At 37.3% G+C, this 144,179-nt stretch overlaps 37 non-coding genes across 37 annotated transcripts; 10 read left to right on the top strand and 27 right to left on the bottom strand.

The window, feature by feature from the left end:
• Positions 1 to 8,678: 8,678 nt before the first annotated feature.
• TRNAR-UCG (transfer RNA arginine (anticodon UCG)) lies at positions 8,679 to 8,751 on the top strand. Its single transcript has one exon. It is a non-coding gene; the product is annotated as a tRNA-Arg (tRNA).
• A 771-nt stretch (positions 8,752 to 9,522) lies between these two features.
• On the bottom strand, positions 9,523 to 9,633 carry TRNAL-CAA (transfer RNA leucine (anticodon CAA)). The gene is made up of 2 exons: positions 9,596 to 9,633; positions 9,523 to 9,568 (listed from the first exon to the last, which is right to left on the bottom strand). It is a non-coding gene; the product is annotated as a tRNA-Leu (tRNA).
• A 903-nt stretch (positions 9,634 to 10,536) lies between these two features.
• Positions 10,537 to 10,624, bottom strand: TRNAR-UCU (transfer RNA arginine (anticodon UCU)). Its single transcript is given in 2 exon segments — positions 10,537 to 10,572; positions 10,588 to 10,624. It is a non-coding gene; the product is annotated as a tRNA-Arg (tRNA).
• A 9,001-nt stretch (positions 10,625 to 19,625) lies between these two features.
• TRNAR-UCG (transfer RNA arginine (anticodon UCG)) lies at positions 19,626 to 19,713 on the bottom strand. The gene is given in 2 exon segments: positions 19,626 to 19,661; positions 19,677 to 19,713. It is a non-coding gene; the product is annotated as a tRNA-Arg (tRNA).
• A 1,102-nt stretch (positions 19,714 to 20,815) lies between these two features.
• Positions 20,816 to 20,926, bottom strand: TRNAL-CAA (transfer RNA leucine (anticodon CAA)). The gene is made up of 2 exons: positions 20,889 to 20,926; positions 20,816 to 20,861 (listed from the first exon to the last, which is right to left on the bottom strand). It is a non-coding gene; the product is annotated as a tRNA-Leu (tRNA).
• A 903-nt stretch (positions 20,927 to 21,829) lies between these two features.
• Positions 21,830 to 21,917, bottom strand: TRNAR-UCU (transfer RNA arginine (anticodon UCU)). Its single transcript is given in 2 exon segments — positions 21,830 to 21,865; positions 21,881 to 21,917. It is a non-coding gene; the product is annotated as a tRNA-Arg (tRNA).
• Positions 21,918 to 23,011: 1,094 nt separating this feature from the next.
• Positions 23,012 to 23,122, bottom strand: TRNAL-CAA (transfer RNA leucine (anticodon CAA)). Its single transcript has 2 exons — positions 23,085 to 23,122; positions 23,012 to 23,046 (listed from the first exon to the last, which is right to left on the bottom strand). It is a non-coding gene; the product is annotated as a tRNA-Leu (tRNA).
• An 18,657-nt stretch (positions 23,123 to 41,779) lies between these two features.
• TRNAR-UCG (transfer RNA arginine (anticodon UCG)) lies at positions 41,780 to 41,852 on the top strand. The gene has a single exon. It is a non-coding gene; the product is annotated as a tRNA-Arg (tRNA).
• Positions 41,853 to 57,196: 15,344 nt separating this feature from the next.
• On the bottom strand, positions 57,197 to 57,283 carry TRNAK-UUU (transfer RNA lysine (anticodon UUU)). The gene is given in 2 exon segments: positions 57,197 to 57,232; positions 57,247 to 57,283. It is a non-coding gene; the product is annotated as a tRNA-Lys (tRNA).
• Positions 57,284 to 67,151: 9,868 nt separating this feature from the next.
• TRNAR-UCG (transfer RNA arginine (anticodon UCG)) lies at positions 67,152 to 67,224 on the top strand. Its single transcript has one exon. It is a non-coding gene; the product is annotated as a tRNA-Arg (tRNA).
• Positions 67,225 to 69,019: 1,795 nt separating this feature from the next.
• TRNAR-UCU (transfer RNA arginine (anticodon UCU)) lies at positions 69,020 to 69,107 on the bottom strand. Its single transcript is given in 2 exon segments — positions 69,020 to 69,055; positions 69,071 to 69,107. It is a non-coding gene; the product is annotated as a tRNA-Arg (tRNA).
• Positions 69,108 to 70,202: 1,095 nt separating this feature from the next.
• TRNAL-CAA (transfer RNA leucine (anticodon CAA)) lies at positions 70,203 to 70,312 on the bottom strand. Its single transcript has 2 exons — positions 70,275 to 70,312; positions 70,203 to 70,248 (listed from the first exon to the last, which is right to left on the bottom strand). It is a non-coding gene; the product is annotated as a tRNA-Leu (tRNA).
• Positions 70,313 to 71,215: 903 nt separating this feature from the next.
• On the bottom strand, positions 71,216 to 71,303 carry TRNAR-UCU (transfer RNA arginine (anticodon UCU)). The gene is given in 2 exon segments: positions 71,216 to 71,251; positions 71,267 to 71,303. It is a non-coding gene; the product is annotated as a tRNA-Arg (tRNA).
• A 1,101-nt stretch (positions 71,304 to 72,404) lies between these two features.
• TRNAL-CAA (transfer RNA leucine (anticodon CAA)) lies at positions 72,405 to 72,515 on the bottom strand. Its single transcript has 2 exons — positions 72,478 to 72,515; positions 72,405 to 72,450 (listed from the first exon to the last, which is right to left on the bottom strand). It is a non-coding gene; the product is annotated as a tRNA-Leu (tRNA).
• A 1,237-nt stretch (positions 72,516 to 73,752) lies between these two features.
• On the top strand, positions 73,753 to 73,825 carry TRNAR-UCG (transfer RNA arginine (anticodon UCG)). The gene has a single exon. It is a non-coding gene; the product is annotated as a tRNA-Arg (tRNA).
• Positions 73,826 to 82,552: 8,727 nt separating this feature from the next.
• Positions 82,553 to 82,625, top strand: TRNAR-UCG (transfer RNA arginine (anticodon UCG)). The gene has a single exon. It is a non-coding gene; the product is annotated as a tRNA-Arg (tRNA).
• A 782-nt stretch (positions 82,626 to 83,407) lies between these two features.
• On the bottom strand, positions 83,408 to 83,518 carry TRNAL-CAA (transfer RNA leucine (anticodon CAA)). The gene is made up of 2 exons: positions 83,481 to 83,518; positions 83,408 to 83,453 (listed from the first exon to the last, which is right to left on the bottom strand). It is a non-coding gene; the product is annotated as a tRNA-Leu (tRNA).
• Positions 83,519 to 84,420: 902 nt separating this feature from the next.
• Positions 84,421 to 84,507, bottom strand: TRNAR-UCU (transfer RNA arginine (anticodon UCU)). The gene is given in 2 exon segments: positions 84,421 to 84,456; positions 84,471 to 84,507. It is a non-coding gene; the product is annotated as a tRNA-Arg (tRNA).
• Positions 84,508 to 84,754: 247 nt separating this feature from the next.
• Positions 84,755 to 84,827, top strand: TRNAR-UCG (transfer RNA arginine (anticodon UCG)). The gene has a single exon. It is a non-coding gene; the product is annotated as a tRNA-Arg (tRNA).
• Positions 84,828 to 85,610: 783 nt separating this feature from the next.
• On the bottom strand, positions 85,611 to 85,721 carry TRNAL-CAA (transfer RNA leucine (anticodon CAA)). The gene is made up of 2 exons: positions 85,684 to 85,721; positions 85,611 to 85,656 (listed from the first exon to the last, which is right to left on the bottom strand). It is a non-coding gene; the product is annotated as a tRNA-Leu (tRNA).
• An 873-nt stretch (positions 85,722 to 86,594) lies between these two features.
• TRNAR-UCU (transfer RNA arginine (anticodon UCU)) lies at positions 86,595 to 86,682 on the bottom strand. Its single transcript is given in 2 exon segments — positions 86,595 to 86,630; positions 86,646 to 86,682. It is a non-coding gene; the product is annotated as a tRNA-Arg (tRNA).
• Positions 86,683 to 86,929: 247 nt separating this feature from the next.
• TRNAR-UCG (transfer RNA arginine (anticodon UCG)) lies at positions 86,930 to 87,002 on the top strand. Its single transcript has one exon. It is a non-coding gene; the product is annotated as a tRNA-Arg (tRNA).
• Positions 87,003 to 103,719: 16,717 nt separating this feature from the next.
• Positions 103,720 to 103,830, bottom strand: TRNAL-CAA (transfer RNA leucine (anticodon CAA)). Its single transcript has 2 exons — positions 103,793 to 103,830; positions 103,720 to 103,765 (listed from the first exon to the last, which is right to left on the bottom strand). It is a non-coding gene; the product is annotated as a tRNA-Leu (tRNA).
• Positions 103,831 to 105,067: 1,237 nt separating this feature from the next.
• Positions 105,068 to 105,140, top strand: TRNAR-UCG (transfer RNA arginine (anticodon UCG)). Its single transcript has one exon. It is a non-coding gene; the product is annotated as a tRNA-Arg (tRNA).
• Positions 105,141 to 121,225: 16,085 nt separating this feature from the next.
• Positions 121,226 to 121,335, bottom strand: TRNAL-CAA (transfer RNA leucine (anticodon CAA)). Its single transcript has 2 exons — positions 121,298 to 121,335; positions 121,226 to 121,271 (listed from the first exon to the last, which is right to left on the bottom strand). It is a non-coding gene; the product is annotated as a tRNA-Leu (tRNA).
• Positions 121,336 to 122,220: 885 nt separating this feature from the next.
• Positions 122,221 to 122,307, bottom strand: TRNAR-UCU (transfer RNA arginine (anticodon UCU)). Its single transcript is given in 2 exon segments — positions 122,221 to 122,256; positions 122,271 to 122,307. It is a non-coding gene; the product is annotated as a tRNA-Arg (tRNA).
• A 1,096-nt stretch (positions 122,308 to 123,403) lies between these two features.
• TRNAL-CAA (transfer RNA leucine (anticodon CAA)) lies at positions 123,404 to 123,514 on the bottom strand. The gene is made up of 2 exons: positions 123,477 to 123,514; positions 123,404 to 123,449 (listed from the first exon to the last, which is right to left on the bottom strand). It is a non-coding gene; the product is annotated as a tRNA-Leu (tRNA).
• Positions 123,515 to 124,417: 903 nt separating this feature from the next.
• On the bottom strand, positions 124,418 to 124,505 carry TRNAR-UCU (transfer RNA arginine (anticodon UCU)). Its single transcript is given in 2 exon segments — positions 124,418 to 124,453; positions 124,469 to 124,505. It is a non-coding gene; the product is annotated as a tRNA-Arg (tRNA).
• Positions 124,506 to 128,614: 4,109 nt separating this feature from the next.
• On the bottom strand, positions 128,615 to 128,724 carry TRNAL-CAA (transfer RNA leucine (anticodon CAA)). The gene is made up of 2 exons: positions 128,687 to 128,724; positions 128,615 to 128,660 (listed from the first exon to the last, which is right to left on the bottom strand). It is a non-coding gene; the product is annotated as a tRNA-Leu (tRNA).
• Positions 128,725 to 129,609: 885 nt separating this feature from the next.
• TRNAR-UCU (transfer RNA arginine (anticodon UCU)) lies at positions 129,610 to 129,696 on the bottom strand. Its single transcript is given in 2 exon segments — positions 129,610 to 129,645; positions 129,660 to 129,696. It is a non-coding gene; the product is annotated as a tRNA-Arg (tRNA).
• A 1,096-nt stretch (positions 129,697 to 130,792) lies between these two features.
• TRNAL-CAA (transfer RNA leucine (anticodon CAA)) lies at positions 130,793 to 130,903 on the bottom strand. The gene is made up of 2 exons: positions 130,866 to 130,903; positions 130,793 to 130,838 (listed from the first exon to the last, which is right to left on the bottom strand). It is a non-coding gene; the product is annotated as a tRNA-Leu (tRNA).
• Positions 130,904 to 131,497: 594 nt separating this feature from the next.
• On the bottom strand, positions 131,498 to 131,617 carry TRNAR-UCU (transfer RNA arginine (anticodon UCU)). The gene is made up of 2 exons: positions 131,581 to 131,617; positions 131,498 to 131,533 (listed from the first exon to the last, which is right to left on the bottom strand). It is a non-coding gene; the product is annotated as a tRNA-Arg (tRNA).
• A 248-nt stretch (positions 131,618 to 131,865) lies between these two features.
• On the top strand, positions 131,866 to 131,938 carry TRNAR-UCG (transfer RNA arginine (anticodon UCG)). The gene has a single exon. It is a non-coding gene; the product is annotated as a tRNA-Arg (tRNA).
• Positions 131,939 to 132,721: 783 nt separating this feature from the next.
• On the bottom strand, positions 132,722 to 132,832 carry TRNAL-CAA (transfer RNA leucine (anticodon CAA)). The gene is made up of 2 exons: positions 132,795 to 132,832; positions 132,722 to 132,767 (listed from the first exon to the last, which is right to left on the bottom strand). It is a non-coding gene; the product is annotated as a tRNA-Leu (tRNA).
• A 6,742-nt stretch (positions 132,833 to 139,574) lies between these two features.
• On the top strand, positions 139,575 to 139,647 carry TRNAR-UCG (transfer RNA arginine (anticodon UCG)). The gene has a single exon. It is a non-coding gene; the product is annotated as a tRNA-Arg (tRNA).
• A 771-nt stretch (positions 139,648 to 140,418) lies between these two features.
• TRNAL-CAA (transfer RNA leucine (anticodon CAA)) lies at positions 140,419 to 140,529 on the bottom strand. Its single transcript has 2 exons — positions 140,492 to 140,529; positions 140,419 to 140,464 (listed from the first exon to the last, which is right to left on the bottom strand). It is a non-coding gene; the product is annotated as a tRNA-Leu (tRNA).
• Positions 140,530 to 141,432: 903 nt separating this feature from the next.
• Positions 141,433 to 141,520, bottom strand: TRNAR-UCU (transfer RNA arginine (anticodon UCU)). Its single transcript is given in 2 exon segments — positions 141,433 to 141,468; positions 141,484 to 141,520. It is a non-coding gene; the product is annotated as a tRNA-Arg (tRNA).
• Positions 141,521 to 144,179: the final 2,659 nt, after the last annotated feature.

Below are 144,179 nucleotides of genomic sequence, written 5' to 3'. Positions count from 1 at the left end.
CTCTCCATTGCGCCACAGAGCCTAGATATGGAAGCCGAAAACGTCATGAAACCACCTATCTGACTCACGCATAGTCCTTCGTACATAGATGTTTCAAATGCATTAGTCGTTTCTGTGTCCTATGTTTGTCTGCGTGTTCTTATTTAACATCAGTCAGGATAAGAGTGATGACGTAGTCACGTAACTACGTACGTTTGAGGCGTGCTGATGGGCCAGCGGATGGTGAAGGGGCAGCATGGCTAGCACGGAAGTACCGTAATCCCAAACGCCGACCGCTGACCGCTGACCGCCGACCGCCGAATGTTAAACGCCGAGCACCGAGCACCGAGCATTAAGCACCGACCGCACGCAGTGACCAGTGCTGAGCCCTGAGCTCGGGACGGCTTCAGACGACGGTGCCTTTTCTTCTCCTCCTTGATGGGGGGTGGAATGGAGACAGAGTGCTGAGTTTTGGATGTGGAGCGGTGGGGATTGCCTGGACTCCGGATGACGAACCTTTGTTTTTTGGGTTCCTGACGGTTTCCTGACGGCGGTGCTTCATCTGTTGTTTTTGGTTTTTTTTGTTTCCTACGTTTTGGCAACCAATTGCGGCGTGAGTGTTAGAAGCTGGACGCGGATGCTAAGCGTGGCAGAGTGCCAATAAAGCTCCAATAAAGTTGGAAGCGGTAACCGTGAGTTTCCTGGCTACTGGCTATTACACTCTTGATATCTCTAAATGAAATTACTAAAACCTGAATTAGCTGGACGCAGATACTAAGCGTGGCAGAGTGCCAATAAAGCTCCAATAAAGTCGGAAGCGGTAACCGTGAGTTTCCTGGCTACTGGCTATTACACTCTTGATATCTCTAAATGAAATTACTAAAACTTGAATTAAACCAACAAGAAATACATGAAACATACGAACTGTGTATATATGTATAAATATATATATATATAAATACTCCCTTTTTTTTTTTTTTTTTGGAAATAACATCCTATATTGCTAGTGAAGATTATACCTTTCATTTTTTGAAATCTGATGTGTATGGATTTGCATATAATTTGCACTAATTCGCCTTAAATAGATTCTGGTTTAAAGGCGTAAAGATTTTTAAAGGTCTCTTCTCTATAGATAAAAGCGGGCAACGATAATGCCTCCAAAAGGTGACAAAACTGGCAAGGGTGATAAAGAGGAAAAATCTAAAATGTCTGTGAAAACAAAGAAACCTCCTCCAATTAGTGCCTACTACTCTCCTAAAAGTCAAACGGATACTTCTGTCTTATCATCTAAATCGTCTCCAGATCGACTAAGTGAGATTAGTATAACCAACCTGCCAGATTATATTACAAAAACCAATTTGATGATGGCACTAGATTCTTTATATATTAAAATTAAAGCTGATTTGGACCATAATCTTAAAGAATATAAGGAAGAAATGACCCATATGAAGGTCACTTTAGCTGCTCAATCAAAAGAAATTACTATGCTACATTTGAAAATCAAACAGCTTCAATCTCAAAATGAAGTATTAAAAGCAGATTTAACAAGACAAGATCTTAAACTTGCAGACCTAGAAGACAGGTCACGCAGACAAAATCTTAAAATTCGTGGGATATCTGAAGATGTGATCGAACTGGAACCGTACTTGATGGAACTACTTTCAACATATATAGACTGTCCAAAATACGGTCCGATATTAATTGAAAGAGCCCATAGACTTCCGCTGCCTCCTAATTGGACACAAACAAATACACCTAGAGATGTTATTATCTGTTTTGCCAACTCCAGAATCAAAGAAGATCTAGTTAAAGAAATGAGAAGGAACCCTACTAAAATTGCAAAATTTGCATCCCTAACTACATATCTCGATCTTTCACGTGCAACCAGAATACACAGAAAAAAATATTTTGATATTACTACTGTCGCTCGTGTATCACTAGAGGAACTCACCGCAGGAGTTATTCTGCCCAGAAAACTGCTGAATAGGGAGAAGCCCCAACAGTGGTAATCCAGGACTTAGATGATCCCAACAGTGAGACACTCTCCGTGAACACAGGTAGCAGGTAAGTACTGAGTATGGCAAACAGGTACAGGTGAGGGTGTCAGACAAGCCGGGTCGGTACACAGGAGCAGGTTAGCAGACAAGCCGGGTCGGTACACAGGAGCAGGTTAGCAGACAAGCCGGGTCGGTACACAGGAGCAGGTTAGCAGACAAGCCGGGTCAGTACACGGAAGCAGGTTAGCAGACAAGCCGGGTCGGTACACAGGAGCAGGTTAGCAGACAAGCCGGGTCGGTACACAGGAGCAGGTAAGCAGAGGTACAAAATCACAAAGGCAAAAGGGTGGTCAAGCAGGCAAGGGTCCAAAAACAAAGATCAGCAGCAAACTCAGAGTCACAGGCAAAGACCACAACAGGGTGCCTGAGAAAGGACAGCAAGGTTTTTAAATCTGGCGCCAAACAGAAGATCCCGCCCTGAGCAGAGTCAAGGCCACGCCTCCAGACGTCCATCACGTCCACGGCACCAGCCAGAAGGAGTAGCTGCGCCCCTAGTGGACGGACCGGCGGCCGGGCAGCAGGTAAGGGAGCCCCTCTGGGAACTCCTGCATAGACGGGCAGCCTTAGATCTGCTCGTCGAGGAGTTCCCGGATCCGACCCTCCTTCTCCCATGTCGGTGGTCGGTCTGTTCGCCGCCGGCACGGAGAGAACGTGTACGTCCCTCGGATGCCCGTGCGCCGCGAGCGGTAGTCCGCTCGCCGACCACGGGTCCGGAGGGAGAAGTATCGGGTCCCCGTGATCTGCGAGCAGACCCCCGCCCGCGGCTAACAGGACCCGAGGACGTGACTGTGACAACTACCTGTTTACGGCAAAATAATATTATTTATTCCTGGGGTTTCCCCACAAAATTGCGAATTAATTATCAAGGGAAAATCTATATTTGCAATGATCCTACACAAGCAAAGGACAATTTACTGAAATGGAATCTTACCATATAAGACTCTCTAATCTATAGAAGAAAATTTATGTTGTTTTTTATTTATTTTTTTTATTTTACATTTGTTTTTGTTTTTTTGTTGTTTTTTTTTTATGATATAAAGTATAAGATATTACCATATTATTACCTAAAATACTATTCTAATTGGGAAATATTATGATTGGTTTATTCATTGAGTTGGCAATGTACTGGTTGGAAATGATGTGTTATGTGTTATAATTTTAGTCCAGTCACTAAGCTGGCAACGTATTGGTTGGATACGATATAAATGATATAAATGGTTGATAACAATATAAAAGATATAATAGATTACTTAGAATATAGATTATCACAAATTCTTTTTTTGTTTTTTGTTTTTCTCTTAAAAATATTAGATAAAATTATGGGACTCACAGAGACTCACAGAGATATATAAGTATTGTTAATCTTTAGATAAGATATCTTCACAAAGTTAGAATTGAGATATTAGGATAGGAAAATTTAAAAGACACTAATATATACTCATGACACATTATATATATGGGTGAATAGTAATAGATTTATTAGAATAAATCACTTGAGAAGAAGGAGACTTCTATTATAGCTATTAACATAAATTTCCTTTCTGATATATATATTGACAAAAACCTATGATCATATACTAATATAGGTATATTTATATATATATATATATATGTATATATTTTTTTTTTCATTTTTTTTTTAATTTATTTTTTTTTTTAATTACAATATTAGATAAAATTATGGAACTCACAGAGATTCACAGAGATATATGAGTATTGTTAGTCTTTGGATAAGATACTTTCCCAAACTAGAATTGAGATATTAGGATAAGAAAATTTAAAAGACACTAATATATACTCACAACACATTAGATATATGGGTGAATAGTAATAGATTTATTAGAATAAATCACTTGAGAAGAAGGAGACTTCTATTATAGCTATTAATATAAATTTCCTTTCTGATACATATATTGACAAAAACCTATGATCATATACTAATATGGGTATATTTATATATATATATGTATATTATTTCCCCTCCTTTTTTTTTTTTTTTTTTTTTCAGGATTAATGATATAAGATATAAGATATTATCACAAGCTATCACCTAAAATACCATCTCAAATGGGAAATATCATGATTGGCTATACTATCATGGTACTGGTTGGAAATGATATATTTTGTGTTATGATCTTGGTCTGGTTATTGAGTTGGTATGTACTGGTTGGAAATGATATATTACTGAGATGGCAATGTATTGACTTGAAATAATATAAATGGTTAATAACAATATAAAAGATGTAGATTATCACATTATTATAAATTTTTTTTTTTTTTTTGCTTTGCGTAATTTCATTAAATATGATATTTGGATAGATAGATATAGTTTATACTATTTTTATGGAAATAAGAGATGATTGTGCTCCTTACCTTCGTTGGCCTTAAAACACGTCCTCATTCCTTGCTGGTTCAAGGAATTTCTTCACACTAATGGCGGAAATAATGTTTTTCCTGCATAGTGTGTTGGGTTTGATTGTTTTTTTTGTTTATGAATGTTGTTGTCAGGTGTTTTCTAGTTGGAGATTGAGGGATAGGGAGCAGTGCTGGTGGAGGAGGGGAAAACAAATATTCCATGTCCCTTAAATTGATGACAATTAATGCACAGGGTTTAAATTCTCCATATAAGAGATCTTATTTGTATGACACATTAATCAAAGAGGGGATAGATATTGCATTTATTCAAGAGACACACTGGAATCAAATAATAGAAAAATCTGCTTGGAAATATCATAGATACCGACATATTTATGTATCTTCTGAAGCGGGGAGTAGCCATATTGATATCAATTAAAAATAAATTTGAGTATATACATCATGAAGCTGATAAGGAAGGAAGAAGGATTATACTTGTCTGTAATATAAATGATGTTACCTATACCATGGTTAGCCTATATGCCCCATCAGAAGGATCGACAAGATTTCTCAATTCAGCTATGGAAACAATAGAAAAAATCTCTAAAGGCTCATTGATTATAGCAGGCGACCTGAATTGCATAATCGATATTGAAAAAGATACTAAGACTTTGAAGAACCGTAAATCAGATGCGTGTTTAAAAACTAGGGCCAAAGCATTTTCCGATTCTCTATTTAAACATGGCCTTTATGATGTGTGGAGGGTGCAACATCCTGAGGAAAGAGACTACTCTTTCTTCTCGAATGTACACCAATCATATTCACGCATTGATTATTTCTTAATGCCTGGTCACTCTTTGGAAATCTCTACTACCTCTCTAATTGGAAATATCTCATGGTCTGACCATGCCCCAGTATTTATTTCTATCAAGGATAACCCTCAATATAGAACAAGAACTCGTTGGAGACTCAACGAATCTCTTTTAAAAACAGAATCTGATAAGATAGATCTGATAAAACAAACAACATCTTTTTTGGAGCATAATGATAATAATGAGACCTCAGATCTAAATTTGTGGTGCACCCTAAAATGTGTTCTTAGGGGACACTTAATAAAAAAGGGTGCTTGGATTAAAAAACAGAGAGGTAAAGAACTTGCCGATCTGTATATTGAGTTGGCAAAACTTGAGAGACTAAATAAACAATATCCATCCAGAGATTTCTCGAAGCAGTTAGAGACTATTAAAGAATCGATAATCATTAAACTTAAAATTAAAACTGAAACAATAATGCAAAGATTGAAATCTAGTTGGCATTATGGAAATAATAGAGTAGGGAAAAATCTTACTAAAAGATTGAAGGCACAAATTGAATCATCTAGAATAAAAAAAATTATACACAATGGAACAACTTGTATATCACCAACACAGATAGGCAATGCCTTTAAACAATATTATGAAACCTTATATAATTTACCCGAACCTAAAATTGCTACTACTGATATAGCTCAATTTTTAGAGACCTTGCATCTTCCAAAACTTTCTGCAGAAAAATTAATACAATTAAATCAACCACTAACAACTCAAGAGACTACTATTGCAATTCTTAATTTGAAAAAAGGGAAAGCTCCAGGCCCTGATGGCTTTTCAGCTATATTTTTTCCAATCTTGAACTCAGTAATTTCTCCCATCCTAACAAAATCTTTTAATTCTATTTCTACTGGAAGAAGTTTTCCAAAAGAGATGTTGGAGGCGAGTATATCGCCAATTCCGAAACCAGGGAAGGATCCTTCACTGGTTGCTAACTACAGGCCAATATCTCTCATCAATTTAGATGTGAAGATATATTCTAAGATCCTGGCCTCTAGATTGGCTCGAATAATACGAGATTTGATACATCCAGATCAGGCAGGATTCATTCCTGGTAGGGCGGGAGAAGAAAATATATACATAGATATAAAATCTCTTCAGTTATAGTAGCTTTAGATGCCCAAAAGGCATTTGATAGGGTCAATTGGAAGTTCTTAGCTGAAACACTTCAAGCATTTGGTTTAACAGGTCTTTTTCATGACCTAACTATGGCCTTATATACATCTCCGGTCGCAAAGATTAGAGGCCCTTTTTTAGACTCAGATATGTTTCACATTTATAATGGTACAAGGCAGGGCTGCCCGTTAGCTCCCCTGTTATATGCTCTAACAATTGAGCCTTTAGCTGCCTATATTAGAAACTCTTCTAATATTCATGGTATAAATATTGATAAACATGAATATAGTATTACCTTATATGCAGACAATGTTTTATTAACATTATCTGCACCCTTATTATCTATCCCTGCTTTTTTAAAAGGAATAGAAAAATTTGGATACTATTCTAATTACAAACTTAATTTATCAAAGACTCAGATGATTCCATTTTATCTCTCTGAGTCTCAGATATCTATAGCTCATGGGCATATTCAAAATAATGATCAGACACATCAAATTGATTATTTGGGGATTATAATCGGACCTATACTAGAAGATATCGCCAATATAAATCATAAGAAACTTTTTCTAGAAATAAAATCTTCTCTAGCAAATTGGATGAAACTTGAATTCTCTTGGATGGGTCGTATTAATATTCTTAAAGCTTACATAATTCCCAAAATTTTATATCTTTTTCGATTAATACCTTTTTATGTTTCGAAAGATGTTATCTTAAAATGGGAAAACTTACTATCTCAATTTGTTTGGGCAGCTAAAATAATAAGATTACCCTCGGAGCTTCTTAAAAGACCTATTGAATCTGGGGGTTTAGGTTATCCTGATATAAAGGAACTATATGAAGCCTCTCAAGTAGCTTTTATGATGGCCTGGGGCTCTATAAAAGAGAAAAGCTCTTTGGGTTGGTATAATATAGAGAAATATAATCTTAAAAATCTCGACCCTTTCTTGTTGTTCTGGCTACCTCAATCCCAATTTCAGAAGAAAAAAATTCCGAGCTTAATAATTGCAGACATATTATCCTCTTTCTATAGAATCAAAAAAAGGTTTGCAAAAGGGATTCCATTTACAAAAAATTGTCCCCTGGATGTTCTATCATTTTACATACCTGATCTTGTACTGGACAATTGGAAAATCTCAGGAATAGAGCAGATAGGGGACCTTTATTTAGAGGGAAATCTGGCCTCTTTCTCTCTTATGACTGATAGATATATATTACCGTCAAGAGAAATCTTTAAATATATCAGATTAAAACATTTCTTAATATCAAACCCACCACCTGAATATAACCCTTGGTTCAAATTTATTACTTCGTGTATTTCTAAGGGAACACTGTCTAAGATTTTAGAGATAATAAGACTCTTGATAAGTCTAAGGCACACAAACAATGGGAGAAAGAATTGGAAATTTCTATTCCCTTAGATTCTTGGTATAAAACATGGCAATTTACTAAAAAAGCAACTCACTGTATAAATCTTCAAGAACTCTTTTTTAAGATTATATATAGATGGTATATACGTATAGTTAAATTTCAACCAAAGAATGGAGACAGGTGCTGGCGATGCCATCTCGAATTAGGATCGCATAAACATATTTGGTGGGATTGTCAAAAACTAACTCAGCTTAAGATAAAAATATCTGAGCTTTATTTGGAATTGTTTGGGTCATATTTGGAACTCTCCCCTCAAAGATTTTTGTTTCATTTAGAGTTTATAGATATTAATAGTAATGAGCAGACCTTATGGGTTAATATACTTTTGGCGTTTAAAATCTGTATTGCTAGATATTGGAGAAAACAGGATTTGCCACATTGGCAAGAGATTAAATTGCAAATAAATTTACAAAGTAATGTAGCAAAATATTTTTTTCTGAAAGAAGCTAACTCAAGAGAGAGGTGTGAGTGCATTTGGCAGAAAAGGTTTCAAATAATAGATTAAAAATTCCCTGTGCAGTAATACAACCACAGCACTGCTCCAACGGCCTTTGTTTTAGATCGATTTTGGCCTTGATAATTTATAATCTCCCTCTCCTCCCAAAGAAACACTGAGCGTTTGAATACTTAAAATTATTATTTTTTAATGCTATGAGCTTTAAGGGAATACAACAAATATTCATATATGAATGTCTATGTATATGTTTCTATGTTGTTATGTACCATATGTATTTTAATGTTTTGTCTAACATCAGTCAGAGGAAGGACAGTGGTCATAAAAAGCATATTGTGGCATGTGAAGTAAAGGAAATATAGTTATGTTTCTCTATGAGAAACGTATCCACACATTTTTTCGCAAACTTTACATGCAGACCGCGTGACCTAATGGATAAGGCGTCTGACTTCGGATCAGAAGATTGAGGGTTCGAGTCCCTTCGTGGTCGGAGTTGCTGGAGCTTTGGTTCTGTTGTTCTTTAAAGTTCTTCCATATCAATGGAGGTCAGGCAAGTGGAAACCAAGATTTCAATAGTTTCGTGTCACCCAAGATCTTTAGTCCCTCTTGGTATGAAAGGCAGACATGTCAAAACTAAGATTTCAAATGTTTTTTTTCAATGTGCCATATGATCACCGAATGTAACCCCATCTTGGCCTACACGGTACCTCTACGGATAGTGCGTTGTTGCGAGATTTGATTCAATCAAAGTTGTCTGCAATTTACTCTTTCAAAAACTTTCAGCAAACATTAATTCTTTTTCCAACTATTGTTATGAAGACTTTGGCTCAAAGCGGCTCCATAAGAGTCACAGGCACCCTTGATTTTCTGTTGTACACTTCCTAATCTCTTTCCCCCAAGAAATCTATGTGACAGCTATTGGAAAGTATCTACACCTGGGTCGTAATTTTCAACTCTTTCGGTATGTCTTGTCTCCAAAGTGCGGAATAAGACTATCGCCTTTCTGTCCAGACCTTGTGGCTTAATGGGTAAGGTGTCTGACTTTGGATTGGAAGATTGCGGAGTTGAGTTGTCTTGAGGTTGCTGGATGTTTAGATCCCCAGGTTACTGTTCTTTTGAGTCTAGAGATTGTACATTGCTGTCTTATGTTATGAAATCAATGTCTTCTGCAATGTACTCTTTCAACGCTTAAATTCAATCTTGGATTCTTTCTCAAAAAATTGTTGAATTAAACGAAGCTCAAAGCACAAAAAGAGATGACTGTCAGAAGTGGGATTTGAACCCACGCCTCCACATGGAGACCAGAAGACCCTCACAGAGAGAAGATAGCATTACTTGAGTCTGGCGCCTTAGACCACTCGGCCATCCTGACAAGCTACTGCTGCTACGAAAGAAGATATTTTTTTTACATGGTTTCAAGGCAAGGGACTAGCTCTTAGGGGACCTTTTGCCACTGCATTGGTTTAAAGTGGCTTCATTAGAGTCACAGGGTAAGCAGACTTGAGATCCTGCATGTGAAGGCTAAGATTTCACATGTGTTTTTTGATGTGCCATATGTCCACCAAACTTATCGCCCCCTGGGCATGCAGGGTTCTTCTACGTATTGTGCGTTGCCAACACCTTTAATGAAATCAAAGTTGATTGCGATGTACTGTTTCAAACACTTAAAGGCAAACTTTAATTCTTTCTCCAACTATTGTTATGAAGACTTTGGCTCCAAGTGGCTCCATAAGAGTCACAGGGCACCCTTGATTTTCTGTTGTACATTTCCTAATCTTTTTGCCCAAAGAAATCTATGTGATCATCTTTTGTATAATGTGCCACAGGGCCCACTACTGAAACACATTTCACACTAGAGTAAAATCTGTAAATTGTATTACAGACATTTTTCAGAGACAATTTGTGGATATTGCAACCTAAAACTAAACAAGCACATCAAATGCAGTCAACCACTGGAAAAAAAACACCACTCTAGTGGGACTCGAACCCACAACCTTTGAATATTGGCATTATTTTCGCATCAAAACTTTAATCTTACAAACGGAGCGCTAAACTGCTTTCCACACTTGTGTTAGATAGTTCTATTGTTTCAGATTACCATAATTTCTCACAGACAAATTGTGGATATTTGGAAATACAATTTAATGCTTCAATTAAAATCTGTCAGATTAAGATCTGTCAATAGTATTACAGAAATTTTTCTGAGACAATTTGTGGACATTGCAACTTATAACTAAACAAGAACATCAAATTCAGTCAACCACTGGAAAACCAACGACTCTGGTGGGACTCGAACCCACAACCTTTGAATGCCTTGCTCAAGTGCTAGAAGTCCAATGCGCTATCCATTGCACCACAGAGCCTAGATATGTAGACAGAAAACGTCATGAATCCACCTATCTGACTCACGCATAATCCTTCGTACATAGATGTTTCAAATGCATTAGTCGTTTCTGTGTCCTATGTTTGTCTGCGTGTTCTTAATTAACATCAGTCAGAGGAAGGACAGTGGTCATAAAAAGCATATTGTGCCATGTGAAGTAAAGGAAATATAGTTATGTTTCTCTATGAGAAACGTATCCACACATTTTTTTCTCAAACTTTAAATGCAGACTGCGTGGCCTAATGGATAAGGCATCTGACTTCGGATCGGAAGATTGAGGTTTTGAGTCCCTTCGTGGTTGGAGTTGCTGGAGGTTTGGTTCTGTTGTTCTTAAAAGTTCTTTGATATCAATGAATGTCAGGGAAGTGGAAACTAAGATTTCAATAGTTTCTTTCCATGTTACGTGTCACCCAAGATCTTTAGTCCCTCTTGGTTTGAAAGGCAGACATGTCAAAACTAAGATTTCAAGTGTTTTTTTTCAATGTGCCATATGATCACCGAATGTAACCCCATCTTGGCCTACACGGTACCTCTACGGATAGTGCGTTGTTGCGAGATTTGATTCAATCAAAGTTGTCTGCAATTTACTCTTTCAAAAACTTTTATTTATTTTTTTTTATTAGACCACATCACATACAATATAAAGAAAAACATATATATAAGCAGAAAGTGCCGATAATAAATATAGCAGCATATGTATACATATATTCATCATTCCACTTATAAATATAGCAGCATATATGTGCAGATATTCATCATTCCACTTACAGAGAATGGAACAAGTTTTTCTACTTTGTATATATACGTTATTGATGCATCTAAAATTGCAATATAAAACATATACAACACAATTAGACCGGGATTACAGCAAAACTTCCCAGTCTATACCCCACAACGAGAAAAAGAAGAAAAACAAAAAAAACCCCAAAAAAAACAAAAAAAACCACAAGAAAAAAAGAATCACCAACAAACCATCCATACAATACATTCAAACTGTCAAGCCAAGTTGATATAATCAGTATGTTTATACGTTATGTTATAAATTTGGGAGAATGTCAGGGTGCCGAGTCAGCCACGGTCTCCAGATGTTATGGAATTTCTGTAAACACTGGTGAGATAGAAAAAAGCCACGTTCCATCAAACATTGATGGCTGATTTGATTCACCACATGATCCAAAGAAATAGATAATGATTGTAGCCATTGTCTAGCTAAAATTATCTTCGTGGCTAGCAAGCATTGTACTATAAAAGCCCTTTGGTTAAATCGAAATCCGTTTAAATCAAAATGTAGTAGGGCTCTTCGCATAGTAGGTGCTATGTTTTGATTTAAAGTATCAGAAATGAGCTTAAATATATCTTGCCAAATACTTTGGATCTGTGGGCATTCCCACCAGATATGGGAGAATGATCCTAAAGAAGAACGGCATCTCCAACAGAGAGGGGACGCATTATAATAAAATTTACACTGTTTCACCGGGGTTATATACCATCTCCACATTATCTTGTAATGCAGTTCAATCATGTTGAGGCAATGCGAAATTTTATTAATTTCAAATAAACTACCAATCCATATATTTAAATCTATCAGACACTTTAAGTCTGATTGCCTTGATTTTAATGCAATATGAACAAGGGGAGTTTCTATTTCTTCAAGCAGTATATACCACTTTTTTAGGTTTTTTAGAATAATTTCTGTAGAAAACATATCGCAGATCTTTTGACTCAAAATAGATGAGGACTGCACATACAAATGAGATCTAACATAGAAAGTTATCCTAAAGACATTGAAGGACTCCAGATTGCCGAATTCAAATTCCTCTGAGAGCTGAGAGAACGTTTTTGTTTTATCCTGTATCAAAATATCTATAATCCTTTTATTCCTATAGTTGGTCCAGTTTCTCAAATTTAATTGGGAGATATTATACTGGAGAGTTTCAAGCGGAGCTGTTGAAACTATTTTATTACGGAGGCCTAATCAAGGCTTAATATACTCCCAAAACTCCATAGAACTATGGAGAGTAATTGGTAGGTTATTTCTAATTGATTTAAGCTTAAAATGATGTAGCCAAAGTATGCATTCCAGATTTGAGAAGCCTGTCAGCTCTTGCTCAATCACAAACCAATCTAACAACGGGAGCCTGACCGGAATCATTTGAAGAAGATATAACCATTTGGGGACTATATAGGATCTAATGACATTCATTCTACCAAGCCAAGAAATAAAAAGGCCTTTCCACTCTTTAATTTGCTTAATCAATTCATCTCGTAATTTACTAAAGTTAACTTCTATAATTTCCGAAATCTTGATTGGGATTACAACCCCCAGGTAGTCGATTTTATCGGTCGCCCAAGAGAATTCGAAGGATTCCTCAATGCTAGTTTTTGATGAAGCCGAGATATTCATCATTACAGCTTGTGTTTTTGTGATATTCAATTTATAATTCGAGAAGCTGCTAAATAAATTAATTTCGGCCATCAAATGATCAACTGAATTTAACGGATCATACAGAGATAGTAATATGTCATCCGCGTATAGACAAAGTTTATTTTCCAAATCACCAATTCTTATTCCTTTAATGCTTTTATTGAGTCTAATTCTCGAAGCTAATGGTTCTAATGTGAGAATATATAGCAAAGGTGCCAATGGGCAACCTTGTCGAGTCCCGTTATTTAATCTAAAACGTTCCGATTTAAAGCCTTGACCAACTACCATTGCGGTTGGTGTTGTATACAACGCCATAACAGCTCTAATAAAGCCTTCACCAAAGCCATAAGACCTCAATGTCTGTTCTAAGAAGGTCCAGTTAACCCGGTCAAAGGCCTTTTCCGCGTCCAAAGCCAAGAGGATTGATGGAATTTCATGAGTGGTTACATATTCTACTATGTCAATAATCTTACGGACATTATCACTAGATTGTCTTCCTTTTATAAAGCCAGACTGATCTCTACAAATTAACTGTGGGCACAATGGTTTTAAACGGGCAGCTAGTATTGAAGAGTATATTTTAGTATCCAAATTAATCAAAGAGATTGGCCTATAATCGGACACTTTCAAGCACTCTTTCCCAGCTTTAGGTATAGGAAGAATAATAGCCTCCAACATGCCATTAGGAAAGGACTTATTTGCGCTGATTTCGTTGAACATACTTGTTAGGTGCGGAACTATCAATTTGGACAGTTTTTTATAAAACAGTGCTGTATATCCGTCGGGACCAGGAGCTTTACGTACTTTTAGTTTTTTTATCGCTACATTTACTGCACTCTCCAAAAAGGGAGCGTCCAATTGTTCTATCAATGTATCAGTCAACTTCGGCAATCTGGAGTCCTGCAGATATTGTCTCATCTGTACATCATCTTGGGATTGACCTACAATATTATACAGGGATGTATAAAACTTACCAAAAGATGTCCCAATATTATCAGGACTAGAAATATATTTATCCCCATCTATAAGTTTAAGAATTCGATTTTTTAAATTTCTATTTTTTAATTGGTTGGTAAGCTGTTTCTCTGCCCGGTTCCCAGCGTAGTAGAATTTTTGCTTTAACTTAATCAAATTATAATTTGCTTTACTTATTAAACGGTCCTCAATTTCTTTTTTGATTTTAATCATATTCATAATGTCTTGTTCTCCATGAGATTGACCGCACTTCCTTTTTAAATTACTCAATGAAATATATAGATCAGACAATTTTTCTTTTCCTTTTTTCCTATTATATGCATCTTTTTTAATTAAATATCCTCTCAAGACACATTTATAAGCGCACCAGATATTACCCAGACTCACATTATGCGTCAAATTCTCAAGAAAAAACTGAGTGGTCGTCTGGGAAATGTAATCAAGAGAATCCTTACAGCCTAATGATGATTCATTTATCCAAGGGCGTAAAGTCAAATGAAATTTCTTTTCTATTTCCAGACAAACTGGATCATGATCTGTCCAGGCTGCATTTCCTATACTAATGCGCTTACAATCTGAAATCACGTTCGCTGTAGTTAATATAAGATCTATACGTGAAAAAGTCTTATGTCGACCCGAAAAAAAGGTATAATCTTTGTCTGCCGGTCTCAACGTCCTCCAAATGTCATAGAGTTTATATTTACCAAGAGTAATACTGAAAGCATTAGATAAATTAACTTGATTTCTGTTAGGAGTTCTACCTCGGGGACTGGGAGTGTCCAATACTGCATCAGGAGCACAATTAAAGTCCCCCATACACAAAAAGGTTCCCTGGGTATATTTCTGAATTTTTTGTAGTGTGCCATTTAAGAAATGGTTCTGTTTATAATTAGGTGCATATATATTCAAAATAGAAAATAATCTCTCGTCTAATTTACACACTATGAAAACATATCTAGCGTGAGAATCCTTCTGCTTATAGATCAACTCAACTTTAATTTTATTTGAGATTAGGATAGCTACACCTCGCTTTTTCCTGCTAGGTAACGATGAATGTTCAAGCACCATATATCTTTTATTGTTCAGTCTGTAGATATCTGCATTTTTCAAATGTGTTTCTTGGACGCAACATATGTCTATATGATGATTATTTATATAATTGAATAGCGAATATCTTTTATGAGGCAGATTTAAACCTTGAACATTCAACAAAATAATCTTAAATAGATCTTCCATGTTTCGGATGGTTATTATAACTAACATAAACCTGATAAGGCTTGACACCCTCACAATCCATACATCCTACATCCACACACAAATAACACAATTTACAAAAATTAATGGAAGCCCAAATACTATCCAAACATCGGAGAAAAAACCCAACATTCTCCCAGGACATAGTAACTCCACCTTGTTGAGGAGCTATACGGGAACTAATCTATATTGAGGAAAGAATAATAAATAGACCAAATGGGTGAGGGGGGGAAAAAAAAACAAAAAAAAAACGAAAAAAAAAAATAAACAAAAAAAATAAAACTAGTGTATTTGGCAGTTAATCATATTAATCTTGTCCATGCCAAAATTAATCCTAAGTGATCAATAAAGATATCTTAGGGAAATAAGATCCCGTAAAAATATAAAAGATTTAAGTTATAAGTATAATTATGTGTTAAGTGGCATATATCGTGAAATTAGAAACACCATACTCCAAATGGTAAAATGCTTTATATCTAATTAAAATTTTTTTTTTAAACTAAGTGTGGATTAAATTATATCATTATTGCATATGTACATACCCTTCAAATCCATTAATTCACCAATACCTGTAGTTTAATAATAGCACAAGTGAATATTCCTCCTACACTCCTTCAAAAACCATATAATATGAGATTACACCTATATAATTTTGTATAAATAACACACACTAAAAAAAAAAAAAAAAATCCCCCCCCAGAAGTCGCGCATCCGCGAGATTATTATTGCAAACCATGTACTACATTTCCTTTAAGCCAACTCCTAGCTTCATCAACCGTTGATAGCTTAACTGGTTGATGCTGAGCGGACATAATAAACAATTTTACTGGGAATCCCCACGAGTATCTAATATTTTGCTCTCTCAAAATCTTGGTCACTTCTTTAAATTCAAATCTCTTTTGTCTAGTAAATAGAGAGAGATCTTGAAAGAACATTAAGTTTTGAAATTTATCTACTTTCGGAACATATTTACTTGTTGCCAATAATATTTTGTATCGTATAAAGAAAGTTGAGAAGCGAATAATTATATCTCTGGGTTTTCCTTCAGCAAGATTCTTTGGTTTTAACGTTCTGTGTACACGTTCAATCATATCGTCTCTATCAACATCACGGATGCCCATATCTAAAAACAATTCTTTCAAATACGTTCTGATAGAGTCCTGCTTAATATCCTCCGAAATGCCATGTATCCTTAAATTCTTCCTGCGTGTGCGATCCTCGGCGTCATTTAATTTTTGTTCCAGGTTTCTTATGATGTTCTCTTTATGGTTAAGGTCATCTTTAATTGATTTTAACTCTAATTCAAGAAACTCATTCTTTTGCATAATTAGATTGAGTTCATCTTTAAATGAGTTAAGCTGAGATTCCATACATAATTGCAAATATTCTTTGGTAATCATTTGAGTAGATTGTGCTGCAGGACTTAAAGAGTGTCTTCCAATTTCATCAATAGTGGAATCAGATAAGCACACAGATTCCTCCATTTTCCTATGAACCTGGGGTGAAAATAGCATAGAAATCTTTTTTTCTTTTTTTTGGTCTAGATCTCTTTTCTCTCTTTTTTTTGATTTTGGATCCTCTCTTTTTGACGCCATCGTGTCCTCTTTATTATTGTAAATATCGAAATAAACAAATAAAAAGATTATGACTATATTTTTTTTCTTTTTCTTTTTTACTTTTTTTTTCCTGTCCTTTTCCTTTTTTTTTTTTTTTTCTTTCTTTTTTTTTCTTCTTATAACCACAGTTCAAGTATTGAGTGATAATCAAAATTTTATAAATTCATTAGTGAAGTATGTGTCAAAATTCATTAGTGAAGTATGTGTCAAAATATGAATCAAAATATATGATCCCAAAATCAATAATTTATATATAGACCATGATCCACTAGTTGATTAGAATCACAGAGACAAATCAAATTTCACCTCCTTCCAAGCTTGATTAGACTAAGGTGTCCTATTCCAGCATAATTATAATAATTAATAATTTAAATTAGATTTCAACATGATTAGAAGACGCAAGCCGTATCACGTAGTGGAGATAAACTGGATCAGTTAATTCCATCCAAATCTGAATTCATGTGTATAGATAATGGGTTGATAACATAATTGATAGCATGATTGATAGCATGATTGGTAAAGTTGAATTCATATAAAGGGATCAATTTTCTTACTCCTGTGTAGCTTGATTAAATTATAAAGTCTGTTTTCCAACATGATTAAGTTATAAAGTCTGTTTCCAACATGATTATAGTACTTTCAATATATTAGTATAATCATACATTTTTTCCCTTTTCCTTTTCTTTTTTCAATGGAAATATCCCTAGATCTGTTACCAAATTAGAATCTCCTCCACCATCATGATTGTAATATAGACAGGTTCCAAAAAATAATTCCAATCTTGATCCAAAAATAAATAAATAAATAAATAAATAAATAAATAAATAGAAAGTACTTTTGACGATTTCCAGGAACTCTGAAGATCCCACTCGGACACCTGCCACAGCTCCTCAGGATCAAAAATCTGTAGCGCGTTTCCCCGCCAAATATTAGATTTCTCTCGGTCTCATTCCAGCTTCCAGCATAACGGCAACATAGCCGAGTCCTTCAATATGGAGCATCAATCGGTAGCTGCCACACCTCAGGATGTTCTCCCGGGGTTGCTGCAACTGAAGAACTTCCAAGGAAGCCGGGGGAAGAAACCGTACGCTAGCCACACGCTGAGAGTTCGCAGCAAGATCGTCAGGCATACCGGGGAGGCAGATCGCAGGACGCCATCACCTGAAGTTCATCCCGCACGCTCCAACGATCCACCCCGTGAGGGTCTCACGTCATCACACCACCGTCCAGTTTTTTTTTATCTTCTTTTTCCAACTATTGTTATGAAGACTTTGGCTCAAAGCGGCTCCATAAGAGTCACAGGCACCCTTGATTTTCTGTTGTACACTTCCTAATCTCTTTCCCCCAAGACAGCTATTGGAAAGTATCTACACCTGGGTCGTTATTTTCACCTCTTTCGGTATGTCTTGTCTCCAAAGTGCGGAATAAGACTCTCGCGTTCCGTCCAGACCTCGTGGCTTAATGGGTAAGGTGTCTGACTTTGGATTGGAAGATTGCAAATTTGAGTTGTCTTGAGGTTGCTGGTGGTTTAGATCCCCAGGTTACTGTTCTTTTGAGTCTAGAGATTGTACATTGCTGTCTTATGTTATGAAATCAATGTCTTCTGCAATGTACTCTTTCAACGCTTAAATTCAATCTTGGATTTTTTCTCAAAAAATTGTTGAATTAAACGAAGCTCAATGCACAAAAAAAGATGACTGTCAGAAGTGGGATTTGAACCCACACCTCCACATTGAGACCAGGAGACCCTCACAGAGAGAATATAGCATTCTTGTTTTTGGCACCTTCGACCACTCGGCCATCCTGACAAGCTACTGCTGCTACGAAAGAAGATATTTTTTTTACATGGTTTCAAGGCAAGGGACTAGCTCTTAGGGGACCTTTTGCCACTGCATTGGTTTAAAGTGGCTTCATTAGAGTCACAGGGTAAGCAGACTTGAGATCCTGCATGTGAAGGCTAAGATTTCACATGTGTTTTTTGATGTGCCATATGTCCATCAAACATATCGCCCCCTGGGCATGCAGGGTTCTTCTACGTATTGTGCGTTGCCAACACCTTTAATGAAATCAAAGTTGATTGCGATGTACTGTTTCAAACACTTAAAAGCAAACTTTAATTCTTTCTCCAACTATTGTTATGAAGACTTTGGCTCCAAGTGGCTCCATAAGAGTCACAGGGCACCTTTGATTTTCTGTTGTACATTTCCTTATCTTTTTGCCCAAAGAAATCTATGTGATCATCCTTTGTATAATGTGCCACAGGGCCCACTACTGAAACACATATCACACTAGAGTAAAATCTGTAAATTGTATTACAGACATTTTTCAGAGACAATTTGTGGATATTGCAACCTAAAACTAAACAAGCACATCAAATGCAGTCAAACACTGGAAAAAAAACACCACTCTAGTGGGACTCGAACCCACAACCTTTGAATATTGGCATTATTTTCGCATCAAAACTTTAATCTTACAAACGGAGCGCTAAACTGCTTTCCATACTTGTGTTAGATAGTTCTATTGTTTCAGATTACCATAATTTCTCACAGACAAATTGTGGATATTTGGAAATACAATTTAATGCTTCAATTAAAATCTGTCAGATTAAGATCTGTCAATAGTATTACAGAAATTTTTCAGAGACAATTTGTGGATATTGCAACTTACAACTAAACAAGAACATCAAATGCAGTCAACCACTGGAAAAACAACGACTCAGGTGGGACTCAAACCCACAACCTTTGAATGCCATGCTCAAGTGCTCGAAGTCCAATGCGCTATCCATTGCGCCACAGAGCCTAGATATGTAGTCAGAAAACGTCATGAATCCACCTATCTGACTCACGCATAATCCTTCGTACATAGATGTTTCAAATGCATTAGTCGTTTCTGTGTCCTATGTTTGTCTGCGTGTTCTTAATTAACATCAGTCAGAGGAAGGACAGTGGTCATAAAAAGCATATTGTGCCATGTGAAGTAAAGGAAATATAGTTATGTTTCTCTATGAGAAACGTATCCACACATTTTTTCGCAAACTTTACATGTAGACCGCGTTGCCTAATGGATAAGGCGTCTGGCTTCGGATCAGAAGATTGAGGGTTTGAGTCCCTTCGTGGTCGGAGTTGCTGGAGTTTTGGTTTTGTTGTTCTTTAGAGTTCTTCCATATCAATGAATGTCAGGCAAGTGGAAACTAAGATTTCAACAGTTTCTTTCCATGTTACGTGTCACCCAAGATTTTTAGTCCCTCTTGGTATGAAAGGCAGACATGTCAAAACTAAGATTTCAAGTGTTTTTTTTCAATGTGCCATATGATCACCGAATGTAACTCCATCTTGGCCTACACGGTACCTCTACGGATAGTGCGTTGTTGCGAGATTTGATTCAATCAAAGTTGTCTGCAATTTACTCTTTCAAAAACTTTCAGCAAACATTAATTCTTTTTCCAACTATTGTTATGAAGACTTTGGCTCAAAGCGGCTCCATAAGAGTCACAGGCACCCTTGATTTTCTGTTGTACACTTCCTAATCTCTTTCCCCCAAGAAATCTATGTGACAGCTATTGGAAAGTATCTACACCTGGGTCGTTATTTTCACCTCTTTCGGTATGTCTTGTCTCCAAAGTGCGGAATAAGACTCTCGCGTTCCGTCCAGACCTCGTTGCTTAATGGGTAAGGTGTCTGACTTTGGATTGGAAGATTGCGGAGTTGAGTTGTCTTGAGGTTGCTGGTGGTTTAGATCCCCAGGTTACTGTTCTTTTGAGTCTAGAGATTGTACATTGCTGTCTTATGTTATGAAATCAATGTCTTCTGCAATGTACTCTTTCAACGCTTAAATTCAATCTTGGATTCTTTCTCAAAAAATTGTTGAATTAAACGAAGCTCAAAGCACAAAAAGAGATGACTGTCAGAAGTGGGATTTGAACCCACGCCTCCACACGGAGACCAGAAGACCCTCACAGAGAGAAGATAGCATTACTTGAGTCTGGCGCCTTAGACCACTCGGCCATCCTGACAAGCTACTGCTGCTACGAAAGAAGATATTTTTTTTATATGGTTTCAAGGCAAGGGACTAGCTCTTAGGGGACCTTTTGCCACTGCATTGGTTTAAAGTGGCTTCATTAGAGTCACAGGGTAAGCAGACTTGAGATCCTGCATGTGAAGGCTAAGATTTCACATGTGTTTTTTGATGTGCCATATGACCACCAAACTTATCGCCCTCTGGGCATGCAGGGTTCTTCTACGTATTGTGCGTTGCCAACACCTTTAATGAAATCAAAGTTGATTGCGATGTACTGTTTCAAACACTTAAAGGCAAACTTTAATTCTATCTCCAACTATTGTTATGAAGACTTTGGCTCCAAGTGGCTCCATAAGAGTCACAGGGCACCCTTGATTTTCTGTTGTACATTTCCTAATCTTTTTGCCCAAAGAAATCTATGTGATCATCCTTTGTATAATGTGCCACAGGGCCCACTACTGAAACACATTTCACACTAGAGTAAAATCTGTCAATTGTATTACAGACATTTTTCAGAGACAATTTGTGGATATTGCAACCTAAAACTAAACAAGCACATCAAATGCAGTCAACCACTGGAAAAAAAACACCACTCTAGTGGGACTCGAACCCACAACCTTTGAATATTGGCATTATTTTCGCATCAAAACTTTAATCTTACAAACGGAGCGCTAAACTGCTTTCCACACTTGTGTTAGATAGTTCTATTGTTTCAGATTACCATAATTTCTCACAGACAAATTGTGGATATTTGGAAATACAATTTAATGCTTCAATTAAAATCTGTCAGATTAAGATCTGTCAATAGTATTACAGAAATTTTTCAGAGACAATTTGTGGATATTGCAACTTACAACTAAACAAGAACATCAAATGCAGTCAACCACTGGAAAAATAATAACTCTGGTGGGACTTGAACCCACAACCTTTGAATGCCTTGCTCAAGTGCTAGAAGTCCAATGGGCTATCCATTGCACCACAGAGCCTAGATATGTAGACGGAAAACGTCATGAATCCACCTATCTGACTCACGCATAATCCTTCGTACATAGATGTTTCAAATGCATTAGTCGTTTCTGTGTCCTATGTTTGTCTGCGTGTTCTTAATTAACATCAGTCAGAGGAAGGACAGTGGTCATAAAAAGCATATTGTGCCATGTGAAGTAAAGGAAATATAGTTATGTTTCTCTATGAGAAACGTATCCACACATTTTTTTCTCAAACTTTGCATGCAGACTGCGTGGCCTAATAGAAAAGGCATCTGACTTCGGATCAGAAGATTGAGGGTTCGAGTCCCTTCGTGGTTGGAGTTGCTGGAGGTTTGGTTCTGTTGTTCTTAAAAGTTCTTCGATATCAATGAATGTCAGGGAAGTGGAAACTAAGATTTCAATAGTTTCTTTCCATGTTATGTGTCACCCAAGAGCTTTAGTCCCTCTTGGTTTGAAAGGCAGACATGTCAAAACTAAGATTTCAAGTGTTTTTTTTCAATGTGCCATATGATCACCGAATGTAACCCCATCTTGGCCTACACGGTACCTCTACGGATAGTGCGTTGTTGCAAGATTTGATTCAATCAAAGTTGTCTGCAATTTACTCTTTCAAAAACTTTCAGCAAACATGAATTCTTTTTCCAACTATTGTTATGAAGACTTTGGCTCAAAGCGGCTCCATAAGAGTCACAGGCACCCTTGATTTTCTGTTGTACACTTCCTAATCTCTTTCCCCCAAGAAATCTATGTGACAGCTATTGGAAAGTATCCGACCTGGGTCGTTATTTTCAACTCTTTCGGTATGTCTTGTCTCCAAAGTGCGGAATAAGACTATAGCTTTCTGTCCAGACCTCGTGGCTTAATGGGTACGGTGTCTGACTTTGGATTGGAAGATTGCGGATTTGAGTTGTCTTGGGGTTGCTGATGGTTTAGATCCCCAGGTTACTGTGTTTTGAGTCTAGAGATTGTACATTGCTGTCTTATGTTATGAAATCAATGTCTTCTGCAATGTACTCTTTCAACGCTTAAATTCAATCTTGGATTCTTTCTCAAAAAATTGTTGAATTAAACGAAGCTCAAAAAGAGGTGACTGTCAGAAGTGGGATTTGAACCCACGCCTCCACATGGAGACGAGAAGACCCTCACAAAGAGAATATAGCATTACTTGAATCTGGCGCCTTAGATCACTCGGCCATCCTGACAAGCTACTGTTGCTCCGAAAGAAGATATTTTTTTTACATGGTTTCAAGGCAAGGGACTAGCTCTTAGGGGACTTTTTGCCACTGCATTGGTTTAAAGTGGCTTCATTAGAGTCACAGGGTAAGCAGACTTGAGATCCTGCATGTGAAGGCTAAGATTTCACATGTGTTTTTTGATGTGCCATATGACCACCAAACTTATCGCCCTCTGGGCATGCAGGGTTCTTCTACGTATTGTGCGTTGCCAACACCTTTAATGAAATCAAAGTTGATTGCGATGTACTGTTTCAAACACTAAAAAAAAAAGGCAAACTTTAATTCTTTCTCCAACTATTGTTATGAAGACTTTGGCTCCAAGTGGCTCCATAAGAGTCACAGGGTACCCTTGATTTTCTGTTGTACATTTCCTAATCTTTTTGCCCAAAGAAATCTATGTGATCATCCTTTGTATAATGTGCCACAGGGCCCACTACTGAAACACATTTCACACTAGAGTAAAATCTGTCAATTGTATTACAGACATTTTTCAGAGACAATTTGTGGATATTGCAACCTAAAACTAAACAAGCACATCAAATGTAGTCAACCACTGGAAAAAAAACACGACTCTAGTGGGTCTCGAACCCACAACCTTTGAATATTGGCATTATTTTCGCATCAAAACTTTAATCTAAACTGCTTTCCACACTTGTGTTAGATCGTTCTATTGTTTCAGATTACCATAATTTCTCACAGACAAATTGTGGATATTTGGAAATACAATTTAATCTTTCAATTAAAATCTGTCATCTTAAGATCTGTCAATAGTATTACAGAAATTTTTCAGAGGCAATTTGTGGATATTGCAACTTATAACTAAACAAGAACATCAAATGCAGTCAACCACTGGAAAAACCACAACTCTGGTGGGACTCGAACCCACAACCTTTGAATGCCTTGTCAAGTGCTAGAAGTCTAATGCACTCTCCATTGCGCCACAGAGCCTAGATATGGAAGCAGAAAACGTCATGAAACCACCTATCTGACTCACGCATAGTCCTTCGTACATAGATGTTTCAAATGCATTAGTCGTTTCTGTGTCCTATGTTTGTCTGCGTGTTCTTATTTAACATCAGTGAGGATAAGAGTGATGACGTAGTGTAAAAGATTCTAATAAACCTCAATTAAGAAATGGACCATATATAATTATTGGTATAGGCAATAGTCAAAGATATGTAATCATTGTTCATAAATAAATGATTATTAAGATATATTAATAGGTTTCAATAATAAGCTTCAGGGTTTCCTTGACCTTAAATATAGAATGAAGGATTTGCTGAACAGGCATTCTATAGATAGGATAGTAGCTTGCTAATGCGTGGTATAGTTGTAACTCTAAAAGGGCATTACAATATACGTACAGCGACCACCTAAAATAGGGTTTCGACGTGCAAAGATCTTAGTGAGCATGTTTACCCAATTAGGTGAAGACCAATACCCTGACATCACTATCCAATCCACATATAAGCTAGGCTTTTGTAAGACATGGAGAGGCATGGGAAGAGAGGTCGAGAGAAGATGTACTTGCCATCCACGGACTCTTCACGTCCCAACACTCCCTCCCTCCATCCTCAGGAATGCATAGGACAGATGTCATGAACTAAATTCCTCTCCAAGTTTTTGTAAGACTTGTTTCGTATTTTTGTTATCTACTTTTTATATTCTTCGTCTATTTTTGTTCGTATTAAATGTTTTACCTTTGTTTGCATCTAAGTGACTCTGCCTATTTTTGACGCACATACATTTATATGTGTTCCAATTATTTGAAGTTTGTATTTGGCCCTATATATATATTTTATTACATATCTGGCGAGCCAGCCCTGCGTATTTCTTCCTGACCTTTGCCCTCCAGCTTGCTCAGGGGGAAGGGCAGATATATCTGTACACTTTTTGCAAACTGTCGGGAGATAATTAAGAAAAGGACTTTTGAGGATACAGACTTTCAGATTTTATTGGAACCACAAGTGCTAAGAGACGCTATTGACGGCAGACGCAAGACAGCCATACAGCGTGAAACAACAGCCACTCACGGAGAGTTCACTAAACAGGGTAAGTCATGGATTTTATAAAAACTTATGCTAACAAAAGTAAAATAACTTTTCAATTTGATAATTGTCCTACTAATGCACAGTTATGGGCTAGTATGTACAAACAATGTGAGCTAGAAAATATGAAATTGGATAAGAAATTGTTTTGTATTGATAAACTTAAGAAGAAACTGCAAAATGCCCTAAGCATGTTTAAAACGTTTAATGACTTGATTGTGGAGGATTTACAGCCTAGACAAAGTATTTGCATGATTAACAAAGTTGTACCAGAATCTAACCCTGATGACAGTACTGACGACTTTAACAGCTGTCCCGACTGTTTTGTTTTAGCTCAGCAATTAGAGAACTTGGAGAGGGATATGGACAGACAAACGGCTAGAATTAACTCAGAATGACTGTCACAAGCCACAAACTAATCCTACTAATTTTGAACGATTTGATAATACTAACCAAAAGATATTCAGACCAAATGTTAGTTGTTATCATTGTGGTAAAAGAGGACATTTGAAGTGGCAGTGTAAACAATTTCTTAAAAATAGAAAATTTGTCCCTAGAACACAAAATTTTGGGAAAGAGAATGGGCTGGTGCCAACAGCCCCACCTACTGGTGAACAGTTTAAGTCAATGTCCCCATACACTCCACTAATAAGACAGGTGCAAGAGCTGACAACAAATAGTACTGCTACTAATGTAACAGGAAAGAATGTCAGGGGGGGTCTGACACCCTCTCAGTGACTAGATAAGAATCAATCACTCTGTAAGTTGACCCATGTAGCTCCAGTGTCAACTGACAACTGTGGCAGACCATATGTCAAGGGAAAATTACAGGGAAAAGAGATTACATTCCTAATTGATACAGGAGCTCAATTAAGTGTGACTAATCAAGCTTTGCCTATAACATCTAATTCACCTGTTTGCACGATTGTAGGTTTTAGTGGTAAAGGTAATACTTCACCAACTTTAGTTACTGGTGTTTTGTTTGAGATTCCTGGCTATTTGTGTACTGAAATTGATATCTGGCATTGTCCTAGCTCAGAAAATATCTTAGGGGCTGATGTAATGAGAGAACGAGGCTGGGTCATTGACTTAGGGAATCAAGTGATTTGGAGAAGTAATAACCTAAAAGGGCCTGTAGTAATTGATCCAAGTGACTACAGTGTAGTGGCCGTTATCAATTTAATTGAGGAGGTATCCCCAAATCATGTATGGCCACAAATGGATTGTAATGACTTGACTCTTGTAGAAATTGTGCAGAAACATCCCTCGTTATGGGCTCAATCTAAGAATGAGGTAGGGACGATGAAAGATGTTGTTGTCAAAGTGGAAGGAACAGATCCCATAGCTCAGAAACAGTACCGATTGCCTCCAGATTCAATTGAGCCTTTGTCCAAAATTATTGAAGAACTACTTCAACAAGGCGTCATACGCAAATCAAATTCGGGGACAAACTATCCGTTATGGGCAGTTAAGTTACCAGATAATTCTTATAGAATGCTTCTAGATCTGCGTATGTTTAATAAATGTACCCCAAATGTGGCACCAATTGTAGCAGATACCCCTGACATCATGTCTCGATTGAATGCTAAGGCAAAGTTTTTCTCGGTACCTCGATATCGATATCAGTAATGGTTTTTTCAGTATTCAGATAAAGGAGTTGTCAATACAAATTTGCTTTTACCTTTCTGAATGAGCAATATGTATTTTGCAGATTACCACAAGGGGCGCACATGTCACCTAGTCTGTTTCATCAGGCATTGGCAAAAGTGTTATCAAAATTCTCAAGGCAAGATTGTATTCTACAGTATGTGGATGATATCTTGTTGGCAACAGAGAGTAGAGAGGAACACCTCACCTTGCTAGCAGAATTGTTTGATCTGTTGTACGAGTCAGGATTGAAATTAAATCCAAGGAAGGTCCAATTACCGAAACAAGAGGTTCAGTACTTGGCAGTTTTGATAAGTCCAGGCCAGAGACGTCCTTTGCAGGAAAGAGTAGCAACAGTAGCAGCTTTGCCTGTACCTACAACTTTCAAAGCTTTAAGACAATTCCTGGGACTTGTAAATTTTTCTAGAGACTTCATAGAGGGCTTTGCTGAAAAAGCTAAACCCTTATATGACTTACTAAAAAGTACTGATGATGACAATTTGTTTGGTCCATGGGGAGATGAGCAGCAGAAAGCGTTTGAACAACTAAAACTTGATTTACAGAGAGCACCAGCTTTGACAACTGTGTATCCATCTAAGCCTTTTGCTTTACAAGTTCATACCTCGGAGACGGCTGTCTCGGCAGTTTTACTGCAGCTACAGGGAAAGGAATGGAGAATAGTTGGCTATTTTTCCAAACTCCTTTCACCTGTGGAAAAAGGGTTTGAAACGTGTGCAAGACATCTGGTGGGTGTACACTTTGCAGTCAAGGCGACTGAACATATTGTTGGGTTTAACAAACTAATTCTGCAGACCCCTCACTCCACCTTGAAATTGCTTCTTGAAAAAAGTATCCCAGGAGTGTCACATCAAAGATTTGCACATTGGTTGTTGTCTTTATCTCCAAAACAGATTGAAGTGGATCATAAAGCTAAATATGTGCTCCCTCAACTAATGCAATATGAGGGTGAATCACATGAGTGTGTTGAGACATTTCAGGGGGATTTTCCATCTCTTTTTAGAAAAGAAGTAGAGGAAACTGATGAACCAGTATTTGTAGATGGTTCTAGATTTTGTTTGAAAGGACAATATTATACCGGATATGCCATTTGGTTTCCAAAGAAAGGCCGAGCTATTCAGCACAGACTACCAGGACATTTTTCTGCACAGAGAGCAGAAATTGAAGCTGTTAAAACAGTATTGGAAATTAATGAGAAAGAAAATAATGATCCTTTGGTAATCTATAGTGATAGTTCATATGTTGTACGTTCACTAACAGACTACTTACCTGTGTGGAAAAAACGAGGTTTTGTGGATTCATCTAACAAAATCTTAAGTCATGTTGATACATTGCAGACTATCTTTGAGCTAGCTTCTAAAAATCCTAACCGATATGCTATTGTCAAAGTACCTGGCCATAGCAGAGGAACTAGTGATTTAGCTTTGGGAAATGAGAAAGCAGATTCTCTAGCCAAGGAAGCAGCTTTGATAGGAGAGAGAGTGATGGAACTAGAACCGTTGGAAGTACTACCAGTAAAGAGTAAGGAAGCAAATTTACCTTCATTTAGTGATGAACAGATGAAAGATCCGTTCATTGTGGAATGTAAGAATAAAATAACACCTCCTTTTGTTTGTGAAAATGGAGTGATTTGTTATGAAATGCAAGGTAATTTACTTCCAGTTGTGCCTAAACACTTGCAGACGGAATTCACCCGCTATAATCATGAAAGTTTAGGTCATGTGGGTCAGCAAAAGTTGCTGGAAATTCTCAAAGAGAAGTTTTATTGGGACAAAATGGAAGACTCTGTACAAAATGTTGTTCAGTCATGTCTCATTTGTGCTCAAGTAAACCCCAGGCCTAAAGGACAAAAGCCACCACTTCTAAGAATTGCACCTGCAGACGGTCCGTGGTCTACATTGCAGATTGACTACATAGGTCCCCTACCTTCAGGTAAACAAGGTCTCAGGTATGCATTAGTCGTGGTAGATGTATTTTCTAAGTGGGTAGAACTGTTGCCTGTCAGGAAAGATGATGCTTTGTCTACGGCAAAAGCATTGGTGAATCATGTTTTTTGTACTTGGGGAATCCCAAGGATGATTTCATCTGACAGGGGGAGCCATTTTACTGGCAAAGTCATGCAGGCTGTTTGCGCAATCCTGGGGGTACGTCAACAATTCCATGTTCCATACCATCCTCAGTCCGCAGGTATTGTAGAAAGAATGAACAGAACGATTAAGTCTAGAATTGCAAAAATGTTACTCGATAAAGGAAATACTTGGGTTGATGCAGTACCTCTGGTATTGATGAGTATTAGGGGAACAAGTTCCTCAACTACCCAGTATACACCTTTTGAATTAATGACAGGGAGGAAACTGCCATTGATCTTTCCTCATGAACCGTTTTTGTCTACTCCACAGAAAGATGCCATTGCAAGAACTAAGTGGTTACAGGTACTTCAGGATAATTTAAAAGCAATCCTTCCACACGCAGCGTCTAGAATGCAGCGTATGGTACCGCCTCACTCTTCTAAATTTGTGAAAGGAGCATCAGTAATGATTAAGACTTTTAGGAAGGCAGGACCTTGGGAAAGTAATTGGGAAGGACCGTTTGAAATAATCGACACAATGGGTCAAGTTATGATCCTTGTTCAAAAACAGAAAAAACTATGAAAAATACCCGTAGGCAGCAGAAGCTGTGGGTACATGTTGACCAGTGTAAATTATATGTTTCTAACTAAATTCTGTTCTTGCAGGAACACAGTTCTGCAAGAAAATGGAGAAACAAAGCAGTTAACTATTGAAAGGAGAACCTCCAGAGAAACAGCAATACAAGAATCGTGACATCAAGATAGCATAGTTTTTTGATAGCTGTGTTGTTTGAACAGTACCAAAAGCCAATTGAAATTGATGATCAGACAAAGGATTTACCACAGAAGATATTGTTATTGCATAAGATAAGAGAAGTTCGGGTGGATCAACTCCTGATATTGGACATTGATACATCAAGAGACATTGTTGGACAAATTAGATTCGTTATAATTTAAGACATACAGATTTTGTATTTGATGGGAAAATCTGGAACAATTAGATGTTTCAGCTTGTCTTCATTTTGTTTCTAAAGTAATATGTCTTCCAGGGCAAGAAAAGGTTGTCTATCATTCTTGTTTTCACAATCATTCATGTGAGGCCAGGATTGAAAGTGTTACATCTATGCATGAATTAATGACGCAAGGAAAGATAGGGAAAGTTTGTTTTCAAGTAATGAAGGAAGAGTCATTGGTCAGAGCATTCTTTTCAAATTGTATGCATAATGAAACTCTTCATCTTTTATATTGCATAGAAGGAGATTTGAAAAAGTTGGAGATAGATCGGAAAAAGTTTAATGCCTCCACTATAGGCACAGAGCGTTTAAGAACACTACCTCAGCAATTTAATCTGACACAGATAGACCATTTTCCTTGGAAAACATGGACAGAGGAAATAAAGAAAGATAAGGGATTATTGGCCATATTAAAGCAACAATTGAAAGATGCAGAAATTGTTTTCCAACATAAACAAGGTGAATTAGAACAAATTCAACATCAATGGAATGATATGTCTGGAGTTAATTGTTGGTCAAATTTTAAAAAAATCAGTAAATATGTGGTCACAATCTTCGGTAAAATCCGCAGCTGGTAATATATTGTCAAATCCGATTGTTATTATAGCTATACTTGTTTTATTATGTATTGTTTATCAAAGTTTTCTTATGTGTAGAATAAGTAAGATATATAAACATGTTAAGTATGAAGTAGATAAGGGAGATGGAATATTAAGGGAAATGATAAAAAGAGCACAATCCTCTCATTCCATAACAAATGTAGAGAAAAGGGTGTCTCATGCTAATGATTATCATATGGTCCCAAGTAAAGTGTGATGTGATGGTAGTATAAGTGTGATACGAATGTGATATGAATGGTGAGTAAATGTGTGTATTTGAAAATATATGATAAGGATATTATCCTATCATCAGGGGGAATTGTAAAAGATTCTAATAAACCTCAATTAAGAAATGGACCATATATAATTATTGGTATAGGCAATAGTCAAAGATATGTAATCATTGTTCATAAATAAATGATTATTAAGATATATTAATAGGTTTCAATAATAAGCTTCAGGGTTTCCTTGACCTTAAATATAGAATGAAGGATGTGCTGAACAGGCATTCTATAGATAGGATAGTAGCTTGCTAATGCGTGGTATAGTTGTAACTCTAAAAGGGCATTACAATATACGTACAGCGACCACCTAAAATAGGGTTTCGACGTGCAAAGATCTTAGTGAGCATGTTTACCCAATTAGGTGAAGACCAATACCCTGACATCACTATCCAATCCACATATAAGCTAGGCTTTTGTAAGACATGGAGAGGCATGGGAAGAGAGGTCGAGAGAAGATGTACTTGCCATCCACGGACTCTTCACGTCCCAACACTCCCTCCCTCCATCCTCAGGAATGCATAGGACAGATGTCATGAACTAAATTCCTCTCCAAGTTTTTGTAAGACTTGTTTCGTATTTTTGTTATCTACTTTTTATATTCTTCGTCTATTTTTGTTCGTATTAAATGTTTTACCTTTGTTTGCATCTAAGTGACTCTGCCTATTTTTGACGCACATACATTTATATGTGTTCCAATTATTTGAAGTTTGTATTTGGCCCTATATATATATTTTATTACACGTAGTCACGTAACTACGTACGTTTGAGGCGTGCTGATGGGCCGGCGGATGGTGAAGGGGCAGCATGGCTAGCGCGGAAGTACCGTAATCCCAAACGCCGACCGCTGACCGCTGACCGCTGACCGCCGACCGCCGACCGCCGAATGTTAAACGCCGAGCACCGAGCATTAAGCACCGACCGCACGCAGTGACCAGTGCTGAGCCCTGAGCTCGGGACGGCTTCAGACGACGGTGCCTTTTCTTCTCCTCCTTGATGGGGGGTGGAATGGAGACAGAGTGCTGAGTTTTGGATGTGGAGCGGTGGGGATTGCCTGGACTCCGGATGACGAACCTTTGTTTTTTGGGTTCCTGACGGTTTCCTGACGGCGGTGCTTCATCTGTTGTTTTTGTTTTTTTTTGTTTCCTACGTTTTGGCAACCAATTGCGGCGTGAGTGTTAGAAGCTGGACGCGGATGCTAAGCGTGGCAGAGTGCCAATAAAGCTCCAATAAAGTTGGAAGCGGTAACCGTGAGTTTCCTGGCTACTGGCTATTACACTCTTGATATCTCTAAATGAAATTACTAAAACCTGAATTAGCTGGACGCGGATACTAAGCGTGGCAGAGTGCCAATAAAGCTCCAATAAAGTCGGAAGCGGTAACCGTGAGTTTCCTGGCTACTGGCTATTACACTCTTGATATCTCTAAATTAAATTACTAAAACTTGAATTAAACCAACAAGAAATACATGAAACATACGAACTGTGTATATATGTATAAATATATATATATATAAATACTCCCTTTTTTTTTTTTTTTTTTTGGAAATAACATCCTATATTGCTATTGAAGATTATACCTTTCATTTTTTGAAATCTGATGTGTATGGATTTGCATATAATTTGCACTAATTCGCCTTAAATAGATTCTGGTTTAAAGGCGTAAAGATTTTTAAAGGTCTCTTCTCTATAGATAAAAGCGGGCAACGATAATGCCTCCAAAAGGTGACAAAACTGGCAAGGGTGATAAAGAGGAAAAATCTAAAATGTCTGTGAAAACAAAGAAACCTCCTCCAATTAGTGCCTACTACTCTCCTAAAAGTCAAACGGATACTTCTGTTTTATCATCTAAATCATCTCCAGATCGACTAAGTGAGATTAGTATAACCAACCCGCCAGATTATATTACAAAAACCAATTTGATGATGGCACTAGATTCTTTATATATTAAAATTAAAGCTGATTTGGACCATAATCTTAAAGAATATAAGGAAGAAATGACCCATATGAAGGTCACTTTAGCTGCTCAATCAAAAGAAATTACTATGCTACATTTGAAAATCAAACAGCTTCAATCTCAAAATGAAGTATTAAAAGCAGATTTAACAAGACAAGATCTTAAACTTGCAGACCTAGAAGACAGGTCACGCAGACAAAATCTTAAAATTCGTGGGATATCTGAAGATGTGATCGAACTGGAACCGTACTTGATGGAACTACTTTCAACATATATAGACTGTCCAAAATACGGTCCGATATTAATTGAAAGAGCCCATAGACTTCCGCTGCCTCCTAATTGGACACAAACAAATACACCTAGAGATGTTATTATCTGTTTTGCCAACTCCAGAATCAAAGAAGATCTAGTTAAAGAAATGAGAAGGAACCCTACTAAAATTGCAAAATTTGCATCCCTAACTACATATCTCGATCTTTCACGTGCAACCAGAATACACAGAAAAAAATATTTTGATATTACTACTGGACAGCAAGGTTTTTAAATCTGGCGCCAAACAGAAGATCCCGCCCTGAGCAGAGTCAAGGCCACGCCTCCAGACGTCCATCATGTCCACGGCACCAGCCAGAAGGAGTAGCTGCGCCCCTAGTGGACGGACCGGCAGCAGGTAAGGGAACCCCTCTGGAAACTCCTGCATAGACGGGCAGCCTTAGATCTGCTCGTCGAGGACTTCCCGGATCCGACCCTCCTTCTCCCATGTCGGTGGTCGGTCTGTTCGCCGCCGGCACGGAGAGAACGTGTACGTCCCTCGGGTGCCCGTGCGCCGCGAGCGGTAGTCCGCTCGCCGACCACGGGTCCGGAGGGAGAAGTATCGGGTCCCCGTGATCTGCGAGCAGACCCCCGCCCGCGGCTAACAGGACCCGAGGACGTGACTGTGACAACTACCTGTTTACGGCAAAATAATATTATTTATTCCTGGGGTTTCCCCACAAAATTGCGAATTAATTATCAAGGGAAAATCTATATTTGCAATGATCCTACACAAGCAAAGGACAATTTACTGAAATGGAATCTTACCATATAAGACTCTCTAATCTATAGAAGAAAATTTATGTTGTTTTTTATTTATTTTTTTTATTTTACATTTGTTGTTTTTTTTTTTTTTTTTTTTTTATGATATAAAGTATAAGATATTACCATATTATTACCTAAAATACTATTCTAATTGGGAAATATTATGATTGGTTTATTCATTGAGTTGGCAATGTACTGGTTGGAAATGATGTGTTATGTGTTATAATTTTAGTCCAGTCACTAAGCTGGCAACGTATTGGTTGGATACGATATAAATGATATAAATGGTTGATAACAATATAAAAGATATAATAGATTACTTAGAATATAGATTATCACAAATTCTTTTTTTTTTTTTTTTTTTTCTCTTAAAAATATTAGATAAAATTATGGGACTCACAGAGACTCACAGAGATATATAAGTATTGTTAATCTTTAGATAAGATATCTTCACAAAGTTAGAATTGAGATATTAGGATAGGAAAATTTAAAAGACACTAATATATACTCATGACACATTATATATATGGGTGAATAGTAATAGATTTATTAGAATAAATCACTTGAGAAGAAGGAGACTTCTATTATAGCTATTAACATAAATTTCCTTTCTGATATATATATTGACAAAAACCTATGATCATATACTAATATAGGTATATTTATATATATATATATATATATGTATATATTTTTTTTTCCTTTTTTTTTTAAATTTATTTATTTTTTTAATTACAATATTAGATAAAATTATGGAACTCACAGAGATTCACAGAGATATATGAGTATTGTTAGTCTTTGGATAAGATACTTTCCCAAACTAGAATTGAGATATTAGGATAAGAAAATTTAAAAGACACTAATATATACTCACGACACATTAGATATATGTGTGAATAGTAATAGATTTATTAGAATAAATCACTTGAGAAGAAGGAGACTTCTATTATAGCTATTAATATAAAAAATTCCTTTCTGATACATATATTGACACAAACCTATGATCATATACTAATATGGGTATATTTATATATATATATATGTATATTATTTCCCCTCCTTTTTTTTTTTTTTTTTTTTTTTTCAGGATTAATGATATAAGATATAAGATATTATCACAAGCTATCACCTAAAATACCATCTCAAATGGGAAATATCATGATTGGCTATACTATCATGGTACTGGTTGGAAATGATATATTTTGTGTTATAATCTTGGTCTGGTTATTGAGTTGGTATGTACTGGTTGGAAATGATATATTACTGAGATGGCAATGTATTGACTTGAAATAATATAAATGGTTAATAACAATATAAAAGATGTAGATTATCACATTATTATAAATTATTTTTTTTTTTTTGCTTTGCGTAATTTCATTAAATATGATATTTGGATAGATAGATATAGTTTATACTATTTTTATGGAAATAAGAGATGATTGTGCTCCTTACCTTCGTTGGCCTTAAAACACATCCTCATTCCTTGCTGGTTCAAGGAATTTCTTCACACTAATGGCGGAAATAATGTTTTTCCTGCATAGTGTGTTGGGTTTGATTGTTTTTTTTGTTTATGAATGTTGTTGTCAGGTGTTTTCTAGTTGGAGATTGAGGGATAGGGAGCAGTGCTGGTGGAGGAGGGGAAAACAAATATTCCATGTCCCTTAAATTGATGACAATTAATGCACAGGGTTTAAATTCTCCATATAAGAGATCTTATTTGTATGACACATTAATCAAAGAGGGGATAGATATTGCATTTATTCAAGAGACACACTGGAATCAAATAATAGAAAAATCTGCTTGGAAATATCATAGATACCGACATATTTATGTATCTTCTGAAGCGGGGAGTAGCAGTGGCGTCTCCAGGTTTCATATTTAGGGGGGGCACATGGGGGGCCAGGGACCAAAGTAGGGGGGCCAATTATAAAACGGTACGTATACACTATATATATATATATATATATATATATATATATATACACACACACACGTTAGATGTGCATTTTTAACTACATAATATGCACTTATCTCTTTGAAGTAAAGACTGTGATTAAAATATGATTTCAAAATAACAGCTAAAGTGACAGTTATTATTCATTCTTTAATATTAGCCCCTGCTGACAATATATATAAATATTAGACCCTGCTGCAGATATATAGAAATATTACACCCTGCTTCCGATATATATTAATATTAACCCCTGCTGCGGATATATATTAATATTAGCCCCTGCTGCGGATACATACTTATATTATACCCTGCTGCCGATATACATACAAATTATACCCTGCTGCCAACATATATTAATATTAGCCCCTACTGCCGATATATAGTATTAGTCCCTGCAGCCAATATATATAAATATTAGCCCCTGCAGCCAATATTTATTGATAATAGGCCCTGCAGCCAATATATATTAATATTAGCCCCTGCTGCCGATATATATAAACATTAGTCCCAGCTTCCGATATATATTAATATTAGCCCCTGCAGCCAATATATATTAATATTAGACCCTGCTGCCAATATATTTGCCACACTGACTGCAGATCAGGGGAAGACAGTGAGAGTCAGTGCAGTGTTCCCTCCTTCTGACTGCACCGTGACATTGAGAGGTCCTCTCCCCTGTAATCATCCCCAGAGTCCCTTTGTCCCCTCATTCACTAAACCATAGCGTTCTTTTACTTACACCCTGTAGTTCAGGTATAGATCAAATAAACAACACATGGAAACAGCACATGCAACTGAATGAGATTAAAAAAAACCTTGTATTTGCAGGTATACATAAATAATGTATGGAAACATAGCATTGCAGGTATAACCCAGCATTGCAGGTATATATCAACTGGAAATCACATGTACACTCAGCACTGAAGGTTTAGATCAAATAAACAACACATGGAAACAGCACTCCAGGTATTGATCAACTGAATAAGACATACAAATCCTATATTTGCAGGTAAGCATTAATAATGTATGGAAATATAGCCGATACAGATGAACAGAATGACACAAAACCCAGCTTTGCAGATATAAATCAATTGGAAATTACATATAAACTCTGCATTAAAGGTATAGATAAAACCCCCTAAATTACAGGCATAGATCACTGGTCACACACCCCAAAGCCAACCCTGGTGTCCACGCTGCCCACATAGAACCTGACCAGCACCTAAGTTACACATTATGTCAACTTTGTCCCCAAACAGCTGAACGTACACCGTTTTTGTCCCATAAAGACCTCTCCCTCCCAATCTATCCTATCTACCCCCTCTCCCTCCCTATCTACCACAACTGCCTCTCTATCTACCACATCTGCCTCCCAATCTATCCTATGTACCCCCCTCTCCCTCCCAATCTATCCTATGTACCCCCCTCTCCCTCCCAATCTATCCTATCTATCCCCTCTCCCTCCCAATGTATCCCATCCACCCCCATCTCCCTCCCAATCTACACCCTCTCCCTCCCAATCTATCCCATCTACCCCCCTCTCCCTCCCAATCTATCCCATCTACCCCCCTCTCCCTCCCAATCTATCCTATCTACCCCCTCTCCCTCCCAATCTATCCTTATCTACCCCTTCTCACTTCCTACCTCTTCTGACTCTCTAACCCCCTCCTAACTTTCTAACCCCCCCTTTGAAGTTCACTTACCTTGGGCTTGTCCAGCGGTGAGATCGCGAGGTCTCTGTATCCCTGGTTCTGCCGGCTTCACTGCTGGGCGCCGGATATGACGACATATACCGGCGCTCGGCTTGAAATGCCGGCACTGCGAACCAGGAAGAGGCCTCGCGGTCGCGGAGAAGAGTGAGAGGCGCCGAACGGTTGCTGAGAACTTATTCCTCAGCAACCGCTCGGCGCCTCTCACTCTCTCCTCCGGGTCTATAAAAAAAAAAAAAAAAGCCGGCGTTTCAATTGGGGGGGCACACCGGGGGGCACAGCATGATGTAGGGGGGGCCATGGCCCCCTCTGGCCCCCCCCTGCCGACGCCACTGGGGAGTAGCCATATTGATATCAATTAAAAATAAATTTGAGTATATACATCATGAAGCTGATAAGGAAGGAAGAAGGATTATACTTGTCTGTAATATAAATGATGTTACCTATACCATGGTTAGCCTATATGCCCCATCAGAAGGATCGACAAGATTTCTCAATTCAGCTATGGAAACAATAGAAAAAATCTCTAAAGGCTCATTGATTATAGCAGGCGACCTGAATTGCATAATCGATATTGAAAAAGATACTAAGACTTTGAAGAACCGTAAATCAGATGCGTGTTTAAAAACTAGGGCCAAAGCATTTTCCGATTCTCTATTTAAACATGGCCTTTATGATGTGTGGAGGGTGCAACATCCTGAGGAAAGAGACTACTCTTTCTTCTCGAATGTACACCAATCATATTCACGCATTGATTATTTCTTAATGCCTGGTCACTCTTTGGAAATCTCTACTACCTCTCTAATTGGAAATATCTCATGGTCTGACCATGCCCCAGTATTTATTTCTATCAAGGATAACCCTCAATATAGAACAAGAACTCGTTGGAGACTCAACGAATCTCTTTTAAAAACAGAATCCGATAAGATAGATCTGATAAAACAAACAACATCTTTTTTGGAGCATAATGATAATAATGAGACCTCAGATCTAAATTTGTGGTGCACCCTAAAATGTGTTCTTAGGGGACACTTAATAAAAAAGGGTGCTTGGATTAAAAAACAGAGAGGTAAAGAACTTGCCGATCTGTATATTGAGTTGGCAAAACTTGAGAGACTAAATAAACAATATCCATCCAGAGATTTCTCGAAGCAGTTAGAGACTATTAAAGAATCGATAATCATTAAACTTAAAATTAAAACTGAAACAATAATGCAAAGATTGAAATCTAGTTGGCATTATGGAAATAATAGAGTAGGGAAAAATCTTACTAAAAGATTGAAGGCACAAATTGAATCATCTAGAATAAAAAAAATTATACACAATGGAACAACTTGTATATCACCAACACAGATAGGCAATGCCTTTAAACAATATTATGAAACCTTATATAATTTACCCGAACCTAAGATTGCTACTACTGATATAGCTCAATTTTTAGAGACCTTGCATCTTCCAAAACTTTCTGCAGAAAAATTAATACAATTAAATCAACCACTAACAACTCAAGAGACTACTATTGCAATTCTTAATTTGAAAAAAGGGAAAGCTCCAGGCCCTGATGGCTTTTCAGCTATATTTTTTCCAATCTTGAACTCAGTAATTTCTCCCATCCTAACAAAATCTTTTAATTCTATTTCTACTGGAAGAAGTTTTCCAAAAGAGATGTTGGAGGCGAGTATATTGCCAATTCCGAAACCAGGGAAGGATCCTTCACTGGTTGCTAACTACAGGCCAATATCTCTCATCAATTTAGATGTGAAGATATATTCTAAGATCCTGGCCTCTAGATTGGCTCGAATAATACGAGATTTGATACATCCAGATCAGGCAGGATTCATTCCTGGTAGGGCGGGAGAAGAAAATACGCGCAAAATCTTCAATATCATTGAATATATACATAGATATAAAATCTCTTCAGTTATAGTAGCTTTAGATGCCCAAAAGGCATTTGATAGGGTCAATTGGAAGTTCTTAGCTGAAACACTTCAAGCATTTGGTTTAACAGGTCTTTTTCATGACCTAACTATGGCCTTATATACATCTCCGGTCGCAAAGATTAGAGGCCCTTTTTTAGACTCAGATATGTTTCACATTTATAATGGTACAAGGCAGGGCTGCCCGTTAGCTCCCCTGTTATATGCTCTAACAATTGAGCCTTTAGCTGCCTATATTAGAAACTCTTCTAATATTCATGGTATAAATATTGATAAACATGAATATAGTATTACCTTATATGCAGACAATGTTTTATTAACATTATCTGCACCCTTATTATCTATCCCTGCTTTTTTAAAAGGAATAGAAAAATTTGGATACTATTCTAATTACAAACTTAATTTATCAAAGACTCAGATGATTCCATTTTATCTCTCTGAGTCTCAGATATCTATAGCTCATGGGCATATTCAAAATAATGATCAGACACATCAAATTGATTATTTGGGGATTATAATCGGACCTATACTAGAAGATATCGCCAATATAAATCATAAGAAACTTTTTCTAGAAATAAAATCTTCTCTAGCAAATTGGATGAAACTTGAATTCTCTTGGATGGGTCGTATTAATATTCTTAAAGCTTACATAATTCCCAAAATTTTATATCTTTTTCGATTAATACCTTTTTATGTTTCGAAAGATGTTATCTTAAAATGGGAAAACTTACTATCTCAATTTGTTTGGGCAGCTAAAATAATAAGATTACCCTCGGAGCTTCTTAAAAGACCTATTGAATCTGGGGGTTTAGGTTATCCTGATATAAAGGAACTATATGAAGCCTCTCAAGTAGCTTTTATGATGGCCTGGGGCTCTATAAAAGAGAAAAGCTCTTTGGGTTGGTATAATATAGAGAAATATAATCTTAAAAATCTCGACCCTTTCTTGTTGTTCTGGCTACCTCAATCCCAATTTCAGAAGAAAAAAATTCCGAGCTTAATAATTGCAGACATATTATCCTCTTTCTATAGAATCAAAAAAAGGTTTGCAAAAGGGATTCCATTTACAAAAAATTGTCCCCTGGATGTGCTATCATTTTACATACCTGATCTTGTACTGGACAATTGGAAAATCTCAGGAATAGAGCAGATAGGGGACCTTTATTTAGAGGGAAATCTGGCCTCTTTCTCTCTTATGACTGATAGATATATATTACCGTCAAGAGAAATCTTTAAATATATCAGATTAAAACATTTCTTAATATCAAACCCACCACCTGAATATAACCCTTGGTTGAAATTTATTACTTCGTGTATTTCTAAGGGAACACTGTCTAAGATTTTGAAATTTTTTAAAGATAATAAGACTCTTGATAAGTCTAAGGCACACAAACAATGGGAGAAAGAATTGGAAATTTCTATTCCCTTAGATTCTTGGTATAAAACATGGCAATTTACTAAAAAAGCAACTCACTGTATAAATCTTCAAGAACTCTTTTTTAAGATTATATATAGATGGTATATGGTCCCTACACGTATAGTTAAATTTCAACCAAAGAATGGAGACAGGTGCTGGCGATGCCATCTCGAATTAGGATCGCATAAACATATTTGGTGGGATTGTCAAAAACTAACTCAGCTTAAGATAAAAATATCTGAGCTTTATTTGGAATTGTTTGGGTCATATTTGGAACTCTCCCCTCAAAGATTTTTGTTTCATTTAGAGTTTATAGATATTAATAGTAATGAGCAGACCTTATGGGTTAATATACTTTTGGCGTTTAAAATCTGTATTGCTAGATATTGGAGAAAACAGGATTTGCCACATTGGCAAGAGATTAAATTGCAAATAAATTTACAAAGTAATGTAGAAAAATATTTTTTTCTGAAAGAAGCTAACTCAAGAGAGAGGTATGAGTGCATTTGGCAGAAAAGGTTTCAAATAATAGATTAAAAATTCCCTGTGCAGTAATACAACCACAGCACTGCTCCAACGGCCTTTGTTTTAGATCGATTTTGGCCTTGATAATTTATAATCTCCCTCTCCTCCCAAAGAAACACTGAGCGTTTGAATACTTAAAATTATTATTTTTTAATGCTATGAGCTTTAAGGGAATACAACAAATATTCATATATGAATGTCTATGTATATGTTTCTATGTTGTTATGTACCATATGTATTTTAATGTTTTGTCTAACATCAGTCAGAGGAAGGACAGTGGTCATAAAAAGCATATTGTGGCATGTGAAGTAAAGGAAATATAGTTATGTTTCTCTATGAGAAACGTATCCACACATTTTTTCGCAAACTTTACATGCAGACCGCGTGGCCTAATGGATAAGGCGTCTGACTTCGGATCAGAAGATTGAGGGTTCGAGTCCCTTCGTGGTCGGAGTTGCTGGAGCTTTGGTTCTGTTGTTCTTTAAAGTTCTTCCATATCAATGGAGGTCAGGCAAGTGGAAACCAAGATTTCAATAGTTTCTTTCCATGTTACGTGTCACCCAAGATCTTTAGTCCCTCTTGGTATGAAAGGCAGACATGTCAAAACTAAGATTTCAAATGTTTTTTTTCAATGTGCCATATGATCACCGAATGTAACCCCATCTTGGCCTACACGGTACCTCTACGGATAGTGCGTTGTTGCGAGATTTGATTCAATCAAAGTTGTCTGCAATTTACTCTTTCAAAAACTTTTTTTTTTTTTTTTTTTATTAGACCACATCACATACAATATAAAGAAAAACATATATATAAGCAGAACGTGCCGATAATAAATATAGCAGCATATGTATACATATATTCATCATTCCACTTATAAATATAGCAGCATATATGTGCAGATATTCATCATTCCACTTACAGAGAATGGAACAAGTTTTTCTACTTTGTATATATAAGTTATTGATGCGTCTAAAATTGCAATATAAAACATATACAACACAATTAGACCGGGATTACAGCAAAACTTCCCAGTCTATACCCCACAACGAGAAAAAGAAGAAAAACAAAAAAAAAAAAAAAAAACCCACAAGAAAAAAAGAATCACCAACAAACCATCCATACAATACATTCAAACTGTCAAGCCAAGTTGATATAATCAGTATGTTTATACGTTATGTTATAAATTTGCTATCATGGGAGAATGTCAGGGTGCCGAGTCAGCCACGGTCTCCAGATGTTATGGAATTTCTGTAAACACTGGTGAGATAGAAAAAAGCCACGTTCCATCAAACATTGATGGCTGATTTGATTCACCACATGATCCAAAGAAATAGATAATGATTGTAGCCATTGTCTAGCTAAAATTATCTTCGTGGCTAGCAAGCATTGTACTATAAAAGCCCTTTGGTTAAATCGAAATCCGTTTAAATCAAAATGTAGTAGGGCTCTTCGCATAGTAGGTGCTATGTTTTGATTTAAAGTATCAGAAATGAGCTTAAATATATCTTGCCAAATACTTTGGATCTGTGGGCATTCCCACCAGATATGGGAGAATGATCCTAAAGAAGAACGGCATCTCCAACAGAGAGGGGACGCATTATAATAAAATTTACACTGTTTCACCGGGGTTATATACCATCTCCACATTATCTTGTAATGCAGTTCAATGATGTTGAGGCAATGCGAAATTTTATTAATTTCAAATAAACTACCAATCCATATATTTAAATCCATCAGACACTTTAAGTCTGATTGCCATGATTTTAATGCAATATGAACAAGGGGAGTTTCTATTTCTTCAAGCAGTATATACCACTTTTTTAGGCTTTTTAGAATAATTTCTGTAGAAAACATATCGCAGATCTTTTGACTCAAAATAGATGAGGACTGCACATACAAATGAGATCTAACATAGAAAGTTACCCTAAAGACATTGAAGGACTCCAGATTGCCGAATTCAAATTCCTCTGAGAGCTGAGAGAACGTTTTTGTTTTATCCTGTATCAAAATATCTATAATCCTTTTATTCCTATAGTTGGTCCAGTTTCTCAAATTTAATTGGGAGATATTATACTGGAGAGTTTCAAGCGGAGCTGTTGAAACTATTTTATTACGGAGGCCTAATCAAGGCTTAATATACTCCCAAAACTCCATAGAACTATGGAGAGTAATTGGTAGGTTATTTCTAATTGATTTAAGCTTAAAATGATGTAGCCAAAGTATGCATTCCAGATTTGAGAAGCCTGTCAGCTCTTGCTCAATCACAAACCAATCTAACAACGGGAGCCTGACCGGAATCATTTGAAGAAGATATAACCATTTGGGGACTATATAGGATCTAATGACATTCATTCTACCAAGCCAAGAAATAAAAAGGCCTTTCCACTCTTTAATTTGCTTAATCAATTCATCTCGTAATTTACTAAAGTTAACTTCTATAATTTCCGAAATCTTGATTGGGATTACAACCCCCAGGTAGTCGATTTTATCGGTCGCCCAAGAGAATTCGAAGGATTCCTCAATGCTAGTTTTTGATGAAGCCGAGATATTCATCATTACAGCTTGTGTTTTTGTGATATTCAATTTATAATTCGAGAAGCTGCTAAATAAATTAATTTCGGCCATCAAATGATCAACTGAATTTAACGGATCATACAGAGATAGTAATATGTCATCCGCGTATAGACAAAGTTTATTTTCCAAATCACCAATTCTTATTCCTTTAATGCTTTTATTGAGTCTAATTCTCGAAGCTAATGGTTCTAATGTGAGAATATATAGCAAAGGTGCCAATGGGCAACCTTGTCGAGTCCCGTTATTTAATCTAAAACGTTCCGATTTAAAGCCTTGACCAACTACCATTGCGGTTGGTGTTGTATACAACGCCATAACAGCTCGAATAAAGCCTTCACCAAAGCCATAAGACCTCAATGTCTGTTCTAAGAAGGTCCAGTTAACCCGGTCAAAGGCCTTTTCCGCGTCCAAAGCCAAGAGGATTGATGGAATTTCATGAGTGGTTACATATTCTACTATGTCAATAATCTTACGGACATTATCACTAGATTGTCTTCCTTTTATAAAGCCAGACTGATCTCTACAAATTAACTGTGGGCACAATGGTTTTAAACGGGCAGCTAGTATTGAAGAGTATATTTTAGTATCCAAATTAATCAAAGAGATTGGCCTATAATCGGACACTTTCAAGCACTCTTTCCCAGCTTTAGGTATAGGAAGAATAATAGCCTCCAACATGCCATTAGGAAAGGACTTATTTGCGCTGATTTCGTTGAACATACTTGTTAGGTGCGGAACTATCAATTTGGACAGTTTTTTATAAAACAGTGCTGTATATCCGTCGGGACCAGGAGCTTTACGTACTTTTAGTTTTTTTATCGCTACATTTACTTCACTCTCCAAAAAGGGAGCGTCCAATTGTTCTATCAATGTATCAGTCAACTTCGGCAATCTGGAGTCCTGCAGATATTGTCTCATCTGTACATCATCTTGGGATTGACCTACAATATTATACAGGGATGTATAAAACTTACCAAAAGATGTCCCAATATTATCAGGACTAGAAATATATTTATCCCCATCTATAAGTTTAAGAATTCGATTTTTTAAATTTCTATTTTTTTTTTTTTTCATTTTTTTTTTTTTTTTTTTTTCTTCCTAAGGTATCTAAAACATTCTCCTATTGGGAGATTGAAATCAGCTTGTAATTGCTGGAACGTCTTAATTGTGTCTCCCTCGATTAAATCTTGTATTTTATTTATGCCGCTCTGTTTCCAAGCAAAAAGGTTTAAATTTTCTATCATATATTCTAAAGTAGAGATAGGAAGACTAGTTGGTATCATACCCTCTAGTCCCAGTTTTGATTTAATCTCATGCCAATTTCTTACTATATGCCGCAATGCTAGACTAGTTCCTGTTGCAGTAATTTCAATGGCTTTCCTAGAGGAGATCCAGAACAGATATTGTAGGTCCCCATTTATATTATTACCCGGTAGTTCCCCTTTATACCAGATTTCCTGTCTTGCGTTATTCGCTTGTGTTAAGATAGCCTGCATGAATAATGCCGCTTGTGCATATTCTCTTATCAGGGGGACTGCCAATCCGCCTTGATTTCTATTTTTTATAATAACTTGAAATTTCAATCTGGGTTTTTTTTCTCCCCATATAAATTTATTAATCAATCGTTGGATTAGTTCTAACCAGCTCACCGGAACTATATGTGGAACCATCCTGAAGATATAGATAAACTTAGGCAAAGTATATGAATTAACCACATTTATTCTCCCCCACCATGAGATATATAGTCCTCTCCATTTTTTAAAAGACAGATTCATATCTCTGATTAGGGGGAGGAGATTAATCTCCATCCAAGATTTAGGTACAGAGTTAATTCTTATTCCCAAGTAAGTAAAGTTATCTTTAACCCATTTGAATCCCACTGTCTCAATGCATTGTCTTTGTGTATAATCCAAATTGAAGGGTAAAGCCATTGACTTATCGATATTCAATTTATAGTTAGAGACCCAGCTATATTGATCTATCCATTTCATAATATGTTTTATGGAGTTTACTGGGTCCCTAATTGTCAGTAGCACATCGTCTGCATATAGTTTAATTTTTTGCATTCTCCCTTTTCCACAGCCCCTCACATTATGATCCGCCCTGATATCTCTAGCTAGGGGTTCTAGAGATAAAACGTATAATAGCGGAGAAAGAGGACAGCCCTGACGAGTGCCATTCGAGAAGGGGAACCAATTTGATATGATTCCAGGACCTACTACTTTACCCATTGGTTTAGTGTATAGAGCCATTATTGCATGGTATATTCGTCCTCGAAATCCAAAGGCTTTCAATACTCCTGCCATAAATCTCCAACTGACCCTATCGAAAGCCTTCTCGGCATCTAGCGAGAGGGTCAGTTGTGGAATATTAGTTTTAAGATTTTCCTCAAAAATACCAGCAATTGCTCTTATATGACTAGTAGCTAATCGATTCTTAATAAAGCCTACTTGATCTGTATGGACTAGTTGTGGTAGTACTACACTTAATCTATGGGCCAATATTGCCGCATATATCTTAGCGTCTGTATTGAGGAGAGATATCGGTCTATAGCTAGTTATCTCTTCCGGATTTTTATTTGATTTTAAAATTGGTGTTATATTCCCTCTTAAAAGTTCTTCTGGAAGGGATCTTCTAGCTATACTTTCATTAAATACCCTTACTAAATATGGGGAGAGTTCCTCTATGTATAACTTATAGAAACTTGAGTCAAAACCATCAGGACCTGGTGATTTTTTTTGTTTCAGCTCTCGAATTCTATTCTGGACCTCCTCCAGAGTAATTTGAGCATTTAAACCTGTCAAAGCTTCTTCCGAGATCTTAGGAAAGAATCTCATTGAAAAATAATCTTGGATATCTGTTTCTGTTGCATTATCTGGTAAATTATATAAAGCTTTGTAATAATCATTAAAAGCTTGTGCTATTTCATTCGGGTCCATCAGGATATTACCTTTATATGATATTTTAGAGATAATTCTTTTTTCTCTTCTATTTTTTAACAAGTTCGTGAGCATTTTATCTGCTTTATTTCCCTTGTAATATCTTTTAGAATTTAATGCCATCAAAACTTTATTGGTTTGTTCCATAAGTTTTATATTTATCTTGGTCTTTATAACTTCAATTTTCTCAGTAATTAATTTAGAGGGGGTCTGTTTGTTAATCTTATTTAGCTGGAATAAAGTTATATATAAATCCGATAATTTGGCTTCTGTATTTTTTTTAATATGTGCCGCTAATTTAACAAAATGCCCCCTTATTACTGCTTTGTATGTACACCATAAGTTGGATGCAGACATATTATTTACATCATTTTCTTTAAAGAGTAGTTGGGTTATTTCTTTTATATATTCAACATCTGCATTTTTCCTTAATAGGTTGTAATTCAACCTCCATTCTGAAGCCAATTTTTTCACAGAGTCTTCTATGTCCATAGTTACCAAGTTATGGTCAGACCACGTGATTTCATGGATTTTAGTATTTTTAATTTTTGATGTCAACCCGATATCTCCCACAATTAGGTCTATACGGGAATAAGCACAATGCGTTTTAGAGAAACAGGTAAAGTCTCTTTCGGTTGTGTGTAATATACGCCAAATATCATATAAACTATGTCTATTTAGTAGGGATTGAAGTCTGTTTGCTTGTGAAATAACACTGCGTTCTTTATTTAACTTTTTGAACGACTTTTTATCTAAATGGGGGTCTAGCACACAATTAAAATCTCCCATCCAAATTAATGGGCCTTGTTTTATTTTTAAAGTTTTCTCCAAAATGTTTGTTAAATAAATTACAGGAGAGCTATTAGGAGCATATATGTTGAGTAATGTTAGTATCATATTATTTATCTCTACTATAGCTATGATATAACGGCCATCTAGATCTATATCCATATGTTTAATTTTTACGTCTATATCTTTAGAGAATAAGATCGCAACCCCCCTTTTTTTTTTTGTTTTCAAAGATGCCTCTACGCATAGGGGATAGTTCTGATTTTTTATATTGATTTTATCTATTGTTCGCCAATGTGTCTCTTGTAAAAAGACAACATTTATCTTCTCTTTCCACAATCTCTGGAGAGCTAAAGATCTCTTTTGTGGGGAATTAAGCCCTTGAGTGTTAATCGTGCCGAATCTAATTAAACCCATTAGAAATTTTATACTTAATCTTTCTATCTCGCTTCATACAGAACTTGGATTGTATAAAATTAAAATAAACATGAATAAAATAAAAAAAAATACAACAATTACACAACATATAAAACACATATATTTTTAGGTAGAGTGACACCATGTCACACCTCCTATTTCTACAATCACCCCCTATATTGCAGAAATGTTTTGCCATCTCACAGATGGCAATTTGGAGCCCTGGGCTAAAGAAAAAAAAAAAACAAAAAAAAATAAAAAAAAAATGAATAATAATAATTATTGGATATAGGTATAAGTGATTAAAAAACTATATAACTCAATTCTTATCCCCAATGTGTATCTACTATTAATGATCCTAGGTGAGCAATTTCAGTGTCTTATCTATTCTTATGTCCATAATCTATATCTGTCAGGTCCAAATTTATATAATGATAACCAAAAAAAAAATAAAAAAAAATAGTGGTGTCCAAGGTTCAAGAATATTAAGAATTATCAATCTTGTCCATTAATAATTAACAAGATTACCTAATATCACCATACTGTGAGATATATTATACATTACCTACTCTTATGTATATTATTAATTTATATCTAGATCCAAATTCCATAAAATCATTTCATTTTATATAGTGATATCTCAGAATTAAATATGTAATATATAGAAAGAAAACACCAAAAAAAGGGAAATTATACATATAATAGTACATCCTCTATGTATAGCTATTTAATAATCCTTAGTGATCATTTTTCAGTGTCTTATCTTCTTTTATATCCATAGCCTATAACTGTCATTACTAGCCTTATGATATGTAGTAGTGTTTAATATTTTTAAAATAATATCGTGATATCCGAGATTTAAAAAATATTAAGTGTTGTCCATCCTATGTATTACCAATTAACAGTGTTACCTAATACCCTAAAGACCTAAGGAGATAATGATATCCAAGGTTCAGGAATATCTTATCTATTAATAATTGACATTATTACCTAATATCACCATGCTGTGAAGTATATTGTAGATTACCTACTCATATATATTATTAATTTATATCTAAATCCATAGTCATTTTGTTTTCTATAGTGGTAAAAAAAAAAAAAAAAAAAAAAAAATAATGAAAAAGGACATTATACATGTGATAGCACATCACCTATGTGTATCTATTTAATAATCCTTAGTGATCATTTTTCTGTGTCTTATCTTCTTTTTTATCCATAGCCTATGGCTATCATTTGCTAGACTTATAATATATGGTAGTGTTTAATATTTAGAAATATAGTGATATCCAAAAATAAAAAAAAATATTAAGTGTTGTCCATCTTATCTATTACCAATTAACAGTGTTACCTAATACTCTAAAGTCCTAAAGAGATAATGGTATCCAAGGTTCATGAAAATTGAAAATTATCAATCTTATCTGTTAGCAATTGACAATATTACTTAGTATCACCATACTGTGAAGTGTATTGTAGATTACCTACTCATATATATTATTAATTTATATCTAAATCCATATTCTATATAGTGATTTTGTTTTAAATAGTGATACCCAGAAAAAAAAAAAAAAAAAAAAAAAGAATTAAATAATAAAAACAAATAAATAAATAAGTAAGTAGGTCCTCCAACGTTAGGAGTTAGCTGCTGCTATTAATTTATGTTCTAGTAGCCACTTTTTCAGATTCTCAGGCGAATCAAACGTCCATGTTTTATACTCGTAAGTTAGAATTATTTTCACTGGGAACGCCCATCGGTAGCGAATTTGTTTTTGTCTTAAGATTTCAGTTAAATGTATATATTGTCATCTCTTCATTCGTGTATAGTAGGATAAGTCCGGAAAAATTTTTATGTTTTTAAAAGGTTCTTGTGGTGTTACTTCTCTGTGTGCTCTCAGTATCTTTTCCTTTGTGCGCGAATCTGTGCAACAGATTAAGATATCTCGAGGAGTCTCTAATGGTAAGTTTGATGGTTTCATCGTCCTGTGGCACCGTTCCCACATTGGGGTCTGATCTTCTTAATAAACTCCAATTTTTGAAAGATATTCTTTAAGATATTTTTCCAGATGCTCTTTAGAGACGGTTTCCGCTATCCCTCTAATCCTCAGATTTAGTCGTCGTGATTGATCCTCTAGATCTGCCATTTTTTCTTCAATGATATCAATTTTCATATTGTATTGTTTAATATTATCCTGGTGCATTAAGTCCATCATTATTAAATTTTCAATTTTCTCTTCATTTACTTTGACTCTGGTAGCAAGTGCCAAAAAATCAGTTCTCAAATCTTGAATCTGTAAGTGTATTTCTTGTTTTATCCTCTCAAACTGTTTGTCAAGTGCGGTATTCAAATATTCCTGTATTTGTGGGATCGGATCCAGGAGAGGTAACGTCATACTGTGTTGCTCTTCTTCACCCGAACTCGATCTATTCATTGCAACTTCTGCATCTGATCTTTCTTTTTCAAGTTTCGAAGTTTGAGGGGAGAAAAAGGATAATCTTTTATCCGTTCTATCCTTCCTATCCTCTCTTTTGTCTCTTCTTGTAGGTTTTTCAGCCACTTTTTTTGAGGCCATCATGAGGGAAAAGATTTTTTTATTTTTTTTTTATTATTTTTTTTCCTTTCCTTTTTTTTTTTTTCCCCCCCTTTCTTTCCTCCGTCTCTCTGATTTCTATTTTTCTTTTCCCCCTCCTATCTCTCCTCTTTCATAGATCCAAATAACTTTATGTACTCTCTTTATATACCAGGATCACCTCTTTTTTTTTTTTTTCCAAAAAATCCTTAGAACCAGATAATTTAAGTTATTGTTTCATGAATACAGATGTCTATCTACTAAAGTATTCTCTTGTATTATAAACAGAAGGTTCTTTAAGAGCGGATTTTTTATAGCTTATTCTTTCCAAAAGTTCATTTTATAAAGTTTGTGAATATTTAGTTAGCCAGAGACGAAAATTATCAAAAGTATGGGGCTTCCAAGATCTATAGTTCATATCATTTAGTTGATCAAGCATGTATATCGTGAGAGCAGAACGAGAAAAATAAAGAAAAAAGAAAAAAATAAATTCATGGACTTATCTGAGAAGATGTGCAGTTTCCAAAAGTCTGCAGTTCATGGTAATTCTGAAGTATATATGTTCAATCGGATCGGGACTTTTTAGAGTTAATAAAATCAGCCATATATATAAATCGGCATTTTTTTTTTTTTTTCTCCCGAGTTAATCTTCTTTTGTTGAACTCAAGCGCTGTGTCGGCATAGTGCCGGTAATGCCGATAAGACTGCCGGTATGGTGCCGGTATAATGGCAATATGGTACCGGTATGGTGCCGGTATAGTGTCGGGATGATGCCGGGAAGATGCCGGGATGATGCCGGGAAGATGCCGGGATAATGCCGGTATAGTGCCGGGATAATATCAGGAGCAGCAAGCCGTCGGAGGAGATACTCGAGGTTTTCGCGCCCAGGGCTCCAGAACGCCGCGCGCGAGCACGCTTACGTGCTACGTCATCGCTGAATAAATTTCTATTTTTTAATTGGTTGGTAAGCTGTTTCTCTGCCCGGTTCCCAGCGTAGTAGAATTTTTGCTTTAACTTAATCAAATTATAATTTGCTTTACTTATTAAACGGTCCTCAATTTCTTTTTTGATTTTAATCATATTCATAATGTCTTGTTCTCCATGAGATTGACCGCACTTCCTTTTTAAATTACTCAATGAAATATATAGATCAGACAATTTTTCTTTTCCTTTTTTCCTATTATATGCATCTTTTTTAATTAAATATCCTCTCAAGACACATTTATAAGCGCACCAGATATTACCCAGACTCATATTATGCGTCAAATTCTCAAGAAAAAACTGAGTGGTCGTCTGGGAAATGTAATCAAGAGAATCCTTACAGCCTAATGATGATTCATTTATCCAAGGGCGTAAAGTCAAATGAAATTTCTTTTCTATTTCCAGACAAACTGGATCATGATCTGTCCAGGCTGCATTTCCTATACTAATGCGCTTACAATCTGAAATCACGTTCGCTGTAGTTAATATAAGATCTATACGTGAAAAAGTCTTATGTCGACCCGAAAAAAAGGTATAATCTTTGTCTGCCGGTCTCAACGTCCTCCAAATGTCATAGAGTTTATATTTACCAAGAGTAATACTGAAAGCATTAGATAAATTAACTTGATTTCTGTTAGGAGTTCTACCTCGGGGACTGGGAGTGTCCAATACTGCATCAGGAGCACAATTAAAGTCCCCCATACACAAAAAGGTTCCCTGGGTATATTTCTGAATTTTTTGTAGTGTGCCATTTAAGAAATGGTTCTGTTTATAATTAGGTGCATATATATTCAAAATAGAAAATAATCTCTCGTCTAATTTACACACTATGAAAACATATCTAGCGTGAGAATCCTTCTGCTTATAGATCAACTCAACTTTAATTTTATTTGAGATTAGGATAGCTACACCTCGCTTTTTCCTGCTAGGTAACGATGAATGTTCAAGCACCATATATCTTTTATTGTTCAGTCTGTAGATATCTGCATTTTTCAAATGTGTTTCTTGGACGCAACATATGTCTATATGATGATTATTTATATAATTGAATAGCGAATATCTGTTATGAGGCAGATTTAAACCTTGAACATTCAACAAAATAATCTTAAATAGATCTTCCATGTTTCGGATGGTTATTATAACTAACATAAACCTGATAAGGCTTGACACCCTCACAATCCATACATCCTACATCCACACACAAATAACACAATTTACAAAAATTAATGGAAGCCCAAATACTATCCAAACATCGGAGAAAAAACCCAACATTCTCCCAGGATATAGTAACTCCACCTTGTTGAGGAGCTATACGGGAACTAATCTATATTGAGGAAAGAATAATAAATAGACCAAATGGGTGAGGGGGAAAAAAAAAAACAAAAAAAAAACGAAAAAAAAAAAATAAACAAAAAAAAAAAAACTAGTGTATTTGGCAGTTAATCATATTAATCTTGTCTATGCCAAAATTAATCCTAAGTGATCAATAAAGATATCTTAGGGAAATAAGATCCCGTAAAAATATAAAAGATTTAAGTTATAAGTATAATTATGTGTTAAGTGGCATATATCGTGAAATTAGAAACACCATACTCCAAATGGTAAAATGCTTTATATCTAATTACATTTTTTTTTTAAACTAAGTGTGGATTAAATTATATCATTATTGCATATGTACATACCCTTCAAATCCATTAATTCACCAATACCTGTAGTTTAATAATAGCACAAGTGAATATTCCTCCTACACTCCTTCAAAAACCATATAATATGAGATTACACCTATATAATTTTGTATAAATAACACACACTAAAAAAAAAAAAAAAAAATCCCCCCCCAGAAGTCGCGCATCCGCGAGATTATTATTGCAAACCATGTACTACATTTCCTTTAAGCCAACTCCTAGCTTCATCAACCGTTGATAGCTTAACTGGTTGATGCTGAGCGGACATAATAAACAATTTTACTGGGAATCCCCACGAGTATCTAATATTTTGCTCTCTCAAAATCTTGGTCACTTCTTTAAATTCAAATCTCTTTTGTCTAGTAAATAGAGAGAGATCTTGAAAGAACATTAAGTTTTGAAATTTATCTACTTTCGGAACATATTTACTTGTTGCCAATAATATTTTGTATCGTATAAAGAAAGTTGAGAAGCGAATAATTATATCTCTGGGTTTTCCTTCAGCAAGATTCTTTGGTTTTAACGTTCTGTGTACACGTTCAATCATATCGTCTCTATCAACATCACGGATGCCCATATCTAAAAACAATTCTTTCAAATACGTTCTGATAGAGTCCTGCTTAATATCCTCCGAAATGCCATGTATCCTTAAGTTCTTCCTGCGTGTGCGATCCTCGGCGTCATTTAATTTTTGTTCCAGGTTTCTTATGATGTTCTCTTTATGGTTAAGGTCATCTTTAATTGATTTTAACTCTAATTCAAGAAACTCATTCTTTTGCATAATTAGATTGAAACATTCTTGCGTTTTTTTAAATTCACTTTTCCACTCCATGTTCACTTTCATGAGTTCATCTTTAAATGAGTTCAGCTGAGATTCCATACATAATTGCAAATATTCTTTGGTAATCATTTGAGTAGATTGTGCTGCAGGACTTAAAGAGTGTCTTCCAATTTCATCAATAGTGGAATCAGATAAGCACACAGATTCCTCCATTTTCCTATGAACCTGGGGTGAAAATAGCATAGAAATCTTTTTTTCTTTTTTTTGGTCTAGATCTCTTTTCTCTCTTTTTTTTTATTTTGGATCCTCTCTTTTTGACGCCATCGTGTCCTCTTTATTATTGTAAATATCGAAATAAACAAATAAAAAGATTATGACTATATTTTTTTTCTTTTTCTTTTTTACTTTTTTTTTCCTGTCCTTTTCCTTTTTTTTTTTTTTTTTCTTTCTTTTTTTTTCTTCTTATAACCACAGTTCAAGTATTGAGTGATAATCAAAATTTTATAAATTCATTAGTGAAGTATGTGTCAAAATTCATTAGTGAAGTATGTGTCAAAATATGAATCAAAATATATGATCCCAAAATCAATAATTTATATATAGACCATGATCCACTAGTTGATTAGAATCACAGAGACAAATCAAATTTCACCTCCTTCCAAGCTTGATTAGATTAAGGTGTCCTATTCCAGCATAATTATAATAATTAATAATTTAAATTAGATTTCAACATGATTAGAAGACGCAAGCCGTATCACGTAGTGGAGATAAACTGGATCAGTTAATTCCATCCAAATCTGAATTCATGTGTATAGATAATGGGTTGATAACATAATTGATAGCATGATTGATAGCATGATTGGTAAAGTTGAATTCATATAAAGGGATCAATTTTCTTACTCCTGTGTAGCTTGATTAAATTATAAAGTCTGTTTTCCAACATGATTAAGTTATAAAGTCTGTTTCCAACATGATTATAGTACTTTCAATATATTAGTATAATCATACATTTTTTCCCTTTTCCTTTTCTTTTTTCAATGGAAATATCCCTAGATCTGTTACCAAATTAGAATCTCCTCCACCATCATGATTGTAATATAGACAGGTTCCAAAAAATAATTCCAATCTTGATCCAAAAATAAATAAATAAATAAATAAATAAATAAATAGAAAGTACTTTTGACGATTTCCAGGAACTCTGAAGATCCCACTCGGACACCTGCCACAGCTCCTCAGGATCAAAAATCTGTAGCGCGTTTCCCCGCCAAATATTAGATTTCTCTCGGTCTCATTCCAGCTTCCAGCATAACGGCAACATAGCCGAGTCCTTCAATATGGAGCATCAATCGGTAGCTGCCACACCTCAGGATGTTCTCCCGGGGTTGCTGCAACTGAAGAACTTCCAAGGAAGCCGGGGGAAGAAACCGTACGCTAGCCACACGCTGAGAGTTCGCAGCAAGATCGTCAGGCATACCGGGGAGGCAGATCGCAGGACGCCATCACCTGAAGTTCATCCCGCACGCTCCAACGCTCCACCCCGTGAGGGTCTCACGTCATCACACCACCGTCCAGTTTTTTTTTATCTTCTTTTTCCAACTATTGTTATGAAGACTTTGGCTCAAAGCGGCTCCATAAGAGTCACAGGCACCCTTGATTTTCTGTTGTACACTTCCTAATCTCTTTCCCCCAAGAAATCTATGTGACAGCTATTGGAAAGTATCTACACCTGGGTCGTTATTTTCACCTCTTTCGGTATGTCTTGTCTCCAAAGTGCGGAATAAGACTCTCGCGTTCCGTCCAGACCTCGTTGCTTAATTGGTAAGGTGTCTGACTTTGGATTGGAAGATTGCGGATTTGAGTTGTCTTGAGGTTGCTGGTGATTTAGATCCCCAGGTTACTGTTCTTTTGAGTCTAGAGATTGTACATTGCTGTCTTATGTTATGAAATCAATGTCTTCTGCAATGTACTCTTTCAACGCTTAAATTCAGTCTTGGATCTCAAAAAATTGTTGAATTAAATGAAGCTCAAAGCACAAAAGAAAGATGACTGTCAGAAGGGGGATTTGATCCCACGCCTCCACATGGAGACTAGAAGACCCTCGCAGAGAGAAGATAGCATTCTTGAGTCTGGAGCCTTAGACCACTCAGCCATCTTGACAAGCTACTGCTGTTAAGAAAGTAGATATTTTTTTACATGGTTTCAAGGCAAGGGACTAGCTCTTAGGGGACCTTTTGCCACTGCATTGGTTTAAAGTGGCTTCATTAGAGTCACAGGGTAAGCAGACTTGAGATCCTGCATGTGAAGGCTAAGATTTCACATGTGTTTTTTGATGTGCCATATGACCACCAAACTTATCGCCCTCTGGGCATGCAGGGTTCTTCTACGTATTGTGCGTTGCCAACACCTTTAATGAAATCAAAGTTGATTGCGATGTACTGTTTCAAACACTAAAAAAAAAAGGCAAACTTTAATTCTTTCTCCAACTATTGTTATGAAGACTTTGGCTCCAAGTGGCTCCATAAGAGTCACAGGGCACCCTTGATTTTCTGTTGTACATTTCCTAATCTTTTTGCCCAAAGAAATCTATGTGATCATCCTTTGTATAATGTGCCACAGGGCCCACTACTGAAACACATTTCACACTAGAGTAAAATCTGTCAATTGTATTACAGACATTTTTCAGAGACAATTTGTGGATATTGCAACCTAAAACTAAACAAGCACATCAAATGTAGTCAACCACTGGAAAAAAAACACGACTCTAGTGGGTCTCGAACCCACAACCTTTGAATATTGGCATTATTTTCGCATCAAAACTTTAATCTTACAAACGGAGCGCTAAACTGCTTTCCACACTTGTGTTAGATCGTTCTATTGTTTCAGATTACCATAATTTCTCACAGACAAATTGTGGATATTTGGAAATACAATTTAATCTTTCAATTAAAATCTGTCATCTTAAAATCTGTCAATAGTATTACAGAAATTTTTCAGAGACAATTTGTGGATATTGCAACTTATAACTAAACAAGAACATCAAATGCAGTGAACCACTGGAAAAACCACGACTCTGGTGGAACTCGAACCCACAACCTTTGAATGCCTTGCCAAGTGCTAAAAGTCCAATGCGCTATCCATTGCACCACAGAGCCTCGATATGTAGACAGAAAACGTCATGAATCCACCTATCTGACTCACGCATAGTCCTTCGTACATAGATGTTTCAAATGCATTAGTCGTTTCTGTGTCCTATGTTTGTCTGCGTGTTCTTATTTAACATCAGTCAGGATAAGAGTGATGACGTAGTCACGTAACTACGTACGTTTGAGGTGTGGTGATGGGCCGGCGGATGGTGAAGGGGCAGCATGGCTAGCGCGGAAGTACCGTAATCCCAAACGCCGACCGCTGACCGCTGACCGCCGACCGCCGACCGCCGAATGTTAAACGCCGAGCACCGAGCACCGAGCATTAAGCACCGACCGCACGCAGTGACCAGGGCTGAGCCCTGAGCTCGGGACGGCTTCAGACGACGGTGCCTTTTCTTCTCCTCCTTGATGGGGGGTGGAATGGAGACAGAGTGCTGAGTTTTGGATGTGGAGCGGTGGGGATTGCCTGGACTCCGGATGACGAACCTTTGTTTTTTGGGTTCCTGACGGCGGTGCTTCATCTGTTGTTTTTGGGTTTTTTTTGTTTCCTACGTTTTGGCAACCAATTGCGGCGTGAGTGTTAGAAGCTGGACGCGGATGCTAAGCGTGGCAGAGTGCCAATAAAGCTCCAATAAAGTTGGAAGCGGTAACCGTGAGTTTCCTGGCTACTGGCTATTACACTCTTGATATCTCTAAATGAAATTACTAAAACTTGAATTAAACCAACAAGAAATACATGAAACATACGAACTGTGTATATATGTATAAATATATATATATATAAATACTCCCTTTTTTTTTTTTTTTTTTTTTGGAAATAACATCCTATATTGCTATTGAAGATTATACCTTTCATTTTTTGAAATCTGATGTGTATGGATTTGCATATAATTTGCACTAATTCGCCTTAAATAGATTCTGGTTTAAAGGCGTAAAGATTTTTAAAGGTCTCTTCTCTATAGATAAAAGCGGGCAACGATAATGCCTCCAAAAGGTGACAAAACTGGCAAGGGTGATAAAGAGGAAAAATCTAAAATGTCTGTGAAAACAAAGAAACCTCCTCCAATTAGTGCCTACTACTCTCCTAAAAGTCAAACGGATACTTCTGTCTTATCATCTAAATCGTCTCCAGATCGACTAAGTGAGATTAGTATAACCAACCCGCCAGATTATATTACAAAGACCAATTTTATGATGGCACTAGATTCTTTATATATTAAAATTAAAGCTGATTTGGACCATAATCTTAAAGAATATAAGGAAGAAATGACCCATATGAAGGTCACTTTAGCTGCTCAATCAAAAGAAATTACTATGCTACATTTGAAAATCAAACAGCTTCAATCTCAAAATGAAGTATTAAAAGCAGATTTAACAAGACAAGATCTTAAACTTGCAGACCTAGAAGACAGGTCACGCAGACAAAATCTTAAAATTCGTGGGATATCTGAAGATGTGATCGAACTGGAACCGTACTTGATGGAACTACTTTCAACATATATAGACTGTCCAAAATACGGTCCGATATTAATTGAAAGAGCCCATAGACTTCCGCTGCCTCCTAATTGGACACAAACAAATACACCTAGAGATGTTATTATCTGTTTTGCCAACTCCAGAATCAAAGAAGATCTAGTTAAAGAAATGAGAAGGAACCCTACTAAAATTGCAAAATTTGCATCCCTAACTACATATCTCGATCTTTCACGTGCAACCAGAATACACAGAAAAAAATATTTTGATATTACTACTGGACAGCAAGGTTTTTAAATCTGGCGCCAAACAGAAGATCCCGCCCTGAGCAGAGTCAAGGCCACGCCTCCAGACGTCCATCATGTCCACGGCACCAGCCAGAAGGAGTAGCTGCGCCCCTAGTGGACGGACCGGCGTCCGGGCAGCAGGTAAGGGAACCCCTCTGGGAACTCCTGCATAGACGGGCAGCCTTAGATCTGCTCGTCGAGGAGTTCCCGGATCCGACCCTCCTTCTCCCATGTCGGTGGTCGGTCTGTTCGCCGCCGGCACGGAGAGAACGTGTACGTCCCTCGGGTGCCCGTGCGCCGCGAGCGGTAGTCCGCTCGCCGACCACGGGTCCGGAGGGAGAAGTATCGGGTCCCAGTGATCTGCGAGCAGACCCCCGCCCGCGTCTAACAGGGCCCGAGGACGTGACTGTGACAACTACCTGTTTACGGCAAAATAATATTATTTATTCCTGGGGTTTCCCCACAAAATTGCGAATTAATTATCAAGGGAAAATCTATATTTGCAATGATCCTACACAAGCAAAGGACAATTTACTGAAATGGAATCTTACCATATAAGACTCTCTAATCTATAGAAGAAAATTTATGTTGTTTTTTATTTATTTTTTTTATTTTACATTTGTTGGTTTTTTTTTTGTTTTTTTTTTATGATATAAAGTATAAGATATTACCATATTATTACCTAAAATACTATTCTAATTGGGAAATATTATGATTGGTTTATTCATTGAGTTGGCAATGTACTGGTTGGAAATGATGTGTTATGTGTTATAATTTTAGTCCAGTCACTAAGCTGGCAACGTATTGGTTGGATACGATATAAATGATATAAATGGTTGATAACAATATAAAAGATATAATAGATTACTTAGAATATAGATTATCACAAATTCTTTTTTTTTTTTTTTTTTTTCTCTTAAAAATATTAGATAAAATTATGGGACTCACAGAGACTCACAGAGATATATAAGTATTGTTAATCTTTAGATAAGATATCTTCACAAAGTTAGAATTGAGATATTAGGATAGGAAAATTTAAAAGACACTAATATATACTCATGACACATTATATATATGGGTGAATAGTAATAGATTTATTAGAATAAATCACTTGAGAAGAAGGAGACTTCTATTATAGCTATTAATATAAATTTCCTTTCTGATACATATATTGACAAAAACCTATGATCATATACTAATATGGGTATATTTATATATATATATGTATATTATTTCCCCTCCTTTTATTTATTTTTTTTTTTTTTCAGGATTAATGATATAAGATATAAGATATTATCACAAGCTATCACCTAAAATACCATCTCAAATGGAAAATATCATGATTGGCTATACTATCATGGTACTGGTTGGAAATGATATATTTTGTGTTATAATCTTGGTCTGGTTATTGAGTTGGTATGTACTGGTTGGAAATGATATATTACTGAGATGGCAATGTATTGACTTGAAATAATATAAATGGTTAATAACAATATAAAAGATGTAGATTATCACATTATTATAAATTATTATTTTTTTTTTGCTTTGCGTAATTTCATTAAATATGATATTTGGATAGATAGATATAGTTTATACTATTTTTATGGAAATAAGAGATGATTGTGCTCCTTACCTTCGTTGGCCTTAAAACACGTCCTCATTCCTTGCTGGTTCAAGGAATTTCTTCACACTAATGGCGGAAATAATGTTTTTCCTGCATAGTGTGTTGGGTTTGATTGTTTTTTTTGTTTATGAATGTTGTTGTCAGGTGTTTTCTAGTTGGAGATTGAGGGATAGGGAGCAGTGCTGGTGGAGGAGGGGAAAACAAATATTCCATGTCCCTTAAATTGATGACAATTAATGCACAGGGTTTAAATTCTCCATATAAGAGATCTTATTTGTATGACACATTAATCAAAGAGGGGATAGATATTGCATTTATTCAAGAGACACACTGGAATCAAATAATAGAAAAATCTGCTTGGAAATATCATAGATACCGACATATTTATGTATCTTCTGAAGCGGGGAGTAGCAGTGGCGTCTCCAGTTTTCATATTTAGGGGGGGCACATGGGGGGCCAGGGACCAAAGTAGGGGGGCCAATTATAAAACGGTACGTATACACTATATATATATATATATATATATATATATATATACACACACACACGTTAGATGTGCATTTTTAACTACATAATATGCACTTATCTCTTTGAAGTAAAGACTGTGATTAAAATATGATTTCAAAATAACAGCTAAAGTGACAGTTATTTTTCATTCTTTAATATTAGCCCCTGCTGACAATATATATAAATATTAGACCCTGCTGCAGATATATAGAAATATTACACCCTGCTTCCGATATATATTAATATTAACCCCTGCTGCGGATATATATTAATATTAGCCCCTGCTGCGGATACATACTTATATTATACCCTGCTGCCGATATACATACAAATTATACCCTGCTGCCAACATATATTAATATTAGCCCCTACTGCCGATATATAGTATTAGTCCCTGCAGCCAATATATATAAATATTAGCCCCTGCAGCCAATATTTATTGATAATAGGCCCTGCAGCCAATATATATTAATATTAGCCCCTGCTGCCGATATATATAAACATTAGTCCCAGCTTCCGATATATATTAATATTAGCCCCTGCAGCCAATATATATTAATATTAGACCCTGCTGCCAATATATTTGCCACACTGACTGCAGATCAGGGGAAGACAGTGAGAGTCAGTGCAGTGTTCCCTCCTTCTGACTGCACCGTGACATTGAGAGGTCCTCTCCCCTGTAATCATCCCCAGAGTCCCTTTGTCCCCTCATTCACTAAACCATAGCGTTCTTTTACTTACACCCTGTAGTTCAGGTATAGATCAAATAAACAACACATGGAAACAGCACATGCAACTGAATGAGATTAAAAAAAACCTTGTATTTGCAGGTATACATAAATAATGTATGGAAACATAGCATTGCAGGTATAAACCAACAGGACACACAAACCCAGCATTGCAGGTATATATCAACTGGAAATCACATGTACACTCAGCACTGAAGGTTTAGATCAAATAAACAACACATGGAAACAGCACTCCAGGTATTGATCAACTGAATAAGACATACAAATCCTATATTTGCAGGTAAGCATTAATAATGTATGGAAATATAGCCGATACAGATGAACAGAATGACACAAAACCCAGCTTTGCAGATATAAATCAATTGGAAATTACATATAAACTCTGCATTAAAGGTATAGATAAAACCCCCTAAATTACAGGCATAGATCACTGGTCACACACCCCAAAGCCAACCCTGGTGTCCACGCTGCCCACATAGAACCTGACCAGCACCTAAGTTACACATTATGTCAACTTTGTCCCCAAACAGCTGAACGTACACCGTTTTTGTCCCATAAAGACCTCTCCCTCCCAATCTATCCTATCTACCCCCTCTCCCTCCCTATCTACCACAACTGCCTCTCTATCTACCACATCTGCCTCCCAATCTATCCTATGTACCCCCCTCTCCCTCCCAATCTATCCTATGTACCCCCCTCTCCCTCCCAATCTATCCTATCTATCCCCTCTCCCTCCCAATGTATCCCATCCACCCCCATCTCCCTCCCAATCTACACCCTCTCCCTCCCAATCTATCCCATCTACCCCCCTCTCCCTCCCAATCTATCCCATCTACCCCCCTCTCCCTCTCCCTCCCAATCTATCCTATCTACCCCCTCTCCCTCCCAATCTATCCTTATCTACCCCTTCTCACTTCCTACCTCTTCTGACTCTCTAACCCCCTCCTAACTTTCTAACCCCCCCTTTGAAGTTCACTTACCTTGGGCTTGTCCAGCGGTGAGATCGCGAGGTCTCTGTATCCCTGGTTCTGCCGGCTTCACTGCTGGGCGCCGGATATGACGACATATACCGGCGCTCGGCTTGAAATGCCGGCACTGCGAACCAGGAAGAGGCCTCGCGGTCGCGGAGAAGAGTGAGAGGCGCCGAACGGTTGCTGAGAAATTATTCCTCAGCAACCGCTCGGCGCCTCTCACTCTCTCCTCCGGGTCTATAAAAAAAAAAAAAAAAGCCGGCGTTTCAATTGGGGGGGCACACCGGGGGGCACAGCATGATGTAGGGGGGGCCATGGCCCCCTCTGGCCCCCCCCTGCCGACGCCACTGGGGAGTAGCCATATTGATATCAATTAAAAATAAATTTGAGTATATACATCATGAAGCTGATAAGGAAGGAAGAAGGATTATACTTGTCTGTAATATAAATGATGTTACCTATACCATGGTTAGCCTATATGCCCCATCAGAAGGATCGACAAGATTTCTCAATTCAGCTATGGAAACAATAGAAAAAATCTCTAAAGGCTCATTGATTATAGCAGGCGACCTGAATTGCATAATCGATATTGAAAAAGATACTAAGACTTTGAAGAACCGTAAATCAGATGCGTGTTTAAAAACTAGGGCCAAAGCATTTTCCGATTCTCTATTTAAACATGGCCTTTATGATGTGTGGAGGGTGCAACATCCTGAGGAAAGAGACTACTCTTTCTTCTCGAATGTACACCAATCATATTCACGCATTGATTATTTCTTAATGCCTGGTCACTCTTTGGAAATCTCTACTACCTCTCTAATTGGAAATATCTCATGGTCTGACCATGCCCCAGTATTTATTTCTATCAAGGATAACCCTCAATATAGAACAAGAACTCGTTGGAGACTCAACGAATCTCTTTTAAAAACAGAATCCGATAAGATAGATCTGATAAAACAAACAACATCTTTTTTGGAGCATAATGATAATAATGAGACCTCAGATCTAAATTTGTGGTGCACCCTAAAATGTGTTCTTAGGGGACACTTAATAAAAAAGGGTGCTTGGATTAAAAAACAGAGAGGTAAAGAACTTGCCGATCTGTATATTGAGTTGGCAAAACTTGAGAGACTAAATAAACAATATCCATCCAGAGATTTCTCGAAGCAGTTAGAGACTATTAAAGAATCGATAATCATTAAACTTAAAATTAAAACTGAAACAATAATGCAAAGATTGAAATCTAGTTGGCATTATGGAAATAATAGAGTAGGGAAAAATCTTACTAAAAGATTGAAGGCACAAATTGAATCATCTAGAATAAAAAAAATTATACACAATGGAACAACTTGTATATCACCAACACAGATAGGCAATGCCTTTAAACAATATTATGAAACCTTATATAATTTACCCGAACCTAAGATTGCTACTACTGATATAGCTCAATTTTTAGAGACCTTGCATCTTCCAAAACTTTCTGCAGAAAAATTAATACAATTAAATCAACCACTAACAACTCAAGAGACTACTATTGCAATTCTTAATTTGAAAAAAGGGAAAGCTCCAGGCCCTGATGGCTTTTCAGCTATATTTTTTCCAATCTTGAACTCAGTAATTTCTCCCATCCTAACAAAATCTTTTAATTCTATTTCTACTGGAAGAAGTTTTCCAAAAGAGATGTTGGAGGCGAGTATATCGCCAATTCCGAAACCAGGGAAGGATCCTTCACTGGTTGCTAACTACAGGCCAATATCTCTCATCAATTTAGATGTGAAGATATATTCTAAGATCCTGGCCTCTAGATTGGCTCGAATAATACGAGATTTGATACATCCAGATCAGGCAGGATTCATTCCTGGTAGGGCGGGAGAAGAAAATACGCGCAAAATCTTCAATATCATTGAATATATACATAGATATAAAATCTCTTCAGTTATAGTAGCTTTAGATGCCCAAAAGGCATTTGATAGGGTCAATTGGAAGTTCTTAGCTGAAACACTTCAAGCATTTGGTTTAACAGGTCTTTTTCATGACCTAACTATGGCCTTATATACATCTCCGGTCGCAAAGATTAGAGGCCCTTTTTTAGACTCAGATGTGTTTCACATTTATAATGGTACAAGGCAGGGCTGCCCGTTAGCTCCCCTGTTATATGCTCTAACAATTGAGCCTTTAGCTGCCTATATTAGAAACTCTTCTAATATTCATGGTATAAATATTGATAAACATGAATATAGTATTACCTTATATGCAGACAATGTTTTATTAACATTATCTGCACCCTTATTATCTATCCCTGCTTTTTTAAAAGGAATTGAAAAATTTGGATACTATTCTAATTACAAACTTAATTTATCAAAGACTCAGATGATTCCATTTTATCTCTCTGAGTCTCAGATATCTATAGCTCATGGGCATATTCAAAATAATGATCAGACACATCAAATTGATTATTTGGGGATTATAATCGGACCTATACTAGAAGATATCGCCAATATAAATCATAAGAAACTTTTTCTAGAAATAAAATCTTCTCTAGCAAATTGGATGAAACTTGAATTCTCTTGGATGGGTCGTATTAATATTCTTAAAGCTTACATAATTCCCAAAATTTTATATCTTTTTCGATTAATACCTTTTTAAGTTTCGAAAGATGTTATCTTAAAATGGGAAAACTTACTATCTCAATTTGTTTGGGCAGCTAAAATAATAAGATTACCCTCGGAGCTTCTTAAAAGACCTATTGAATCTGGGGGTTTAGGTTATCCTGATATAAAGGAACTATATGAAGCCTCTCAAGTAGCTTTTATGATGGCCTGGGGCTCTATAAAAGAGAAAAGCTCTTTGGGTTGGTATAATATAGAGAAATATAATCTTAAAAATCTCGACCCTTTCTTGTTGTTCTGGCTACCTCAATCCCAATTTCAGAAGAAAAAATTTCCGAGCTTAATAATTGCAGACATATTATCCTCTTTCTATAGAATCAAAAAAAGGTTTGCAAAAGGGATTCCATTTACAAAAAATTGTCCCCTGGATGTTCTATCATTTTACATACCTGATCTTGTACTGGACAATTGGAAAATCTCAGGAATAGAGCAGATAGGGGACCTTTATTTAGAGGGAAATCTGGCCTCTTTCTCTCTTATGACTGATAGATATATATTACCGTCAAGAGAAATCTTTAAATATATCAGATTAAAACATTTCTTAATATCAAACCCACCACCTGAATATAACCCTTGGTTGAAATGTATTGCTTCGTGTATTTCTAAGGGAACACTGTCTAAGATTTTGAAATTTTTTAAAGATAATAAGACTCTTGATAAGTCTAAGGCACACAAACAATGGGAGAAAGAATTGGAAATTTCTATTCCCTTAGATTCTTGGTATAAAACATGGCAATTTACTAAAAAAGCAACTCACTGTATAAATCTTCAAGAACTCTTTTTTAAGATTATATATAGATGGTATATACGTATAGTTAAATTTCAACCAAAGAATGGAGACAGGTGCTGGCGATGCCATCTCGAATTAGGATCGCATAAACATATTTGGTGGGATTGTCAAAAACTAACTCAGTTTAAGATAAAAATATCTGAGCTTTATTTGGAATTGTTTGGGTCATATTTGGAACTCTCCCCTCAAAGATTTTTGTTTCATTTAGAGTTTATAGATATTAATAGTAATGAGCAGACCTTATGGGTTAATATACTTTTGGCGTTTAAAATCTGTATTGCTAGATATTGGAGAAAACAGGATTTGCCACATTGGCAAGAGATTAAATTGCAAATAAATTTACAAAGTAATGTAGAAAAATATTTTTTTCTGAAAGAAGCTAACTCAAGAGAGAGGTGTGAGTGCATTTGGCAGAAAAGGTTTCAAATAATAGATTAAAAATTCCCTGTGCAGTAATACAACCACAGCACTGCTCCAACGGCCTTTGTTTTAGATCGATTTTGGCCTTGATAATTTATAATCTCCCTCTCCTCCCAAAGAAACACTGAGCGTTTGAATACTTAAAATTATTATTTTTTAATGCTATGAGCTTTAAGGGAATACAACAAATATTCATATATGAATGTCTATGTATATGTTTCTATGTTGTTATGTACCATATGTATTTTAATGTTTTGTCTAACATCAGTCAGAGGAAGGACAGTGGTCATAAAAAGCATATTGTGGCATGTGAAGTAAAGGAAATATAGTTATGTTTCTCTATGAGAAACGTATCCACACATTTTTTCGCAAACTTTACATGCAGACCGCGTGACCTAATGGATAAGGCGTCTGACTTCGGATCAGAAGATTGAGGGTTCGAGTCCCTTCGTGGTCGGAGTTGCTGGAGCTTTGGTTCTGTTGTTCTTTAAAGTTCTTCCATATCAATGGAGGTCAGGCAAGTGGAAACCAAGATTTCAATAGTTTCTTTCCATGTTACGTGTCACCCAAGATCTTTAGTCTCTCTTGGTATGAAAGGCAGACATGTCAAAACTAAGATTTCAAATGTTTTTTTTCAATGTGCCATATGATCACCGAATGTAACCCCATCTTGGCCTACACGGTACCTCTACGGATAGTGCGTTGTTGCGAGATTTGATTCAATCAAAGTTGTCTGCAATTTACTCTTTCAAAAACTTTCAGCAAACATGAATTCTTTTTCCAACTATTGTTATGAAGACTTTGGCTCAAAGCGGCTCCATAAGAGTCACAGGCACCCTTGATTTTCTGTTGTACACTTCCTAATCTCTTTCCCCCAAGAAATCTATGTGACAGCTATTGGAAAGTATCTACACCTGGGTCGTTATTTTCACCTCTTTCGGTATGTCTTGTCTCCAAAGTGCGGAATAAGACTCTCGCGTTCCGTCCAGACCTTGTGGCTTAATGGGTAAGGTGTCTGACTTTGGATTGGAAGATTGCAAATTTGAGTTGTCTTGAGGTTGCTGGTGGTTTAGATCCCCAGGTTACTGTTCTTTTGAGTCTAGAGATTGTACATTGCTGTCTTATGTTATGAAATCAATGTCTTCTGCAATGTACTCTTTCAACGCTTAAATTCAATCTTGGATTTTTTCTCAAAAAATTGTTGAATTAAACGAAGCTCAATGCACAAAAAAAGATGACTGTCAGAAGTGGGATTTGAACCCACACCTCCACATTGAGACCAGAAGACCCTCACAGAGAGAATATAGCATTCTTGTTTTTGGCACCTTTGACCACTCGGCCATCCTGACAAGCTACTGCTGCTACGAAAGAAGATATTTTTTTTACATGGTTTCAAGGCAAGGGACTAGCTCTTAGGGGACCTTTTGCCACTGCATTGGTTTAAAGTGGCTTCATTAGAGTCACAGGGTAAGCAGACTTGAGATCCTGCATGTGAAGGCTAAGATTTCACATGTGTTTTTTGATGTGCCATATGTCCATCAAACATATCGCCCCCTGGGCATGCAGGGTTCTTCTACGTATTGTGCGTTGCCAACACCTTTAATGAAATCAAAGTTGATTGCGATGTACTGTTTCAAACACTTAAAAGCAAACTTTAATTCTTTCTCCAACTATTGTTATGAAGACTTTGGCTCCAAGTGGCTCCATAAGAGTCACAGGGCACCTTTGATTTTCTGTTGTACATTTCCTTATCTTTTTGCCCAAAGAAATCTATGTGATCATCCTTTGTATAATGTGCCACAGGGCCCACTACTGAAACACATATCACACTAGAGTAAAATCTGTCAATTGTATTACAGACATTTTTCAGAGACAATTTGTGGATATTGCAACCTAAAACTAAACAAGCACATCAAATGCAGTCAAACACTGGAAAAAAAACACCACTCTAGTGGGACTCGAACCCACAACCTTTGAATATTGGCATTATTTTCGCATCAAAACTTTAATCTTACAAACGGAGCGCTAAACTGCTTTCCATACTTGTGTTAGATAGTTCTATTGTTTCAGATTACCATAATTTCTCACAGACAAATTGTGGATATTTGGAAATACAATTTAATGCTTCAATTAAAATCTGTCAGATTAAGATCTGTCAATAGTATTACAGAAATTTTTCAGAGACAATTTGTGGATATTGCAACTTACAACTAAACAAGAACATCAAATGCAGTCAACCACTGGAAAAACAACGACTCAGGTGGGACTCGAACCCACAACCTTTGAATGCCATGCTCAAGTGCTAGAAGTCCAATGCGCTATCCATTGCGCCACAGAGCCTAGATATGTAGTCAGAAAACGTCATGAATCCACCTATCTGACTCACGCATAATCCTTCGTACATAGATGTTTCAAATGCATTAGTCGTTTCTGTGTCCTATGTTTGTCTGCGTGTTCTTAATTAACATCAGTCAGAGGAAGGACAGTGGTCATAAAAAGCATATTGTGCCATGTGAAGTAAAGGAAATATAGTTATGTTTCTCTATGAGAAACGTATCCACACATTTTTTTCTCAAACTTTACATGCAGAGTGCCTGGCCTAATGGATAAGGCATCTGACTTCGGATCAGAAGATTGAGGGTTCGAGTCCCTTCATGGTTGGAGTTGCTGGAGGTTTGGTTCTGTTGTTCTTAAAAGTTCTTCGATATCAATGAATGTCAGGGAAGTGGAAACTAAGATTTCAATAGTTTCTTTCCATGTTACGTGTCACCCAAGATCTTTAGTCCCTCTTGGTATGAAAGGCAGACATGTCAAAACTAAGATTTCAAGTGTTTTTTTTCAATGTGCCATATGATCACCGAATGTAACCCCATCTTGGCCTACACGGTACCTCTACGGATAGTGCGTTGTTGTGAGATTTGATTCAATCAAAGTTGTCTGCAATTTACTCTTTCAAAAACTTTCAGAAAACATGAATTCTTTTTCCAACTATTGTTATGAAGACTTTGGCTAAAAGCGGCTCCATAAGAGTCACAGGCACCCTTGATTTTCTGTTGTACACTTCCTAATCTCTTTCCCCCAAGAAATCTATGTGACAGCTATTGGAAAGTATCCGACCTGGGTCGTTATTTTCAACTCTTTCGGTATGTCTTGTCTCCAAAGTGCGGAATAAGACTCTCGCGTTCCGTCCAGACCTCGTTGCTTAATTGGTAAGGTGTCTGACTTTGGATTGGAAGATTGCGGAGTTGAGTTGTCTTGAGGTTGCTGGTGGTTTAGATCCCCAGGTTACTGTTCTTTTGAGTCTAGAGATTGTACATTGCTGTCTTATGTTATGAAATCAATGTCTTCTGCAATGTACTCTTTCAACGCTTAAATTCAATCTTGGATTTTTTCTCAAAAAATTGTTGAATTAAACGAAGCTCAAAAAGAGATGACTGTCAGAAGTGGGATTTGAAGCCACACCTCCACATGGAGACCAGAAGACCCTCACAGAGAGAAGATAGCATTCTTGAGTCTGGCGCCTTAGACCACTCGGCCATCCTGACAAGCTACTGCTGCTACGAAAGAAGATATTTTTTTTACATGGTTTCAAGGCAAGGGACTAGCTCTTAGGGGACCTTTTGCCACTGCATTGGTTTAAAGTGGCTTCATTAGAGTCACAGGGTAAGCAGACTTGAGATCCTGCATGTGAAGGCTAAGATTTCACATGTGTTTTTTGATGTGCCATATGACCACCAAACTTATCGCCCTCTGGGCATGCAGGGTTCTTCTACGTATTGTGCGTTGCCAACACCTTTAATGAAATCAAAGTTGATTGCGATGTACTGTTTCAAACACTTAAAGGCAAACTTTAATTCTATCTCCAACTATTGTTATGAAGACTTTGGCTCCAAGTGGCTCCATAAGAGTCACAGGGCACCCTTGATTTTCTGTTGTACATTTCCTAATCTTTTTGCCCAAAGAAATCTATGTGATCATCCTTTGTATAATGTGCCACAGGGCCCACTACTGAAACACATTTCACACTAGAGTAAAATCTGTAAATTGTATTACAGACATTTTTCAGAGACAATTTGTGGATATTGCAACCTAAAACTAAACAAGCACATCAAATGCAGTCAACCACTGGAAAAAAAACACCACTCTAGTGGGACTCGAACCCACAACCTTTGAATATTGGCATTATTTTCGCATCAAAACTTTAATCTTACAAACGGAGCGCTAAACTGCTTTCCACACTTGTGTTAGATAGTTCTATTGTTTCAGATTATCATAATTTCTCACAAACAAATTGTGGATATTTGGAAATACAATTTAATGCTTCAATTAAAATCTGTCAGATTAAGATCTGTCAATAGTATTACAGAAATTTTTCAGAGACAATTTGTGGATATTGCAACTTACAACTAAACAAGAACATCAAATGCAGTCAACCACTGGAAAAACAACGACTCAGGTGGGACTCGAACCCACAACCTTTGAATGCCTTGCTCAAGTGCTAGAAGTCCAATGCGCTATCCATTGCGCCACAGAGCCTAGATATGTAGTCAGAAAACGTCATGAATCCACCTATCTGACTCACGCATAATCCTTCGTACATAGATGTTTCAAATGCATTAGTCGTTTCTGTGTCCTATGTTTGTCTGCGTGTTCTTAATTAACATCAGTCAGAGGAAGGACAGTGGTCATAAAAAGCATATTGTGCCATGTGAAGTAAAGGAAATATAGTTATGTTTCTCTATGAGAAACGTATCCACACATTTTTTTCTCAAACTTTACATGCAGACTGCGTGGCCTAATGGATAAGGCATCTGACTTCGGATCAGAAGATTGAGGGCTCGAGTCCCTTCATGGTTGGAGTTGCTGGAGGATTGGTTCTGTTGTTCTCAAAAGTTCTTCGATATCAATGAATGTCAGGGAAGTGGAAACTAAGATTTCAATAGTTTCTTTCCATGTTACGTGTCACCCAAGATCTTTAGTCCCTCTTGGTATGAAAGGCAGACATGTCAAAACTAAGATTTCAAGTGTTTTTTTTCAATGTGCCATATGATCACCGAATGTAACCCCATCTTGGCCTACACGGTACCTCTACGGATAGTGCGTTGTTGCGAGATTTGATTCAATCAAAGTTGTCTGCAATTTACTCTTTCAAAAACTTTCAGCAAACATGAATTCTTTTTCCAACTATTGTTATGAAGACTTTGGCTCAAAGCGGCTCCATAAGAGTCACAGGCACCCTTGATTTTCTGTTGTACACTTCCTAATCTCTTTCCCCCAAGAAATCTATGTGACAGCTATTGGAAAGTATCCGACCTGGGTCGTTATTTTCAACTCTTTCGGTATGTCTTGTCTCCAAAGTGCGGAATAAGACTCTCGCTTTCTGTCCAGACCTCGTGGCTTAATGGGTACGGTGTCTGACTTTGGATTGGAAGATTGCGGATTTGAGTTGTCTTGGGGTTGCTGATGGTTTAGATCCCCAGGTTACTGTGTTTTGAGTCTAGAGATTGTACATTGCTGTCTTATGTTATGAAATCAATGTCTTCTGCAATGTATTCTTTCAACGGTTAAATTCAATCTTGGATTCTTTCTCAAAAAATTGTTCAATTAAACGAAGCTCAAAGCACAAAAAGAGATGACTGTCAGAAGTGGGATTTGAACCCACGCCTCCACATGGAGACTAGAAGACCCTCACAAAGAGAATACAGCATTACTTGAATCTGGCGCCTTAGACCACTCAGCCATCCCGACAAGCTACTGCTGCTACGAAAGAAGATATTTTTTTTACATGGTTTCAAGGCAAGGGACTAGCTCTTAGGGGACCTTTTGCCACTGCATTGGTTTAAAGTGGCTTCATTAGAGTCACAGGGTAAGCAGACTTGAGATCCTGCATGTGAAGGCTAAGATTTCACATGTGTTTTTTGATGTGCCATATGTCCACCAAACTTATCGCCCCCTGGGCATGCAGGGTTCTTCTACGTATTGTGCGTTGCCACCACCTTTAATGAAATCAAAGTTGATTGCGATGTACTGTTTCAAACACTTAAAAGCAAACTTTAATTCTTTCTCCAACTATTGTTATGAAGACTTTGGCTCCAAGTGGCTCCATAAGAGTCACAGGGCACCCTTGATTTTCTGTTGTACATTTCCTAATCTTTTTGCCCAAAGAAATCTATGTGATCATCCTTTGTATAATGTGCCACAGGGCCCACTACTGAAACACATTTCACACTAGAGTAAAATCTGTCAATTGTATTACAGACATTTTTCAGAGACAATTTGTGGATATTGCAACCTAAAACTAAACAAGCACATCAAATGCAGTCAACCACTGGAAAAAAAACACCACTCTAGTGGGACTCGAACACACAACCTTTGAATATTGGCATTATTTTCACATCAAAACTTTAATCTTACAAACGGAGCGCTAAACTGCTTTCCACACTTGTGTTAGATAGTTCTATTGTTTCAGATTACCATAATTTCTCACAGACAAATTGTGGATATTTGGAAATACAATTTAATGCTTCAATTAAAATCTGTCAGATTAAGATCTGTCAATAGTATTACAGAAATTTTTCAGAGACAATTTGTGGATATTGCAACTTACAACTAAACAAGAACATCAAATGCAGTCAACCACTGGAAAAATAACAACACTGGTGGGACTCGAACCCACAACCTTTGAATGCCTTGTCAAGTGCTAGAAGTACAATACGCTATCCACTGCGCCAAAGAGCCTCAATATGTAGACAGAAAACGTCATGAAACCACCTATCTGACTCATGCATAATCCTTCGTACATAGATGTTTCAAATGCATTAGTCGTTTCTGTGTCCTATGTTTGTCTGCGTGTTCTTAATTAACATCAGTCAGAGGAAGGACAGTGGTCATAAAAAGCATATTGTGGCATGTGAAGTAAAGGAAATATAGTTATGTTTCTCTATGAGAAACGTATCCACACATTTTTTCTCAAACTTTACATGCAGACCGCGTGGCCTAATGGATAAGGCATCTGACTTCGGATCAGAAGATTGAGGGTTCGAGTCCCTTCGTGGTCGGAGTTGATGGAGGTTTGGTTTTGTTGTTCTTTAGAGTTCTTCCATATCAATGAATGTCAGGCAAGTGGAAACTAAGATTTCAACAGTTTCTTTCCATGTTACGTGTCACCCAAGATTTTTAGTCCCTCTTGGTATGAAAGGCAGACATGTCAAAACTAAGATTTCAAGTGTTTTTTTTCAATGTGCCATATGATCACCGAATGTAACCCCATCTTGGCCTACACGGTACCTCTACGGATAGTGCGTTGTTGCGAGATTTGATTCAATCAAAGTTGTCTGCAATTTACTCTTTCAAAAACTTTTTTTTTTTTTTTTTTTTATTAGACCACATCACATACAATATAAAGAAAAACATATATATAAGCAGAAAGTGCCGATAATAAATATAGCAGCATATGTATACATATATTCATCATTCCACTTATAAATATAGCAGCATATATGTGCAGATATTCATCATTCCACTTACAGAGAATGGAACAAGTTTTTCTACTTTGTATATATACGTTATTGATGCGTCTAAAATTGCAATATAAAACATATACAACACAATTAGACCGGGATTACAGCAAAACTTCCCAGTCTATACCCCACAACGAGAAAAAGAAGAAAAACAAAAAAAAACCCCAAAAAACCAAAAAAAAACACAAGAAAAAAAGAATCACCAACAAACCATCCATACAATACATTCAAACTGTCAAGCCAAGTTGATATAATCAGTATGTTTATACGTTATGTTATAAATTTGGGAGAATGTCAGGGTGCCGAGTCAGCCACGGTCTCCAGATGTTATGGAATTTCTGTAAACACTGGTGAGATAGAAAAAAGCCACGTTCCATCAAACATTGATGGCTGATTTGATTCACCACATGATACAAAGAAATAGATAATGATTGTAGCCATTGTCTAGCTAAAATTATCTTCATGGCTAGCAAGCATTGTACTATAAAAGCCCTTTGGTTAAATCGAAATCCGTTTAAATCAAAATGTAGTAGGGCTCTTCGCATAGTAGGTGCTATGTTTTGATTTAAAGTATCAGAAATGAGCTTAAATATATCTTGCCAAATACTTTGGATCTGTGGGCATTCCCACCAGATATGGGAGAATGATCCTAAAGAAGAACGGCATCTCCAACAGAGAGGGGACGCATTATAATTAAATTTACACTGTGTCACCGGGGTTATATACCATCTCCACATTATCTTGTAATGCAGTTCAATCATGTTGAGGCAATGCAAAATTTTATTAATTTCAAATAAACTACCAATCCATATATTTAAATCTATCAGACACTTTAAGTCTGATTGCCATGATTTTAATGCAATATGAACAAGGGGAGTTTCTATTTCTTCAAGCAGTATATACCACTTTTTTAGGCTTTTTAGAATAATTTCTGTAGAAAACATATCGCAGATCTTTTGACTCAAAATAGATGAGGACTGCACATACAAATGAGATCTAACATAGAAAGTTATCCTAAAGACATTGAAGGACTCCAGATTGCCGAATTCAAATTCCTCTGAGAGCTGAGAGAACGTTTTTGTTTTATCCTGTATCAAAATATCTATAATCCTTTTATTCCTATAGTTGGTCCAGTTTCTCAAATTTAATTGGGAGATATTATACTGGAGAGTTTCAAGCGGAGATGTTGAAACTATTTTATTACGGAGGCCTAATCAAGGCTTAATATACTCCCAAAACTCCATAGAACTATGGAGAGTAATTGGTAGGTTATTTCTAATTGATTTAAGCTTAAAATGATGTAGCCAAAGTATGCATTCCAGATTTGAGAAGCCTGTCAGCTCTTGCTCAATCACAAACCAATCTAACAACGGGAGCCTGACCGGAATCATTTGAAGAAGATATAACCATTTGGGGACTATATAGGATCTAATGACATTCATTCTACCAAGCCAAGAAATAAAAAGGCCTTTCCACTCTTTAATTTGCTTAATCAATTCATCTCGTAATTTACTAAAGTTAACTTCTATAATTTCCGAAATCTTGATTGGGATTACAACCCCCAGGTAGTCGATTTTATCGGTCGCCCAAGAGAATTCGAAGGATTCCTCAATGCTAGTTTTTGATGAAGCCGAGATATTCATCATTACAGCTTGTGTTTTTGTGATATTCAATTTATAATTCGAGAAGCTGCTAAATAAATTAATTTCGGCCATCAAATGATCAACTGAATTTAACGGATCATACAGAGATAGTAATATGTCATCCGCGTATAGACAAAGTTTATTTTCCAAATCACCAATTCTTATTCCTTTAATGCTTTTATTGAGTCTAATTCTCGAAGCTAATGGTTCTAATGTGAGAATATATAGCAAAGGTGCCAATGGGCAACCTTGTCGAGTCCCGTTATTTAATCTAAAACGTTCCGATTTAAAGCCTTGACCAACTACCATTGCGGTTGGTGTTGTATACAACGCCATAACAGCTCGAATAAAGCCTTCACCAAAGCCATAAGACCTCAATGTCTGTTCTAAGAAGGTCCAGTTAACCCGGTCAAAGGCCTTTTCCGCGTCCAAAGCCAAGAGGATTGATGGAATTTCATGAGTGGTTACATATTCTACTATGTCAATAATCTTACGGACATTATCACTAGATTGTCTTCCTTTTATAAAGCCAGACTGATCTCTACAAATTAACTGTGGGCACAATGGTTTTAAACGGGCAGCTAGTATTGAAGAGTATATTTTAGTATCCAAATTAATCAAAGAGATTGGCCTATAATCGGCACTCTTTCCCAGCTTTAGGTATAGGAAGAATAATAGCCTCCAACATGCCATTAGGAAAGGACTTATTTGCGCTGATTTCGTTGAACATACTTGTTAGGTGCGGAACTATCAATTTGGACAGTTTTTTATAAAACAGTGCTGTATATCCGTCGGGACCAGGAGCTTTACGTACTTTTAGTTTTTTTATCGCTACATTTACTTCACTCTCCAAAAAGGGAGCGTCCAATTGTTCTATCAATGTATCAGTCAACTTCGGCAATCTGGAGTCCTGCAGATATTGTCTCATCTGTACATCATCTTGGGATTGACCTACAATATTATACAGGGATGTATAAAACTTACCAAAAGATGTCCCAATATTATCAGGACTAGAAATATATTTATCCCCATCTATAAGTTTAAGAATTCGATTTTTTAAATTTCTATTTTTTAATTGGTTGGTAAGCTGTTTCTCTGCCCGGTTCCCAGCGTAGTAGAATTTTTGCTTTAACTTAATCAAATTATAATTTGCTTTACTTATTAAACGGTCCTCAATTTCTTTTTTGATTTTAATCATATTCATAATGTCTTGTTCTCCATGAGATTGACCGTACTTCCTTTTTAAATTACTCAATGAAATATATAGATCAGACAATTTTTCTTTTCCTTTTTTCCTATTATATGCATCTTTTTTAATTAAATATCCTCTCAAGACACATTTATAAGCGCACCAGATATTACCCAGACTCATATTATGCGTCAAATTCTCAAGAAAAAACTGAGTGGTCGTCTGGGAAATGTAATCAAGAGAATCCTTACAGCCTAATGATGATTCATTTATCCAAGGGCGTAAAGTCAAATGAAATTTCTTTTCTATTTCCAGACAAACTGGATCATGATCTGTCCAGGCTGCATTTCCTATACTAATGCGCTTACAATCTGAAATCACGTTCGCTGTAGTTAATATAAGATCTATACGTGAAAAAGTCTTATGTCGACCCGAAAAAAAGGTATAATCTTTGTCTGCCGGTCTCAACGTCCTCCAAATGTCATAGAGTTTATATTTACCAAGAGTAATACTGAAAGCATTAGATAAATTAACTTGATTTCTGTTAGGAGTTCTACCTCGGGGACTGGGAGTGTCCAATACTGCATCAGGAGCACAATTAAAGTCCCCCATACACAAAAAGGTTCCCTGGGTATATTTCTGAATTTTTTGTAGTGTGCCATTTAAGAAATGGTTCTGTTTATAATTAGGTGCATATATATTCAAAATAGAAAATAATCTCTCGTCTAATTTACACACTATGAAAACATATCTAGCGTGAGAATCCTTCTGCTTATAGATCAACTCAACTTTAATTTTATTTGAGATTAGGATAGCTACACCTCGCTTTTTCCTGCTAGGTAACGATGAATGTTCAAGCACCATATATCTTTTATTGTTCAGTCTGTAGATATCTGCATTTTTCAAATGTGTTTCTTGGACGCAACATATGTCTATATGATGATTATTTATATAATTGAATAGCGAATATCTGTTATGAGGCAGATTTAAACCTTGAACATTCAACAAAATAATCTTAAATAGATCTTCCATGTTTCGGATGGTTATTATAACTAACATAAACCTGATAAGGCTTGACACCCTCACAATCCATACATCCTACATCCACACACAAATAACACAATTTACAAAAATTAATGGAAGCCCAAATACTATCCAAACATCGGAGAAAAAACCCAACATTCTCCCAGGATATAGTAACTCCACCTTGTTGAGGAGCTATACGGGAACTAATCTATATTGAGGAAAGAATAATAAATAGACCAAATGGGTGAGGGGGGGAAAAAAAAACAAAAAAAAACCGAAAAAAAAAAAATAAACAAAAAAAAAAAAACTAGTGTATTTGGCAGTTAATCATATTAATCTTGTCTATGCCAAAATTAATCCTAAGTGATCAATAAAGATATCTTAGGGAAATAAGATCCCGTAAAAATATAAAAGATTTAAGTTATAAGTATAATTATGTGTTAAGTGGCATATATCGTGAAATTAGAAACACCATACTCCAAATGGTAAAATGCTTTATATCTAATTACATTTTTTTTTAAAACTAAGTGTGGATTAAATTATATCATTATTGCATATGTACATACCCTTCAAATCCATTAATTCACCAATACCTGTAGTTTAATAATAGCACAAGTGAATATTCCTCCTACACTCCTTCAAAAACCATATAATATGAGATTACACCTATATAATTTTGTATAAATAACACACACTAAAAAAAAAAAAAAAAATTCCCCCCCAGAAGTCGCGCATCCGCGAGATTATTATTGCAAACCATGTACTACATTTCCTTTAAGCCAACTCCTAGCTTCATCAACCGTTGATAGCTTAACTGGTTGATGCTGAGCGGACATAATAAACAATTTTACTGGGAATCCCCACGAGTATCTAATATTTTGCTCTCTCAAAATCTTGGTCACTTCTTTAAATTCAAATCTCTTTTGTCTAGTAAATAGAGAGAGATCTTGAAAGAACATTAAGTTTTGAAATGTATCTACTTTCGGAACATATTTACTTGTTGCCAATAATATTTTGTATCGTATAAAGAAAGTTGAGAAGCGAATAATTATATCTCTGGGTTTTCCTTCAGCAAGATTCTTTGGTTTTAACGTTCTGTGTACACGTTCAATCATATCGTCTCTATCAACATCACGGATGCCCATATCTAAAAACAATTCTTTCAAATACGTTCTGATAGAGTCCTGCTTAATATCCTCCGAAATGCCATGTATCCTTAAGTTCTTCCTGCGTGTGCGATCCTCGGCGTCATTTAATTTTTGTTCCAGGTTTCTTATGATGTTCTCTTTATGGTTAAGGTCATCTTTAATTGATTTTAACTCTAATTCAAGAAACTCATTCTTTTGCATAATTAGATTGAGTTCATCTTTAAATGAGTTCAGCTGAGATTCCATACATAATTGCAAATATTCTTTGGTAATCATTTGAGTAGATTGTGCTGCAGGACTTAAAGAGTGTCTTCCAATTTCATCAATAGTGGAATCAGATAAGCACACAGATTCCTCCATTTTCCTATGAACCTGGGGTGAAAATAGCATAGAAATCTTTTTTTCTTTTTTTTGGTCTAGATCTCTTTTCTCTCTTTTTTTTGATTTTGGATCCTCTCTTTTTGACGCCATCGTGTCCTCTTTATTATTGTAAATATCGAAATAAACAAATAAAAAGATTATGACTATATTTTTTTTCTTTTTCTTTTTTACTTTTTTTTTCCTGTCCTTTTCCTTTTTTTTTTTTTTTCTTTCTTTTTTTTCTTCTTATAACCACAGTTCAAGTATTGAGTGATAATCAAAATTTTATAAATTCATTAGTGAAGTATGTGTCAAAATTCATTAGTGAAGTATGTGTCAAAATATGAATCAAAATATATGATCCCAAAATCAATAATTTATATATAGACCATGATCCACTAATTGATTAGAATCACAGAGACAAATCAAATTTCACCTCCTTCCAAGCTTGATTAGATTAAGGTGTCCTATTCCAGCATAATTATAATAATTAATAATTTAAATTAGATTTCAACATGATTAGAAGACGCAAGCCGTATCACGTAGTGGAGATAAACTGGATCAGTTAATTCCATCCAAATCTGAATTCATGTGTATAGATAATGGGTTGATAACATAATTGATAGCATGATTGATAGCATGATTGGTAAAGTTGAATTCATATAAAGGGATCAATTTTCTTACTCCTGTGTAGCTTGATTAAATTATAAAGTCTGTTTTCCAACATGATTAAGTTATAAAGTCTGTTTCCAACATGATTATAGTACTTTCAATATATTAGTATAATCATACATTTTTTCCCTTTTCCTTTTCTTTTTTCAATGGAAATATCCCTAGATCTGTTACCAAATTAGAATGTCCTCCACCATCATGATTGTAATATAGACAGGTTCCAAAAAATAATTCCAATCTTGATCCAAAAATAAATAAATAAATAAATAAATAAATAGAAAGTACTTTTGACGATTTCCAGGAACTCTGAAGATCCCACTCGGACACCTGCCACAGCTCCTCAGGATCAAAAATCTGTAGCGCGTTTCCCCGCCAAATATTAGATTTCTCTCGGTCTCATTCCAGCTTCCAGCATAACGGCAACATAGCCGAGTCCTTCAATATGGAGCATCAATCGGTAGCTGCCACACCTCAGGATGTTCTCCCGGGGTTGCTGCAACTGAAGAACTTCCAAGGAAGCCGGGGGAAGAAACCGTACGCTAGCCACACGCTGAGAGTTCGCAGCAAGATCGTCAGGCATACCGGGGAGGCAGATCGCAGGACGCCATCACCTGAAGTTCATCCCGCACGCTCCAACGCTCCACCCCGTGAGGGTCTCACGTCATCACACCACCGTCCAGTTTTTTTTTATCTTCTTTTTCCAACTATTGTTATGAAGACTTTGGCTCAAAGCGGCTCCATAAGAGTCACAGGCACCCTTGATTTTCTGTTGTACACTTCCTAATCTCTTTCCCCCAAGAAATCTATGTGACAGCTATTGGAAAGTATCTACACCTGGGTCGTTATTTTCACCTCTTTCGGTATGTCTTGTCTCCAAAGTGCGGAATAAGACTCTCGCGTTCCGTCCAGACCTCGTTGCTTAATTGGTAAGGTGTCTGACTTTGGATTGGAAGATTGCGGATTTGAGTTGTCTTGAGGTTGCTGGTGATTTAGATCCACAGGTTACTGTTCTTTTGAGTCTAGAGATTGTACATTGCTGTCTTATGTTATGAAATCAATGTCTTCTGCAATGTACTCTTTCAACGCTTAAATTCAGTCTTGGATCTCAAAAAATTGTTGAATTAAACGAAGCTCAAAGCACAAAAAGAGATGATTGTCAGAAGTGGGATATGAACCCACGCCTCTACATGGAGATCAGAAGGTCCTCACAGAGAGAATATAGCATTACTTGAGTCTGGCGCCTTAGACCACTTGGCCATCCTGACAAGCTACTGCAGCTACGGAAGAAGATATTTTTTTTACATGGTTTCAAGGCAAGGGACTAGCTCTTAGGGGACCTTTTGCCACTGTATTGGTTTAAAGTGGCTTCATTAGAGTCACAGGGTAAGCAGACTTGAGATCCTGCATGTGAAGGCTAAGATTTCACATGTTTTTTTTGATGTGCCATATGACCACCAAACTTATCGCCCTCTGGGCATGCAGGGTTCTTCTACGTATTGTGCGTTGCCAACACCTTTAATGAAATCAAAGTTGATTGCGATGTACTGTTTCAAACACTTAAAGGCAAACTTTAATTCTTTCTCCAACTATTGTTATGAAGACTTTGGCTCCAAGTGGCTCCAGAAGAGTCACAGGGCACCCTTGATTTTCTGTTGTACATTTCCTAATCTTTTTGCCCAAAGAAATCTATGTGATCATCTTTTGTATAATGTGCCATAGGGCCCACTACTGAAACACATTTCACACTAGAGTAAAATCTGTCAATTGTATTACAGACATTTTTCAGAGACAATTTGTGGATATTGCAACCTAAAACTAAACAAGCACATCAAATGCGGTCAACCACTGGAAAAAAAACACCACTCTAGTGGGACTCGAACCCACAACCTTTGAATATTGGCATTATTTTCGCATCAAAACTTTAATCTTACAAACGGAGCGCTAGAAGTCAAATGCGCTATCCATTGCGCCACAGAGCCTAGATATGAAAACAGAAAACGTCATGAAACCACCTATCTGACTCACGCATAATCCTTCGTACATAGATGTTTCAAATGCATTAGTCGTTTCTGTGTCCTATGTTTGTCTGCGTGTTCTTAATTAACATCAGTCAGAGGAAGGACAGTGGTCATAAAAAGCATATTGTGCCATGTGAAGTAAAGGAAATATAGTTATGTTTCTCTATGAGAAACGTATCCACACATTTTTTTCTCAAACTCTACATGCAGACCGCGTGGCCTAATGGATAAGGCGTCTGACTTCGGATCAGAAGATTGAGGGTTCAAGTCCCTTCGTGGTCGGAGTTGATGGAGGTTTGGTTCTGTTGTTCTTTAAAGTTTTTCCATATCAATGAATGTCAGGCAAGTGGAAACTAAGATTTCAATAGTTTCTTTCAATGTTACGTGTCACCCAAGATCTTTAGTCCCTCTTGGTTTGAAAGGCAGACATGTCAAAACTAAGATTTCAAGTGTTTTTTTTCAATGTGCCATATGATCACCGAATGTAACCCCATCTTGGCCTACACGGTACCTCTACGGATAGTGCGTTGTTGCGAGATTTGATTCAATCAAAGTTGTCTGCAATTTACTCTTTCAAAAACTTTCAGCAAACATTAATTCTTTTTCCAACTATTGTTATGAAGACTTTGGCTCAAAGCGGCTCCATAAGAGTCACAGGCACCCTTGATTTTCTGTTGTACACTTCCTAATCTCTTTCCCCCAAGAAATCTATGTGACAGCTATTGGAAAGTATCTACACCTGGGTCGTTATTTTCACCTCTTTCGGTATGTCTTGTCTCCAAAGTGCGGAATAAGACTCTCGCGTTCCTTCCAGACCTCGTTGCTTAATGGGTAAGGTGTCTGACTTTGGATTGGAAGATTGCGGATTTGAGTTGTCTTGAGGTTGCTGGTGATTTAGATCCCCAGGTTACTGTTCTTTTGAGTCTAGAGATTGTACATTGCTGTCTTATGTTATGAAATCAATGTCTTCTGCAATGTACTCTTTCAACGCTTAAATTCAATCTTGGATTCTTTCTCAAAAAATTGTTGAATTAAACGAAGCTCAAAGCACAAAAAGAGATGACTGTCAGAAGTGGGATTTGAACCCACGCCTCCACATGGAGACCAGAAGACCCTCACAGAGAGAAGATAGCATTACTTGAGCCTGGCACCTTAGACCACTCGGCCATCCTGACAAGCTACTGCTGCTACGAAAGAAGATATTTTTTTACATGGTTTCAAGGCAAGGGACTAGCTCTTAGGGGACCTTTTGCCACTGCATTGGTTTAAAGTGGCTTCATTAGAGTCACAGGGTAAGCAGACTTGAGATCCTGCATGTGAAGGCTAAGATTTCACATGTGTTTTTTGATGTGCCATATGTCCACCAAACATATCGCCCCCTGGGCATGCAGGGTTCTTCTACGTATTGTGCGTTGCCAACACCTTTAATGAAATCAAAGTTGATTGCGATGTACTGTTTCAAACACTTAAAAGCAAACTTTAATTCTTTCTCCAACTATTGTTATGAAGACTTTGGCTCCAAGTGGCTCCATAAGAGTCACAGGGCACCTTTGATTTTCTGTTGTACATTTCCTTATCTTTTTGCCCAAAGAAATCTATGTGATCATCCTTTGTATAATGTGCCACAGGGCCCACTACTGAAACACATTTCACACTAGAGTAAAATCTGTAAATTGTATTACAGACATTTTTCAGAGACAATTTGTGGATATTGCAACCTAAAACTAAACAAGCACATGAAATGCAGTCAAACACTGGAAAAAAAACACCACTCTAGTGGGACTCGAACCCACAACCTTTGAATATTGGCATTATTTTCGCATCAAAACTTTAATATTACAAACGGAGCGCTAAACTGCTTTCCATACTTGTGTTAGATAGTTTTATTGTTTCAGATTACCATAATTTCTCACAGACAAATTGTGGATATTTGGAAATACAATTTAATGCTTCAATTAAAATCTGTCAGATTAAGATCTGTCAATAGTATTACAGAAATTTTTCAGAGACAATTTGTGGATATTGCAACTTACAACTAAACAAGAACATCAAATGCAGTCAACCACTGGAAAAATAATAGCTCTGGTGGGACTCGAACCCACAACCTTTGAACGCCTTGCCAAGCGCTAGAAGTCCAATGCACTACCCATTGCGCCACAGAGCCTCGATATGTAGACAGCAAACGTCATGAAACCACCTATCTGACTCACGCATAATCCTTCGTACATAGATGTTTCAAATGCATTAGTCGTTTCTGTGTCCTATGTTTGTCTGCGTGTTCTTAACTAACATCAGTCAGAGGAAGGACAGTGGTCATAAAAAGCATATTGTGGCATGTGAAGTAAAGGAAATATAGTTATGTTTCTCTATGAGAAACGTATCCACACATTTTCTCACATACTTTACATGCAGACCGCATGGCCTAATGGATAAGGTGTCTGACTTCGGATCAGAAGATTGAGGGTTCGAGTCCCTTCGTGGTCGGAGTTGCTGGAGTTTTGGTTTTGTTGTTCTTTAGAGTTCTTCCATATCAATGAATGTCAGGCAAGTGGAAACTAAGATTTCAACAGTTTCTTTCCATGTTACGTGTCACCCAAGATTTTTAGTCCCTCTTGGTATGAAAGGCAGACATGTCAAAACTAAGATTTCAAGTGTTTTTTTTCAATGTGCCATATGATCACCGAATGTAACCCCATCTTGGCCTACACGGTACCTCTACGGATAGTGCGTTGTTGCGAGATTTGATTCAATCAAAGTTGTCTGCAATTTACTATTTCAAAAACTTTCAGCAAACATTAATTCTTTTTCCAACTATTGTTATGAAGACTTTGGCTCAAAGCGGCTCCATAAGAGTCACAGGCACCCTTGATTTTCTGTTGTACACTTCCTAATCTCTTTCTCCCAAGAAATCTATGTGACAGCTATTGGAAAGTATCTACACCTGGGTCGTTATTTTCACCTCTTTCGGTATGTCTTGTCTCCAAAGTGCGGAATAAGACTCTCGCATTCCGTCCAGACCTCGTTGCTTAATGGGTAAGGTGTCTGACTTTGGATTGGAAGATTGCGGATTTGAGTTGTCTTGAGGTTGCTGGTGATTTAGATCCCCAGGTTACTGTTCTTTTGAGTCTAGAGATTGTACATTGCTGTCTTATGTTATGAAATCAATGTCTTCTGCAATGTACTCTTTCAACGCTTAAATTCAATCTTGGATTCTTTCTCAAAAATTTTTTTTAATTAAACGAAGCTCAAAGCACAAAAAGAGATGACTGTCAGAAGTGGGATTTAAACTCACGCCTCCACATGGAGACCAGAAGACCCTCACAGAGAGAACATAGCATTACTTGAGTCTGGCGCCTTAGACCACTGGGCCATCCTGACAAGCTACTGCTACTATGAAAGAAGATATTTTTTTTACATGGTTTCAAGGCAAGGGACTAGCTCTTAGGGGACCTTTTGCCACTGCATTGGTTTAAAGTGGCTTCATTAGAGTCACAGGGTAAGCAGACTTGAGATCCTGCATGTGAAGGCTAAGATTTCACATGTGTTTTTTGATGTGCCATATGTCCACCAAACATATCGCCCCCTGGGCATGCAGGGTTCTTCTACGTATTGTGCGTTGCGATGTACTGTTTCAAACACTTAAAAGCAAACTTTAATTCTTTCTCCAACTATTGTTATGAAGACTTTGGCTCCAAGTGGCTCCATAAGAGTCACAGGGCACCTTTGATTTTCTGTTGTACATTTCCTAATCTTTCTGCCCAAAGAAATCTATGTGATCATCCTTTGTATAATGTGCCACAGGGCCCACTACTGAAACACATTTCACACTAGAGTAAAATCTGTCAATTGTATTACAGACATTTTTCAGAGACAATTTGTGGATATTGCAACCTAAAACTAAACAAGCACATCAAATGCAGTCAACCACTGGAAAAAAAAACACCACTCTAGTGGGACTCGAACCCACAACCTTTGAATATTGGCATTATTTTGGCATCAAAACTTTAATCTTACAAACGGAGCGCTAAACTGCTTTCCACACTTGTGTTAGATAGTTCTATTGTTTCAGATTACCATAATTTCTCACAGACAAATTGTGGATATTTGGAAATACAATTTAATCTTTCAATTAAAATCTGTCAGATTAAGATCTGTCAATAGTATTACAGAAATTTTTCTGAGACAATTTGTGGATATTGCAACTTATAACTAAACAAGAACATCAAATGCAGTCAACCACTGGAAAAACAACGACTCTGGTGGGACTCAAACCCACAACCTTTGAATGCTTTGCTCAAGTGCTAGAAGTCCAATGCGCTATCCATTGCGCCACAGAGCCTAGATATGTATACAGAAAACGTCATGAATCCACCTATCTGACTCACGCATAATCCTTCGTACATAGATGTTTCAAATGCATTAGTCGTTTCTGTGTCCTATGTTTGTCTGCGTGTTCTTAATTAACATCAGTCAGAGGAAGGACAGTGGTCATAAAAAGCATATTGTGCCATGTGAAGTAAAGGAAATATAGTTATGTTTCTCTATGAGAAACGTATCCACACATTTTTTCGCAAACTTCACATGTAGACCGCGTGGCCTAATGGATAAGGCATCTGACTTCGGATCAGAAGATTGAGGGTTCGAGTCCCTTCGTGGTCAGAGTTGCTGAAGTTTTGGTTTTGTTGTTCTTTAGAGTTCTTCCATATCAATGAATGTCAGGCAAGTGGAAACTAAGATTTCAACAGTTTCTTTCCATGTTACGTGTCACCGAAGATTTTTAGTCCCTCTTGGTATGAAAGGCAGACATGTCAAAACTAAGATTTCAAGTGTTTTTTTTCAATGTGCCATATGATCACCGAATGTAACCCCATCTTGGCCTACACGGTACCTCTACGGATAGTGCGTTGTTGCGAGATTTGATTCAATCAAAGTTGTCTGCAATTTACTCTTTCAAAAACTTTGAGCAAACATTAATTCTTTTTCCAACTATTGTTATGAAGACTTTGGCTCAAAGCGGCTCCATAAGAGTCACAGGCACCCTTGATTTTCTGTTGTACACTTCCTAATCTCTTTCCCCCAAGAAATCTATGTGACAGCTATTGGAAAGTATCTACACCTGGGTCGTTATTTTCAACTCTTTCGGTATGTCTTGTCTCCAAAGTGCGGAATAAGACTATCGCTTTCTGTCCAGACCTCGTGGCTTAATGGGTAAGGTGTCTGACTTTAGATTGGAAGATTGCGCATTTGAGTTGTCTTGAGGTTGCTGGTGGTTTAGATCCCCAGGTTACTGTTCTTTTGAGTCTAGAGATTGTACATTGCTGTCTTATGTTATGAAATCAATGTCTTCTGCAATGTACTCTTTCAACGCTTAAATTCAATCTTGGATTCTTTCTCAAAAAATTGTTGAATTAAACGAAGCTCAAAAAGAGATGACTGTCAGAAGTGGGATTTGAAACCACACCTCCACATGGAGACGAGAAGACCCTCACAAAGAGAATACAGCATTATTTGTATCTGGCGCCTTAGACCACTCGGCCATCCTGACAAGCTACTGCTGCTATGAAAGAAGATATTTTTTTTACATGGTTTCAAGGCAAGGGACTAGCTCTTAGGGGACCTTTTGCCACTGCATTGGTCTAAAGTGGCTTCATTAGAGTCACAGGGTAAGCAGACTTGAGATCCTGCATGTGAAGGCTAAGATTTCACATGTGTTTTTTGATGTGCCATATGACCACCAAACTTATCGCCCTCTGGGCATGCAGGGTTCTTCTACGTATTGTGCGTTGCCAACACCTTTAATGAAATCAAAGTTGATTGCGATGTACTGTTTCAAACACTAAAAAAAAAAGGCAAACTTTAATTCTTTCTCCAACTATTGTTATGAAGACTTTGGCTCCAAGTGGCTCCATAAGAGTCACAGGGCACCCTTGATTTTCTGTTGTACATTTCCTAATCTTTTTGCCCAAAGAAATCTATGTGATCATCCTTTGTATAATGTGCCACAGGGCCCACTACTGAAACACATTTCACACTAGAGTAAAATCTGTCAATTGTATTACAGACATTTTTCAGAGACAATTTGTGGATATTGCAACCTAAAACTAAACAAGCACATCAAATGTAGTCAACCACTGGAAAAAAAACATGACTCTAGTGGGTCTCGAACCCACAACCTTTGAATATTGGCATTATTTTCGCATCAAAACTTTAATCTTACAAACGGAGCGCTAAACTGCTTTCCACACTTGTGTTAGATCGTTCTATTGTTTCAGATTACCATAATTTCTCACAGACAAATTGTGGATATTTGGAAATACAATTTAATCTTTCAATTAAAATCTGTCACCTTAAGATCTGTCAATAGTATTACAGAAATTTTTCAGAGGCAATTTGTGGATATTGCAATTTATAACTAAACAAGAACATCAAATGCAGTCAACCACTGGAAAAACCAGAACTCTGGTGGGACTCGAACCCACAACCTTTGGATGCCTTGTTAAGTGCTAGAAGTCTAATGCACTCTCCATTGCGCCACAGAGCCTAGATATGGAAACAGAAAACGTCATGAAACCACCTATCTGACTCACGCATAGTCCTTCGTACATAGATGTTTCAAATGCATTAGTCGTTTCTGTGTCCTATGTTTGTCTGCGTGTTCTTATTTAACATCAGTCAGGATAAGAGTGATGACGTAGTCACGTAACTACGTACGTTTGAGGCGTGCTGATGGGCCGGCGGATGGTGAAGGGGCAGCATGGCTAGCGCGGAAGTACCGTAATCCCAAACGCCGTCCGCTGACCGCTGACCGCCGACCGCCGACCGCCGAATGTTAAACGCCGAGCACCGAGCACCGAGCATTAAGCACCGACCGCACGCAGTGACCAGTGCTGAGCCCTGAGCTCGGGACGGCTTCAGACGACGGTGCCTTTTCTTCTCCTCCTTGATGGGGGATGGAATGGAGACAGAGTGCTGAGTTTTGGATGTGGAGCGGTGGGGATTGCCTGGACTCCGGATGACGAACCTTTGTTTTTTGGGTTCCTGACGGTTTCCTGACGGCGGTGCTTCATCTGTTGTTTTTGGGTTTTTTTGTTTCCTACGTTTTGGCAACCAATTGCGGTGTGAGTGTTAGAAGCTGGACGCGGATGCTAAGCGTGGCAGAGTGCCAATAAAGCTCCAATAAAGTTGGAAGCGGTAACCGTGAGTTTCCTGGCTACTGGCTATTACACTCTTGATATCTCTAAATGAAATTACTAAAACCTGAATTAGCTGGACGCGGATACTAAGCGTGGCAGAGTGCCAATAAAGCTCCAATAAAGTCGGAAGCGGTAACCGTGAGTTTCCTGGCTACTGGCTATTACACTCTTGATATCTCTAAATGAAATTACTAAAACTTGAATTAAACCAACAAGAAATACATGAAACATACGAACTGTGTATATATGTATAAATATATATATATATATAAATACTCCCTTCTTTTTTTTTTTTTTGGAAATAACATCCTATATTGCTATTGAAGATTATACCTTTCATTTTTTGAAATCTGATGTGTATGGATTTGCATATAATTTGCACTAATTCGCCTTAAATAGATTCTGGTTTAAAGGCGTAAAGATTTTTAAAGGTCTCTTCTCTATAGATAAAAGCGGGCAACGATAATGCCTCCAAAAGGTGACAAAACTGGCAAGGGTGATAAAGAGGAAAAATCTAAAATATCTGTGAAAACAAAGAAACCTCCTCCAATTAGTGCCTACTACTCTCCTAAAAGTCAAACGGATACTTCTGTCTTATCATCTAAATCGTCTCCAGATCGACTAAGTGAGATTAGTATAACCAACCTGCCAGATTATATTACAAAGACCAATTTGATGATGGCACTAGATTCTTTATATATTAAAATTAAAGCTGATTTGGACCATAATCTTAAAGAATATAAGGAAGAAATGACCCATATGAAGGTCACTTTAGCTGCTCAATCAAAAGAAATTACTATGCTACATTTGAAAATCAAACAGCTTCAATCTCAAAATGAAGTATTAAAAGCAGATTTAACAAGACAAGATTTTAAACTTGCAGACCTAGAAGACAGGTCACGCAGACAAAATCTTAAAATTCGTGGGATATCTGAAGATGTGATCGAACTGGAACCGTACTTGATGGAACTACTTTCAACATATATAGACTGTCCAAAATACGGTCGGATATTAATTGAAAGAGCCCATAGACTTCCGCTGCCTCCTAATTGGACACAAACAAATACACCTAGAGATGTTATTATCTGTTTTGCCAACTCCAGAATCAAAGAAGATCTAGTTAAAGAAATGAGAAGGAACCCTACTAAAATTGCAAAATTTGCATCCCTAACTACATATCTCGATCTTTCACGTGCAACCAGAATACACAGAAAAAAATATTTTGATATTACTACTGTCGCTCGTGTATCACTAGAGGAACTCACCGCAGGAGTTATTCTGCCCAGAAAACTGCTGAATAGGGAGAAGCCCCAACAGTGGTAATCCAGGATTTAGATGATCCCAACAGTGAGACACTCTCCGTGAACACAGGTAGCAGGTTAGTACTGAGTATGGCAAACAGGTACAGGTGAGGGTGTCAGACAAGCCGGGTCGGTACACAGGAGCAGGTTAGCAGACAAGCCGGGTCGGTACACAGGAGCAGGTTAGCAGACAAGCCGGGTCGGTACACAGGAGCAGGTTAGCAGACAAGCCGGGTCAGTACACTGGAGCAGGTTAGCAGACAAGCCGGGTCGGTACACAGGAGCAGGTTAGCAGACAAGCCGGGTCGGTACACAGGAGCAGGTAAGCAGAGGTACAAAATCACAAAGGCAAAAGGGTGGTCAAGCAGGCAAGGGTCCAAAAACAAAGATCAGCAGCAAACTCAGAGTCACAGTCAAAGACCACAACAGGGTGCCTGAGAAAGGACAGCAAGGTTTTTAAATCTGGCGCCAAACAGAAGATCCCGCCCTGAGCAGAGTCAAGGCCACGCCTCCAGACGTCCATCACGTCCACGGCACCAGCCAGAAGGAGTAGCTGCGCCCCTAGTGGACGGACCGGCGGCCGGGCAGCAGGTAAGGGAACCCCTCTGGGAACTCCTGCATAGACGGGCAGCCTTAGATCTGCTCGTCGAGGAGTTCCCGGATCCGACCCTCCTTCTCCCATGTCGGTGGTCGGTCTGTTCGCCGCCGGCACGGAGAGAACGTGTACGTCCCTCGGGTGCCCGTGCGCTGCGAGCGGTAGTCCCCTCGCCGACCACGGGTCCGGAGGGAGAAGTATCGGGTCCCCGTGATCTGCGAGCAGACCCCCGCCCGCGGCTAACAGGACCCGAGGACGTGACATTGCCCCCTCCCCGAAGGCCGGCCGAAGGCCGTATATTCCCAGGTTTATCAGGATTTTTAGCATAAAAGGAGCGAAGTAAGGCAGGGGCATGTAAATCCGAGGACCGAACCCATGACCTTTCCTCCGGTTCCAATGAACTAAATAATGAATAGAATTTCTAACTTTCTTAGAGTCAAGAATAGATTGTACTTCATATTCAGTGTGGGAATCCACAATCACAGAACGAGGATGAGGGGTAAATTTGGAGAACCGGTTACAGGTAAGGGGTTTGAGCAGGGAAACATGAAAATCACGGGGTATTCTAAGGGAAGGGGGAAGGAACAACTCATAGGCGACAGGATTAATTTTACGAAGAATCCTGAAAGGACCGATATATCGAGGGGCAAGTTTCATGGATGGGACTTTAAGTTTAATGTTTTTGGTAGATAGCCAGACTCTATCACCTGCCATAAATGAGGGACCTAAACGACGATGACGGTAAGAGTGGCGTTTGAAATTACAGGCAGCCTTATCTAAAGATTGGTGAACCTTTTCCCAAACTAACGGTAATTGTCGAATATACAGATCTACAGCAGGAACCTGGGAGTCACCGAGTGAAGCGGGTAGAGATGACGGATGATAGCCGTAATTACAGAAGAAAGGAGAAACAGCAGAGGATTCATGAACGACATTATTTCTGTCAAATTCTGCCCAGGGCAGGAGTTGAGACCAATTATTTTGGTGATCATTAATAAACAGACGTAAAAACTGTTCTAAGGTTTGATTGGTTCTTTCCGAAATACCGTTAGTTTGGGGGTGATAAGCGGAGGAAAAGGCTAAAGATATGCCCAAGGAGGCACAGAATGTTTTCCAAAATAAAGCCGTAAATTGTACCCCACGATCAGATACCACTTGCAGCGGAATGCCATGCAGACGGATAACATTGGCAACGAAAACAGGCACTAACTCTGGAGCCGAAGGTAATTTGGGAAGGGGAACGAAATGTGCCATTTTAGAAAACCGATCAACTACCACCCGAATGACAGTATTGCCCTGAGATGGCGGGAGGTCGACGATAAAGTCCATAGCTAAGTGTGTCCAGGGTCGAAGGGGAATGGGCAAAGGTTGAAGCAGGCCGGACGGCTTGGCATGAGAACCTTTGGCGATCGCGCAAGTGGTACAGGAGGCAACATAATCCATACAATCAGACCTGACATCGGGCCACCAAAACTGCCTACTCACAATCTCAACAGTACGATGGGCACAAGGGTGGCCAGTAGGTAGAGAAGCATGTGCCCAGGACAAAACATTTTCCCTTTCAGATGCAGGAACAAAAAGAGTACCCATCGGCCATTTACTATGAACCGGAACCTCAGTCTGAGCCTTAAGGATACGGGAAACCAGGGGGGAATGTAAGTGGGTGGAAACCGCAGAGATAATCCGGGACGGTGAAATAATGGGTTCGGGCTCAGACTTAGTATCCGCATCAGATACGAACTGTCTGGACAACGCATCAGCCTTAATATTCTTGGACCCTGGACGGTACGAGATAAAGAACATAAATCTAGAAAGAAACAGAGACCATCTGGCTTGCCTAGGATTAAGTCTTTTAGCATGGCTAAGATACTCAAGGTTCTTATGGTCAGTTAAAATAGTTATAGGATTTCTTGCCCCTTCCAGCAGATGTCTCCATTCTTGAAGGGCCATAACAATGCCTAACAGTTCATGATTCCCCACGTCATAATTCGTTTCAGTCGTAGAAAATTTCTTGGAAAAATAGGCACACGGATGGAGTTTAGAGTAGAAATCCCTGCGCTGTGAAAGGAAAGCTCCTACCCCCACCTCAGAAGCATCCACCTCAACAATAAAGGGTTTGGAAGCGTCAGGATGACATAATATCGGCGCAGTAGCGAAGGCATTCTTAAGTAATACGAAAGCCTGAAGAGCCTCTGCTGACCAGTGTTTACAATCAGAACCTTTTTTCGTCATATTGGTAAGAGGAGTCACAATCTTGGAAAAATTTTTAATACATTTTCTATAATAATTAGCAAAGCCCAAAAATCTCTGAAGAGGACGTAATGCTTGAGGTTGAGGCCATTCTGAGATGGCGGAAAGTTTCGCAGGGTCCATCTCAAATCCAGAGGCTGAAATTATGAAGCCCAAAAAAGAGACGCGAGGTACTTCAAATAGGCATTTCTCGAGTTTGGCGTATAATCTATTTTGACGAAGACGCTGCAGTACAATACGAACATGGGAACGATGCGACTGGAGATCCGGAGAATGAATCAAAATATCATCTAAGTAGACAATGACGAATTGAAAGGATATATCACGGAAAATGTCATTAATGAATTCCTGAAACACCGCGGGAGCATTACATAACCCAAACGGCATGACGGTGTATTCATAGTGTCCCATCCTAGTATTGAACACCGTCTTCCACTCATCACCCTTACGAATACGAAGTAAATTATAAGCTCCACGGAGATCCAATTTGGTAAACACGGTAGAACCCCTTAAGCGATCAAATAACTCAGGAATGAGTGGGAGCGGATACTTGTTTTTAACAGTGATATTGTTCAAACCCCTATAGTCAATGCATGGTCTTAGGCCACCATCTTTCTTTTCAACAAAAAAAAATCCTGCACCAGCAGGGGAGGTCGATTTGCGAATGAACCCCCGCTTCAAATTGTCTTTGATGTAATCTTCTAGAACTTGGGATTCGGGTAAGGACAGTGGATAAGTACGCCCACGAGGGGGTAATGTGCCCGGTAAGAGTTCAATAGGGCAGTCATAAGGCCTGTGGGGAGGTAACACCTCCGCTTGTTTTTTATCAAAAACATCCCGGTATTCCAGATATGCCCAGGGTATCAACGAAGCAGAAACAGATGCAATAGAGGTGTTTTTAATAATGGTAGTAGGAAGACAGTGCTGGGTACAAGCAGGGCCCCATCCTAAAATATCCCCAGTAACCCAGTTTAACGAAGGGTTATGTAAGCGTAGCCATGGAAGGCCTAAAACTACAGGACATGACGGGGATGAGATGACATGGAAAGATATAGTTTCCTGGTGCAGAATCCCGACAGAAAGTAATACTGGAGAAGTACGTTGAGTGATAAACGAGGGCTGCAACGGATGGCCATCAATGGCAGAAATGGCAATCGGGGGCAAAACCTGGAGAAGAGGCAACTTATTGAGGAGAGCAAAAGACTTGTCGATAAAGGAGCCGGCAGCCCCAGAGTCCAACATAGCAGACGAAGAGATTTTCCTTCCACTCCATTCCAACGAAACCGGAACAATAAAATTATTTTCAAAATTAGGAGCTAAATGCTGTTCTCCCAGGCAAGGCTCCTTTACTTGGACTGGGAGTGGGCATTTCCCGGTTTGTTGGTGCAAGAACGTACAAAATGACCCTTCTGCCCACAGTATAAACAAAGTCCTTGTGACCTGCGACGAGATTTCTCAGCAAGCGACAATTTAGTAGCTCCCAATTGCATGGGTTCCTCCGGAGGCACAGGAGGAGGAGACGGACTCTGAGGAGAAAGGGAGCGGCGATGATAAGAAAAGGTACGTTCATATCTTTTCGCTTTGTACGACTGTCTTTCTCGGATACGGTTATCTAGTTTTAATGTCAGGGAGACAAATTCCTCAAGGTCAGAAGGTTGGTCACGGGTAGATAACTCATTCTTCAGACGCTCGGATAACCCATCATAGAAAGCTGCAATAAGGGCTTCATCAGACCAGTTAACTTCGGCTGCTAGGGTTTTAAATTCAATTGCGTAGTCCGCAACCGAACGAGAGCCTTGGACGGCGTGTAGCAAGGACAGAGAAGCGGTGGCGGCTTTCCCAGGGACGTCAAAAGTTTTCCGAAACGCCAAAATGAAGGAAGCACAGTTGTAAATCAAATGAGAGTCCTTTTCCCACAAGGGTGATGCCCAGGCTAAGGCTTTACCGGACAATAGTGAAAGCAGATAACCCACTTTGGCCTTCTCAGAAGGAAACTGGTGAGGAGTGAGTTCAAATTGAATTGAACACTGGTTGAGAAACCCACGACAGGACTCAGGTTCACCACTGTAACGGGCAGGAGCCGGAAGCTTAACAGGAGCTGACATGGAAGTTGATCCAGAAGCCACGGTCGGAGAAGAAGGATTGGGTGCCGACGAAGAACCGAGCGTTGAAACAGAACTCCCGGTCCTAGGGTCTGACCTGTTGACCAAGACTTGAATGGCTCTGGCCATTTGGTCCAGAGTGTCCTGCATATCTTTAAAACGGATTTCATGGGAGTCCAACATCTGTCCATGTGACGAAAGTACCTTGTTTAACTCAGTAGGATCCATGACCCTGTTGTAATGTCGCTCGTGTATCACTAGAGGAACTCACCGCAGGAGTTATTCTGCCCAGAAAACTGCTGAATAGGGAGAAGCCCCAACAGTGGTAATCCAGGACTTAGATGATCCCAACAGTGAGACACTCTCCGTGAACACAGGTAGCAGGTAAGTACTGAGTATGGCAAACAGGTACAGGTGAGGGTGTCAGACAAGCCGGGTCGGTACACAGGAGCAGGTTAGCAGACAAGCCGGGTCGGTACACAGGAGCAGGTTAGCAGACAAGCCGGGTCGGTACACAGGAGCAGGTTAGCAGACAAGCCGGGTCAGTACACGGAAGCAGGTTAGCAGACAAGCCGGGTCGGTACACAGGAGCAGGTTAGCAGACAAGCCGGGTCGGTACACAGGAGCAGGTAAGCAGAGGTACAAAATCACAAAGGCAAAAGGGTGGTCAAGCAGGCAAGGGTCCAAAAACAAAGATCAGCAGCAAACTCAGAGTCACAGGCAAAGACCACAACAGGGTGCCTGAGAAAGGACAGCAAGGTTTTTAAATCTGGCGCCAAACAGAAGATCCCGCCCTGAGCAGAGTCAAGGCCACGCCTCCAGACGTCCATCACGTCCACGGCACCAGCCAGAAGGAGTAGCTGCGCCCCTAGTGGACGGACCGGCGGCCGGGCAGCAGGTAAGGGAACCCCTCTGGGAACTCCTGCATAGACGGGCAGCCTTAGATCTGCTCGTCGAGGAGTTCCCGGATCCGACCCTCCTTCTCCCATGTCGGTGGTCGGTCTGTTCGCCGCCGGCACGGAGAGAACGTGTACGTCCCTCGGATGCCCGTGCGCCGCGAGCGGTAGTCCGCTCGCCGACCACGGGTCCAGAGGGAGAAGTATCGGGTCCCCGTGATCTGCGAGCAGACCCCCGCCCGCGGCTAACAGGACCCGAGGACGTGACTGTGACAACTACCTGTTTACGGCAAAATAATATTATTTATTCCTGGGGTTTCCCCACAAAATTGCGAATTAATTATCAAGGGAAAATCTATATTTGCAATGATCCTACACAAGCAAAGGACAATTTACTGAAATGGAATCTTACCATATAAGACTCTCTAATCTATAGAAGAAAATTTATGTTGTTTTTTATTTATTTTTTTTATTTTACATTTGTTTTTGTTTTTTTGTTGTTTTTTTTTTATGATATAAAGTATAAGATATTACCATATTATTACCTAAAATACTATTCTAATTGGGAAATATTATGATTGGTTTATTCATTGAGTTGGCAATGTACTGGTTGGAAATGATGTGTTATGTGTTATAATTTTAGTCCAGTCACTAAGCTGGCAACGTATTGGTTGGATACGATATAAATGATATAAATGGTTGATAACAATATAAAAGATATAATAGATTACTTAGAATATAGATTATCACAAATTCTTTTTTTGTTTTTTGTTTTTCTCTTAAAAATATTAGATAAAATTATGGGACTCACAGAGACTCACAGAGATATATAAGTATTGTTAATCTTTAGATAAGATATCTTCACAAAGTTAGAATTGAGATATTAGGATAGGAAAATTTAAAAGACACTAATATATACTCATGACACATTATATATATGGGTGAATAGTAATAGATTTATTAGAATAAATCACTTGAGAAGAAGGAGACTTCTATTATAGCTATTAACATAAATTTCCTTTCTGATATATATATTGACAAAAACCTATGATCATATACTAATATAGGTATATTTATATATATATATATATATATATATATATGTATATATTTTTTTTTTCCTTTTTTTTTTTAATTTATTTTTTTTTTTAATTACAATATTAGATAAAATTATGGAACTCACAGAGATTCACAGAGATATATGAGTATTGTTAGTCTTTGGATAAGATACTTTCCCAAACTAGAATTGAGATATTAGGATAAGAAAATTTAAAAGACACTAATATATACTCACGACACATTAGATATATGGGTGAATAGTAATAGATTTATTAGAATAAATCACTTGAGAAGAAGGAGACTTCTATTATAGCTATTAATATAAATTTCCTTTCTGATACATATATTGACAAAAACCTATGATCATATACTAATATGGGTATATTTATATATATATATATGTATATTATTTCCCCTCCTTTTTTTTTTTTTTTTTTTTTTCAGGATTAATGATATAAGATATAAGATATTATCACAAGCTATCACCTAAAATACCATCTCAAATGGGAAATATCATGATTGGCTATACTATCATGGTACTGGTTGGAAATGATATATTTTGTGTTATGATCTTGGTCTGGTTATTGAGTTGGTATGTACTGGTTGGAAATGATATATTACTGAGATGGCAATGTATTGACTTGAAATAATATAAATGGTTAATAACAATATAAAAGATGTAGATTATCACATTATTATAAATTTTTTTTTTTTTTTTGCTTTGCGTAATTTCATTAAATATGATATTTGGATAGATAGATATAGTTTATACTATTTTTATGGAAATAAGAGATGATTGTGCTCCTTACCTTCGTTGGCCTTAAAACACGTCCTCATTCCTTGCTGGTTCAAGGAATTTCTTCACACTAATGGCGGAAATAATGTTTTTCCTGCATAGTGTGTTGGGTTTGATTGTTTTTTTTGTTTATGAATGTTGTTGTCAGGTGTTTTCTAGTTGGAGATTGAGGGATAGGGAGCAGTGCTGGTGGAGGAGGGGAAAACAAATATTCCATGTCCCTTAAATTGATGACAATTAATGCACAGGGTTTAAATTCTCCATATAAGAGATCTTATTTGTATGACACATTAATCAAAGAGGGGATAGATATTGCATTTATTCAAGAGACACACTGGAATCAAATAATAGAAAAATCTGCTTGGAAATATCATAGATACCGACATATTTATGTATCTTCTGAAGCGGGGAGTAGCCATATTGATATCAATTAAAAATAAATTTGAGTATATACATCATGAAGCTGATAAGGAAGGAAGAAGGATTATACTTGTCTGTAATATAAATGATGTTACCTATACCATGGTTAGCCTATATGCCCCATCAGAAGGATCGACAAGATTTCTCAATTCAGCTATGGAAACAATAGAAAAAATCTCTAAAGGCTCATTGATTATAGCAGGCGACCTGAATTGCATAATCGATATTGAAAAAGATACTAAGACTTTGAAGAACCGTAAATCAGATGCGTGTTTAAAAACTAGGGCCAAAGCATTTTCCGATTCTCTATTTAAACATGGCCTTTATGATGTGTGGAGGGTGCAACATCCTGAGGAAAGAGACTACTCTTTCTTCTCGAATGTACACCAATCATATTCACGCATTGATTATTTCTTAATGCCTGGTCACTCTTTGGAAATCTCTACTACCTCTCTAATTGGAAATATCTCATGGTCTGACCATGCCCCAGTATTTATTTCTATCAAGGATAACCCTCAATATAGAACAAGAACTCGTTGGAGACTCAACGAATCTCTTTTAAAAACAGAATCTGATAAGATAGATCTGATAAAACAAACAACATCTTTTTTGGAGCATAATGATAATAATGAGACCTCAGATCTAAATTTGTGGTGCACCCTAAAATGTGTTCTTAGGGGACACTTAATAAAAAAGGGTGCTTGGATTAAAAAACAGAGAGGTAAAGAACTTGCCGATCTGTATATTGAGTTGGCAAAACTTGAGAGACTAAATAAACAATATCCATCCAGAGATTTCTCGAAGCAGTTAGAGACTATTAAAGAATCGATAATCATTAAACTTAAAATTAAAACTGAAACAATAATGCAAAGATTGAAATCTAGTTGGCATTATGGAAATAATAGAGTAGGGAAAAATCTTACTAAAAGATTGAAGGCACAAATTGAATCATCTAGAATAAAAAAAATTATACACAATGGAACAACTTGTATATCACCAACACAGATAGGCAATGCCTTTAAACAATATTATGAAACCTTATATAATTTACCCGAACCTAAGATTGCTACTACTGATATAGCTCAATTTTTAGAGACCTTGCATCTTCCAAAACTTTCTGCAGAAAAATTAATACAATTAAATCAACCACTAACAACTCAAGAGACTACTATTGCAATTCTTAATTTGAAAAAAGGGAAAGCTCCAGGCCCTGATGGCTTTTCAGCTATATTTTTTCCAATCTTGAACTCAGTAATTTCTCCCATCCTAACAAAATCTTTTAATTCTATTTCTACTGGAAGAAGTTTTCCAAAAGAGATGTTGGAGGCGAGTATATCGCCAATTCCGAAACCAGGGAAGGATCCTTCACTGGTTGCTAACTACAGGCCAATATCTCTCATCAATTTAGATGTGAAGATATATTCTAAGATCCTGGCCTCTAGATTGGCTCGAATAATACGAGATTTGATACATCCAGATCAGGCAGGATTCATTCCTGGTAGGGCGGGAGAAGAAAATACGCGCAAAATCTTCAATATCATTGAATATATACATAGATATAAAATCTCTTCAGTTATAGTAGCTTTAGATGCCCAAAAGGCATTTGATAGGGTCAATTGGAAGTTCTTAGCTGAAACACTTCAAGCATTTGGTTTAACAGGTCTTTTTCATGACCTAACTATGGCCTTATATACATCTCCGGTCGCAAAGATTAGAGGCCCTTTTTTAGACTCAGATATGTTTCACATTTATAATGGTACAAGGCAGGGCTGCCCGTTAGCTCCCCTGTTATATGCTCTAACAATTGAGCCTTTAGCTGCCTATATTAGAAACTCTTCTAATATTCATGGTATAAATATTGATAAACATGAATATAGTATTACCTTATATGCAGACAATGTTTTATTAACATTATCTGCACCCTTATTATCTATCCCTGCTTTTTTAAAAGGAATAGAAAAATTTGGATACTATTCTAATTACAAACTTAATTTATCAAAGACTCAGATGATTCCATTTTATCTCTCTGAGTCTCAGATATCTATAGCTCATGGGCATATTCAAAATAATGATCAGACACATCAAATTGATTATTTGGGGATTATAATCGGACCTATACTAGAAGATATCGCCAATATAAATCATAAGAAACTTTTTCTAGAAATAAAATCTTCTCTAGCAAATTGGATGAAACTTGAATTCTCTTGGATGGGTCGTATTAATATTCTTAAAGCTTACATAATTCCCAAAATTTTATATCTTTTTCGATTAATACCTTTTTATGTTTCGAAAGATGTTATCTTAAAATGGGAAAACTTACTATCTCAATTTGTTTGGGCAGCTAAAATAATAAGATTACCCTCGGAGCTTCTTAAAAGACCTATTGAATCTGGGGGTTTAGGTTATCCTGATATAAAGGAACTATATGAAGCCTCTCAAGTAGCTTTTATGATGGCCTGGGGCTCTATAAAAGAGAAAAGCTCTTTGGGTTGGTATAATATAGAGAAATATAATCTTAAAAATCTCGACCCTTTCTTGTTGTTCTGGCTACCTCAATCCCAATTTCAGAAGAAAAAAATTCCGAGCTTAATAATTGCAGACATATTATCCTCTTTCTATAGAATCAAAAAAAGGTTTGCAAAAGGGATTCCATTTACAAAAAATTGTCCCCTGGATGTTCTATCATTTTACATACCTGATCTTGTACTGGACAATTGGAAAATCTCAGGAATAGAGCAGATAGGGGACCTTTATTTAGAGGGAAATCTGGCCTCTTTCTCTCTTATGACTGATAGATATATATTACCGTCAAGAGAAATCTTTAAATATATCAGATTAAAACATTTCTTAATATCAAACCCACCACCTGAATATAACCCTTGGTTCAAATTTATTACTTCGTGTATTTCTAAGGGAACACTGTCTAAGATTTTGAAATTTTTTAAAGATAATAAGACTCTTGATAAGTCTAAGGCACACAAACAATGGGAGAAAGAATTGGAAATTTCTATTCCCTTAGATTCTTGGTATAAAACATGGCAATTTACTAAAAAAGCAACTCACTGTATAAATCTTCAAGAACTCTTTTTTAAGATTATATATAGATGGTATATGGTCCCTACACGTATAGTTAAATTTCAACCAAAGAATGGAGACAGGTGCTGGCGATGCCATCTCGAATTAGGATCGCATAAACATATTTGGTGGGATTGTCAAAAACTAACTCAGCTTAAGATAAAAATATCTGAGCTTTATTTGGAATTGTTTGGGTCATATTTGGAACTCTCCCCTCAAAGATTTTTGTTTCATTTAGAGTTTATAGATATTAATAGTAATGAGCAGACCTTATGGGTTAATATACTTTTGGCGTTTAAAATCTGTATTGCTAGATATTGGAGAAAACAGGATTTGCCACATTGGCAAGAGATTAAATTGCAAATAAATTTACAAAGTAATGTAGAAAAATATTTTTTTCTGAAAGAAGCTAACTCAAGAGAGAGGTATGAGTGCATTTGGCAGAAAAGGTTTCAAATAATAGATTAAAAATTCCCTGTGCAGTAATACAACCACAGCACTGCTCCAACGGCCTTTGTTTTAGATCGATTTTGGCCTTGATAATTTATAATCTCCCTCTCCTCCCAAAGAAACACTGAGCGTTTGAATACTTAAAATTATTATTTTTTAATGCTATGAGCTTTAAGGGAATACAACAAATATTCATATATGAATGTCTATGTATATGTTTCTATGTTGTTATGTACCATATGTATTTTAATGTTTTGTCTAACATCAGTCAGAGGAAGGACAGTGGTCATAAAAAGCATATTGTGGCATGTGAAGTAAAGGAAATATAGTTATGTTTCTCTATGAGAAACGTATCCACACATTTTTTCGCAAACTTTACATGCAGACCGCGTGGCCTAATGGATAAGGCATCTGACTTCGGATCAGAAGATTGAGGATTCGAGTCCCTTCGTGGTTGGAGTTGCTGGAGGTTTGGTTCTGTTGTTCTTAAAAGTTCTTCGATATCAATGAATGTCAGGGAAGTGGAAACTAAGATTTCAATAGTTTCTTTCCATGTTACGTGTCACCCAAGATCTTTAGTCCCTCTTGGTTTGAAAGGCAGACATGTCAAAACTAAAATTTGAAGTGTTTTTTTTCAATGTGCCATATGATCACCGAATGTAACCCCATCTTGGCCTACACGGTACCTCTACGGATAGTGCGTTGTTGCGAGATTTGATTCAATCAAAGTTGTCTGCAATTTACTCTTTCAAAAACTTTCAGCAAACATTAATTCTTTTTCCAACTATTGTTATGAAGACTTTGGCTCAAAGCGGCTCCATAAGAGTCACAGGCACCCTTGATTTTCTGTTGTACACTTCCTAATCTCTTTCCCCCAAGAAATCTATGTGACAGCTATTGGAAAGTATCTACACCTGGGTCGTTATTTTCACCTCTTTCGGTATGTCTTGTCTCCAAAGTGCGGAATAAGACTCTCGCGTTCCGTCCAGACCTCGTTGCTTAATGGGTAAGGTGTCTGACTTTGGATTGGAAGATTGCGGATTTGAGTTGTCTTGAGGTTGCTGGTGATTTAGATCCCCAGGTTACTGTTCTTTTGAGTCTAGAGATTGTACATTGCTGTCTTATGTTATGAAATCAATGTCTTCTGCAATGTACTCTTTCAACGCTTAAATTCAATCTTGGATTCTTTCTCAAAAAATTGTTGAATTAAACGAAGCTCAAAGCACAAAAAGAGATGACTGTGAGAAGTGGGATTTGAACCCACACCTCCACATGGAGACCAAAAGACCCTCACAGAGAGAAGATAGCATTACTTGAGTCTGGCGCCTTAGACCACTCGGCCATCCTGACAAGCTACTGCTGCTATGAAAGAAGATATTTTTTTTACATGGTTTCAAGGCAAGGGACTAGCTCTTAGGGGACCTTTTGCCACTGCATTGGTTTAAAGTGGCTTCATTAGAGTCACAGGGTAAGCAGACTTGAGATCCTGCATGTGAAGGCTAAGATTTCACATGTGTTTTTTGATGTGCCATATGTCCACCAAACTTATCGCCCCCTGGGCATGCAGGGTTCTTCTACGTATTGTGCGTTGCCACCACCTTTAATGAAATCAAAGTTGATTGCGATGTACTGTTTCAAACACTTAAAAGCAAACTTTAATTCTTTCTCCAACTATTGTTATGAAGACTTTGGCTCCAAGTGGCTCCATAAGAGTCACAGGGCACCCTTGATTTTCTGTTGTACATTTCCTAATCTTTTTGCCCAAAGAAATCTATGTGATCATCCTTTGTATAATGTGCCACAGGGCCCACTACTGAAACACATTTCACACTAGAGTAAAATCTGTCAATTGTATTACAGACATTTTTCAGAGACAATTTGTGGATATTGCAACCTAAAACTAAACAAGCACATCAAATGCAGTCAACCACTGGAAAAAAAACACCACTCTAGTGGGACTCGAACACACAACCTTTGAATATTGGCATTATTTTCGCATCAAAACTTTAATCTTACAAACGGAGCGCTAAACTGCTTTGCACACTTGTGTTAGATAGTTCTATTGTTTCAGATTACCATAATTTCTCACAGACAAATTGTGGATATTTGGAAATACAATTTAATGCTTCAATTAAAATCTGTCAGATTAAGATCTGTCAATAGTATTACAGAAATTTTTCAGAGACAATTTGTGGATATTGCAACTTACAACTAAACAAGAACATCAAATGCAGTCAACCACTGGAAAAATAACAACACTGGTGGGACTCGAACCCACAACCTTTGAATGCCTTGTCAAGTGCTAGAAGTCCAATACGCTATCCACTGCGCCAAAGAGCCTCGATATGTAGACAGAAAACGTCATGAAACCACCTATCTGACTCACGCATAATCCTTCGTACATAGATGTTTCAAATGCATTAGTCGTTTCTGTGTCCTATGTTTGTCTGCGTGTTCTTAATTAACATCGGTCAGAGGAAGGACAGTGGTCATAAAAAGCATATTGTGCCATGTGAAGTAAAGGAAATATAGTTATGTTTCTCTATGAGAAACGTATCCACACATTTTTTCGCAAACTTTACATGCAGACCGCGTGGCCTAATGGATAAGGCATCTGACTTCGGATCAGAAGATTGAGGGTTCGAGTCCCTTCGTGGTCGGAGTTGATGGAGGTTTGGTTTTGTTGTTCTTTAGAGTTCTTCCATATCAATGAATGTCAGGCAAGTGGAAACTAAGATTTCAACAGTTTCTTTCCATGTTACGTGTCACCCAAGATTTTTAGTCCCTCTTGGTATGAAAGGCAGACATGTCAAAACTAAGATTTCAAGTGTTTTTTTTCAATGTGCCATATGATCACCGAATGTAACCCCATCTTGGCCTACACGGTACCTCTACGGATAGTGCGTTGTTGCAAGATTTGATTCAATCAAAGTTGTCTGCAATTTACTCTTTCAAAAACTTTTTTTTTTTTTTTTTTATTAGACCACATCACATACAATATAAAGAAAAACATATATATAAGCAGAAAGTGCCGATAATAAATATAGCAGCATATGTATACATATATTCATCATTCCACTTATAAATATAGCAGCATATATGTGCAGATATTCATCATTCCACTTACAGAGAATGGAACAAGTTTTTCTACTTTGTATATATACGTTATTGATGCGTCTAAAATTGCAATATAAAACATATACAACACAATTAGACCGGGATTACAGCAAAACTATACCCCACAACGAGAAAAAGAAGAAAAACCAAAAAAAACCAAAAAAAACCAAAAAAAACCACAAGAAAAAAAGAATCACCAACAAACCATCCATACAATACATTCAAACTGTCAAGCCAAGTTGATATAATCAGTATGTTTATACGTTATGTTATAAATTTGGGAGAATGTCAGGGTGCCGAGTCAGCCACGGTCTCCAGATGTTATGGAATTTCTGTAAACACTGGTGAGATAGAAAAAAGCCACGTTCCATCAAACATTGATGGCTGATTTGATTCACCACATGATCCAAAGAAATAGATAATGATTGTAGCCATTGTCTAGCTAAAATTATCTTCATGGCTAGCAAGCATTGTACTATAAAAGCCCTTTGGTTAAATCGAAATCCGTTTAAATCAAAATGTAGTAGGGCTCTTCGCATAGTAGGTGCTATGTTTTGATTTAAAGTATCAGAAATGAGCTTAAATATATCTTGCCAAATACTTTGGATCTGTGGGCATTCCCACCAGATATGGTAGAATGATCCTAAAGAAGAACGGCATCTCCAACAGAGAGGGGACGCATTATAATTAAATTTACACTGTTTCACCGGGGTTATATACCATCTCCACATTATCTTGTAATGCAGTTCAATCATGTTGAGGCAATGCGAAATTTTATTAATTTCAAATAAACTACCAATCCATATATTTAAATCTATCAGACACTTTAAGTCTGATTGCCATGATTTTAATGCAATATGAACAAGGGGAGTTTCTATTTCTTCAAGCAGTATATACCACTTTTTTAGGCTTTTTAGAATAATTTCTGTAGAAAACATATCGCAGATCTTTTGACTCAAAATAGATGAGGACTGCACATACAAATGAGATCTAACATAGAAAGTTATCCTAAAGACATTGAAGGACTCCAGATTGCCGAATTCAAATTCCTCTGAGAGCTGAGAGAACGTTTTTGTTTTATCCTGTATCAAAATATCTATAATCCTTTTATTCCTATAGTTGGTCCAGTTTCTCAAATTTAATTGGGAGATATTATACTGGAGAGTTTCAAGCGGAGCTGTTGAAACTATTTTATTACGGAGGCCTAATCAAGGCTTAATATACTCCCAAAACTCCATAGAACTATGGAGAGTAATTGGTAGGTTATTTCTAATTGATTTAAGCTTAAAATGATGTAGCCAAAGTATGCATTCCAGATTTGAGAAGCCTGTCAGCTCTTGCTCAATCACAAACCAATCTAACAACGGGAGCCTGACCGGAATCATTTGAAGAAGATATAACCATTTGGGGACTATATAGGATCTAATGACATTCATTCTACCAAGCCAAGAAATAAAAAGGCCTTTCCACTCTTTCATTTGCTTAATCAATTCATCTCGTAATTTACTAAAGTTAACTTCTATAATTTCCGAAATCTTGATTGGGATTACAACCCCCAGGTAGTCGATTTTATCGGTCGCCCAAGAGAATTCGAAGGATTCCTCAATGCTAGTTTTTGATGAAGCCGAGATATTCATCATTACAGCTTGTGTTTTTGTGATATTCAATTTATAATTCGAGAAGCTGCTAAATAAATTAATTTCGGCCATCAAATGATCAACTGAATTTAACGGATCATACAGAGATAGTAATATGTCATCCGCGTATAGACAAAGTTTATTTTCCAAATCACCAATTCTTATTCCTTTAATGCTTTTATTGAGTCTAATTCTCGAAGCTAATGGTTCTAATGTGAGAATATATAGCAAAGGTGCCAATGGGCAACCTTGTCGAGTCCCGTTATTTAATCTAAAACGTTCCGATTTAAAGCCTTGACCAACTACCATTGCGGTTGGTGTTGTATACAACGCCATAACAGCTCGAATAAAGCCTTCACCAAAGCCATAAGACCTCAATGTCTGTTCTAAGAAGGTCCAGTTAACCCGGTCAAAGGCCTTTTCCGCGTCCAAAGCCAAGAGGATTGATGGAATTTCATGTCTTACGGACATTATCACTAGATTGTCTTCCTTTTATAAAGCCAGACTGATCTCTACAAATTAACTGTGGGCACAATGGTTTTAAACGGGCAGCTAGTATTGAAGAGTATATTTTAGTATCCAAATTAATCAAAGAGATTGGCCTATAATCGGACACTTTCAAGCACTCTTTCCCAGCTTTAGGTATAGGAAGAATAATAGCCTCCAACATGCCATTAGGAAAGGACTTATTTGCGCTGATTTCGTTGAACATACTTGTTAGGTGCGGAACTATCAATTTGGACAGTTTTTTATAAAACAGTGCTGTATATCCGTCGGGACCAGGAGCTTTACGTACTTTTAGTTTTTTTATCGCTACATTTACTTCACTCTCCAAAAAGGGAGCGTCCAATTGTTCTATCAATGTATCAGTCAACTTCGGCAATCTGGAGTCCTGCAGATATTGTCTCATCTGTACATCATCTTGGGATTGACCTACAATATTATACAGGGATGTATAAAACTTACCAAAAGATGTCCCAATATTATCAGGACTAGAAATATATTTATCCCCATCTATAAGTTTAAGAATTCGATTTTTTTAATTTCTATTTTTTAATTGGTTGGTAAGCTGTTTCTCTGCCCGGTTCCCAGCGTAGTAGAATTTTTGCTTTAACTTAATCAAATTATAATTTGCTTTACTTATTAAACGGTCCTCAATTTCTTTTTTGATTTTAATCATATTCATAATGTCTTGTTCTCCATGAGATTGACCACACTTCCTTTTTAAATTACTCAATGAAATATATAGATCAGACAATTTTTCTTTTCCTTTTTTCCTATTATATGCATCTTTTTTAATTAAATATCCTCTCAAGACACATTTATAAGCGCACCAGATATTACCCAGACTCACATTATGCGTCAAATTCTCAAGAAAAAACTGAGTGGTCGTCTGGGAAATGTAATCAAGAGAATCCTTACAGCCTAATGATGATTCATTTATCCAAGGGCGTAAAGTCAAATGAAATTTCTTTTCTATTTCCAGACAAACTGGATCATGATCTGTCCAGGCTGCATTTCCTATACTAATGCGCTTACAATCTGAAATCACGTTCGCTGTAGTTAATATAAGATCTATACGTGAAAAAGTCTTATGTCGACCCGAAAAAAAGGTATAATCTTTGTCTGCCAGTCTCAACGTCCTCCAAATGTCATAGAGTTTATATTTACCAAGAGTAATACTGAAAGCATTAGATAAATTAACTTGATTTCTGTTAGGAGTTCTACCTCGGGGACTGGGAGTGTCCAATACTGCATCAGGAGCACAATTAAAGTCCCCCATACACAAAAAGGTTCCCTGGGTATATTTCTGAATTTTTTGTAGTGTGCCATTTAAGAAATGGTTCTGTTTATAATTAGGTGCATATATATTCAAAATAGAAAATAATCTCTCGTCTAATTTACACACTATGAAAACATATCTAGCGTGAGAATCCTTCTGCTTATAGATCAACTCAACTTTAATTTTATTTGAGATTAGGATAGCTACACCTCGCTTTTTCCTGCTAGGTAACGATGAATGTTCAAGCACCATATATCTTTTATTGTTCAGTCTGTAGATATCTGCATTTTTCAAATGTGTTTCTTGGACGCAACATATGTCTATATGATGATTATTTATATAATTGAATAGCGAATATCTTTTATGAGGCAGATTTAAACCTTGAACATTCAACAAAATAATCTTAAATAGATCTTCCATGTTTCGGATGGTTATTATAACTAACATAAACCTGATAAGGCTTGACACCCTCACAATCCATACATCCTACATCCACACACAAATAACACAATTTACAAAAATTAATGGAAGCCCAAATACTATCCAAACATCGGAGAAAAAACCCAACATTCTCCCAGGACATAGTAACTCCACCTTGTTGAGGAGCTATACGGGAACTAATCTATATTGAGGAAAGAATAATAAATAGACCAAATGGGTGAGGGGGGGAAAAAAAAACAAAAAAAAAACGAAAAAAAAAAATAAACAAAAAAAATAAAACTAGTGTATTTGGCAGTTAATCATATTAATCTTGTCTATGCCAAAATTAATCCTAAGTGATCAATAAAGATATCTTAAGGAAATAAGATCCCGTAAAAATATAAAAGATTTAAGTTATAAGTATAATTATGTGTTAAGTGGCATATATCGTGAAATTAGAAACACCATACTCCAAATGGTAAAATGCTTTATATCTAATTAAAATTTTTTTTTAAACTAAGTGTGGATTAAATTATATCATTATTGCATATGTACATACCCTTCAAATCCATTAATTCACCAATACCTGTAGTTTAATAATAGCACAAGTGAATATTCCTCCTACACTCCTTCAAAAACCATATAATATGAGATTACACCTATATAATTTTGTATAAATAACACACACTAAAAAAAAATAAAAAAATCCCCCCCCAGAAGTCGCGCATCCGCGAGATTATTATTGCAAACCATGTACTACATTTCCTTTAAGCCAACTCCTAGCTTCATCAACCGTTGATAGCTTAACTGGTTGATGCTGAGCGGACATAATAAACAATTTTACTGGGAATCCCCACGAGTATCTAATATTTTGCTCTCTCAAAATCTTGGTCACTTCTTTAAATTCAAATCTCTTTTGTCTAGTAAATAGAGAGAGATCTTGAAAGAACATTAAGTTTTGAAATGTATCTACTTTCGGAACATATTTACTTGTTGCCAATAATATTTTGTATCGTATAAAGAAAGTTGAGAAGCGAATAATTATATCTCTGGGTTTTCCTTCAGCAAGATTCTTTGGTTTTAACGTTCTGTGTACACGTTCAATCATATCGTCTCTATCAACATCACGGATGCCCATATCTAAAAACAATTCTTTCAAATACGTTCTGATAGAGTCCTGCTTAATATCCTCCGAAATGCCATGTATCCTTAAGTTCTTCCTGCGTGTGCGATCCTCGGCGTCATTTAATTTTTGTTCCAGGTTTCTTATGATGTTCTCTTTATGGTTAAGGTCATCTTTAATTGATTTTAACTCTAATTCAAGAAACTCATTCTTTTGCATAATTAGATTGAAACATTCTTGCGTTTTTTTAAATTCACTTTTCCACTCCATGTTCACTTTCATGAGTTCATCTTTAAATGAGTTCAGCTGAGATTCCATACATAATTGCAAATATTCTTTGGTAATCATTTGAGTAGATTGTGCTGCAGGACTTAAAGAGTGTCTTCCAATTTCATCAATAGTGGAATCAGATAAGCACACAGATTCCTCCATTTTCCTATGAACCTGGGGTGAAAATAGCATAGAAATCTTTTTTTCTTTTTTTTGGTCTAGATCTCTTTTCTCTCTTTTTTTTGATTTTGGATCCTCTCTTTTTGACGCCATCGTGTCCTCTTTATTATTGTAAATATCGAAATAAACAAATAAAAAGATTATGACTATATTTTTTTTCTTTTTTTTTTTCTTTTTATTTTTTACTTTTTTTTTCCTCTCCTTTTCCTTATTTTTTTTTTTTCTTTCTTTTTTTTTCTTCTTATAACCACAGTTCAAGTATTGAGTGTGTTGTGGAAATCAAACGTTGTGCTGACCACCAGACTTCTTTGAATGCATAAAAGTTTATTCCGGATACAAGCAGCTGCAGGGAGATCTGCACAAAAGCAGGCAAATCTAACAGCTTTACATTTTCACACACTATATATACATTGAAAACAAAAGAAATAAGTAAACTCCTACAAAAGGGCTGGCACACTTGTAATATCTCTGGGTTTACCATAAAAGGCAAAAGCCTAACCTACATATCATTAATATGTATGATATGGGTGGGGTTTCAGTTAATTAAAGCAGACATCCTATGCCCGGAAGTTGACCCTGAGCCTACACTTATGGTCCAGTTTCTCACCAGCTGTGTAATTTGACCTATGCCCTCAACCATAAATATCCTGTTCCTAAACAGAACAATACTACCTCCCAGTGCATCAGACTCTTATCACCAAATAGCAGAAACAGTTAACCTCTTCCTACCCACTCTCCACATCCTAAGATTCCACAGTCCCCCCTTTCATGCTTTAAAGATTCCATGAAGCATGACTCTTAGGCATTCACCCATTGTGTTTAATACATTTGTGGGCAGCCAAATCTTGGTCACCGTCATACACAGATAATAAACGTGTAAATTCTTGGTTTGTAATTTCTTGAGTATTCTTGGTTTTGATATTAGAATCTCCATTAGCACTAGGGGGACATTCATGAATGGTCTTATCAATTAGAACAGGATAATGGGCAATAGACGAGGTAGCAGAATTCCAACATTTAAGGAGTAAAAGTTTCAACACTGTTATGGAGGCAAATATGGTTGTGAGGAACAAAGCCCCTATAATCAAACCATAGAAAATTTTGGATCCTAACGCCCCAAACCAACTACTTATTCCCCAATCCCCAGAAGAAATTTTCAGGGAACTTTGCATTTCAAGTACTTCTTTCCTAATCTCACTAACCGCTAGAGTAACATTTTTAGAGACATCTGGAACATAAGTGCAACATTCAGAGCCCACTAATGAGCACACGCCCCCTTTAATTGCTAAAATAAAATCAAGAGCCATACGGTTCTGTAAGGCAACTAATCGTAGGGCTTGCATTTCTGCTGTAATGCTTGTGAGAGCGTTTTCTGTTTGATTGGCCACAGTTTCTAACATGATGGTTAAAGCTCTAATTCTTGCCCCAGTTATCATAGACACCAGTGGAAGGAATTATTATATTTATAAAATTGTCCCAGCTACCCATAATCTCTGAGAAGGTGGGTCCATTTTTATGGTGCCTTTTAGATCTATGAAGCCCAAATGTGACTGTTGGTCTTTCTTTAGTATGTCTTATTGCAGGGAGTATGTAGGCCAAATAACATGATCCTTGCCAATTCTCAGGTAATCTAGGATACGCATAATTCCCACACACCCAATAAGACCCATTTAATGTCACATAAATATGTGCTTTATTACAACTTACCCATACCCAAACATCTTCTTCCCATGTAATGTTAACTAGATGTACAATGACACCTGATTCCTGCATAGCAGGGGGACTTGAACAATTACATGTAAGAGTCTTATGACACTTACTAGTTCCTACAAAAATACCTCCCTCAACATTTGTTCGTTCTAAACATAAACCCCCAATGGTCTGAATGACTGTTATTCTTGGTGCATTTGCTTCAAGTCTCTTTGAAGAATTATAGGGCCGAACATATCCTGTCCATGCACTCAGTTTAGTTTTATGACATCCAAGACCTATTAGAAAGGGAGGATAAAGAGTTTTAGGGGGACCTGGGAGTTGAACTTGAGTCTTATTTCTAAATTGTACCATTTCATTAATACAATACTCAGTACTATTGAATGGGTAGGGTATAAAAGGAACACCTGTGTCTGAACTATGAGGCATGTGAATACAAACATAACATGGAGAATCTTGTACATTCTCAACATAACTGTTAGTAAGAGCTATATAAGAGTTCTGTTCATAACATTGCAATAGAGTAATAAAAGATAGAAATACAAAAAGAGAAAACATTTGTATAATTTTTTTTTTTTTTTTTAAATACTTATTAATTATACTATCTAAATCTAAATAAACAACATAACACAGAACAAACAAAAATTAAGCTATACGTATTTGATATATAAAATTAATAAGAAACTATCAGTCTTTTAAGTCTTTTGGAGGGGAAGCAAGCTTGCAATGGGAGATATGGATCCAGGAAACAAGTTCAGAAATTTTAACTGCAGTCTGTGTGGTAAGTAAAACTTGGTAGGGTCCTTTCCACCGTGGTTGGAGAGCGTTCTTTCTTTGGAAACTTTTAACCAGGACCCAGTCTCCAGGTTCTATATGGTGCAGTTTTTCTTCAGATGGTGTTGGCTGTACAGCTTTGACCTGTGAGTGATGAGACTGCAATGTTTTCATTAGTGACATGCAATATTTTTGTACAGTTTCATCTGCTAAAACCTGGTCTTTAATTAAGAGTTCTTTGTTTATCCCCATGCTCATTGGTCTCCCCATTATAATTTCACAAGGTGAAAGCTTGTGTTTCCTAGCTGGAGTTGCTCTCATAGACATCAGAGCTAGAGGAAGAGCATCTGGCCATTTTAATCCTGTTTGAGCTATAATTTTTCCAAGCTTAGTTTTAAGAATTCCATTGGCTCTTTCCACAGCACCTCCTGATTGTGGGTGATGGGAACAATGTAGGTGATATGTTATCCCCAATGCTTTCGTAACTTCCTGGACAATCTGTCCTGTAAAGTGAGTACCTCTATCACTATTAATAGAATGAGGTAAACCATATCGAGGAAAACATTCCTGTAGTAATTTTTTTGCTACTGTGCGAGCATCTGCATGCGCACATGGGTATCCTTCAATCCAGCCGGAGAAGGTACAAAGAATTACCAATACATATCTGTATTGTAAACATTTAGGTAATTCTATAAAATCCATTTGTAAATTAACAAATGGTCCCCATGGTGGTGGGTGATGACCTGTCCTTGTCTGTTTCACTTTCTTTCCTACATTGAATTGCTGACATATTAAACAGGTGGAGCAGTAATGTTGTGCTATAGTACTTACACCTGGAGCATACCATTGTTTGGTAATCAAATCAATTATCCCCCCTTTGTTCACATGTGCCACTCCATGATACATGCGAACAAAATAAGGTAACAATGCAGAAGGAAGAACTGGTAAGGCATTAGGGCCATACCACATGCCTGAGGAATCTGAGGTGCATCCCTCATTAGACCAAGAGGTATGTTCCTCTGGTGGGGCAGCTTTATAGAACGACAGAAGGTCTATAGGAGGTACAATATCCTCCTGAATTTGAGCTTGCAGCACTTGTATAGTGGGAACAGTAAAGGTGGCTGCTTTCTTTGCAGTAGTATCTGCAAAAGAATTACCTTTAGAAACATAGTCTGTGCCTTTTGTGTGAGCAGAACATTTAATTATAGCTACTTCTTTGGGAAGCATTAGGGCTTGTAACAATTCATGCACATACTTGGCATTTAGAATAGGGGTACCTGCTGCTGTGAGGAAACCTCTAATTTTCCATAGCCCTCCAAAATCATGTACGACCCCAAAAGCATACCTGGAATCTGTATAAATATTGGCCGTTACACCTGCTGCTATAATACATGCTCGTGTTAGTGCAATTAATTCAGTTACCTGTGCTGAATGTACATGGGGAAGTGAAGAAGCTATCAGTAAGGGTAACTACTGAATAGCCTGCACAAAGGTTACCTTTGTCATCTCGAGAACATGAGCCATCTACAAATATTTCAAAGTGGGGATTTAGAAGTGGAGTATCATATAAGAATGGTCGAAGTGTGATTTCTTGTTGTATCACTGCTTCACACTCATGTTCCTCACCTTCCGACAGATATGGAAGGAGTGAAGCTGGATTGAGAGGTGGACAACGCTTAATGATAACATTAGGAGAAGAGGTCAAAATAATTTCATATTTTGTCATTCTGGCATTAGAAATTTGAGTAGCTCCCTTTAGAAGGAGCGTAGACACAGCATGAGGCACAAACACATTTAGTGTACTACCTAGACACATAGATTGAGCATGATCTACCATAAAGGCTGTGGCAGCTACCGCTCGTAGGCAACTAGGGAAACTTTGAGCCACTGAATCAAGGGCAGTACTGAAATAAGCAACTGGGCGTTTAGAAGTGCCATGATCTTGTGTAAGAACTCCTGTGGCAAATCCTCCTTTCTCATGACAATACAAAGTAAACGGTTCATTAAAGTTAGGTAAACCAAGGGCAGGAGCCTGTATTAGTGCCTGTTTTAATTGCGTAAAAGAGATCTCACAATCTGATGACCAAGGAATGGGTTCAGAAACACCCTTTCTTGTGAGGGCTACAAGAGGTGCAGCTATTAATGCAAAATCTAAAATCCATTGTCGACAGTATCCAGCCATACCAAGAAATGCACGGACTCCAGAGACAGTAGTGGGTCTTTTAGCTTCGAGTATAGGCTGAATTCTATCAGATGTTAAAGACCGCTGTCCATGTGACAACTGATGCCCCAAATATGTTACAGTTTCAGAACAAAAATGTAACTTTGATTTGTTAACCTTATGTCCTTTTTGATATAAGGCCTGTAAAACAGTGACAGTATCAGTGCAACAAGCATCTTTTGAAGAAGAGGCTATTAGCAAATCATCTATGTATTGAATTAAAACTGATCCACCATTTAACTTTAAATCAGAAAGATCTTTTTTCAAAATTTGGGAAAACAAAGTTGGGCTTTCAGTATATCCTTGTGGTATGCGAGTCCAAGTGTATTGTTGTCCATTATAAGTGAATGCAAACAAATACTGGCTGTTTTTATGTAAAGGAATACTAAAAAATGCAGAACTTAAATCTATCACTGAGAAGTGAGTAGATTCTGGGGGCAAAGAAGAAAGGATTGTAATAGGATTTGGAACCACTGGAAAACAAGGTATCACAATTGAATTAATGGCTCTTAAATCTTGCACGAATCTGTATTTTACCAGGCCTATTACAGAATGCTTTTTAATTGGTAAAATTGGTGTATTACAAGGACTTCTGGTAGGAATTATGATACCCTGTTTGAGCAAACTATCTATCACAGGGGCAATGCCTTTCTCTGCCTCTTTATTTAAAGGATATTGTGCTTTTCGAGGCAGAATAGCGTTAGGCTTCAAAGTAATTTGTACTGGTTCTGCTGACAAAATTAAACCTGGTTCTGTAGATTCTCCTGCCCATAATGAGTTAGGGAGTGTTTGCAAGATATTCTGAAATTCCTGAGAAAGATATGCTTGTACTTGATTATTCAATCCTGCTTCCTCTTTATCTAAAACTCTTTCTGCCAGGTTCAAATTATGTGCAGGGACCTCCAGAAAGACTCCTTGTGGAGTGCAGTACAATGTACAACCTAATTTACACAAAAGGTCTTTTCCTAGTAGGTTAACAGGACAAGTAGGACTTAGGAGAAAAGCATGCCGTTCTGTAAGAGGACCTAGAGAAATGGTCTGTGGTTCTGACACTGGGTGAGGTATAATATTATTGCCTACACCTCTCACTCCCACAGGGGCTTCATTACTTTTCTGAATATGTTTATAATCTGCAACAGAAATACATGATCTGCTAGCACCAGTATCTATCAAAAATTGTGTGGTTCTACCATTTACCTTACAAGTTATCCAGGGTCCTTGTGAATCAGTTGGTAGTATTGGGGCACAAACTATGGATTCCTCACTGTCCTATTGGGAATTGTAATGATTTGGATTGTATGTCTGGATATTTGAGTTAGGGGATGTGTATGCATTTTTATCTTGTTCCCCTGAGTATTCCAGTGAGAGACCATTTCTTAGACCCTGTTTCCTGTTACCATTGTTGAAACGTGGACACTCTCTTTTATAATGTCCACTTCTCCCACATTTAAAACAAACATCTGTCTGATTTCTTTGTCCTCTTTGTGTATTATATGATTGTTGGAACCGTGTTCCATTTCCTGCTTTGTTAGTGGAGAAAAATACAGTTTGTGCTGCCATTAAGTTGTCTATCTGACTACTCTTTTTTCCTTCTTTTTGTCTAGAACAATGTTCTGCTATGGGAATTAATTCAGAAATAAGTTTAGTTTCCCATCCAATAGCTATAAGTTTGAGAGCATTACTTACATCTGGTATAAGACCATTTACAAATGCTTGAGAAAGTGCTGGCCCTCCCACTCTTATTGGATCATCATCCTCCCTTTGCCTTCTTATTCCACTATATTGTTTAAAAATTACTTTTAACCGCTCTGCATATTCAGCAGGGGATTCATTTTTATTTTGTCTGGTTGAATGTATTTTTGTCCAGTCTGTTTTCGGACGGAATTCTTCTTCAACTGCTCTAGCTATTAGTTCATAAAATTCTTGTCTCACTGGTTGATCTCTGTCTATCTCATTATTATTCCAATGATTCCTTTCATTTTGTTTATTCCACCTTTCTATAAACCTAGTCCTTTCGGTGGACGTCATTACTATCTGCATTATTTGTAAGAGATCACTTTTAGTGGGGTTGTATGCAATGCAAGTGGAATTAAACTGATCTATAAATTTACTAGGGTTCTCAGAAACACTGGGAAAACTATTTTTTAGTGCCATCAGCTCTGAGGGAGACCAGGGAGCATGCACATGTCGAATTAAATCATCCTCTCCTAAAACCTCTCGGAGGGGCATTTCTAAAACTTCACCTGTCACTTTACTCCTAGTGCGATGACAAATTGGAGTCTGACTCCCTCCCCCCTTTGTTGACCCTTCTTGGGAATTTATTTTAGAAGCTGAAGGTTCATATGGGGGAGGTTTCTGAGAGTTTTGTGTTTTCTTTTTAGTATGTGTAACCTTCATTAAATTTTGTTCTTCTAAAAAATCTATATCCTCTTGTTGAGGTGCACTAGACAATGCAGGGTAAAGGTTACTTTGAGAAGATTTAATTTGTTCAATCTCCTCCTCTAATTTCTTTGTGGTTTCCTTCCAAGAGGAAATAATTGATTCTCTCCTACGTTTTTCACTCTCGTCATTCCACAATAAATATTGGTCCCACTGATGTGCTGAGACCTTAGTTTTTGTTTTTACAAAAAAATTACGCAAATAAGTTAACTTATTTAAATCAAAGGTACCTTCTAGAGGGAATTGCAATTTGCCATTATCCGCAGTATTCCTATTCCACTCATCAATAAATATACATGTGTCACATGAATAATTGTTAAACATATACCATGCCGGGGTACCCTTTTCCGGCACCACTATTTCCTTGGAACTTTTTAAACCCATTCTTCACAAACATACACCGAGGACTTATTTTCCTGGACCAGAAACAATTTAGATGCAATTATCTACTTGCGCTTGCTCTGAGTCCACTACATCAACGTCACCACGGCCAGTCTCCTCCCTTAAAGGTATTTATATTAATACCCGGGACCTTCTATCAAATATAATCTGACCGTCCTTCAACCGTCCTCAGGGGTCTCATGTGTACCACTTCATTCAGCCCTCAATTTAACACGCAACTGGGTTTTCCTCAGACCACCCTTGCAATCAAGATACCCTGGTCAACACCCGAAAGGCTAGCAGGGGTCTTGGGGCGGCTGCAGTCTGATTATTACCCAGTCCCGACCCACTTGGGTCTCAGTCACGCAGCACTCACACAAGTTCCAATATCCCTGACCTAGGTCACCTTATACAATCTTAATATTAACGTTTATACATTCAAAGTAAAAAGATCCCGTCACCAGGAATATCTTACCCTCCAAGGGAACAATACCACTCGCAGGAGACACAAACAATAGACATTTCAAAAGGTGTCTTACCTCTTAATAGCGCGCTGGGTTTGTGTGTCCTGGAGAGAGTCCCAAGGAAAGGTTCGATCAGGTTTCCTGGATGTTGGGATCCTGCCGACTACGCCAAAAACTGTTGTGGAAATCAAACGTTGTGCTGACCACCAGACTTCTTTGAATGCATAAAAGTTTATTCCGGATACAAGCAGCTGCAGGGAGATCTGCACAAAAGCAGGCAAATCTAACAGCTTTACATTTTCACACACTATATATACATTGAAAACAAAAGAAATAAGTAAACTCCTACAAAAGGGCTGGCACACTTGTAATATCTCTGGGTTTACCATAAAAGGCAAAAGCCTAACCTACATATCATTAATATGTATGATATGGGTGGGGTTTCAGTTAATTAAAGCAGACATCCTATGCCCGGAAGTTGACCCTGAGCCTACACTTATGGTCCAGTTTCTCACCAGCTGTGTAATTTGACCTATGCCCTCAACCATAAATATCCTGTTCCTAAACAGAACAATACTACCTCCCAGTGCATCAGACTCTTATCACCAAATAGCAGAAACAGTTAACCTCTTCCTACCCACTCTCCACATCCTAAGATTCCACAAGTGATAATCAAAATTTTATAAATTCATTAGTGAAGTATGTGTCAAAATTCATTAGTGAAGTATGTGTCAAAATATGAATCAAAATATATGATCCCAAAATCAATAATTTATATATAGACCATCATCCACTAGTTGATTAGAATCACAGAGACAAATCAAATTTCACCTCCTTCCAAGCTTGATTAGATTAAGGTGTCCTATTCCAGCATAATTATAATAATTAATAATTTAAATTAGATTTCAACATGATTAGAAGACGCAAGCCGTATCACGTAGTGGAGATAAACTGGATCAGTTAATTCCATCCAAATCTGAATTCATGTGTATAGATAATGGGTTGATAACATAATTGATAGCATGATTGATAGCATGATTGGTAAAGTTGAATTCATATAAAGGGATCAATTTTCTTACTCCTGTGTAGCTTGATTAAATTATAAAGTCTGTTTTCCAACATGATTAAGTTATAAAGTCTGTTTCCAACATGATTATAGTACTTTCAATATATTAGTATAAACATACATTTTTTCCCTTTTCCTTTTCTTTTTTCAATGGAAATATCCCTAGATCTGTTACCAAATTAGAATGTCCTCCACCATCATGATTGTAATATAGACAGGTTCCAAAAAATAATTCCAATCTTGATCCAAAAATAAATAAATAAATAAATAAATAAATAGAAAGTACTTTTGACGATTTCCAGGAACTCTGAAGATCCCACTCGGACACCTGCCACAGCTCCTCAGGATCAAAAATCTGTAGCGCGTTTCCCCGCCAAATATTAGATTTCTCTCGGTCTCATTCCAGCTTCCAGCATAACGGCAACATAGCCGAGTCCTTCAATATGGAGCATCAATCGGTAGCTGCCACACCTCAGGATGTTCTCCCGGGGTTGCTGCAACCGAAGAACTTCCAAGGAAGCCGGGGGAAGAAACCGTACGCTAGCCACACGCTGAGAGTTCGCAGCAAGATCGTCAGGCATACCGGGGAGGCAGATCGCAGGACGCCATCACCTGAAGTTCATCCCGCACGCTCCAACGCTCCACCCCGTGAGGGTCTCACGTCATCACACCACCGTCCAGTTTTTTTTTATCTTCTTTTTCCAACTATTGTTATGAAGACTTTGGCTCAAAGCGGCTCCATAAGAGTCACAGGCACCCTTGATTTTCTGTTGTACACTTCCTAATCTCTTTCCCCCAAGAAATCTATGTGACAGCTATTGGAAAGTATCTACACCTGGGTCGTTATTTTCACCTCTTTCGGTATGTCTTGTCTCCAAAGTGCGGAATAAGACTCTCGCGTTCCGTCCAGACCTCGTGGCTTAATGGGTAAGGTGTCTGACTTTGGATTGGAAGATTGCAAATTTGAGTTGTCTTGAGGTTGCTGGTGGTTTAGATCCCCAGGTTACTGTTCTTTTGAGTCTAGAGATTGTACATTGCTGTCTTATGTTATGAAATCAATGTCTTCTGCAATGTACTCTTTCAACGCTTAAATTCAATCTTGGATTTTTTCTCAAAAAATTGTTGAATTAAACAAAGCTCAATGCACAAAAAAAGACGACTGTCAGAAGTGGGATTTGAACCCACACCTCCACATGGAGACCAGAAGACCCTCACAGAGAGAATATAGCATTCTTGAGTCTGGCACCTTAGACCATTCGGCCATCCTGACAAGCTACAGCTGCTACGAAAGAAGATTTTTTTTTTTACATGGTTTCAAGGCAACCTTTTGCTATTGCATTGGTTTAAAGTGGCTTCATTAGAGTCACAGGGTAAGCAGACTTGAGATCCTGCATGTGAAGGCTAAGATTTCACATGTGTTTTTTGATGTGCCATATGACCACCAAACTTATCGCCCTCTGGGCATGCAGGGTTCTTCTACGTATTGTGCGTTGCCAACACCTTTAATGAAATCAAAGTTGATTGCGATGTACTGTTTCAAACACTTAAAAGCAAACTTTAATTTTTTCTCCAACTATTGTTATGAAGACTTTGGCTCCAAGTGGCTCCATAAGAGTCACAGGGCACCCTTGATTTTCTGTTGTACATTTCCTTATCTTTTTGCCGAAAGAAATCTATGTGATCATCCTTTGTATAATGTGCCACAGGGCCCACTACTGAAACACATTTCACACTAGAGTAAAATCTGTCAATTGTATTACAGACATTTTTCAGAGACAATTTGTGGATATTGTAACCTAAAAACTAAACAAGCACATCAAATGCAGTCAACCACTGGAAAAAAACACGACTCTAGTGGGACTCGAACCCACAACCTTTGAATATTGGCATTATTTTCGCATCAAAACTTTAATCTTACAAACGGAGCGCTAAACTGCTTTCCACACTTGTGTTAGATCGTTCTATTGTTTCAGATTACCATAATTTCTCACAGACAAATTGTGGATATTTGGAAATACAATTTAATCTTTCAATTAAAATCTGTCAGATTAAGATCTGTCAATAGTATTACAGAAATTTTTCAGAGACAATTTGTGGATATTGCAACTTATAACTAAACAAGAACATCAAATGCAGTCAACCACTGGAAAAACCACGACTCTGGTGGGCCTCGAACCCACAACCTTTGAATGCCTTGCCAAGTGCTAGAAGTCCAATGCGCTATCCATTGCGCCACAGAGCCTCGATATGTAAACAGAAAACGTCATGAATCCACCTATCTGACTCACGCATAATCCTTCGTACATAGATGTTTCAAATGCATTAGTCGTTTCTGTGTCCTATGTTTGTCTGCGTGTTCTTAATTAACATCAGTCAGAGGAAGGACAGTGGTCATAAAAAGCATATTGTGGCATGTGAAGTAAAGGAAATATAGTTATGTTTCTCTATGAGAAACGTATCCACACATTTTTTCGCAAACTTTACATGCGGACCGCGTGGCCTAATGGATAAGGCGTCTGACTTCAGATCGGTAGATTGAGTGTTCCAGTCCCTTCGTGGTCGGAGTTGATGGAGGTTTGTCTCTGTTGTTCTTTAGAGTTCTTCCATATCAATGAATGTCAGGCAAGTGGAAACTAAGATTTCAACAGTTTATTTCCATGTTACGTGTCACCCAAGATCTTTAGTCCCTCTTGGTATGAATGGCAGACATGTCAAAACTAAGATTTCAAGTGTTTTTTTCCAATGTGCCATATGATCACCGAATGTAACCCCATCTTGGCCTACACGGTACCTCTACGGATAGTGCGTTGTTGCGAGATTTGATTCAATCAAAGTTGTCTACAATTTACTCTTTCAAAAACTTTGAGCAAACATTAATTCTTTTCCAACTATTGTTATGAAGACTTTGGCTCAAAGCGGCTCCATAAGAGTCACAGGCACCCTTGATTTTCTGTTGTACACTTCCTAATCTCTTTCCCCCAAGAAATCTATGTGACAGCTATTGGAAAGTATCTACACCTGGGTCGTTATTTTCACCTCTTTCGGTATGTCTTGTCTCCAAAGTGCGGAATAAGACTCTCGCGTTCCGTCCAGACCTCGTTGCTTAATTGGTAAGGTGTCTGACTTTGGATTGGAAGATTGCGGATTTGAGTTGTCTTGAGGTTGCTGGTGATTTAGATCCCCAGGTTACTGTTCTTTTGAGTCTAGAGATTGTACATTGCTGTCTTATGTTATGAAATCAATGTCTTCTGCAATGTACTCTTTCAACGCTTAAATTCAGTCTTGGATCTCAAAAAATTGTTGAATTAAACGAAGCTCAAAGCACAAAAAGAGATGACTGTCAGAAGTGGGATTTGAACCCACGCCTCTACATGGACACCAGAAGATCCTCACAGAGAGAAGATAACATTACTTGAGTCTGGCGCCTTAGACCACTCGGCCATCCTGACAAGCTACTGCTGCTAAGGAAGAAGATATTTTTTTTACATGGTTTCAAGGCAAGGGACTAGCTCTTAGGGGACCTTTTGCCACTGCATTGGTTTAAAGTGGCTTCATTAGAGTCACAGGGTAAGCAGACTTGAGATCCTGCATGTGAAGGCTAAGATTTCACATGTGTTTTTTGATGTGCCATATGACCACCAAACTTATCGCCCTCTGGGCATGCAGGGTTCTTCTACGTATTGTGCGTTGCCAACACCTTTAATGAAATCAAAGTTGATTGCGATGTACTGTTTCAAACACTTAAAGGCAAACTTTAATTCTTTCTCCAACTATTGTTATGAAGACTTTGGCTCCAAGTGGCTCCATAAGAGTCACAGGGCACCCTTGATTTTCTGTTGTACATTTCCTAATCTTTTTGCCCAAAGAAATCTATGTGATCATCTTTTGTATAATGTGCCACAGGGCCCACTACTGAAACACATTTCACACTAGAGTAAAATCTGTCAATTGTATTACAGACATTTTTCAGAGACAATTTGTGGATATTGCAACCTAAAACTAAACAAGCACATCAAATGCGGTCAACCACTGGAAAAAAAACACCACTCTAGTGGGACTCGAACCCACAACCTTTGAATATTGGCATTATTTTGGCATCAAAACTTTAATCTTACAAACGGAGCGCTGAACTGCTTTCCACACTTGTGTTAGATAGTTCTATTGTTTCAGATTACCATAATTTCTCACAGACAAATTGTGGATATTTGGAAATACAATTTAATCTTTCAATTAAAATCTGTCAGATTAAGATCTGTCAATAGTATTACAGAAATTTTTCTGAGACAATTTGTGGATATTGCAACTTATAACTAAACAAGAACATCAAATGCAGTCATCCACTGGAAAAACAACGACTCTGGTGGGACTCGAACCCACAACCTTTGAATGCCTTGCTCAAGTGCTAGAAGTCCAATGTGCTATCCATTGCGCCACAGAGCCTAGATATGTAGACAGAAAACGTCATGAATCCACCTATCTGACTCACGCATAATCCTTCGTACATAGATGTTAATATAGTTAATATAAGATCTATACGTGAAAAAGTCTTATGTCGACCCGAAAAAAAGGTATAATCTTTGTCTGCCGGTCTCAACGTCCTCCAAATGTCATAGAGTTTATATTTACCAAGAGTAATACTGAAAGCATTAGATAAATTAACTTGATTTCTGTTAGGAGTTCTACCTCGGGGACTGGGAGTGTCCAATACTGCATCAGGAGCACAATTAAAGTCCCCCATACACAAAAAGGTTCCCTGGGTATATTTCTGAATTTTTTGTAGTGTGCCATTTAAGAAATGGTTCTGTTTATAATTAGGTGCATATATATTCAAAATAGAAAATAATCTCTCGTCTAATTTACACACTATGAAAACATATCTAGCGTGAGAATCCTTCTGCTTATAGATCAACTCAACTTTAATTTTATTTGAGATTAGGATAGCTACACCTCGCTTTTTCCTGCTAGGTAACGATGAATGTTCAAGCACCATATATCTTTTATTGTTCAGTCTGTAGATATCTGCATTTTTCAAATGTGTTTCTTGGACGCAACATATGTCTATATGATGATTATTTATATAATTGAATAGCGAATATCTTTTATGAGGCAGATTTAAACCTTGAACATTCAACAAAATAATCTTAAATAGATCTTCCATGTTTCGGATGGTTATTATAACTAACATAAACCTGATAAGGCTTGACACCCTCACAATCCATACATCCTACATCCACACACAAATAACACAATTTACAAAAATTAATGGAAGCCCAAATACTATCCAAACATCGGAGAAAAAACCCAACATTCTCCCAGGACATAGTAACTCCACCTTGTTGAGGAGCTATACGGGAACTAATCTATATTGAGGAAAGAATAATAAATAGACCAAATGGGTGAGGGGGGAAAAAAAAACCAAAAAAAAACCGAAATAAAAAAATAAACAAAAAAAAAACAACTAGTGTATTTGGCAGTTAATCATATTAATCTTGTCTATGCCAAAATTAATCCTAAGTGATCAATAAAGATATCTTAGGGAAATAAGATCCCGTAAAAATATAAAAGATTTAAGTTATAAGTATAATTATGTGTTAAGTGGCATATATCGTGAAATTAGAAACACCATACTCCAAATGGTAAAATGCTTTATATCTAATTAAATTTTTTTTTTAAACTAAGTGTGGATTAAATTATATCATTATTGCATATGTACATACCCTTCAAATCCATTAATTCACCAATACCTGTAGTTTAATAATAGCACAAGTGAATATTCCTCCTACACTCCTTCAAAAACCATATAATATGAGATTACACCTATATAATTTTGTATAAATAACACACACTAAAAAAAGAAATAAAATCCCCCCCCAGAAGTCGCGCATCCGCGAGATTATTATTGCAAACCATGTACTACATTTCCTTTAAGCCAACTCCTAGCTTCATCAACCGTTGATAGCTTAACTGGTTGATGCTGAGCGGACATAATAAACAATTTTACTGGGAATCCCCACGAGTATCTAATATTTTGCTCTCTCAAAATCTTGGTCACTTCTTTAAATTCAAATCTCTTTTGTCTAGTAAATAGAGAGAGATCTTGAAAGAACATTAAGTTTTGAAATTTATCTACTTTCGGAACATATTTACTTGTTGCCAATAATATTTTGTATCGTATAAAGAAAGTTGAGAAGCGAATAATTATATCTCTGGGTTTTCCTTCAGCAAGATTCTTTGGTTTTAACGTTCTGTGTACACGTTCAATCATATCGTCTCTATCAACATCACGGATGCCCATATCTAAAAACAATTCTTTCAAATACGTTCTGATAGAGTCCTGCTTAATATCCTCCGAAATGCCATGTATCCTTAAGTTCTTCCTGCGTGTGCGATCCTCGGCGTCATTTAATTTTTGTTCCAGGTTTCTTATGATGTTCTCTTTATGGTTAAGGTCATCTTTAATTGATTTTAACTCTAATTCAAGAAACTCATTCTTTTGCATAATTAGATTGAAACATTCTTGCGTTTTTTTAAATTCACTTTTCCACTCCATGTTCACTTTCATGAGTTCATCTTTAAATGAGTTCAGCTGAGATTCCATACATAATTGCAAATATTCTTTGGTAATCATTTGAGTAGATTGTGCTGCAGGACTTAAAGAGTGTCTTCCAATTTCATCAATAGTGGAATCAGATAAGCACACAGATTCCTCCATTTTCCTATGAACCTGGGGTGAAAATAGCATAGAAATCTTTTTTTCTTTTTTTTGGTCTAGATCTCTTTTCTCTCTTTTTTTTGATTTTGGATCCTCTCTTTTTGACGCCATCGTGTCCTCTTTATTATTGTAAATATCGAAATAAACAAATAAAAAGATTATGACTATATTTTTTTTCTTTTTTTTTTCTTTTTATTTTTTCCTTTTTTTTTCCTCTCCTTTTCCTTATTTTTTTTTTCTTTCTTTTTTCTTCTTCTTATAACCACAGTTCAAGAATTGAGTGATAATCAAAATTTTATAAATTCATTAGTGAAGTATGTGTCAAAATTCATTAGTGAAGTATGTGTCAAAATATGAATCAAAATATATGATCCCAAAATCAATAATTTATATATAGACCATCATCCACTAGTTGATTAGAATCACAGAGACAAATCAAATTTCACCTCCTTCCAAGCTTGATTAGATTAAGGTGTCCTATTCCAGCATAATTATAATAATTAATAATTTAAATTAGATTTCAACATGATTAGAAGACGCAAGCCGTATCACGTAGTGGAGATAAACTGGATCAGTTAATTCCATCCAAATCTGAATTCATGTGTATAGATAATGGGTTGATAACATAATTGATAGCATGATTGATAGCATGATTGGTAAAGTTGAATTCATATAAAGGGATCAATTTTCTTACTCCTGTGTAGCTTGATTAAATTATAAAGTCTGTTTTCCAACATGATTAAGTTATAAAGTCTGTTTCCAACATGATTATAGTACTTTCAATATATTAGTATAAACATACATTTTTTCCCTTTTCCTTTTCTTTTTTCAATGGAAATATCCCTAGATCTGTTACCAAATTAGAATGTCCTCCACCATCATGATTGTAATATAGACAGGTTCCAAAAAATAATTCCAATCTTGATCCAAAAATAAATAAATAAATAAATAAATAGAAAGTACTTTTGACGATTTCCAGGAACTCTGAAGATCCCACTCGGACACCTGCCACAGCTCCTCAGGATCAAAAATCTGTAGCGCGTTTCCCCGCCAAATATTAGATTTCTCTCGGTCTCATTCCAGCTTCCAGCATAACGGCAACATAGCCGAGTCCTTCAATATGGAGCATCAATCGGTAGCTGCCACACCTCAGGATGTTCTCCCGGGGTTGCTGCAACCGAAGAACTTCCAAGGAAGCCGGGGGAAGAAACCGTACGCTAGCCACACGCTGAGAGTTCGCAGCAAGATCGTCAGGCATACCGGGGAGGCAGATCGCAGGACGCCATCACCTGAAGTTCATCCCGCACGCTCCAACGCTCCACCCCGTGAGGGTCTCACGTCATCACACCACCGTCCAGTTTTTTTTTATCTTCTTTTTCCAACTATTGTTATGAAGACTTTGGCTCAAAGCGGCTCCATAAGAGTCACAGGCACCCTTGATTTTCTGTTGTACACTTCCTAATCTCTTTCCCCCAAGAAATCTATGTGACAGCTATTGGAAAGTATCTACACCTGGGTCGTTATTTTCACCTCTTTCGGTATGTCTTGTCTCCAAAGTGCGGAATAAGACTCTCGCGTTCCGTCCAGACCTCGTGGCTTAATGGGTAAGGTGTCTGACTTTGGATTGGAAGATTGCAAATTTGAGTTGTCTTGAGGTTGCTGGTGGTTTAGATCCCCAGGTTACTGTTCTTTTGAGTCTAGAGATTGTACATTGCTGTCTTATGTTATGAAATCAATGTCTTCTGCAATGTACTCTTTCAACGCTTAAATTCAATCTTGGATTTTTTCTCAAAAAATTGTTGAATTAAACAAAGCTCAATGCACAAAAAAAGACGACTGTCAGAAGTGGGATTTGCACCCACACCTCCACATGGAGACCAGAAGACCCTCACAGAGAGAATATAGCATTCTTGAGTCTGGCACCTTAGACCATTCGGCCATCCTGACAAGCTACAGCTGCTACGAAAGAAGATTTTTTTTTTTACATGGTTTCAAGGCAACCTTTTGCCATTGCATTGGTTTAAAGTGGCTTCATTAGAGTCACAGGGTAAGCAGACTTGAGATCCTGCATGTGAAGGCTAAGATTTCACATGTGTTTTTTGATGTGCCATATGACCACCAAACTTATCGCCCTCTGGGCATGCAGGGTTCTTCTACGTATTGTGCGTTGCCAACACCTTTAATGAAATCAAAGTTGATTGCGATGTACTGTTTCAAACACTTAAAAGCAAACTTTAATTTTTTCTCCAACTATTGTTATGAAGACTTTGGCTCCAAGTGGCTCCATAAGAGTCACAGGGCACCCTTGATTTTCTGTTGTACATTTCCTTATCTTTTTGCCCAAAGAAATCTATGTGATCATCCTTTGTATAATGTGCCACAGGGCCCACTACTGAAACACATTTCACACTAGAGTAAAATCTGTCAATTGTATTACAGACATTTTTCAGAGACAATTTGTGGATATTGTAACCTAAAAACTAAACAAGCACATCAAATGCAGTCAACCACTGGAAAAAAACACGACTCTAGTGGGACTCGAACCCACAACCTTTGAATATTGGCATTATTTTCGCATCAAAACTTTAATCTTACAAACGGAGCGCTAAACTGCTTTCCACACTTGTGTTAGATCGTTCTATTGTTTCAGATTACCATAATTTCTCACAGACAAATTGTGGATATTTGGAAATACAATTTAATCTTTCAATTAAAATCTGTCAGATTAAGATCTGTCAATAGTATTACAGAAATTTTTCAGAGACAATTTGTGGATATTGCAACTTATAACTAAACAAGAACATCAAATGCAGTCAACCACTGGAAAAACCACGACTCTGGTGGGCCTTGAACCCACAACCTTTGAATGCCTTGCCAAGTGCTAGAAGTCCAATGCGCTATCCATTGCGCCACAGAGCCTCGATATGTAAACAGAAAACGTCATGAATCCACCTATCTGACTCACGCATAATCCTTCGTACATAGATGTTTCAAATGCATTAGTCGTTTCTGTGTCCTATGTTTGTCTGCGTGTTCTTAATTAACATCAGTCAGAGGAAGGACAGTGGTCATAAAAAGCATATTGTGGCATGTGAAGTAAAGGAAATATAGTTATGTTTCTCTATGAGAAACGTATCCACACATTTTTTCGCAAACTTTACATGCGGACCGCGTGGCCTAATGGATAAGGCGTCTGACTTCAGATCGGTAGATTGAGTGTTCCAGTCCCTTCGTGGTCGGAGTTGATGGAGGTTTGTCTCTGTTGTTCTTTAGAGTTCTTCCATATCAATGAATGTCAGGCAAGTGGAAACTAAGATTTCAACAGTTTATTTCCATGTTACGTGTCACCCAAGATCTTTAGTCCCTCTTGGTATGAATGGCAGACATGTCAAAACTAAGATTTCAAGTGTTTTTTTCCAATGTGCCATATGATCACCGAATGTAACCCCATCTTGGCCTACACGGTACCTCTACGGATAGTGCGTTGTTGCGAGATTTGATTCAATCAAAGTTGTCTGTAATTTACTCTTTCAAAAACTTTGAGCAAACATTAATTCTTTTCCAACTATTGTTATGAAGACTTTGGCTCAAAGCGGCTCCATAAGAGTCACAGGCACCCTTGATTTTCTGTTGTACACTTCCTAATCTCTTTCCCCCAAGAAATCTATGTGACAGCTATTGGAAAGTATCTACACCTGGGTCGTTATTTTCACCTCTTTCGGTATGTCTTGTCTCCAAAGTGCGGAATAAGACTCTCGCGTTCCGTCCAGACCTCGTTGCTTAATTGGTAAGGTGTCTGACTTTGGATTGGAAGATTGCGGATTTGAGTTGTCTTGAGGTTGCTGGTGATTTAGATCCCCAGGTTACTGTTCTTTTGAGTCTAGAGATTGTACATTGCTGTCTTATGTTATGAAATCAATGTCTTCTGCAATGTACTCTTTCAACGCTTAAATTCAGTCTTGGATCTCAAAAAATTGTTGAATTAAACGAAGCTCAAAGCACAAAAAGAGATGACTGTCAGAAGTGGGATTTGAACCCACGCCTCTACATGGACACCAGAAGATCCTCACAGAGAGAAGATAACATTACTTGAGTCTGGCGCCTTAGACCACTCGGCCATCCTGACAAGCTACTGCTGCTAAGGAAGAAGATATTTTTTTTACATGGTTTCAAGGCAAGGGACTAGCTCTTAGGGGACCTTTTGCCACTGCATTGGTTTAAAGTGGCTTCATTAGAGTCACAGGGTAAGCAGACTTGAGATCCTGCATGTGAAGGCTAAGATTTCACATGTGTTTTTTGATGTGCCATATGACCACCAAACTTATCGCCCTCTGGGCATGCAGGGTTCTTCTACGTATTGTGCGTTGCCAACACCTTTAATGAAATCAAAGTTGATTGCGATGTACTGTTTCAAACACTTAAAGGCAAACTTTAATTCTTTCTCCAACTATTGTTATGAAGACTTTGGCTCCAAGTGGCTCCATAAGAGTCACAGGGCACCCTTGATTTTCTGTTGTACATTTCCTAATCTTTTTGCCCAAAGAAATCTATGTGATCATCTTTTGTATAATGTGCCACAGGGCCCACTACTGAAACACATTTCACACTAGAGTAAAATCTGTCAATTGTATTACAGACATTTTTCAGAGACAATTTGTGGATATTGCAACCTAAAACTAAACAAGCACATCAAATGCGGTCAACCACTGGAAAAAAAACACCACTCTAGTGGGACTCGAACCCACAACCTTTGAATATTGGCATTATTTTCGCATCAAAACTTTAATCTTACAAACGGAGCGCTAGAAGTCCAATGCGCTATCCATTGCGCCACAGAGCCTAGATATGTAGACAGAAAACGTCATGAAACCACCTATCTGACTCACGCATAATCCTTCGTACATAGATGTTTCAAATGCATTAGTCGTTTCTGTGTCCTATGTTTGTCTGCGTGTTCTTAATTAACATCAGTCAGAGGAAGGACAGTGGTCATAAAAAGCATATTGTGCCATGTGAAGTAAAGGAAATATAGTTATGTTTCTCTATGAGAAACGTATCCACACATTTTTTTCTCAAACTCTACATGCAGACCGCGTGGCCTAATGGATAAGGCGTCTGACTTCGGATCAGAAGATTGAGGGTTCGAGTCCCTTCGTGGTCGGAGTTGATGGAGGTTTGGTTCTGTTGTTCTTAAAAGTTCTTCGATATCAATGAATGTCAGGGAAGTGGAAACTAATTTTTCAATAGTTTCTTTCCATGTTACGTGTCACCCAAGATCTTTAGTCCCTCTTGGTTTGAAAGGCAGACATGTCAAAACTAAGATTTCAAGTGTTTTTTTTCAATGTGCCATATGATCACCGAATGTAACCCTATCTTGGCCTACACAGTACCTCTACGGATAGTGCGTTGTTGCGAGATTTGATTCAATCAAAGTTGTCTGCAATTTACTCTTTCAAAAACTTTCAGCAAACATTAATTCTTTTTCCAACTATTGTTATGAAGACTTTGGCTCAAAGCGGCTCCATAAGAGTCACAGGCACCCTTGATTTTCTGTTGTACACTTCCTAATCTCTTTCCCCCAAGAAATCTATGTGACAGCTATTGGAAAGTATCTACACCTGGGTCGTTATTTTCACCTCTTTCGGTATGTCTTGTCTCCAAAGTGCGGAATAAGACTCTCGCATTCCGTCCAGACCTCGTTGCTTAATGGGTAAGGTGTCTGACTTTGGATTGGAAGATTGCGGATTTGAGTTGTCTTGAGGTTGCTGGTGATTTAGATCCCCAGGTTACTGTTCTTTTGAGTCTAGAGATTGTACATTGCTGTCTTATGTTATGAAATCAATGTCTTCTGCAATGTACTCTTTCAACGCTTAAATTCAATCTTGGATTCTTTCTCAAAATTTTTTTTTAATTAAACGAAGCTCAAAGCACAAAAAGAGATGACTGTCAGAAGTGGGATTTAAACTCACACCTCCACATGGAGACCAGAAGACCCTCACAGAGAGAAGATAGCATTACTTGAGTCTGGCGCCTTAGACCACTGGGCCATCCTGACAAGCTACTGCTGCTACGAAAGAAGATATTTTTTTTACATGGTTTCAAGGCAAGGGACTAGCTCTTAGGGGACCTTTTGCCACTGCATTGGTTTAAAGTGGCTTCATTAGAGTCACAGGGTAAGCAGACTTGAGATCCTGCATGTGAAGGCTAAGATTTCACATGTGTTTTTTGATGTGCCATATGTCCACCAAACATATCGCCCCCTGGGCATGCAGGGTTCTTCTACGTATTGTGCGTTGCGATGTACTGTTTCAAACACTTAAAAGCAAACTTTAATTCTTTCTCCAACTATTGTTATGAAGACTTTGGCTCCAAGTGGCTCCATAAGAGTCACAGGGCACCCTTGATTTTCTGTTGTACATTTCCTAATCTTTTTGCCCAAAGAAATCTATGTGATCATCCTTTGTATAATGTGCCACAGGGCCCACTACTGAAACACATTTCACACTAGAGTAAAATCTGTCAATTGTATTACAGACATTTTTCAGAGACAATTTGTGGATATTACAACCTAAAACTAAACAAGCACATCAAATGTAGTCAACCACTGGAAAAAAAACACGACTCTAGTGGGTCTCGAACCCACAACCTTTGAATATTGGCATTATTTTCGCATCAAAACTTTAATCTTACAAACGGAGCGCTAAACTGCTTTCCACACTTGTGTTAGATCGTTCTATTGTTTCAGATTACAATAATTTCTCACAGACAAATTGTGGATATTTGGAAATACAATTTAATCTTTCAATTAAAATCTGTCACCTTAAGATCTGTCAATAGTATTACAGAACATCAAATGCAGTCAACCACTGGAAAAACCACAACTCTGGTGGGACTCGAACCCACAACCTTTGAATGCCTTGTCAAGTGCTAGAAGTCTAATGCACTCTCCATTGCGCCACAGAGCCTAGATATGGAAGCCGAAAACGTCATGAAACCACCTATCTGACTCACGCATAGTCCTTCGTACATAGATGTTTCAAATGCATTAGTCGTTTCTGTGTCCTATGTTTGTCTGCGTGTTCTTATTTAACATCAGTCAGGATAAGAGTGATGACGTAGTCACGTAACTACGTACGTTTGAGGCGTGCTGATGGGCCAGCGGATGGTGAAGGGGCAGCATGGCTAGCACGGAAGTACCGTAATCCCAAACGCCGACCGCTGACCGCTGACCGCCGACCGCCGAATGTTAAACGCCGAGCACCGAGCACCGAGCATTAAGCACCGACCGCACGCAGTGACCAGTGCTGAGCCCTGAGCTCGGGACGGCTTCAGACGACGGTGCCTTTTCTTCTCCTCCTTGATGGGGGGTGGAATGGAGACAGAGTGCTGAGTTTTGGATGTGGAGCGGTGGGGATTGCCTGGACTCCGGATGACGAACCTTTGTTTTTTGGGTTCCTGACGGTTTCCTGACGGCGGTGCTTCATCTGTTGTTTTTGGTTTTTTTTTTTTGTTTCCTACGTTTTGGCAACCAATTGCGGCGTGAGTGTTAGAAGCTGGACGCGGATGCTAAGCGTGGCAGAGTGCCAATAAAGCTCCAATAAAGTTGGAAGCGGTAACCGTGAGTTTCCTGGCTACTGGCTATTACACTCTTGATATCTCTAAATGAAATTACTAAAACCTGAATTAGCTGGACGCGGATACTAAGCGTGGCAGAGTGCCAATAAAGCTCCAATAAAGTCGGAAGCGGTAACCGTGAGTTTCCTGGCTACTGGCTATTACACTCTTGATATCTCTAAATGAAATTACTAAAACTTGAATTAAACCAACAAGAAATACATGAAACATACGAACTGTGTATATATGTATAAATATATATATATATAAATACTCCCTTTTTTTTTTTTTTTTTGGAAATAACATCCTATATTGCTATTGAAGATTATACCTTTCATTTTTTGAAATCTGATGTGTATGGATTTGCATATAATTTGCACTAATTCGCCTTAAATAGATTCTGGTTTAAAGGCGTAAAGATTTTTAAAGGTCTCTTCTCTATAGATAAAAGCGGGCAACGATAATGCCTCCAAAAGGTGACAAAACTGGCAAGGGTGATAAAGAGGAAAAATCTAAAATGTCTGTGAAAACAAAGAAACCTCCTCCAATTAGTGCCTACTACTCTCCTAAAAGTCAAACGGATACTTCTGTCTTATCATCTAAATCGTCTCCAGATCGACTAAGTGAGATTAGTATAACCAACCTGCCAGATTATATTACAAAGACCAATTTGATGATGGCACTAGATTCTTTATATATTAAAATTAAAGCTGATTTGGACCATAATCTTAAAGAATATAAGGAAGAAATGACCCATATGAAGGTCACTTTAGCTGCTCAATCAAAAGAAATTACTATGCTACATTTGAAAATCAAACAGCTTCAATCTCAAAATGAAGTATTAAAAGCAGATTTAACAAGACAAGATCTTAAACTTGCAGACCTAGAAGACAGGTCACGCAGACAAAATCTTAAAATTCGTGGGATATCTGAAGATGTGATCGAACTGGAACCGTACTTGATGGAACTACTTTCAACATATATAGACTGTCCAAAATACGGTCCGATATTAATTGAAAGAGCCCATAGACTTCCGCTGCCTCCTAATTGGACACAAACAAATACACCTAGAGATGTTATTATCTGTTTTGCCAACTCCAGAATCAAAGAAGATCTAGTTAAAGAAATGAGAAGGAACCCTACTAAAATTGCAAAATTTGCATCCCTAACTACATATCTCGATCTTTCACGTGCAACCAGAATACACAGAAAAAAATATTTTGATATTACTACTGTCGCTCGTGTATCACTAGAGGAACTCACCGCAGGAGTTATTCTGCCCAGAAAACTGCTGAATAGGGAGAAGCCCCAACAGTGGTAATCCAGGACTTAGATGATCCCAACAGTGAGACACTCTCCGTGAACACAGGTAGCAGGTAAGTACTGAGTATGGCAAACAGGTACAGGTGAGGGTGTCAGACAAGCCGGGTCGGTACACAGGAGCAGGTTAGCAGACAAGCCGGGTCGGTACACAGGAGCAGGTTAGCAGACAAGCCGGGTCGGTACACAGGAGCAGGTTAGCAGACAAGCCGGGTCAGTACACGGAAGCAGGTTAGCAGACAAGCCGGGTCGGTACACAGGAGCAGGTTAGCAGACAAGCCGGGTCGGTACACAGGAGCAGGTAAGCAGAGGTACAAAATCACAAAGGCAAAAGGGTGGTCAAGCAGGCAAGGGTCCAAAAACAAAGATCAGCAGCAAACTCAGAGTCACAGGCAAAGACCACAACAGGGTGCCTGAGAAAGGACAGCAAGGTTTTTAAATCTGGCGCCAAACAGAAGATCCCGCCCTGAGCAGAGTCAAGGCCACGCCTCCAGACGTCCATCACGTCCACGGCACCAGCCAGAAGGAGTAGCTGCGCCCCTAGTGGACGGACCGGCGGCCGGGCAGCAGGTAAGGGAGCCCCTCTGGGAACTCCTGCATAGACGGGCAGCCTTAGATCTGCTCGTCGAGGAGTTCCCGGATCCGACCCTCCTTCTCCCATGTCGGTGGTCGGTCTGTTCGCCGCCGGCACGGAGAGAACGTGTACGTCCCTCGGATGCCCGTGCGCCGCGAGCGGTAGTCCGCTCGCCGACCACGGGTCCGGAGGGAGAAGTATCGGGTCCCCGTGATCTGCGAGCAGACCCCCGCCCGCGGCTAACAGGACCCGAGGACGTGACTGTGACAACTACCTGTTTACGGCAAAATAATGCAAAGATTGAAATCTAGTTGGCATTATGGAAATAATAGAGTAGGGAAAAATCTTACTAAAAGATTGAAGGCACAAATTGAATCATCTAGAATAAAAAAAATTATACACAATGGAACAACTTGTATATCACCAACACAGATAGGCAATGCCTTTAAACAATATTATGAAACCTTATATAATTTACCCGAACCTAAAATTGCTACTACTGATATAGCTCAATTTTTAGAGACCTTGCATCTTCCAAAACTTTCTGCAGAAAAATTAATACAATTAAATCAACCACTAACAACTCAAGAGACTACTATTGCAATTCTTAATTTGAAAAAAGGGAAAGCTCCAGGCCCTGATGGCTTTTCAGCTATATTTTTTCCAATCTTGAACTCAGTAATTTCTCCCATCCTAACAAAATCTTTTAATTCTATTTCTACTGGAAGAAGTTTTCCAAAAGAGATGTTGGAGGCGAGTATATCGCCAATTCCGAAACCAGGGAAGGATCCTTCACTGGTTGCTAACTACAGGCCAATATCTCTCATCAATTTAGATGTGAAGATATATTCTAAGATCCTGGCCTCTAGATTGGCTCGAATAATACGAGATTTGATACATCCAGATCAGGCAGGATTCATTCCTGGTAGGGCGGGAGAAGAAAATATATACATAGATATAAAATCTCTTCAGTTATAGTAGCTTTAGATGCCCAAAAGGCATTTGATAGGGTCAATTGGAAGTTCTTAGCTGAAACACTTCAAGCATTTGGTTTAACAGGTCTTTTTCATGACCTAACTATGGCCTTATATACATCTCCGGTCGCAAAGATTAGAGGCCCTTTTTTAGACTCAGATATGTTTCACATTTATAATGGTACAAGGCAGGGCTGCCCGTTAGCTCCCCTGTTATATGCTCTAACAATTGAGCCTTTAGCTGCCTATATTAGAAACTCTTCTAATATTCATGGTATAAATATTGATAAACATGAATATAGTATTACCTTATATGCAGACAATGTTTTATTAACATTATCTGCACCCTTATTATCTATCCCTGCTTTTTTAAAAGGAATAGAAAAATTTGGATACTATTCTAATTACAAACTTAATTTATCAAAGACTCAGATGATTCCATTTTATCTCTCTGAGTCTCAGATATCTATAGCTCATGGGCATATTCAAAATAATGATCAGACACATCAAATTGATTATTTGGGGATTATAATCGGACCTATACTAGAAGATATCGCCAATATAAATCATAAGAAACTTTTTCTAGAAATAAAATCTTCTCTAGCAAATTGGATGAAACTTGAATTCTCTTGGATGGGTCGTATTAATATTCTTAAAGCTTACATAATTCCCAAAATTTTATATCTTTTTCGATTAATACCTTTTTATGTTTCGAAAGATGTTATCTTAAAATGGGAAAACTTACTATCTCAATTTGTTTGGGCAGCTAAAATAATAAGATTACCCTCGGAGCTTCTTAAAAGACCTATTGAATCTGGGGGTTTAGGTTATCCTGATATAAAGGAACTATATGAAGCCTCTCAAGTAGCTTTTATGATGGCCTGGGGCTCTATAAAAGAGAAAAGCTCTTTGGGTTGGTATAATATAGAGAAATATAATCTTAAAAATCTCGACCCTTTCTTGTTGTTCTGGCTACCTCAATCCCAATTTCAGAAGAAAAAAATTCCGAGCTTAATAATTGCAGACATATTATCCTCTTTCTATAGAATCAAAAAAAGGTTTGCAAAAGGGATTCCATTTACAAAAAATTGTCCCCTGGATGTTCTATCATTTTACATACCTGATCTTGTACTGGACAATTGGAAAATCTCAGGAATAGAGCAGATAGGGGACCTTTATTTAGAGGGAAATCTGGCCTCTTTCTCTCTTATGACTGATAGATATATATTACCGTCAAGAGAAATCTTTAAATATATCAGATTAAAACATTTCTTAATATCAAACCCACCACCTGAATATAACCCTTGGTTCAAATTTATTACTTCGTGTATTTCTAAGGGAACACTGTCTAAGATTTTAGAGATAATAAGACTCTTGATAAGTCTAAGGCACACAAACAATGGGAGAAAGAATTGGAAATTTCTATTCCCTTAGATTCTTGGTATAAAACATGGCAATTTACTAAAAAAGCAACTCACTGTATAAATCTTCAAGAACTCTTTTTTAAGATTATATATAGATGGTATATACGTATAGTTAAATTTCAACCAAAGAATGGAGACAGGTGCTGGCGATGCCATCTCGAATTAGGATCGCATAAACATATTTGGTGGGATTGTCAAAAACTAACTCAGCTTAAGATAAAAATATCTGAGCTTTATTTGGAATTGTTTGGGTCATATTTGGAACTCTCCCCTCAAAGATTTTTGTTTCATTTAGAGTTTATAGATATTAATAGTAATGAGCAGACCTTATGGGTTAATATACTTTTGGCGTTTAAAATCTGTATTGCTAGATATTGGAGAAAACAGGATTTGCCACATTGGCAAGAGATTAAATTGCAAATAAATTTACAAAGTAATGTAGCAAAATATTTTTTTCTGAAAGAAGCTAACTCAAGAGAGAGGTGTGAGTGCATTTGGCAGAAAAGGTTTCAAATAATAGATTAAAAATTCCCTGTGCAGTAATACAACCACAGCACTGCTCCAACGGCCTTTGTTTTAGATCGATTTTGGCCTTGATAATTTATAATCTCCCTCTCCTCCCAAAGAAACACTGAGCGTTTGAATACTTAAAATTATTATTTTTTAATGCTATGAGCTTTAAGGGAATACAACAAATATTCATATATGAATGTCTATGTATATGTTTCTATGTTGTTATGTACCATATGTATTTTAATGTTTTGTCTAACATCAGTCAGAGGAAGGACAGTGGTCATAAAAAGCATATTGTGGCATGTGAAGTAAAGGAAATATAGTTATGTTTCTCTATGAGAAACGTATCCACACATTTTTTCGCAAACTTTACATGCAGACCGCGTGACCTAATGGATAAGGCGTCTGACTTCGGATCAGAAGATTGAGGGTTCGAGTCCCTTCGTGGTCGGAGTTGCTGGAGCTTTGGTTCTGTTGTTCTTTAAAGTTCTTCCATATCAATGGAGGTCAGGCAAGTGGAAACCAAGATTTCAATAGTTTCGTGTCACCCAAGATCTTTAGTCCCTCTTGGTATGAAAGGCAGACATGTCAAAACTAAGATTTCAAATGTTTTTTTTCAATGTGCCATATGATCACCGAATGTAACCCCATCTTGGCCTACACGGTACCTCTACGGATAGTGCGTTGTTGCGAGATTTGATTCAATCAAAGTTGTCTGCAATTTACTCTTTCAAAAACTTTCAGCAAACATTAATTCTTTTTCCAACTATTGTTATGAAGACTTTGGCTCAAAGCGGCTCCATAAGAGTCACAGGCACCCTTGATTTTCTGTTGTACACTTCCTAATCTCTTTCCCCCAAGAAATCTATGTGACAGCTATTGGAAAGTATCTACACCTGGGTCGTAATTTTCAACTCTTTCGGTATGTCTTGTCTCCAAAGTGCGGAATAAGACTATCGCCTTTCTGTCCAGACCTTGTGGCTTAATGGGTAAGGTGTCTGACTTTGGATTGGAAGATTGCGGAGTTGAGTTGTCTTGAGGTTGCTGGATGTTTAGATCCCCAGGTTACTGTTCTTTTGAGTCTAGAGATTGTACATTGCTGTCTTATGTTATGAAATCAATGTCTTCTGCAATGTACTCTTTCAACGCTTAAATTCAATCTTGGATTCTTTCTCAAAAAATTGTTGAATTAAACGAAGCTCAAAGCACAAAAAGAGATGACTGTCAGAAGTGGGATTTGAACCCACGCCTCCACATGGAGACCAGAAGACCCTCACAGAGAGAAGATAGCATTACTTGAGTCTGGCGCCTTAGACCACTCGGCCATCCTGACAAGCTACTGCTGCTACGAAAGAAGATATTTTTTTTACATGGTTTCAAGGCAAGGGACTAGCTCTTAGGGGACCTTTTGCCACTGCATTGGTTTAAAGTGGCTTCATTAGAGTCACAGGGTAAGCAGACTTGAGATCCTGCATGTGAAGGCTAAGATTTCACATGTGTTTTTTGATGTGCCATATGTCCACCAAACTTATCGCCCCCTGGGCATGCAGGGTTCTTCTACGTATTGTGCGTTGCCAACACCTTTAATGAAATCAAAGTTGATTGCGATGTACTGTTTCAAACACTTAAAGGCAAACTTTAATTCTTTCTCCAACTATTGTTATGAAGACTTTGGCTCCAAGTGGCTCCATAAGAGTCACAGGGCACCCTTGATTTTCTGTTGTACATTTCCTAATCTTTTTGCCCAAAGAAATCTATGTGATCATCTTTTGTATAATGTGCCACAGGGCCCACTACTGAAACACATTTCACACTAGAGTAAAATCTGTAAATTGTATTACAGACATTTTTCAGAGACAATTTGTGGATATTGCAACCTAAAACTAAACAAGCACATCAAATGCAGTCAACCACTGGAAAAAAAACACCACTCTAGTGGGACTCGAACCCACAACCTTTGAATATTGGCATTATTTTCGCATCAAAACTTTAATCTTACAAACGGAGCGCTAAACTGCTTTCCACACTTGTGTTAGATAGTTCTATTGTTTCAGATTACCATAATTTCTCACAGACAAATTGTGGATATTTGGAAATACAATTTAATGCTTCAATTAAAATCTGTCAGATTAAGATCTGTCAATAGTATTACAGAAATTTTTCTGAGACAATTTGTGGACATTGCAACTTATAACTAAACAAGAACATCAAATTCAGTCAACCACTGGAAAACCAACGACTCTGGTGGGACTCGAACCCACAACCTTTGAATGCCTTGCTCAAGTGCTAGAAGTCCAATGCGCTATCCATTGCACCACAGAGCCTAGATATGTAGACAGAAAACGTCATGAATCCACCTATCTGACTCACGCATAATCCTTCGTACATAGATGTTTCAAATGCATTAGTCGTTTCTGTGTCCTATGTTTGTCTGCGTGTTCTTAATTAACATCAGTCAGAGGAAGGACAGTGGTCATAAAAAGCATATTGTGCCATGTGAAGTAAAGGAAATATAGTTATGTTTCTCTATGAGAAACGTATCCACACATTTTTTTCTCAAACTTTAAATGCAGACTGCGTGGCCTAATGGATAAGGCATCTGACTTCGGATCGGAAGATTGAGGTTTTGAGTCCCTTCGTGGTTGGAGTTGCTGGAGGTTTGGTTCTGTTGTTCTTAAAAGTTCTTTGATATCAATGAATGTCAGGGAAGTGGAAACTAAGATTTCAATAGTTTCTTTCCATGTTACGTGTCACCCAAGATCTTTAGTCCCTCTTGGTTTGAAAGGCAGACATGTCAAAACTAAGATTTCAAGTGTTTTTTTTCAATGTGCCATATGATCACCGAATGTAACCCCATCTTGGCCTACACGGTACCTCTACGGATAGTGCGTTGTTGCGAGATTTGATTCAATCAAAGTTGTCTGCAATTTACTCTTTCAAAAACTTTTATTTATTTTTTTTTATTAGACCACATCACATACAATATAAAGAAAAACATATATATAAGCAGAAAGTGCCGATAATAAATATAGCAGCATATGTATACATATATTCATCATTCCACTTATAAATATAGCAGCATATATGTGCAGATATTCATCATTCCACTTACAGAGAATGGAACAAGTTTTTCTACTTTGTATATATACGTTATTGATGCATCTAAAATTGCAATATAAAACATATACAACACAATTAGACCGGGATTACAGCAAAACTTCCCAGTCTATACCCCACAACGAGAAAAAGAAGAAAAACAAAAAAAACCCCAAAAAAAACAAAAAAAACCACAAGAAAAAAAGAATCACCAACAAACCATCCATACAATACATTCAAACTGTCAAGCCAAGTTGATATAATCAGTATGTTTATACGTTATGTTATAAATTTGGGAGAATGTCAGGGTGCCGAGTCAGCCACGGTCTCCAGATGTTATGGAATTTCTGTAAACACTGGTGAGATAGAAAAAAGCCACGTTCCATCAAACATTGATGGCTGATTTGATTCACCACATGATCCAAAGAAATAGATAATGATTGTAGCCATTGTCTAGCTAAAATTATCTTCGTGGCTAGCAAGCATTGTACTATAAAAGCCCTTTGGTTAAATCGAAATCCGTTTAAATCAAAATGTAGTAGGGCTCTTCGCATAGTAGGTGCTATGTTTTGATTTAAAGTATCAGAAATGAGCTTAAATATATCTTGCCAAATACTTTGGATCTGTGGGCATTCCCACCAGATATGGGAGAATGATCCTAAAGAAGAACGGCATCTCCAACAGAGAGGGGACGCATTATAATAAAATTTACACTGTTTCACCGGGGTTATATACCATCTCCACATTATCTTGTAATGCAGTTCAATCATGTTGAGGCAATGCGAAATTTTATTAATTTCAAATAAACTACCAATCCATATATTTAAATCTATCAGACACTTTAAGTCTGATTGCCTTGATTTTAATGCAATATGAACAAGGGGAGTTTCTATTTCTTCAAGCAGTATATACCACTTTTTTAGGTTTTTTAGAATAATTTCTGTAGAAAACATATCGCAGATCTTTTGACTCAAAATAGATGAGGACTGCACATACAAATGAGATCTAACATAGAAAGTTATCCTAAAGACATTGAAGGACTCCAGATTGCCGAATTCAAATTCCTCTGAGAGCTGAGAGAACGTTTTTGTTTTATCCTGTATCAAAATATCTATAATCCTTTTATTCCTATAGTTGGTCCAGTTTCTCAAATTTAATTGGGAGATATTATACTGGAGAGTTTCAAGCGGAGCTGTTGAAACTATTTTATTACGGAGGCCTAATCAAGGCTTAATATACTCCCAAAACTCCATAGAACTATGGAGAGTAATTGGTAGGTTATTTCTAATTGATTTAAGCTTAAAATGATGTAGCCAAAGTATGCATTCCAGATTTGAGAAGCCTGTCAGCTCTTGCTCAATCACAAACCAATCTAACAACGGGAGCCTGACCGGAATCATTTGAAGAAGATATAACCATTTGGGGACTATATAGGATCTAATGACATTCATTCTACCAAGCCAAGAAATAAAAAGGCCTTTCCACTCTTTAATTTGCTTAATCAATTCATCTCGTAATTTACTAAAGTTAACTTCTATAATTTCCGAAATCTTGATTGGGATTACAACCCCCAGGTAGTCGATTTTATCGGTCGCCCAAGAGAATTCGAAGGATTCCTCAATGCTAGTTTTTGATGAAGCCGAGATATTCATCATTACAGCTTGTGTTTTTGTGATATTCAATTTATAATTCGAGAAGCTGCTAAATAAATTAATTTCGGCCATCAAATGATCAACTGAATTTAACGGATCATACAGAGATAGTAATATGTCATCCGCGTATAGACAAAGTTTATTTTCCAAATCACCAATTCTTATTCCTTTAATGCTTTTATTGAGTCTAATTCTCGAAGCTAATGGTTCTAATGTGAGAATATATAGCAAAGGT

Source organism: Sceloporus occidentalis, unplaced genomic scaffold, assembly GCF_023333645.1.
Source record: "Sceloporus occidentalis isolate IW3139 unplaced genomic scaffold, rSceOcc1.0.p SCAF_67, whole genome shotgun sequence".
NCBI lineage: Eukaryota > Metazoa > Chordata > Lepidosauria > Squamata > Phrynosomatidae > Sceloporus > Sceloporus occidentalis.
Note: the sequence above shows the minus strand (reverse complement) of the source record. Positions and strands in the feature narration are given on the sequence as shown.